General features: G+C 36.0%; 4 protein-coding genes across 21 annotated transcripts; 2 read left to right on the top strand and 2 right to left on the bottom strand.

The window, feature by feature from the left end:
• The first annotated feature begins 27275 nt into the window (after positions 1-27275).
• LOC110007944 (uncharacterized) lies at positions 27276-40906 on the top strand. Its single transcript, XM_020672370.2, has 3 exons — positions 27276-27487; positions 33703-33832; positions 40169-40906. Exons 1-3 carry the CDS (start codon positions 27355-27357, stop codon positions 40650-40652), a joined length of 747 nt encoding a protein of 248 aa, XP_020528029.1. The 5' UTR covers positions 27276-27354; the 3' UTR covers positions 40653-40906.
• Positions 40907-62658: 21752 nt separating this feature from the next.
• LOC105421289 (DNA-directed RNA polymerase III subunit 2) lies at positions 62659-96446 on the top strand. 7 transcript variants are annotated; one of them, XR_002282296.2, is made up of 10 exons: positions 62659-63977; positions 64066-64205; positions 65571-65675; positions 81063-81181; positions 81449-81584; positions 81702-81832; positions 87028-87112; positions 87226-87329; positions 95076-95183; positions 95777-96446. XR_002282296.2 is itself a non-coding variant. In XM_088855193.1 (7 exons), the coding sequence occupies exons 3-7, from the start codon at positions 65628-65630 to the stop codon at positions 86517-86519; spliced, it is 465 nt and encodes a 154-aa protein (XP_088711319.1). In that variant the 5' UTR covers positions 62659-63977; positions 64066-64205; positions 65571-65627; the 3' UTR covers positions 86520-86642. The 7 variants fall into 7 exon arrangements, 1 of the variants encoding a protein (XP_088711319.1); XR_002282297.2 differs by having other exon boundaries at positions 95045-95183; XR_002282295.2 differs by having other exon boundaries at positions 95030-95183.
• Positions 96447-108012: 11566 nt separating this feature from the next.
• Positions 108013-118042, bottom strand: LOC18442521 (putative methyltransferase At2g41040, chloroplastic). 12 transcript variants are annotated; one of them, XM_088855190.1, is made up of 9 exons: positions 117771-118042; positions 115940-116124; positions 115285-115385; positions 114991-115131; positions 109991-110072; positions 109534-109735; positions 109238-109349; positions 108828-108941; positions 108013-108295 (listed from the first exon to the last, which is right to left on the bottom strand). In XM_088855190.1, the coding sequence occupies exons 6-9, from the start codon at positions 109731-109733 to the stop codon at positions 108134-108136; spliced, it is 588 nt and encodes a 195-aa protein (XP_088711316.1). In that variant the 5' UTR covers positions 109734-109735; positions 109991-110072; positions 114991-115131; positions 115285-115385; positions 115940-116124; positions 117771-118042; the 3' UTR covers positions 108013-108133. The 12 variants fall into 12 exon arrangements, 10 of the variants coding, with proteins under 10 accessions (XP_088711316.1, XP_088711312.1, XP_088711313.1 ...); XM_088855186.1 differs by having other exon boundaries at positions 109534-109727; positions 117747-117911; XM_088855187.1 differs by having other exon boundaries at positions 109534-109727; positions 117771-117907.
• A 6609-nt stretch (positions 118043-124651) lies between these two features.
• LOC18442520 (uncharacterized) lies at positions 124652-127502 on the bottom strand. Its single transcript, XM_006852736.4, has 5 exons — positions 127083-127502; positions 126915-126964; positions 126719-126794; positions 126380-126447; positions 124652-125180 (listed from the first exon to the last, which is right to left on the bottom strand). Exons 1-5 carry the CDS (start codon positions 127138-127140, stop codon positions 124986-124988), a joined length of 447 nt encoding a protein of 148 aa, XP_006852798.1. The 5' UTR covers positions 127141-127502; the 3' UTR covers positions 124652-124985.
• Positions 127503-144179: the final 16677 nt, after the last annotated feature.

The following is a 144179-nucleotide window of genomic DNA, read 5'->3' as shown; positions in this document are numbered from 1 at the left end:
CACCCAAACAACGAAATCATGCTAGGCTGTAGTGGGACCTTGAAAGATTTGATCTCCTCCCAAGCTCGAAAAAGGGAAGCAGAGGTTGGAGAGGGAAGATCCCAACATTGAGGAGAACCACGCAAGTAATCTGAGACCTTGGGTTTGGCAAGCAGACCCAAGTCCCTATGAGTAGTACTATCATTGGACTCTCATTTGAACGTTTTAGACAACCATGGATCAGCACAAAAATCTACTGAAGAACCATCACCAATAATCCATCTGGCATTATGGTAGAGAAAATCGAGTCCCCTCTGAACACCCTTCCAAACAAAAAAGCAATCATGCTTTTTAACCTCCCAGATAGAAGAATCTTTGTAATAGCCATGTTTGAAGAAACGGGAGATTAAGGAGGAAGGGTTAGCAAGGATCCTCCATCATGCCAACTAGATTGAAGTCAGAAATGTCACGAATGCCTAGACCCCGTTCTTCCAATTTTAAGCAAACCGTCTTCCATTTGACAAGATGAAGGCCCTTTTCTTTTTTGCAAAACGTGCCTAGAGGAAATCCCATTATAGCCTCTCAATCATATAGCAAATATGGCTCGACAAGCGAAAAGAAAATACCCAAAATATTGCAGAGGAACCCATAACTGATTTAAGCAGGTGTAGACGGCTCGTAGAAGACAAACAGAGGGCCTATCTCCCAATATCCAATTTTACCTATTATCTTACCAATAAGGTTGTGACAATGATTATCTTTTAAAGATCCTTCGGACAACAGCAGGTCTAGATATCTTATTGGAAGGAATGGATGACGATAGTCTCACAATTGGACAAGCATCCGACATAAGATGTAAAAGCTACAACCTTCTGCCTCTTTTTCACGGAATTCATCCATGGAATCATAAATTGGCATTGATCCATGTTCTTTCTTGTCTTTCGGTTTGTTTTGGTGCTAGGGTTTTGGCCTTTGACTGACCAAAGTTCACTCCCATCACTAACGACAAGTAGGGAAAATATGATTCTTTCTTCACACATGCAATAAATCTAAAGCTATGCTAAGCTAAGCAGAAAGAAAACTATAACCCTTGAATTTGTCCGATGAACTCTCTTTGCTATGGTTACTGAGGAGTCTTGCCTCTACAACTCATTCGCTGGAAACCACAGTTTAAAACTGCGGACTCTACTTGGGATTTGACATGGTCCATATTCGCGTTAACTTGACATGACTCATTTGAGTCTGAAAATGAATCATCTGAGTCCATTCAAAAATAAAAGGGGAAGTGACCACCTTGGCAATCCGACACTTTTATTATAAGACTCAGTCAGGTCCTGATACAATCGTACTCTGACATATCCCTTGTTGGATCAATGAGTTTTCTGAGCTCTTATGGAATCATATTTATGTTCTCAAATCCCTAGAACAATCTCCCTATGGCTACTAAGTCAATTGCTGAGGGTAACTATAGGTTGTCCTTGTTAACTAATAGGTGGTGAAATTGATGAGGGTCTGTCAAATTGTTTATTCTCATTAATTTAATACCATTGTTGTTGTTGCAGCTGGAATTATATCAATAGCATTTTTAATAGTGCTACTCCTGAAAAATTCATCTGTTTATCATTCTTGCCATCCGATCACTAATGATTGAGAGAAGCCTGCCTTAAGTATCGCATTTGGAATGGAGGAATTCCACTGGTGGTAGCAAGCATGGATAAGATGGGTTTCATCATTCTTGAAGCTGTTGTAGCACTTGTAGCACACGTTAGAGCCTCTAGGCATGAAGATTCATTCTTTAAGAGGGTAATGGACTATGATTGGCTTGAAGCATTGACCACTCCAAAGGAACAACTTTCAAAGCATATATGTCCACCTTATATCCACTTCTGCTGCCCTGAATTTTCTTGTTGTGGTAATGTACAACGGTGGAAGATGATGATAGTTGTAGAGTGGTGATGCAAGGAACCTTGAGGTGATTTTTCATTGCTTTTTGCAGGGGTCAAAACCCTATAAAATTTACTTATTACATATGATATATCTCTGTATTCAATGTGTTCAATAAATTTTAGTTTCATCATACCCTTTCGAAGCATTTTATCCATAGCTTGAGTTCCAAGTTGAATCGAGTTACCATCACCCACTGGTTCAAAGATCTTAAGCAGATCTCGACCGTTAGACACATGAATGGTAGCACTAGTATCGACCCACCATGCATTATCTTTATCGATCATGTTTGCTTCAATGACCATTGCTACAAACTATTCATCAATGGTCATGTTCACTTGGTCTCCAAGCCGTTTGGGCCCTTTACGGTGTCGGCACTCTCGAGTAGTGACCCAATTTTCCACATACATAACAAGAGGCTTTTATTTTATTTTTGTTGGCATTAAATTTATGGTTCTTATAATTTCCATTATAGACCTTAAGAAAGAAAGACTTCTTGCTATATTGAAAACTTGATTTTTGCTCAACAAGGTTTGCCTTAGTATGAAAATTCATAATTTCATATTTCCTTTCTCGAAATCTATTTTCTTCTTCAATTCGAAGAGATCTTTGAAGTTGAATCAAATAAGATCCGCTTTCTTATGTTCCATTTTCATTTGATGTTCTTTCCAAGGGAGGGGTAGCTTGTGAATAATAGAGCCTATTAGAAAAAATTCCTCTAATGAAATTCCTCAATTTTTAAGCTCATTGACTACAAGCTGTAACTCATATACTTGAGAAATAATTGTCTTTCTTTCAATGAATTTAAAGTCTAGAAAATTAAAAATGACAAATATTTTGTTACTAGATTCTTCGGTAAGGTTATTTGGTTTCAAGAAGCTTCCACAACTCTCTCGTTGTAGCATTGGATGCATACATATCATAAATTGAATCTGCTAAAACATTGAGGATGTAACCTTTGCAAATGTAGTCATCCTCCATCCATCTTTTGTAAGCTTGAGTTTGCTCATCAATTGAATCATTAGAAGGTGGCGGTGGTGCAGGCATAGATTCAGCGACTCTGTAAGTCATCTTGAGTGCAGTAAGCAAGAAGAGGACATTTTGTTGCCATCTTTTGAAATTTAACATGTTGAAGCACTCGAGTCTTGTGAAATCATGGTTCATGACTTTCAAGGAAGTCATGGCTGTCTCCTTCTTTTCACCCATGAAATACTGTTTTGAATTATTAATAAATGTTTGGGTCAAACAGAGGCAAAATATAACATAATTTTCAAAAAATAAAGGTGTGACCCTTCTTGTTTTTCGTACATGCAGGAGCGCTATCTCATGACGATATTTGCCCCACTTCGATACTGTATTTGATGTGCATAAGAAGGGTAATTCATCCACAAGATACATGAAACCAGAGATTTCTCTTTGGATGTTCCAAAACTCTATACACCCAAGCTTGGAACCATACACTAAACATCAGAGTCTTGATGTTTTAGATAGAAAAAATAAGTAGAGAAAGACATATTAGCCCACTGTTGTGCTCCCTTGAAATGTAGAAAAAGGTACGTAGAAAAATCCTTATTTAAGTGTTAATCTCATATGGGAAGGAGGGCCCTTATTATAAAACTATAAGGAGACTGCACATTAACTGTAGTAGTGGCTACATGCACCACCAACAGTACAAGTTACATGCACCCCCTTAAGGTTGCTTTTACAAGCCTCCATTCATCAACGGCTAGATGATTGTTGGATCTACTATTACAAGCATCCATTTCTTCAACGGCTAGATGACGGTTGGATGTCCTCTACGAGCTAAGCTCACAAAAAGATATTGAGTCTTGAGCCCTTGCGTATCGCATGCTTCGCGTGCTCCACACATGCACCATCATTCTCTCACCTTTTACGAAAAGTATAGAGCATGAGAATGCCAACTCTTAAATAGTACTCAAGTAACTCTCTCCTCTTCAATGTGGGACCAACTTTCTCTCTAACCAAAATACAGTTTAGAAAAAACCATATTATTGTTTTGAAATACATATAAGTATTTTTCAAACCAAAATACCTAAAGCCATGTTTAGAGATTACCATATGCACCGAGTCTTTTAGCACTAGATTACCACTGTCTATCCTCCTTTCTGCTTCGGCCATCAAGTGACTAACTAAGTCATCCATGGTAGGCATAACGTTATTGGCCATGAATGAGGAAGAGAAACTCTCCCATGAGCCAGGGAGAGAGAAGGAACTAGCATGAAAAGAGCTTATGATCATATAGAAAGAGCATGAATGCTTGAAAGAGCTTATGATCAAATCTTTTGTCCGATCATGTAGAAGGAGCATGAATCCTTAAGCGTTATCACCTATTGAGGCCAGTAAATGTTGTAAAGTTTAAAGCTTTTTGGGAAACTCAGGATGTGCCAAAGTTTCTCTCAAGCCTTTTGGTAATCTCCTTGGCAGTCTTGTACAAGTTGGTTATGGTTGCAAAGATCAAGTGACTTGCCGAAGTAGTCTTTGTTTGCATGTGGTATAGGCCTCTCTTGTTACTTGGTTAGAGTTGTCGTAAGGTTCCAGAGGGGGGTCTTGAGTAAGTAACAGGATCTGTGCCAACATACCAATCTTCCTTCTCCATGAGGAGTAATTGTTTGCATCGAACACCTCCCCTTCGACAATTTCCGCCAAAAGCATATTGATGGCCATTATGTCAAATAAACATGAACTCGGAGAATGACTCAAAATGAATGGAAAGAGGGTCAATAAGGTTATGGCTCCAATGCCAGTATTAGGTTCACTTTTAGGCCTTGCCCATTGTGAACTTATAAAATTTTCAATTTAGCGCCCCTATAAATCTATTTACACTTCCCAATTACATACTAAACCACCAGAACATCCATCAACTGACAAACAAATTGAACTCACAACTCAAGTAAAATTCAGGTAACCGCTTTTATAGCCCCAACACTTCTTTACCATTCAATTACAAAGTAGAGATTGCAATTACAAGTGTGTACTTAATACAACCATTACATGCAACCAACTACTTAGAACATGACGATAATATCAATACATGGACACAGCCGAATCTCATAAATATAATAATAATAATAATAATAAATAAATAAACACAACTTGAGAACCATAGGAAGCCAAATAAAGTTATATGCTCAAAGATTACCTCGATGAGATACAACACACCCCGTGTCGGAACACATCAATTGATAATGCCTGGATCAAGGCCCTTGCTCAACTAAATGGGAAGTTGTAAGATAACATTTTACCTAAGCATCCATAGTGTGTAATGGACTGCAACAAATGAGTGCCAAATGGGCTGCAACTCCTTTCCTTAATTATGTCTCTAAATGGAGATATGGTGGCCAAAAAGGATTCAATCAACTATGCAAATGGAGTACATAGTGAGGCGCAGATTAACACAGTGATGAAGCTCCAAACAGAACCAAATTGTGGCTGATCTATTGGAAAAATGAGCGAAAAGATAAGTTTAAAATGGTGTCGATGCAATGAGAATTGGGCTATGTTCATCCCTAGTGAGATGGCCTCGATGAGACTAGTATGTAGACCTTCATAAGGGCTAGAATATGTGAGTAATCAAGATGCAATGTGAGATCCACCCCATGGGTTACTGAGAGCTCAAGGAGACAGTCGCATGGAACCTAGTAAGGGAGCTTTCTCATTACTCACAGGTATGGGTAGAAAGGGATGAAAAATAGGGTTCTAATGACCCCTATTTCTAGACTATCCTTCTAAATGGAAGAGCAATGTGGATCATTGATTATACTGATCCGTGAAAAGAGACTTTAAATCAAGTCATCCATTCCACTAGGTAACTATTGTGATTAAGGGTTGGATCTACACCTTAGTGCTTTTGTTTTTTTTGTTTTTGTTTGTTTTTTGGTGTGTCAGTGGGGAGAGGGTCCCTAGCTTTGGTAGGAATTGAGCTTAGGACTTACAAATTGTCAAGCGCTAACCAATTAAACCCTGAGCTCTTTTCCTACACCTTACAACTTATGTTTATCCCTAGTTCTCCTATAATTTAATTCTCATTTCGTCTGTGAAAAAGTAACTTGCAAACTCACTTAAATTCAAATTGATCCTCTACAATTGGCACCTTTTGATTCAAAATTTTTAAAATTTATTAAAATTTTCAAAACACAATATACTGAATTGTAGCTAGGAGAATTCCTATTTGCTGAAGGTTGTTTGTTTGCTTTGTGCTAAACTGCAATTATGGTTCAAATTAAACTGTCTCATGAATATCGATTTCAAATTGCAATTAGGCATATTCCGTACCAACAACACAGAAAGTGAGCAAGGAGGACAACTCACAGAGCCCTGCAGCAACAGGTACAAGGGACTTCCATCATTCCCAAACAATCTAACACATAGGATACTCTAAAAACAGCAGAAACATAACACATTCTCTCTCATCATCTCTCACCTCACTTTTTCAACCTCTCTCCTCCCAAAAATGAAAGAAGAGAATTGCCCCATATCAGAAGATACCCTCCTCTCCATTTGTGGAGGCTATAGTTGAGCTCACAAACCATTAGAGGCCTTAAGAACCATTCACTTCATCGAACTTCAATTGTAAACGGGAAAGGGGCGGGTAGAGAGGAGGTTGGATGAGGTGCCATAGCTTAGAGAGGGAGATCTGGTGAATAGAGAACTTAGTAAGGCCCAAAGAGAGAGTTTTGCAATAGTGTAACATGAGAGAGAGTGGGTTGCTGCAGTGGTAAAGGGAGAGAGGGTGGGTTGCTGCAGTGGTAAAGGAAGAGAGAGTGGATTGCTGCAGTGGTAAAGGGAGAGAGAGTTGCAGAGAGAGAGAGAGAGAAAGAGTTATAGTAAGGTTAATGCGAGTGAGAGGGAGAAAAAATGCAGCAAGGGGAAATAAAGGAATGGGAAGAGGGATAGATTTAGCAGGGGTGAGGAAAGAGGGCTGCACCTCTTTTCTCCAGATGGAGAGAGAGAGTGCGTGTTCGTATATGTGTGCATGTTTCTCTGATTTTACGTGAGTTTCGGGGATAGATGGCGAAGGTAGAGAGACCACTCCAGTAATTGCCATTGCAAAATTTTTACATAGTGAGTCAGAGTGGAATTTCTTTGGATGCGTATACAATACTTGAATTCTCGATATAGATGCTACATAATTGGTTCTCATCCTTCAGCTACTAAGAAGATAATAGGAGCATGACTGACAGAGATTCTTCGGCAACTTCACTGCTCGATGGAAAACATCACCAAACCTTAGAAATACCTTGGCGTCCCTATCTATCTTTCAGAAAACTATCTACATTTTAGGGTTATTTTAGCGATGAGAAGAGTATTATTGAAAGAGAGAGAGAGTGTGTGCCCCATAAAAACATTACCTCACCTTTTGAGAGAGACAGTGTACCCCCATGAAAGCATTATCTTACCTGCTCTCTCCTTCCAATCCCAATTGAAGAGGAAAAAGAAAATATCTTTGTTGATTCCATCTAATTAACTTACCAAGTATTGTAATGTCATGGCGACATGTGTCCCTAGTACCGAAAAGCTTAATTATATGTGCTTAAAGGATCTTATAACAAGTGTCTCTCTGTAACCAAATTACAAAAAGATTGTATACAATGAGACTATTTATTTTTATTACAAGAAGATCATAGTTATTTTAATCATTTGACGTTAAATTGGATAGCTTAGGCTAGTCATGAAGTCCAAAAAATCTTATTTTGTAATTTCAAGTATTTATAATAACACTCTTACAACCACTCAATTTGAAATCTAAAAAAACAAGAGTAATTGTGACTTCTTTGTAAAAAAAGTGAATAGTATCTTTATATACTTTTTCAATCATTAAACTACAAATATTAACTTTAGTTTAAGTCGAGCACACAGGAGGCAAGGAGGGAAGATGACATCATCATTAGGACCCACTTGTCAGTTGGGCTAGGGCCCTCATGGGTTCATGTAAAATCTTTGGCAATTGAATCTTTACATGTGCCTCTGCACCAAGTGCATATCTTTATTTGTCATTTTATAAATTATTGTTTTCTATTTTTTTTCCTTGTTAAAGTAATTTTACAAAAATTATAAAAATTCCTAAAAGTGATTTTTCAATTGGATTTATGAAAACCAAGTGTTTTCAAACTTATGGAAAAATCATTTAAGGAGAATTGGCTCATCAGGTTAGGACTTTGCATTATATTAAGGCACTACACTTGACTTACCTTGTAATCCTCGAGCTGTGTCCTTAAATCAACCATAACCTATAGCCGTACCAGTAAGTACTCATGCTTGGTCCATCAAAACTAGCCAATAGGTGGCGAAACTATAGAAATAATATGTAAATTTCAGGTGCTCCCTCAAGGATAAGTCCACAACGTTTTGGGCAAACACACCACAACTCAAAGGTGCCGGGGTGCTCTTTTCAGTAATTTCCAATAACTCCCTAAGGAGGCGGCTTCCTAAAGTGCAGCTATGATGTGCAAATGTATGTGGGTTGTATGTCAAGGATTTTGCCCTTGTTCTTATTAGCCTCCAAATTACACAGGAGTGATTCTTCATAGGCTACTACTATTATACAAATCTCCTACATGACCCAACAAAGCATCACTGGTTATTATTCATACCTAGGGCTAAATGGTTTTCTACTTTTTTCTTCCGGGGTCTAGATCACTTAACTCAGTTGTGTCACATGGGTGCAAGTAGGCACTCCATACGGGCAAGATTAATTTGCTTCACCTTGGATGGGCCTAAGGTAGACCCTGGTCCCTTTGAAGACCATGCTCTCAGTAGAGCGGTAGAGCCAAAACATCTCACTAATAATAGGTTTGAATACAATGGCATCAAGGCCTTTATTATAGAAAGTTGCCTTCAATGCACTAATGTCGCAACTATGGCGAGAGTAGGCATTTTAGTTAATATCAAAGTCCTCAAGTCTATGGGTGACGTCATGGAAGGAATTTGGGGAATCTCAGTAAATGACTTAGCCACTAGAATGGGGAAGTGTCAAGATTAAATGTGCTAAGGATAAAGAGAATAAATACGTTGCAATTATTACCAATTGGTTCTGTCAAATCAAATTTTGATTACGTCAAATTAAATTTTGATGGGAGCTCTTAAGGTACCTGATATAGAGGCTAAGTCGGCAATCGTAATGGCACATTTTTAACCAGTTCTTCATGTCCATGTTAAAAATGCACCGAGACTAAAGTGGTGCTTCCAGGGCACAAACTAATAGAGTACGGCCAGCTAGCGCGTTGCTGGAAGGGAATACTCTCGATGTGATCCGTTGTGGTGAAGATGAGCAGGGAGTTTTGGTAGTAATAATGGATGAAACTAATAATAGTATAGGAGTACATCTTGCTCACATATGAAACATTTCTCCAAGTCCATGTCAATAGGTCTCTAGATTCTATTATGAATTTTGTATACCTCTAATACATGCACATCAATTTCAAGAACCGACCGAAGTGTAGGTGGTAGTACTACCGAGCCTCATAAATGAAGTCTCGGACCCATTCTGACGAAAAGGTAAGGGCCCAAATCCCCATTGATAGACCCACATCAATTTTCACAAAAGCAAATGAATATATGTTAACATTCTTTTCTCTTTTTTTCCCTTACCCTCATTCACTTCGTGCGATGGACACTGCTCTTTTTGCATCTATAGAATGGGACGACATCTAAGACATTATATATTCAAAGATCCAATTCTTAGGGCACTTGATTACAATGTACACCCGGAAAAGAGTATTTACTCCATAAACAGGTGAAAGAGAATAGTTCAACTAGTAGTAAATTAAAGAAGGCATTTTGAACTAATGGACAACTAAACATCTTTGACATAATATTTTCCAAAAATAGTAGTGGGATTTAAAAGGAGCACATTATTGGGAAGCAGGGCCTTCCCATTTATGTGTTAATCAAAGAAAAGAAATTCAACCTTAGGAATAAAAATAAAAAAATTTAAATTTGTAGAAAATTAGAAACAAACCAAACACCAAGATTTACGTGAAAAAACTCTTCAAGGAAAAGTGAAAAACCAAAGGGTAACAAATATGAAATCCACTACACGGAAATTTAATTACAATTGTTCTTTGCAAGTTAATTAACCATCACTTGTGGATTTAGGGACAAGATCACTTTCATCTTCCTCCCTTTCTCATAAAAATAATTTATTTCCAACATTTATGGGACAACACCAGCTTCAATCATATAGGAAGCCCCAAGCTTTTATAAATTTTTGGAAGAAAGAAATTCAGTAGTACATATTTTTCTCTTTTCCAAAAATATCTTTTTAAAATTTTCTTTTCCCATAGTGGTCCTGCCGCTGGACCACCTAAAAAACATTGATGACACGCATGACCCATGGGCAGCACAAACTTGGATTTCTATTTTGTTTTGATTGGATTTCTTTACATCCAAACAGAGCACACCCATGTGAAAAATGTGGCTTGCCTCATGTAAATTGGATTTTATTGATGATCGAGCAGGAAATTATTGAATTCATACCTAATCTCTTTATTTCAAGCATTTATTTGTAAGATCACTATTGATTTGACATGTTTACCAACACAATATCATTCATTTATGGAGTGGAATTGAAGACACCATGCCTTACATTTCAAGAGTTGTTATAATTGGGAGCAATAATTCAAAGGAACCCCTTTCAGCAGGTCCCATTCACATCATTTTTTAATGGCATGGCTTTTTAAAAAGTCAGCATTCTTATTTCGTGGACCCTATTTTCCTTTTGATTTTTCATATTTTCAACGAGAGAGACGAGCAAATATCTTCCTTCTCTAATTCAGATTATAACCAGCAATGATTGTATATGTAAGACCATTGCATAGTGAAATAAAATAAAAAATTTATGTAAGACCACTTTGGGGTAAGCTCTTTGTGAATTTTGGCATGTTTTTGCGAGGGAATTGTTTGTCCATTTATATGGTGGTCCCGCAGGATGAATATGTTGATGTGATCCCTAGGGCGAAACACCAAGTTAGGTGATTACCCAGGATAATTTTGTTTTTTTTTAACACAACTTTGCTTTTCAGTCAATTCCAAAGAAACAATGACATGTTGAGGGTCCATTAAAATGAAAGTTCATGCCTCAGACATGGAATCAGTTTTGTGCATTGGAACTGATCAGTTGGGCATAGCTGTCTCAATTTGATCCAGTTGTAGGGGAATCCCCAGCATCATGTGTGGGATGGTGGGGATCTCCTTTTCCGACAATCAAACAGTAAGTTGCATGGCGTCTAGCAATTGTAGGTTTGGACATTTATCACCGCCAAAACTATGACTAATAACTCTGGTCCTTGAATTACTTATTTTTGGTGAAAAAGTTATTCCTATTAGTACTGATGGATTTAAGCAGGGATGCTGATTATGCACGGCTTAAACATTCTCTTTTATTTACATATACCTCAAGGTCCATGAATTTTAGGGTTTTTTGGTGTCGAAACTAGGAACAACCATGTCTAATGGGGTTTTGAGGTGTGATATACTTCTATAATATAAAGTTGATGCCTTTCATAAATTTGTTTTTTTAAGTGACTAAATTATGTGATTTGACATATTATGGAAGGTGAGTGCAATACGTTGGGAAACAAGACGAGCTTAACTTTCAATACAACAAATTCAATACCTCAAAACCAAATTGTTTATCACTGACAAATAGATTTCAAGAAATCCAAATACCCAAGAACCATATATGGTGAAATAAATTTAGAAAAAATAAGATCAAATCAAGAGCAGGAAAATAAAAACTCAAAAAACACAACCACACACTACAAACAATAATTCAATCACCACAAACACGCAAACATACGTTGTTCACCCTAATGGAGTTGCATCCACAGGCAATCAGTAAGAAAATGATTTTATTATTATTGAATAATTACAAGATTTGATAAATACATGAGTTACCTCATAATCAATATAAAGCACCAGTGATTTCTCTTTCACTACCACAAAAAGCCATCAATCCAGTCTCCATTTTTTACTCCTACAATAGAAAACGCCGATGAAACCACCAAACTAGGGTATAATGGTAACTAGGGTTTTGCCTGTAATCCCCAATCTGTACCCTACAAAAACTTTTCACAAGATCTACTTCATCTATCTCTACACAATAACTTATAAAGCTCCTTTTTAAAGTGATTTGCTACAACTAAAACTACTTATGAACAATGAGGAAAACCTATTGAGGTCGATTTGGATCATCTCACCAACAATCTCCACCTCGATACAAAATCAAATATTTGCCTTGCCAATCTTATTCAGTTATTATTTTATTTTTTAACCTAAATAATTTCGCCAATCTCACAAGCTCTCTAGCTACATAACATCAATGAGTATGCCTTGCTCATCGTCCTTCATGCTTGTGCTTCTTATACAAACTCTATCTTCTTCAACTTTCTCCCTTCACATGCTTTGGGTATAACCAGTGTTCGTAAAATCGAAATGGAACGGTTAACCAGACATTGGGTCGGAAGCAGTTTAATCGGCTTAACCGGTAAACCAGCCAATTTAATCATTCTAATTGGGCAAGTTCCGGGCATTCAAAAAATTGTTGAAAAAAATTAAAAGATGCAAAAAAAAAAGTCTACAAAAATATGAAATGCCTATAAAAAATTATTAAAAAAATAAACACGTTCAAATGAAGTTGAAAATTAATAATAAAAAATGGATTTTAAAGAATCGATTTATGCCTAGGGGTATTTTAAAATTTTTTTGAAAAAGATGAGAAAATATAAAAGTGAAGGGAGTATTAATAAGCAAAACAATTTCTAATCTTTACCATAATGTAAAGAATATTAAAAAATGGTTATCAACAATAGCATCCAAATTAAGAACCACCTCCAATTTCTTCACCCCATACTGTTCTTTAAAACTAAGAGCCACATCCATAATGTATGAAGAACTTAATCTTTGACCTTGTCCTTGTCGAACACTACCCCCATTAAAAATTATATTGTTTATCTCTCTCCAAAGATCCAATACAACTGCTGCCTTAAAGATTTTCCATATTACAACACATTAAGATTTAAAAAAATGGATTGGTGACCTAGATTTCCCAAAAACCGTGTCCAATCGATGGATCGGCGATCCGGATTGAAGAATCAACCAGACCGGCCATTTTCAGCCAAAACAAATTCAAAAAATCATTATAATTTCTTAAAATTATAGTTTTATAAGTTTCTAAAAATGATAGTGATGGTTACATTATGATTTTTCATTATTTTGTATAAAATATGTAAATATTGAGAACATGTCTTATGTTTGAGTGTTTGTTATCTATTAAATTCATTTTATAGTCAAAATAAAATTTGAATTGTAACTCAAGATAGTAAAATTGATCTCTAGACTTAATTTTTTTAGTAATTTTGAATTTTTTTTATTTTTGAAATAAGCTACATAGAACAAATTTAATGGAATAGGTTGTTAGTATAGAGTGAGGGGAAAGAGAGAGAGAGATTTAATATAATAGGTTGTTAGGAGAGAGACGGAGTGAGACGCCATAGGAAAGAGAGAGAGAGGGAACTTTAATAGAATTGGTTGTTAAAAGAAAAGAAAAGAGAGATGCAAAAGAAAAAAATTTGAGAGTTATAGAAAATTAGGACTTTGTCATTTATGCTCCAATGAAATTTGTTTATAGAACTTGATACAAGTCATTCTATGCTTTGCAAAAAATTTAGTCCCACATCGAAAATATGTTTTGCAAAAAATTTAGTCCCACATCGAAAAGTTAATAGCTTGCAGGGGGACAGTAGTGTACATAAAAAGGTAGGTATGAGCGTATGGGGAACTGCGTAGTTAAGCATGCGTATTGTTGTACCCAGTCATGAATGTTGGTGGGCCCATTACTAATTAAAAACTTTTCAAACAAAAATCAAAATAAAGAAGGAATTTTAAAAGCATAATAAATACATAAATTAAAGTGGGGTAGGGCCCAATGATATATAGAGGAAAAGTAACATGAATAATAAAAATAAGAAAGGTTTGAGAGAATATCCCCTCTTTAAAGGTCTGTAAGGGCATCTACCCCAAAAAGATCTTTTTACAAGATCAACTGAGAAAAAGTAACATGAATAATAAAAATAAGAAGGGTTTGAGAGAATATCGCCTCTCTAAATGTCTGTAAGGGAATCTACCCCAAAAAGATCTTTTTACAAGATCAACTTTACTCAATTTCAATCCCTGCTCTCTTTACAATGAAGGAAAATCTTCCTTTAAATAGACTTTGAAGAAAGAAAAACAAATAATAGAAAAAAAACATAAAAATATAATCTCTCTCTCTCTCTCTCTCTCTCTCTCTCTTACACACACAGGTACCACTTAGATCTCTCTCCCTATTTTTTCCTCAATCATCCCTCTCTAAATGTCACACCATAGTTTTCAATTTGTTATCATGGTTGATCTTCCCTATATCTATATCCCTTAACTTTCTCATAATTAAATACCCCTTAAATCTCTCATTAAATCTAACTAAATCTTTTAAGTCACTTTAATATAAAATAAGCTTAAATAAAACTAACTCACACCAATATTTACCTTACCTAAAAACACACACTACCCATTCCTAAAAAGATAAATTTTAAAAACAACAAAATTACAATTTTGATTTTTTCCTATTTTTAATCTGCATCACCTCGCCAACTCCTCTCACTTTAAAGAAAATTTCAATTTTTTTAACTGGTTCTCAGAGGAACCATCCAGTTCTATTAAAAACCAGTTCGTTTTGTCAAAGAACCGGTTTGAACTGCCTTGTACCAAGGGAGGACTAGCTCGGATCGATACCAATGATTTTTACCAAGATCGGCCGACTCCAATTTGGTTCACCGATTGTTAAAACACTCCAACATATTTCTTAGACAACCCTGACAATTGAAGTTGTTGCATAATGTATGTCTGACTTCTAAGTAGATTGAGCATACATTTTGAAAGCTCTGCCCCCAAATGTGATAGGTAAAAGTACATTGTAGAAATAGGTGATCACATGTTTCCTCATCTTCTTTGCACATTAGATAGATGTTCAACATAATCTTATCTTCTCTTTTCAAGTCATCAACTATGAGCACCTTACCTTATGAAACCAACCATAGAAATGCTTGAATTTTGTGTAGAATCGGTTATTTCCACATCTCCTTTAGTGTTGGTTGGCTCCATCTCATCCGATCATTAAATAACCGCTTATAAGTCGATTTAACTGAAAAGATACCATCATTTTTTTCCTCCCATATAATCTTATCAGCAGTAATCACCGAAATATATACAACTTGTAACTCCTTCTACAGTACAGCTAGTTGTGAACTAACAACATTCGAAACTCTGTTGTAAGTGCACAAGACATTCTATGTCGTACAACCCCACCCTGAGCCATATCACTTTCCTTTACCAATGGCTTAGCCACTCTCACAAACAGTTGTGGGTAAAAATCTTGTAATGGTCTATCACCCAACCACTTGTGCAACCAGAACAAAACGCAATGCCCTTACCCCACCAGCTATTGAATGTTACCCAAGACAATCGCCTTGCATCCGATCAGCTATTGGGTTTATGTGGCATTTAAAGGCCTTATAAGTGAGAGTGGATCATGGAGATATTTGATACAGTGGATCATGGATTTAGTGAGAGTGTGGTCCCTGAGAGACCATTCCATGCAAACGAGGTTCGTAGATACCGGACTGTGCTTGACTGTCTAGGCCAGTCGGTTGGGAAAAAGCCCATATTGCCTAGACAGAAAATAAACCGAGAAGGGTTCTAGTGGGTTATCCCTTGATGAGGTCGAAGTATGCCCAGATGAGAAAGCCGAGGGACTGTGTGGCCCTTGTGTGTAATGATAGCCTACGAAGACGGGGGTCAAAGCCTCATCTATATACCATCACACGGCATGCATATTGATAGACCGTTCGAAAAAGCAAGCAAGACACCTTTTAGGGTGCGGCATATGCATGTGCGAGAGATACCACTATGCACCATAGAGTTGAGGTCGCATCAGGTCTAGGTGACCTTGACTCGTCTCTAGGGGAGAACATTGTGACCCTTTGGCTCATCAACTAGAATTTGGTGACCCGTTAATAAGCCTCTGCTTGGACTGTGAGTCATAAGCAACACTGGGTCGGCATGAGTGGTCTGTAGTCCACAGTTGAAGGTGGAGTGCCCTATTATTGATTTAATTCCTTGACCATAGATATCATTTTCCCATCAAATTAATTTAATTATGTTTTTTTTATGGTAGATATTATTTTAGAATTTTTATTTGAACTTCTATAAATCCTTGGATATTTTATTTATACAATTTGGGTTTATAAAATTAAAGACATTGATTTTTAATGATTTAAATATTCAAATGATATTTTAAAATTTATTTTTATTATTTTTTAAAATATATGAATTTTTATGGGGGCCCATTGTGTACGTGGGGCCTACCATATTCTAGAAGGTGGGGCTCATAAGTCCATATCTTGGGTGGCACGCCACCTTTTGAGGGAAGGCTTATCCCATAGGTGGCACTTCCCGCTCTTTATGGGATTTGATGATATATTTTATCTCAAATTGGTTTGAGAAATTGTTTTATCCTTAAGAGATTTGAGTAAATCTTTTAGAAGAGGCTTATGAATATATATTTTGGATAGAGCATAATATTTTTTTGATTAATTTTTATTTTATGGGATAATGGTCAAAGGAAAAGGGGGATAATGGTTCAGCACATTCTGTAATGTTGATGGCCCATCTATGAAATGCATAGCTCAGATCTCTCACTCCACAAATCACCCTTGATCAACGGTTCATATTCAATCTTGTAAGGCAAACAATGTAAACCCTAACCCAATTATCTATAATCCCCCTTCATTCTAATCACGTTCCACCTCTCTCATCTCTCTCTTCATAAGGGGCACGCCCCTCTCACTTCTCCCATCCCTCTCGAGAAAATACATCTTCTCTCTCTTAGCCCAGAGATAAACCATCTCTCTCTAATTTGATTTAAGCCTAAAGATAAGCCACCTCTCTCTCTCAAATTTTATCTAAGCCTAGGGTTGGGAAAAATGGTTAAGGAGTTTTTTTTTGAAGCAGTATTTTGGGGATTGATCTTAAAGCTCTTGTGAGAGCATAAGGGTTCCATTGAAGAGCTTAGCTAAAATTAGCTTTCCCGGTTAAGATTGAATGAAGATCGTTGATCCTGCGCCATTGGATGGTGGTGACTAGGTGTGGGGTGTAATAATCCCGGTTGAGGTAGTCTTCGGAATTCTCTTTTGTTTCTTGGATATTTAATTGTATAGTCCTTATATTCTCAAGCATAAGATTTGTGGTTATTTTTTTTTATTAAAGAAAATTGGTTCAGCGGCATCAAAGTCTTTAAGATCTTGGATTTGTAAGTTTTTATTTTCTTTGAAGCAAGAGTTGTTGTAATAAGGCTACTTGTATGTTATCTTGGCCAAAGAGAAGAAAAGAAAAGGGGGGAGAGAGGAAAAAAAAATGTCCCCTTGAAGATCATATTAGCCTTTTTATCATGGTATCAGAGCAAGGTTGATATTAGATGGCATTAGATGTCTTTTTTCTCATTATTGAGTCGAGATCAAGCTTGGAAATGAGCTATGAAAAAGCTAATAATTTTCTAGCCAAGCAATATGCCTTGGTTAAGAATTATTGAAATATTCAACACCTCAAGAAAGATATTCTGCAGAATGAGTATTCTATGCTATTTTGGAACGGTTATATGAAGAAGATAATGTTGTATTTCTCTATTGTATACTTCAGTGATTTTTTGTGTCTTTGAGAATAGGATCTACCTACAAACTTTTAGTGGGAGGTCTTAAGGGAATTGAGAGGAATGGACTCAAGAATGAAGGGTGTCAGTTTTGACCTTGTAAAATCCAGGAGCTGTCTATAGAGTTTCGTGATTTTTTCTACCAATGATATGATATTAGTTCTCGTTGAAATTACTTAACAGCTCATAAAATTGAGTCTACTTTCAAACAAAAACTATTTCATCAAGAAAGTCCTTGTGGTTTGAAATATATGATCGATTTATTGAAGGGTGTGCATGTGTTGTTCCCTACAACGAAAATTATTTCTCTGACTTAGAAGGCAAGATTTTATTGCTATTCTTAACAGAATATTTTAGCGCTTACACTAAATTTTTAGACTTCCATTTTGAGTCTAGTTTTTAATGAATATATTTGAGAGAGAAATATCTACGGGAAGAGAGGAATAAAAATTTTGGATTAAAGAGAGGTCATCCTGAATATTCTACAATTATGGTGTGCTCTTCATTGAGACTTAAATAACTATAATTATCAAGCCTATTTAACAGAGTGATATGAGGCTTGTGGAAATATATGTGCTACCATTATGTGTCTATTTTTTTAAAAAAAAATTGTTTGAAATGGAAACCCCATGAGGATAGAGAGAATATATAATTTTACTAAACAGTGGTCATCCTGAAATTTTGTAGTATGATTTATTATGTATGTCACCTTATTTATTTTTTTGAAAGAAGATATTATTTGGGATTCACACCATGATGTTATGATTTGGTTTTGAGTCTAATTTTCAGCATAAGAGATTTCAAGAAGAATTTCTTTGAGGTTTGAGAGAAACAATTTTTTTATTGAGAGATGCTCAACCTGATTTTCTGCTGAAAAAAATTGCATTGTAATGTAAAAGTCACTAAAAGGTAGACTCACTAAATGGTGTAATTTAGGGATGGAACTTAGCACTATTTTATATTTTTGAGTCTATTTCAGTACTTAAAAGGATTTCAAAAGAAACTCTTTATGAGTTGAGATATATCATATTTTTATCATATTTTTAGAAGTCATTAAAAGGGATTTTATAGTTATAATAAAACTTCAAAGAGAGGTAATATAGAGTTGGTAAGGTACGATACTCTATATGAAGAATGTTCGATCTGGAAATAGCAGAAAGAATGAGAAACACAATGCCTATAAAAGCATCTTGGTTTTTTCAAAATGAATAGATGCATAGAGAGTCTTGGAGGTAGCAAAGAAAAGTTAAAGATCAGTGGGAGAATCAAATTTATGAAATTTGAAATAATGAGATGAAGAAGATGTTTTTCTTCACAATGTTATACAAAGAAGAATCTAAGTGCCGAAGAGATAGACATATTGTGACATGTGAAATCAAAGACCAATATATTCTCCATCAATTGTATGCTCTTCCAACATCGCCAAACTATTATAAAAACAATAAATCAAAAAAGCCCAGGTACCACACTATATGGTTTTGAGGCATGAAATCTATTTCATATTACATCATAAAGTCATATAGGGAAAGAGGATTTAGTAACTTCTAATATGCTTTGGTTATTTTTTGGCTAATTGTTTTATAAATATGTATAGAATATATGGACATTGAGTGATATGTGCTAACAAATTTGAAAGAACCTATTTATGAATACCATGTGTTATGATGCCTCCTTGTGCTAAGAGTACGAACTACTTAAGGTAGTAATACACATAGAGATGTGATTTGATTAAGGGCTTTGAGCCCTAAGTATGAGATACGAGATATGGATATGGCTCATTCAAATATGTAAGCATAAAGGGAGCGTTCTAATAGAACTCGATCTTAGTGGCCATCCTCCCAATAATGTCCAGTAATATGATGTGTTGCATGTACTGATGATATCTTCATATTTGCCAAAAAGAAATTTTTGTCAAGATTTTGATAACTATTATCTAGTCATGCTTTATTTTAGATAAAATAGTACTATGGACTTTATGGCGTGTTTTGTAGTTGTAAGCATGACTTGGTAGGTGAATGCGATAAAATGACTCTTGAAGACTATACATATATTTTAATATTAAATTTGGATGTTCTGAAAAAAAACCTAAGTCAATTAATGTGGCTTTTGAAAAAACCCTATAGTCATGTTAGATACACTAAGTCTTTATGAAAAATCATTTTAAACCGTCATACTATTATCTAACCATTACTTGTGATATATATATACCAAGTCAATTTTTGTAAAAGGGATAAAACCATTTTGCCTTCAAGGTATTTATAAAATTGGTAGAAATTATGTCATGCACAAGTTTCTAAAATACCCATATGCCTTGACTCATATTTGTAGTTATTTAGAATCATATATTACCTAAGACCTTAAACCATAGGGAATGTTGTAGGAATACCATCTTGCTAGGCTTCCTTGACACATGTTATGTTGATTAAATAATTTTGGTTTGTATAGATTTACTACCAAGATGACAAGAGTGGTTGAACCTTTGTGGTTTATAAAGGTTTTGCATATTGTGAAACCAATATGCATTGAATTACTTATTGCATGAGACTTGCTATCCTACCTCATGATATAGGCACAAGGATGTTGAGAATGTGTATATTGTATGTACAATAATTGAGTGGGAGCTGTTATAGGCCCACGTTTTTTCTTAGGTGCTTGGATATTCAGATATACAGATGTAAGCTATCTCAAGGATCTAGATGATATGAAATCTACATCTGGATATGTGTTTATGCTTGGAGGGAGAACAACTTATTGGAAATCAAAGAAACAGGATGTGGTGGCATTATCTATCCTGGAGGCAGAATATGTGGTGTGCTATTTGGTAGCCAAGAAGGCCGTATGGATTAAGAAATTTCTTAATCGACTTGACTTTCAACCCGTGTGTTGTGAGGCAGTGAAGATTTTTTGCGACAACACGACGGCGATATGCATGTAAAAGGGAGCCACGATTTCATAATAACTCTAAGCATATAAAACTAAATATTTCAGTGGGAGTTACTAGTGTTTGACAGGCTAGCTGGAACAACAGACTATGGTGTTGTTCACCCATAGAACCTAAATGTATGGTACTGACTGTATGGCTATAGAAAGAAGCGACTTGTTTGAAGAACTCTTTTGAGTCCATGAGGATACCACCCCATGAGGTGAGGATAAGTGATGATCTTCTGTGACAATGGGTCCATGATTCGCGATGCGATATGAAAGATTAACTATCACTACTTTCAAGATGAGATCCGATCAGCAAAAAGAAAGAGGCGTTACCTCTATGAGTTCTTTTATGAAAGGATTAATAGTGAAAGCCATGATTCACGTATTGAGAGATATTGCGATTGGGATAGACAAATGAGGATGAGAGAAAGTGAGAAAGAGAGAATGTAAGTCCATCAAATGCCAAGTAGGAGATGTTGGGTTTATGTGACCTTTAAAGGCCTTATGAGTAATTGTGAGGAGACATTTGATACAGTGGATCATGGACTTAGTGAGAGTGTGGTCTCTCATAGACCATACCATACAAACGAGGTTTGCAGATACCAGACTGTGCTTGACGTTCTAGGCCAGTTAGTTGGAAAAAACCCATATTGTCTGGGCACAGAAAATAAAATGAGAAGGGTTATAATGGATTATCCCTTGATGAGGTTGGAGTATGCCTGGATGAGAGAGCCAAGGAATTGTGTGACCCTTGTATGTGATAGTGGCCTACGGAGACGAGGGTCAAAGCTTCATCCATGTACTATCACATGGCATGCATATTGATAGACCGTTCAGAAAAAGGAGCAAGCCACCTTTTTGGGTGAAGCATATGCATGTGCGAGAGATACCCTTATGCGCCATAGAGTTGTGGTCACATCAGGTTTAGGTTATCTTGACTCGTCTCTAGGGGAGAACTGAAAATCCACATACTGATATTGCAACCCCTTGACTCATCGATCAGACTTTGGTGACCCGCTAATAAGCCCCTGCTTAGACTGTGAGTCATGGACAGTAATGGGTCGGCATGATGAAGCAAGCGTGGTCTGTAGTCCACAGTTGAAGGTGGAGTGCCCTATTATTGATTTAATTCTTTGACTATATGGATCATTTTGCCATCAAGTTAATTTAATTATGGTTTTTTTTATGGTAGATATTATTTTATAATTGTTATTTAAATTTTTATAAATCCCAAGATATTTTATTTATAAAATTTGATTTTATAAAATTAAAGATATTGATTTTTAATGATTTAAATATTCAAATAATATTCTAAAATTTATTTTTATTATTTTTTTAAATATATAAATTTTTGTGGGGGCACATTGTGCATGTGAGGCCACCATATTCTAGAAGGTGGGCCCCATAAGTCCCTATCTTAGGTGCACGCCACCTTTTGAAGGGATGCTTATCCCATAGGTGGCACCTCCCCCTCTTTATGGGATTTGTTGATATATTTTATCTCCAATTAGCTTGAGTTGATAAAATGTTTTATCCTTAAGAGATTTGAATAAATCTTTTAGAATGCCTATAAGGCTTATGATTATATATTTTGGATAGAGCACAATATTTTCTTGATTAATTTTTATTTGATGGGATTATCGTCAAAGGAAAGGGGGGATAATAGTTCAGCACATTCTGTAATATTGATGGCCCATCTATGAAATGAATGACTCAAATCTCTTACTACATAAGTTATATTTGATCGACAGTTCAGATTCAATCTTCTAAGGCAAGCAATGGAAACCCTAACCTAATTCTCTATAAAAAGGGTAATCCCCCTTCATTCTTATCACGCTCCACCTCTCTCATCTCTCTCTTCATAAGGGGCACGCCCCTCTCACTTCTCACATCCCTCTCTAACAAATACGTCTTCTCTCTGTTAGCCCAGAGATAAACCATCTCTCTCTAATTTGATCTAAGCCTAGAGATAAACCACCTCTCTCGCTCAAATTTGATCTTAGCCTAGGTTGGGGAAAATAGTGAAGGAGTTTTTTTTTGAAGCAGTAATTTTGGGATTGATCCTAAATCTCTTGTGAGAGCAAAAGGATTCCATTGAAGAGCTTAGCCAAAATTAGCTTTCCCGGTTGAGATTGAATGAAGATCGTCGATCCCACACCATCGGATGGTGGTGACTCGGTGTGGGGTGTAATAAGCCCGGTTGAAATAATTTCCGACATTCTCTTTTGTTTCTTGCATATTTAATTGTATAGTCCTCATATTATCAAGCACAAGATTTGTGGTAATTTTCTTTGATTAAAGAAAATTGGTTCAGTGACATCATAGTTTTTAAGATATTGGATTTGTAAGTTTTTATTTTCATTGAAGCAAGAGTTGTTGTAATAAGGCTACTTGTATGTGATCTTCGCCCAAAGAGAAGAAAAGAAAAGGGGTGAGAGAGAAAAACAAAAAAAAACAAAAATTGTCCCCTCCAAGATCACATTGGCCTTTCTTTCATCTATCCCATCCCACCATATGACATCTCTTTCTCTTCTTCAAAAGAGCCCCAAACATCTGTCTCTCAATTATACTAAGCACATAACTTGGCATGTTCAGTACTGACATCGAATATACAGGTAAGTTTGGCAATGAATATTTTACCAAAGTTATGTGTCCTTCGAGAGACTGATATTTGGATTTCCACATATCTAACTTAAATTGGAACCTCCAAACGATTGGATCGCATGTAGCTCGAGGCAATCTTGCATCTGAAATAGGCAAACCCAAGTATTTTAAGGAGAGCTTTAACAGAAACATAAAAAATTGTAACAAGATATGAAAGTATATATTACTCTTTCTTATCTTGTTAAAATTTTTTAATTGTGTTTCTATTATGGTATTAGAACAATATATACTTTCATATCTTGTTATATTCTCCTCTCAAAAGGAAAGAGCAATATACATTTTCCTATCTTATTACAATTTTTAATTTTGTTTCTATTAAACTTTTCCACCTTTGCGCCCAAAAAAGATGCTACAAATGTGACCCATTCTTCATTACAAGCCACAACAAATATTCTCGTTTTGATAATGAAATAATTTTCAGATAGATCTAGTGTTTACAAGATTTGAATTTTAGATTTCCTCTTGGGGACATTGGCAATCTGAATAATTTGTTCAAATTTTGCAACAAGCCCGGCTTTTCTCTCGCAAAGAAAGACTACAATCGGTATCTATGCTATTTGGTTATGGTATTTTTCTCTTCTTTAAAACTGCCTTTTATAGGAATGGGCTCAAGGCTAGATATCCATGGTAGCAAGATTCTACAACATTATCTATTGAGTTCTATTCCTATCACGGGTAGGGCAACGTTTCTCCACTGCACTACCAAAAAAAAAAACTACCTTTTATGCTATAAAGACAATAGGTATGCATTCTTTCTTCAAATTATAGGGAAAGAAAAATTTAGAATAATGAAAGACTTTATACTGCCACGTTCACTTTATAAAAGTTGTTTTCTAAAAACTCAATGGTACTTTTTTCTCTTGAGGGTAGTTAATTCCATAGTGATTTTATCTAGAGAAATTTATGCCTATATACTCCAATTTTAACATTTATTAATAATTACCCAACATTTGTCGATATTATATTCATATCCTTTTTTGTGTTTTTATTAAAATAACCAAATTATCCATATTTCGGAAATAACCAAATTACCCATATTTCGGATCTTGGTCCCAAATTCATTAAGGCGGAAGTTTGTAAAATTTTGGATCAAATATTTAGATCTTGAAAATCTAAAATTTGAAAAACCTGAAATTTCTAGAATTTAGTGTGCCTGGAATAATTTTAAAATTTTTGAAATACAAAATTCTCAAAAATACATATTTTGAAATTTGAAGCTCTAGATTTTCAAAATCTTAAATTTTCATCTTCCGATATTTTAAATTCGAATTTCTAGAATTGAAAAAAATAAAAAATTCCTTTTTCTCCCACGGCACACCAACAAGAGCTTTGTTGTGCCCTGGGATTAAGAAGTACTTTCAGGTTATTTAAAATTTAAAAATTTCCATAGGAGTTTCAGATATGAGATAGGGGCATTTTTGTCAAAAAAAAAAGATAAAATATGCTCGTAAATTTCTCTATTATCTATGAAAACCGGTCAATATTGATTTTGCATAAATCCATATCTACATGCACCTGTATTTGAATATTATATATTATGGATTCCACTCCTAGCATTATTTTTCTCATTTGCCCTCTCTAAAACATCCATGTAACCTTTCCTTAAGTGTTACTATGTTAACTTAACTTTTCTTCCGAATCCGCATGAAATTCAAACTCCTAAAGATTGAGAAGGAAAAACGTTGTCTTCTATCTTTGGGGACCCTCTGGAAATAAAAAGTAACCTTAAAAATGGACCAAATAAATACAAATATTAACAGAATGGGTGTCCTGTATTCGCTCTATTGTCTATGCAGTGCCATTGTGTGCTAGCAAAAATCTATTTAGGAGGATTTTCTTGATATGCGAGTTGTTTTTCTTTTTGTTTGGGTAATTCAATGGAGAAGATAGTGTTTTCGTAATTTGGCTCGATCCACTTAAATATGTCAAACTATCAAAATGCTTATAGTTGTTTAGGGATTCCTAGCCTTGAATAGAGACAATTTGAGAACTTTTGTATAAACCTTTTGAGGAGGTATTTTTACGAAGTAAAATTTATGAAGTAAACCATGTGTAGTGGTAAATGGGCTCCCCAGTCCTTTCCACAGATCCAACACAGGCATCACTGGCGGCATAATCTTATTTAGCCTCAGTGGATCGAGCAGTTGATTCTGTCGACTTAGTAGGTTCTCCATAACAAGAGCACAACCTATAGATTGGGCAGGGAGTAGTAGTGGTAGCTAATAGTTAGTACTCAGGGTCTGAGTATTGTATTTCATAACAATACTTACTGAATCAAAATAGTTCAGCTGAGTGGTTGGAGCAGCGGGCTGGCGGCGTACATCAAATGGTCAGGACCACTACTTGTTAGCCGGAAAGTGCAGTAGTATAGGGCCTTGATCTGTATCCAATTGGGCGTTCGCCCTATTGTTGGACAACTCCTAATAGCAAAGGCGTAGTACGACAGTAGAAACGGCTCTGCTCACGACGACTAAAACAAGGCTCCGTGCTCTGCTCTATTAGCTATCATACGGCACTATGCTACTTCAGTTGACAAATGCGAACAACAAAGCAAAGTGCTAGCGCCCGCTGATCACTTTGCTAGTGTTCGCCTTCGTCAAGATCTACCGACCTGCTGGCCGGTTACTAATATTATAATTTACTTTTATCATTTTATTGATATATTATATAAAAAAATAGGAAGATGTTACATTCTCCCTCTTTAGTCCTTACGATTAATATAAATTTCCCTATTAGGACGCGTCGACCTTTTTCAGTTTGGAAAAGCCTATCATGCATAGTCTCTTTTATGTTCCCGTACATTTTCATTATGGTACTCCATCTCTCACACACTTACGTTAGAGTAAATATTCTACAACTGACGTTAAGCAATTGACATTTAGCAGCACGATTCTTAGAACTTAACCACCAAAAATAATAAAGAGTACCTATTCTACTCTCCAGATACCTATTCTATTCTATATAGAGATGAGGATTTCTAGGGCATCAAACTCATAGTAGTCCACAGTGAGTTGCGCAAGAAAAACGAAAAGAGAACCTCCTTTTACTCTCTTGGGTAAAACCTAATCTAGGAATGATTTTAAGACCTGAAATATTGGGGATGCAACTAACCTCATTAAAAAAATGAAAACCCAAATCTCACTCTCTCTGCACTTTGAAAAAAAAATATTGGCTTCAGATTTAGCAAAGACTATTCAAAGTTTTCGATATTGAGATCTATGCATTTTGAAGCTTAAATTTTAAATTTTTTCATTTAAAAATAAGGGATTGTTTATAAAAAAGACTATTTATCTTTTGTACATAGAAGTCACAATCATTATTGTCCCTTAAACTCCAAAATGAGTGGTTTCCTATATTGTAATATGTATTTTCCTATTTTGGATTTTGTTTCTATTAATAAGAGTGTTATTGAATTAACACAAAATACTAAATAAAAAATCATCGGACTATGTGACTAACAAAAATCATCGGACTAAATAAAAAACCATCGGACTTGTCCTTTAAATTTAAAATAGGTCGTCGTGTTATTGAATAGACACAAAACTTCAAAAAAAAACAAAATCCTCATATTTGTAATTAACTGCGAGCCATCCAATTTGACATCTAATGAGTTGAGTGGGAATAATAATGTATGGAGAGATTTTTTTAGTTGGTTTACAAATTTTTGTATGGAAAATAAGTCGTCTGCCCGAGGGAGTAGATGTACAGTGTGGAATATTAAGAGAGAGATAGAAAGGATTTGAAACTTGGAAAGAGAGAGAGAGAGGGTAGCACGCAGAGTAAGAAAAGTTGGATTTGAGCACACGGGGGTCGTTTAAACCTTGCTTTCCTGCCGTACCAATGACAGGTCTACACGAGTCCATCTAATGAGAAACCCGCCAAATGAAAGCTTGGAAGTATGCTGTTTGTTCTCAGAATTAATTCCTAATCGTGTTATTCACACCTTCCGTTTGCTAAGCAACTGCTGCGTATAAAAGCCAACATGCCATTGTTGCCTCATCTACTGCTTACTCTCCTCTCCTCTTATCTCTTCTCGGTGCGCGTGTGCGTGTACGTGTGCGTATCTTTAGTACGTGAAAATGGACTGTGAGTCATGTAGCAAGAAGAAGAGGTTGAGAAAGGGGCTTTGGTCTCCTGAAGAAGACGAAAAGCTTGTGGCTTATATCACTAAGAACGGCCATAGCTGCTGGACTTCTGTTCCCAAGGGTGCTGGTAACCATTTCTCTTATTCTCTTTACATGCACATTCACTATTGGCTGTCAGAATTTATTTGTCTTTTCCAACTAGAGGCAAATGCGGTCCCAATAATGTAAACAAAATGTTCTATGAATCCCTCCTCCGGTTCCCATTACATGTATGTAGTTCATCTCCAATAGTGTGTAGAGTGTGTGTGCGTGTGTGCGCGTGTGTTTTTTGGTAGGTAAATGTTTGGTTCAACCTTGAGAAGCACAATCAAATAAACGTACAAAATAAGCATAGTGTCTTTGTCATGAAAAAAGAAAGGAGAAGAAAGACAATGACTTTGGTCCCTAAGGGAAACCATAGTATACTACCTCTTTATATTTCTCATCGAACCCTGACCACACGATGTCAATAATGAACGGCAATTGGGACGTGTCTTTTTTCCTCCATGCAGAACATAAATAGCAACTATAGTTCCTTTTTTATATAGTATCCATTAAAGTAAAGGTTCCGGATCCGAGGGCTCCAAATCAATTTTTCTTTCTTTTTGAATGGATGCATGGACTTTTGAGACCTCAAAACACCCAAAAGTTTTTGGGCCAAATACTTGGAGAACTGAGAGACCAATGTATTAATTTACCATGGGGATCATTTTACGGGTATAATTTTTTTTTTAACATTAGTTTTGCATCATTTCATCAACTATTCATGGACATTACAATCTGTAGTGACTTCTCTAACAAAGTTGCAGCCGTTTAATATTTTCTTCCTTTGAATTAGGATAAGGTTTCTACGAGTCCTCGAACTCATATGTAGAAATAAGTCCCCTCTTAAAAATCTGTTTTTGATATAGATTTGGACCTAATTATTAAAGAATATGTAATCTCTAATATGGAGATCTTGAATATGTAAAAATAAATTAATTTTAAAATTTGAAAATCATAATTGATGATTTTAATTTTTTTGGACAGACCACACATTAGCATCCATCTTTAAGATGGTTGTTTTATGCCTTGGGGACATAAATGTATGAATGCATCCCCCAATGCATAGAACTTTTTTTTTTTTTTTTTGGGTAATTCAGTAGGTAAGACAGACCCCTAGCTGTTTTTTTAAGTAGATTTGGAGTTAGATTTGTTAAGGTATTAGTGGGGGTGATGTAAGTAGTAGGAATAGAAACCAGTAGGAATAGAAACCATAATGTGGTGACTAGGTATAGGGATTCTACCACCCTGACACTTTTCCTATAAATGATGCATGTGAATACATAAGAATAGGGTCGGCAACAAGCCAGCCCTGGCCCTAGCCCACCCCTATTCTAATGAGAGTCGCCCTTGGCCCTATCAGGGTTGAGCTCCCACATAAGTAGAAATGTGGGCGTATTAATAAATATATTTTTGAGATGGATTTTGGGACTTAATTTTTAAGGACATGTAATCTCTAACATGGAGATCATGAATATGAAAAAATAAGTAAATTTTAAAAATTAAAAAATAATTCTAGTAAAAAAACATTTGGACCAGTAGTTTTCATTGTTTTTACAAGGAACAGCGACTGGGAATCAAAAGTCACATCTAAGGACCCTGTCATGCCTATATCCGCTGTCTTGCACCTCCTCTTCTTGGAGCATTCAGGTGCTGTTTACTCTACGCACACTTTTGGAATTTATATGAAGCCTGCAACCAACATTTGCATACAATTTGGGATCTCGGATGCAAAACTACCAAAAAAAAACACCTAAAGGACAGGAGGTGCGGAGTGCTGCCAATGGGCCTGCCACCGCAACACTACACCTCGCCCACAGGCCTGGCCCGGGATTGAAATCCCAGACACGTCTCCATGAGTCTTAGGATGTATTTAAAAATGAGCCCCTTCTTAAAAATCTATTTTTGTAATGGATTTTAGGCTGAATTTTCAAAGAATATATAATCTCTAACATGGAGATCATGAATATCTAAAACTAAAGAAATTTTAAAAACTAAAAATGATAATTTTATGAAGAAAATATTACATTATTAGTTTCAACATTTTTGGAAGGACTGCACATTTGCATCCATATTTAAAGTGGACGTTCTATGCCTTGGGAGATGCAAATGTAGAAATGCTTCTCTCTCACTGTAAAAAGAAAAACCACAGAGATTGTCAATGCATCGAAAGAGAAAGACCATCTGGAAAGAGAGTAAGGTTCAGAGAGAGAGAGGTAAGGAGTAACAGTTTATGTTGTGTTGAGATAGAGTACAGTTGGATTGGAGCATCGGTGTGGAGAAAGGGAGCCCTAGGGTAATGAAACAAGTTCAGGTGGTCGAGAGAGAGAGCTAGAGCGAGAGAGCAGGGTTTGTTGGTAAAAAGGAAGCAGAGACTGCTAAGATTGACTTTGTGGAGAGGGAGACAGAGAACATGGTTTCTAGGTCTGTGAGAGAAAACAAGATTTGATTTGTGAACATTTTTTTCTTGTCACAATTAATTTTGACTATTGGATGTGAAATTGAGTGGATGCATTTATTTCATTGACTAAACTCAAAGTTCAAAAAAAAAAATTTTGAACTTTATGACACATTTAAGGTATCAGATTTCATATGATGGTTTTAAGTAATTGTGACTTCTCAATACAAAAAGTAAATGGTTTTATTGTATACAATCTTTTTTTTTATTGGTTGGGGGGAAGGGAGTCTTTATTCTAGGATACACCACTGTAATTGTGAACTTGGGATTTTTTGCTTTGAAATTGGATCCAAAACGACTTGATTATATCTATTTCATGGATTTTAATAAGAGTAGTTTTTGTCATTTCAAAATCCATCCAAAAGACAATTTGAATTTTATAATTATATCTTTAATTTGAAAAGTAATTTAAAATGGAAAAGTAAATAATGAGATCATTTGAGAAGTAATTTAAAATGGAAAAGTATACAATGAGATCATTTACTTTTGGTACACGGTGGTCACAATTAATCTTAAATGTGAAATTATATGGTTGCATTTATGCCATTGACCTAGCACAAACTTCAAAATAATTTTTTCGAACTTTGTGACACACCTAAACTATTAGATTTTGAATGGATCGTTATAAAGAATTACAACCTCCTTGTATCAAAGGTAATTGGTTTCATTGTATACAATCCTATCATGGGGGCATACCTTCAACCAAATATGTTGGTAAAAAAGAACCCGGCATGAGAAATAATGAAACTTGCATGCCTATTCTTACCCATTAAGGCCCAAAACCCCAAAAATTATAGTAATTGGAGCGATATAACTAATTTGTTGGGGCCTGGGTCCTGAGCCCTATTGAGTCATATTGAGTAATGAATAGACAAGTGAGTTTCATTATTTCTCATGTAAAGTTCCTTTCTTGCCAACATTATTGAAAAAGATTTGTGTGGATCATATCAAATTATTAAGATAAGGCTCACATGATGATAATGAAAATATTCCTTATACAGATTCGTAGTTATCCAGGGTGAGCCACGGCACTGTAGCATGGCCCACGCTCGGGTCATGCCTCTAGGGTCCCAATCCTAACTCAGGCCAACCTTAGCCCAACCTATTGCCAATCTTACTAAACTATGGAATCGGATTCCATTCAGACTTCATTTGTGATCATGTCAGGCTTCCATGGAGAATGTGTTAACCCTAGGAAGTGGCCGGGTTTTAAGAACGAGATACAATCCCATCCATTTTTAAAAGAGCACGTATAGCATGCTCCCGTAGGAGCATATTCTTACGTCAACTCCCTCGATTAAAAGAGCTACTTGGAAGGATTTTTTAAATCTAAAATTGTCGGATCCGTCTAGATTATCTTTTTTAAGAATAAAATTTGGAGTTTGAATTCTTGAAGATCTCGATCTTGCCCACCAAAAATTGGACGGTTATTGATCAATCTTGGCACATTTATTTTCTTAGGCATACGGAGAGGATGATTTTTTTTTATTGAGGGTGGTTATTAGTTTCTAGAGGTTACATACCCAAAATTTTAGGTTTCAAAAAATATTCCGAGCTTGAGTTTTACATGAGGGAGCACATACGTAGCTCCCATTGGAGCAGCAATTATTTTGGCTTTTTAAAACATGGTGTCAAGCTTTTTGAATGCAAACGTAGTACGTGTGTCAGGCGACACACTTATATAATAGGGTCCCTCAATGCACTAAATATCCATCTTGAATGTAGATAGATGTTAAAAAATAATGGTCTTTCCACAAAAATTTGAATTCTGGTAGAGAATTTTATTCCCTAAATTTTTGAATGAAAAACTATTTTTAAAAGAGTGATTTACATTTAGGTAAAATACGAAATCATCCACGTATATGCATAAATTACAAAAAAGGCCGGTCAACATATTTTTTTAAATTTTTTCAAAATTATCCCTCGATTAACCCGAATTTTGATTATTATTTTTTAAAGTTTTTTTTAGTTTTTTCATTAATAGGATAGTACCTTAAAGCTTGGGGCGCTATCCTATTAATGAAAAACTAATAAAAATTTAAAAAAATTAAAATTTGTATTGACCGGTAATTTTGAAATAAAATATAATAAAGTCGGTTGACCGACTTTTTTTATAATTTCTGCATATAAGTTGAGCATTATGTATTTTATCTACAATTTTACGATCCATATATAAAACACTTTTTTAAAAATAGATTCTAAAATAGGACTCATTTAAATAGATGTGTTGGCTAACTCAAAGAAACCATGTATAGAATGCGAGCGAGACTTCAAAGCTTGAGCCGTTTTAATGATAATGAATTTGGATTCCAAGCAATATCAAAACCAGTGTAATCACCTTCAACGTAAAACTCCGGCAAGAAAAATGCCACTTTTTCAACGTTTTGGCCGATGAAGGCTTTTTTGCCCTTTAACCTTAAATAAGTGGAATATTTATAAAATACATAATCTAAAAAGGCAAAAACGTATTATAATTTAACCAAGCAGCACATTTCAAATTAAAACTACCAAAAAATTGTAATCAAGTCACAATCCATAGTCATCAAGAGCCCTAGAATCACGCATCCATTATTTGTTTTCACTATAAACTTGCAAACCCAGTTTAGACGAAACTCGGCTTTGACGTTCGAATATGAGAATTTAAAAAATTCATGAGAAAAAAGGCCTTTTCTAAACAATATAAGATTTATACAAGAAGGGCCATTTTCTTTTTCTTTTTTTTTATACAATACAATAGGAGTTAGAGAAAATTACGTACGGATGCGTTCTTGAAAATCAAAGGACACCGGCCCCTGTTTCTTTTTCTCTTTCTTTTAGTTTTGCCCCCCATCGAGCATCTCCAATATCAGATAGGTGAAAAATTCGCATATTTTTTGCTATTTTCTGTTAAGTTTGAAAAAAATATATTTTTTTGATTTTTTTATTTCTTTTTAAAATTTGTCTGTTTATTTTTTAATACTTTAAAAAATATTTGAAGTTTGAGCTTGGTTAATGGAATAAATGTAGCCACCCAATTTCACATCCAATGGTTAGAGTTAATTGTGTGTCAAAGATAAATGGTCTCATTCTATACTTTTCCATTGCGAAAGAATGTGCATTCTTGAGTATGTGAACCAATACCTTATTCCCTAATGACAAGTTTGGTGTGCCAAAGGTAAATGGTCGAACCGGAAAGGTTAACCAGACATGGGCCCGGAAGCGGTTTAACCGACCTAACCAGTAAACCGGCCAATTCAACCGCTCTAACTGAATAAGTTTTGGGCGATCAAAAAAGTGTTGAAAAAAATAAAAAAAATTGCAAAAAAATCTACTAAAATGTGAAAAGAATATAAAAAATAATTACAACAAAACACATTGAAATGAAGTTGAAGATTAATGAAAAAAATGGATTTTAACGAATCGATTTGTGCCTGAGGCATTTTTTAAATTTTCTGAAAAAGATGGGAAAATATAAAAGTGAGTATCAATTACCAAATCAATTTTTAATGTTTACTATAATGTAAAGAATATCAAAAAATGCATTACAAATCAAATTCTTTATTTTTGGGAATTTATGTACATTTTTTTGAAATTTTTTTTTTTAAATACCGGTTGATCACCAAAACTACCCAAAACTCGAACGGGCCACTGACCGATTCCGATCTAATAAAGCAGTTAGCGGTTAGATCACCCGATTTTACGAACACTAATATACACACATCAACATCTGCACCATCGCACAGTTGAGATGCATATACGCAGGTGTTAGCAACATATTTTCTTGTGAAATGCAAGCGTGCTAATGTGAAGGGGGTTGTTGGTAGGACTGGAGAGATGTGGAAAGAGTTGCAGACTGAGGTGGTTAAACTATTTGAGACCAGGACTAAAGAGAGGCCGCTTCTCCCTTGAAGAAGAAAACATTATTATGGCTGCGCAGCAGCTCTTGGGCAACAGGTACTTTCTAATTTCACAAAACCACACATTTTAGTCTAATGTTTTGGACCCCGTGGTAAGGCTTCAAGTACAACATCAGACATAGTTCATTCAAATTAGACTGATTTACGTATCGACTCAAAACAATTTATTAAAATACAAAATGCTCTGTTTATAGGTAGAAATTACAAAGAAAGTCGGTTAACCCACAATTTTATTGTTTTTGGTTTTTTCGTTAGTTTTAATTTTCATTTTAATTTTAGTTTCAATTAAAAAACTAAAAATAAAAAATTCTTCCTTAATAATTAGGGAAACAACTGGACTAAATAAGGAATGAAATGATCATGTTATGGATACTTTATCTTGCTTTTGAAATAATTTCCAAAAAACAAAACATAGCTAAGCCACTAAAATCTGGTTATTAAAGACAACAATGATTGGATTTGTGTGGTGGTCGTGGATGGCACAGGGTCGATCTGGAGAGGGACATCTCACCCTAGTTACTTCTATTCAAATCCCTCTAGCTCTCTCTCTTTCAAGAGGGGGACAACTGACTCCCCTTATTTCGATTCAAATCCTTATATCACTAAGGCTAAAGATAATAAAAAAGACTTTAATAAAGTAGAATAGAGAATCAAAATTCATGTAACCAATTTCAATTAATCGGAAAAAAAACTAAAATGATGATGATTCAACCCATGGGTTGTGGAGTAATAAACCTGTGAGCATATCGATTTTAGACTTAGTCGCATGAATACAACGTGCTTGATGTAAACTTCTCTTAATTCTTGTATTATATCCAGCTATTTAGCTGCAAGCTATATGTTGCATCAGAAAATGTGAATGAGTGGGGCTGCAAATTCCCTGGACTCAATAAAGGGAAAGGAGGTAATCAAAATCCCTAATTACATCAATGGAAAAGTTGAAAATGACACTCTTATCTATGTTTGGTGGGTATCTGTCTCTTGGATTTGGATCAGCATCATGCAAAAATATTCCATCCTATGTTCCTAAAGTTTTGGGCAAGCCCGTGAACCCATTTGGAATTGTATAACCTCAATAAATAAACATTTTAAATCATACTCCCTATTTACTTGCAAAAAAAAAAACTACTAGGGATTGTATAGAATGTGACAATGCACCATTGGTACATGGAAATGGCAGTTACTTATAACCATATGATATGAAATATGATAGCTCGAGTGTGTCATAAAGTTTAATAAAAAAAAAAATTTAAACTTTGAGTTTGGTCAATAGAATAAATGGAGCCACTCAATTTTACATTTAATAGTCAAGATTAATTGTGACCGCCTTGTGCCAAAAGTAAAAAATCTTATTATATACTTTTTTAATTGAAAGGTAGGATCTAAGTGTCACAAAACTTAAATTTCAAATATTATACGATGAAAATAATCATATATATGAGTTTGGGGTAGTTCGCAAAGATTCATATTGAAAAATCATCCTCATGTGCACGAGGGAGTAGATATACAGTATGATCCAACATGGCGTCATAGGTGGGCGTGCTCATATTTAATTGCACTGATGCCAAACAATGTCAATGCCTGACGCAAGAGAAGTCACGTCCATAAAAAAGGATGGGATGAGGTATGAGAATAGAGGGTCAGAGATGCAATGAGACGTGATACTATATAAAGCATGGTTGGTAAGGGTCTTTCACAATGTTTGACGAGATTTGTATCTTTTATGTTGCATGTGCACGTCCATAAGAATCATAGTTACGCAAGTGGGAATCACCATCAATCGATAACCGACCAAACAATATCATATAATTTCTATGATTTTTTTTAAGAGAAAGCTTTCTATATTACGCAACGACATAGAAGTTTTATGTTTTCCCTATGTTCCCCTTACCATTCGGCTGTCCATTTTTTATCAAGCGAGTTATTTATCGTTTAATCTTAGATCCAACGTCTTAAAATATTTTATTTTTAATTTTTTAAATACAATTTTTTTTAATATAAAATTTGGTACGTATCATCTTCTCATTGGGGTGCACCTATAAAAAATATTAACAATAATTTTTTGATAAAAATTAATGACCAAATACCTCTTGAAATTTTCAGGGGTATTTTGATTATTTTATTTTATTAAAATTATTTTTATATATTTTTCGTTAGTGCGAGTTTAATATAGGAATGTATGTCCAAAATTTGGTGTCAAAACAATTTATATAACAAAATTTAAAAATAAAACAGTGTAGAGAGGTTATATTGTGATTGGGGCAATCTTAGCCCTCCATTAAAAAATGGACGGTTGGATCAAGGGGAACATGGAACATAGAACTTCTATGTTGTAGAGTTAACAACCCATCAAAATACAAAGGTTAAAGTTAGAAGAGGTCGTGATTGATGTATTTATCAAAACAATCATTACTTTTTGTTTAAAAATGTATTTTAATAGATAACTTAACCATTAAATAACCACAAATTTGAAATTTTTACAAAAGTGCAATAGCATTTTGAAAGTTAGTGTCCTGAAATTTTATTTTGTAAAATGACATTGTTTTTAGCAAAAATTTTAACTTTACCTTTTATGAAGATGACAAAAGTATCCACTGTCGTGTAGTAATATTTACAAAATTACCCTTACTTAATGATGAAGATATCACAAAAAGTAATTTTTTTAAAAAAATAAATTACAAAATTAGTAAATCCACCATTCACAACTCTATATATATATATATATATATATATATATATATATATATATATATATATATATATATATATATATATGGGTTTTTCTAGAGTTAATAACCCCTCAAAATACGATGGTTCAAGTCAAAAGGAGTTGTGATGAGTGTATTTATCAAAACAATCATTGTTTTTTTATTAAAAATTATTTAAATAGGTAACTTTATCATAAAGCGAGGGTAAATTTGAAATTTTCACAAAAGTACAATGGCATTTTGGAAATTAGTATCTTTGAACTTTATTTGTAGAGTGTCATTGTCCTTTAGTTAAAAGTTCAACTTTACCTCTTATAGAGATGACAAAATTACCCATTGTCTTATAGTAATATTTATAAAATTACCCCATAAAAATAACTATATTTAAAAAATAGACTACAAATTAATAAATCTAAACTTCACGACCCTTCAAATTACGAAGGTTCAAGATAAAGAGTTGTGAAGGTGGATTTATTAATTGCGTAGTCTATTTTTTAAAAAAAGTTACTTTTGTGGGGCAATTTTGTAAATATTACTACGAGACAATCAGTGCTTTTGTCATCTCTACAAGGGCACTCTACAAATAAAATTCTAGGACACTAACTTCTAAAATGCCATTGTACTTTTGTGAAAATTTCAAATTTGCGGACGGTAAAATTACTTCTTTAAATAATTTTTTAATAAAAAAATAATGATTGTTTTGATAAATACACCCATCACAACTCCTTCTATCTTTAACCTTTGTATTTTGAGGGTTGTTAACTCTAAATAAACCCATATCTTATATTAAATTATATATATATATATATATATATATATAAAAGAAAAGATCCTTTACACCAATGGGAGTACTGCTACAATAAACGCCCACGGCCCAATTAAATATGGATCGATTTGATGATCACAAATGTCTTTGAATTTTAATTTTACTTCTACAAATCCAAATCACTTGAAATTTTAGGCATATATTCCTAAAAAATATGCGAATCTATAAAACATATCAAAACAATATTTTACATGAAATAAATTGATCAAAATACCCCCGAAAATTTTTGTAGGTAAAGTCAGTTTATTTTTATTGAATTATTTTTTTTTTATATTTTTATTAGGTGCAACATGATGAGAAAAACACACACCTAAAATTTCAAGTTATTTGGATTTATAGAAAAAAAATTAAAAATCAAACACGAAATATGGTCGCGATTGTCAGATCAGCCCAGATGGACCATTGGCATTTACTATAGCGATGAGCGAGTGGGCGTACATAATCCACGACATATATGTATATACAAAACTCTTCCCAATGCCTATAGGCAAAAATGAACAGTGATTTCTCTTACCCTCAGCACCATTCAAACTTCATCGCACGGTTACAGTTGTCTGGTGGTGTTTCATTTTTCTTTTTCCTTTTCTATAATCCAAATTACTTGAAATTTGGAGCATGTGTACATCTTAGTGAGGCATACCTAATAAAAATATGAAAAAAATAATTCATAAAATATAAATTGACCAAAATACCCCCATAAAGTTTTAGGGGTATTTTGATATATTTATATTTTTCGAATTATTGTTTCATATTTTTATTTGGTGTGCCTCACTAAGATATACACACACTCCAAATTTCAAGTAATTTGGATTTGTAAGAAAAAAATGAAAATTAAAACGCTACCAGACAATTGTGATTGTGCAATAAAGTTTGGATGGTGATGATAGTAAGCGAAATAACTGTTCATTTTCACCTACAAGGGCATATATATATATATATATAGAAAATATGTGATTAGCCCACTAGCTCATATGAACATATAAGCCCAACGGCCCAGATTGAATCTGAGCCGATCTGACGATCATGGATGTCCTGTAGTACTTGAATTTTATTTTATTTTTTTTAAAAATCCAAATCACTTGAAATTTTAGGTGTATATGTTTCTCATCAAGGCGCACCTAATAAAAATATATCAAAAAAATCATTCGTGAAAAAACAATGACCAAAATACCCCCAAAACATTTCGGGGGAATTTTGGTCAATTTATTGCTTGTAAAATATTTTTTTGATATTTTTCAAAGATTCATCTATTTTTGATAAACACACGCCTAAAATTTCAAGTGATTTGGATTTATAGAAAAAAAACTAAAATTCAAACACTACCGGACAACCGTGATTATCATATCGGCCCAGATTCCATCTGTGCCGTTGGGCTCATATGTTCATATGAGTTGATGGGCTAATCCCATCTTTTCCACACACACACACACACACACACACATACACACACACACACACACACACACACACACACACACACACACACATATATATATATATATATATATATATATATATATATATATATATATATATATATATATATATATATATATATATATATATAACTGTGACCGTGTGATGAAGTTTGGATGATGATGAGGGTAGGTGAAATCACTGTTCATTTTCACCTATAGATATTTTGTAGTATCTTCGTATATATATATATATATATATATATAGCCGAGGCTCTAAACAATCAAATGAGAGCTCGCCTAAAAAATTTCTCTAGAAGAGGTTGTTTTGATGATAAAATATCCTCAAATTGATCATCTCGAAATCAAGATGCACGGACATGAGAAATAATGGATTTCTAGTTTTAAAAATAGTGCATCTTGTAACATATTTTTGGACTGACAATTTTTAAGATTTTGAAGTTTTCATAGATCTGCTGGATCTATACTATTTTTTAATCTTTAAATTTTTATTATTAAAAATGAAAATATATTTTAAGGCTATCATAAAGATTTCAACTATTGAAAACACATTTCTCGAGACTCTTTTTGAAGGTGTGCTTTACTTTGATTGTTTAGAGCCTTGGCTCTATACAAACTACACCCATATATGTGTGTGTGTGAGGCTGATTTCAACTGTCAGATCTGAGGTTGAGATGGCTTGAATCACAATGTCACAAGCTGGCTCTTAACTGTTTGATCCGACAACTCAGGGATTTTTATTTTTTATTTTGATTATATAAATCATTTTGAAGTAAAATTTGGGGTATGCATAGATCTGACAAGAGCGCACATTATAATAATAATAATAATAAAATATTTTCAATGACGAATAAGCTCCATAATACCTCTAAAACTTTAGGGGCATTTTAGTCATTTATGTTTATGTAATATTTTTTTTTTTTTCCAGGTTCACCCTAATTTTATAATGGAACGCTCCAAATTTCATCGAACAAGGTTTTGTTGAAAAATAAAATGAAAAATAAGAAAGCGTTTGGCATGATATTGTGGCATGAAGAATCGTTGCAGTAAAGAAGTGGGATTGCTCCTCGTGAATTAGAAGACAACCAAGTGAAAGTGATGGTACACATGGTTTTAAGGCAAAAGAAATGCACCTATCGTGTTGCTTATATTTCACCATACCATTTAGGATGCTTTATTTGGTCCCCTAATTTTATCACGTTTTGCATCGTTATATCATATCAATTATGCAAGAGCTTTCAAATTATGCACTATGAACCCTAGGGAAAAAGGAAATCATTTATTACTTTTCCAAAATAACAGAGAAAAACTAAACTTTACGCCAAAGACTTCATTTCCTTTTTATGAAGTGGTTGTTTACTATTGCCTTTATCGATGCCTATTTTTATTCATCTTTTCATCAGGTGGGCCCAAATATCCAATTATCTCCCTGGACGTACAGACAATGAAATAAAGAATTATTGGAATTCTCACCTCAAGAAGAGGGCATGGAAGAAAGAACAAATTGAAAGGTCATGGACTCTCAAGGCCCAAGAGAGAACTCCATCAAACAATATCGTCCCAGAAGAGCCGAACATAATAAATGAGGTGCCTAAACTCTTTCAAGGAGAAGTTGGACCCTATTACAATTTCAACAACCTTTATTTTGGTGATTCTCAAGTAGTATTAAATGAGAATTCTAATATTTATAACCAGCCACTCGGAGGGGTGGTCCATGAGAACCATCCTATTGCAATGACACCCTGGGTTCCACCAGATGATGGCCCCCTACAAATGGAGTCCATTATTTTCCCACAACTGAATCCTTTAGATGTGTTTCACCCAGGAATGAGCATGGGTTTGCAAGGATTGGAAGCATATAACTCTCTCAACAATGGGGAATTTTAAGTTTCTACTGTTATGCATGTAGATTGCTTTGAGAAAGTTTCCTTAATAGGAGCAATGGGGAAGATGTATTCAAATTGAATACAAGAAGAAAAAATTAAGTAATAGTCTACTTATTGGATGTATGTTAGATATGCTGCTATATGACTATCTATGTAACAAATTAAGGTTGGAGTCCCTGCCCATCTATTGTCTTTATAAATTGTGATCTTATGTAGAAACAATAAGAATAATTCATAGACAACTTTTTACAGGTTGCATTGCTGGTATTCTTAGAACCTTCCAATCTATGGTGCGATGTGAAATTTACAAAAAAAAGTTGTTTTATTTATGGAATTCTACAGGAGTGTGATATTTTTTGATATTTTAGTTGGGATTTTATACTATGAGACTATTTACCATTATTACAAGGAGATCACAATAACTCCTAGCCATTGCATGTCAAATTGGATGGCTTAAAGTGTGTCATGGAAGTCCAAGAGTTTTTTTTTCTAAATTGAAAACCACCCTGCTTAAAACTTGACTAACAAGAATGATTTTGCCCCCTTGTGCTAAAAGTAAATGATCTCTTGTATGCATTTGTTTCATACTTAAGTCTTATTTTTTAAACGCAGCTATGTATTTAATTTTATCATTGTTGTATACGTTGAATTTGGCATATCCATATTTCTCACCATTACACATGTATAAAAAATATTAAAAAAATAAGTTAAAATAATTGAACCAAAATACAAATAAATATTGCAGGGGTATTTTGAATATTATTTCAACATTATCTATGGCTGTGAGATGGTAGATGTGTAGGAAAAAAATGTAAAATTAAAATACACTTTATGCTCACAATATTTGGATCTAAGCATAAAATATGAAATCTAAGGGACGATTTCTAATTTGAAAAATAAAATAGGATTTTCCTATATATTTTTCACTAAGAAATAAAGCTTGGAGTCCTCATCCATCTATTGACTTTATATCGTGTTCTTAACTTGAAACAATGAAAGGAATTCGTTGATGACATCTAAAGGTTGCACGGCTTTCTGCTCTTAAGATCTTAAAGAAATTTTAAAGAACTTTTAACACTATTCAAGTGCGAGCTATGGCTCCTACTCAACCTAAAAGTGTTATTAGAATAGGACTGACCGCCGATTGGTTTGTTGAAATTAGGATTATTCATCGACTTCCATCTGACCTTTTAAGAGCATAATGAATGCATATCATGAGAGGTGCCTTATTTAGTTGGTCATAACCAATCAATATAATTAAATATATGTCAAAACTTATATTTGCTTTGGATGAAACCAGAGCGCCAATCCAATCTGACCTTACAACATGACTTAAAGGTTAGACCTTACAATGCTACTTAAAGGTTCTCATGGTTTGTGATAGTGTTTAAAAAATCGCTGATCCAGATTGGAATTGTCTTATTCGAATTGAGAATCGTTTAGAGAGATTCGGATCTCGAAATATATCGAGATCCATAAGAACGGGGTTTTTCTACATTAATTTAATAAATTCTAGAATAGATTCTATAAGAGTGAAACAAGAACAAAAGATGTTTCAATAACAATGAGGAAAGTTTTTTACTTTTTGAATCAGATAAATCATTTGATCTATCATTCATTGGAACAAGAAAAAGGAATGGCCTGGCCAGGGTACTGGCCAGGCTGGGGAACAAAATAACTTTCGGGCGAAATAAGAAAAAGAAGAGGTATCTTTTCTTTTTCTTTTGAAAATCTCAGTTTTAAGTTTCAAATTGCTATTTTTTATATAAAAAAGATTCTTATCGGTCTTTACTTCACGTGATACATTATGAATTATCATTTTCCAATCCAATTGGAGAGATGGATGAGTGGATTAAGGCGTCGGATTGCTAATCCGTTGTACAAGCTATTTGTACCGAGGGTTCGAATCCCTCTCTCTCTCTCCGTTCCCTCTGATGATTTGAGATTTCTCTTTGAAATTTGAAACCTGATTTGAGATTTCTCTTTTAAATTTGAAACCCGATTTTTTTTTTGCTGTTCTATATCGGAATCGTCCAAATCAAATCAAGAACCGTCTAAAGAGATCCGGATCCCAAAATATATCGGGATCTACCTTTGAGGTCAACAACCAATTAACCTCCCACGAGGTCAACAACTAATTAACCATAGAGTAAAGGTCCTGGCTTTTATATAGGCATTTTACCCTCCCATTGTGAGCTATGGGACAATTCATGTATCTTTTAAAGTGTGAACACAGAGTGTACGTTTAATACATAGCTCATTTTGGTGGTCCATGACCACATAATATACTATAACATAGTTTCTTCTCTCTAGCTTGTTTTTTACTACATGGCAAGTTTTCAAATTTTTTATTTTTTTACCATAATAAACGAAGTGGGGCAACTTAGGGGAATGGACCTGCCATTTTTTTTATTTGAATTTTAATATCTTTATTTTCCATTTTTCAAAGTAAAATCTTTTTTAATTTTCTTTTAGTGTCATAATATTAAAATTTATAAAGGGTTTATTTTTTTAATCATATTATAAAAAAAAAGAATTATTGAGTGTGTCAATTAATTTAATAATATTAGTGAGCGTGTCAATTAATTTATAAATCTTAGCTTGTTATGTTTCCAAATTAGCGTGTCATTTTTAATAAGCCTCATCAACATATTTTTTAATTAAATGAAATAATTAGAGTGCCAAATTAAAGAAAATTCCATATATAAGTTTTTTCTATTTATGCCATATTAGAGTGCCGATATATTTTTATTTTTATTCTTTTATAACTATTGTGCATGTTGCCAATAGGATTTTTTTTTCTTTTAATTTTGATATCTTTAGTTTTCATTTTTTGGGATAAATTGTTTTGAAAGTTTTTAATATTATAACATTAGAATTTATTGGGGGTTTGAATTTTTATTTTTAATCATATTATATGAAAGCATTTTCTAATATTTTTTTAATCGTGTTTACTATACTATTATAATTAATAATTATATATTGATAGCCAAATTTTATATTTTATTTATTAATTTATTTATATTATAAAATATGAAATGTATTATTTTGCTTATAGTTGTAAATAATTTTTTTAAATTAGATGATATTATAAGATATTTTAGATTTGTTCTTATTTGTATAGTAACATGATTATAAAATATAAACCAACAAGTTCAATTTTATTATATAATATTATAGTTAATTAGGTTGTGATAATTTTGGATAAGTAAAGTGAATTAATAAATATTTAATACTTTGATATGACTCTAATTTCACTTTATATAAAAAAATTATTATCTTTTTATAATATTAAAATACTATATTATAATTAATACTTTTACAGACATACCTGTATTTACCTATTTTTACAAAATAACAAAAGTACATAATGCAACACTCCTAATTACGTTTAGAAACTAAAAGAATACTATTTTAAGAGATTTATAGTGATTTTTTGAAAATATTTTGAGACAAAAATTGCAGATTCCACTTACTCTTCGATCCGACACACTGATTCTCTCATCCGACACGGGTGTGGGTGTGACCGATTCGTGTCTCCCATCCAATTTTTTAATCCTTGGTTTGAGGAAGTCTTTAAATTGTTTTACAATATACTCCTCAAGGCCAGTTGAAGATTGTATATTTGCGATTCAGATTGCCAAAGAGAATTTGTACAAGACCATCTTTCTCTGGGCTTCATACCCCATGATCAAATTTGTACTAAGAGTTTTCAGTGGTCAATAACCACATGACCACCTTTCTCTTTGTCGTCCTGAACGTCCCATCCTTAAATTTCTATCGGTGTTCTTAGTGGTCGGTGAATTTGAGAACGTCTTTGTTGGGATTGCTTGAATCCCAAGAAGTACTTTTCTTTTCCTTTTTTTCTGGTTTCGTATTCTTAGGGGCTTGTTTAGGTCTTATGTATGTGTCGGGAACAGTGTAGGATTGCCCGACGGGGGCTCGGTACCCGGCCATGGGCGTGGTCCAGGTAACCCAGCCTGAGTTGGCTGCGCTTTCGTGCGCTCAAAATGGGGCAAAAAATCTCTTTTATGGCCGGGCCGTGCCATGCCGTGCCGTGCCCTTGAGAGAGAGGGGAAGAGTGAACGGTGGAGAGTCAGAGAAGAAGAGCTGGGACCCTGTTGCCCCTGCACGAACACTAGAGAGAGAGAGAGAAGAGGGAGAGAAAGCTAGAGAGAGAGAGGAGGATAACCCCCTAAGCTACCGAAAAACAGACTCGCCCAGTGGGCGAGTTCAAGTAATCGGTCTGATTTGGTACGACCCGGCCCGGTCCCTTTTTTCAACCGTCGTTACGAATTATAGGAAATACCTTTTTTGTTTTTGCGAGTACGGGAATCCTGACAATAAGAAGCATATTCTCCCATATCCGAATACGATACGTGGGTGGGTCAGTCTGTTTATCCCCGACATGGAAGATTTGGGTGTTTACTTTTTCTCTTTATCGATAGATGTTTTGTAGAGAGCGACAAGGCATAGAGAGTTCATGGATTGTGTGCAGGGTGTAGAGAGAGGCTTGGTAAGATTGTCTCTCTTAGGTAAGAATCATATTCTGTTCAGAAGTGAAAAATGATCAATCGCTTGATTTTCTTGCTTTTGTTTTGCTTGCTCGTTGCCTCCTGTTGTCATTTTCTTTCTCGCTCTTTACTGTGCCTGTTTTTCTTTTTCTTTTTTTGACAATATACTTTGCCTGGTATTAGAGCTGGTTTTGGACTGTCATGACGGCTGTGGTATTTTGAACAAACAACTTTGTTACCGAACGTAGCAATGCTGGTTAGAAGGACTTACTAGTATAACAAGGTCTACATAGAAACATTAACAGAAAAATAAAAAAAAACGAAACTGGAGTGCATGTTAAATGAGAAATTAGGGGACCTAGATCTAAAGACTATAAGCATTATTTGATCGTGTTTGTAAACAAAGTGTTGGGGAACATCATCAATGAGGCTCTAGCACCTAAAAGTTTGAGAACCTTATTATTGGAAATGTGGCCTATCAGGCCCTTTTCTTCCAAAAATTTGTTTTTTTTCAATAATGGTACAAAAGCTATATTGAAGTATACGTGATCCCAAAACTTTGTTTTTTTTCAATAATGATACAAAAGCCATATTGAAATATATGTAAAATACCATGCGGTTAACATGAAGAAATGCCTTATACTTGGATCCACTTTTTAGCTTTAATAGGATGTAGCACTGGAGGAAAAACCTAGTGTCACTGGAGGGAAAACCCAAGGGTGTGTTTGGAATCGGATTCGTTATAATAATTTGTTTTTATATTATAAATATACAAAGTTTACTTAATTTATAAATATCTTTTATCAAATTGTGGGAATGCTTGGATGACATCTTATTATGTGAGTCAATGGACTAATGATAACATTAGCTCATTACATAGGATTAAGAGTTTGGTGACAATTTGTTAATCTTAATTAACTGCACTTAAGGGAATTAAGGCTGGAGTTATATGTGGATCTCAACTCCTATAGACCATGAATATGAGAATTACAAAATAAATGTGTTCTCTATAAAAGAAGGTTAATCCCTCTATAAAAGATAGAAAAAAAGTATAGAAAAATAGTGATGGAATGTGAATGAGATTCACCAAAGATGTTCTGCATGGCTTGGTCTATAGGAACATCAAGCCTTTCGTGTGATTTAAGGATATATCCAAGTAAGTTGTTTATTGATTTTATTTATTAATTTTCATTATTGAAAATAACAATAGTATCATAGCGAGGTTAGAGAAGTTGCTGAAAGAAAGAGAAATAGAGGCAACTGAGTTTGGTTCTTCAAAAAAATTTTCCCCACCGAGATGTGCATGGTAATATTAACACAACAGCCACAACTTGCTATTTTGTGAAACATTCAATATATATTTTTTGCCAACTAGAAGCCATTTGACGTTTGAAGGCCAAGGGACAATCTCAGTATGCTGTAAGTGTGTCTCAGAGGGGCCATCCTGACTAGACCGTTGCTGCTATTGTACCAAAGATGTTGGAGATCGCTCCTTCTCCTGACACCACCTGCACTGCCCTTGTCTTCACCATTGATTAGATGCAGCGTCTCCTATAGGCCATGGCTACTGGCTCATCGCAATACCTCTCGGCCATGCTGCTTCGTTCTCAGGTACATCTTCTTTCCCTTGGATCTTTGATTCAGGGGCTTTCTATCATATGACCTCAGATGACTCTCTTTTGTTACATTGTTCCACACCCTCATCACCCGTACATACTGTCGATGGATCCCCTTTGGCCATTGCATATGTTGGGTCTGTTGATTCTCGCTCCTATTCTTATAGTTGACTTACTATTTCGAATGTCTTACACGTCCCTAGTCGTCATGTTGATCTTCTCTTTATCAGTTAGCTTGCTAACCTTGGTTATAATAGCATTTCTTTTCATCCAAGCTGTGTCGTGCAGGATCAACACTCAGGGCAAATAAATGGGGTGGGCCGTAGGATTGGTCACCTCTATTATCTTGAGCACTTTACGTTCCCAACCATGGTATCGTGATTTCGCCGAGTAGCTCCAAGTTTTATATACAACTTGGGGCAGATAAATTTTTTAAAAAATTTTTAAAAAAATGTAAAAAATACGTAAATGGTGTATAGTTTTTTTTTACATGATTTGGCTGTTTGTGGATGTTTTTAACCATAATCCCTATTTTTATATTTTCTTTCTTTTGAATTTTTGTAAAATCTCCCTTCTATAAAATCAGCTTTTTTTAGACCCATTTTTGTATACTTTTTAAAGCTTTTTTGGACTTTTTAAGGATGCTTTTAGTTTTATTTTACTTTTACACCGTAGTGAATCTTATGCTAGGTGATCATGCACATATATTGGGATTGAGGTAAATTGAAGAATCAAGGCTAGGGTATATGTAGGTTTTAAGACCCAACTATTTACGAACTTGTGATATGGACCTCTCTACCCCACTATATTGGAGAGGCATGGACCTCTCTACCCCACTATGTTGGTGAGGCTTTTAAATACGGTTATGACTAACATGCTTCAATCTAGAAGCTGTAATGGGTGTCTCTATTTGATAAATTTTAGGTCCATGAGCGAACTAGGCTAACTCATTATCCTTGGTTTCTTGTGGGAGGTTTGAAGTTGTCTTTTCACGGACAACTCAATGTTAGCCACGTACTAAGATCACATGTATGCTTTCCTCGTCACACAAGTAATTAAGATATTTTTATGACCTCGTACAACTCCCTTTGCATGGGAGAACGCTCCCATAGGGGCATTAGGTGCATAGTACTTCCTCAATATATGAAGGCTTTAATTTATGATGCTATATTGAGGCCAATAGGTTTTACATGTTCATAACGTAGAAAAGAGACAAAATAATTGAATAACCATCCAAATAGGCCAAATTTGATTGGATTTGGCTTTTTGTACAAAAACGTGACCCCAAAACCTTAGATAGGTTCCCTAATCAAAGTTTTTTTTCAACTAATTGGTGTCGGCTACACGAATGCTAATCCGTCATTCTGTTCTATTAAGGGCCATACCTTTAGTGAGGCCATCGGTTTCTATGTCTTTTCTCACTACTTCCAACCATGTCCTTTTGGGCGTACCCCTTCCCTTTTTCAGCCTTCTACTTGAACTAACTCGGACCTCTTAAAAGGTGTTGTATTACGTCTGCGCCACACATGACCAATCCACCTAAGCCTACTCTCTCTCATCTTGTCGCCTATTAGTGCCACACCTAAATTTTCTTGAATGTATTCGTTTTGAATTCGATCCCTTCTTGTCTTGCCACTCATCAATCTCAATATCCTCATCTACGATACACTCATTAAATGGGTATATTGTTTTTTGATTACCCAACATTCTGCCCTATAGAGGAAAGCTGGTCATAAAAATGCCCCGTAAATCCCTTCACTTAAAAATAATAATTTAATGACACTTTTACCCCTAGTAAAATAACTAATTCTGTAAGTATTCTAACCATTTTTCTAAACATCTCATATAATCCTAAAAAAATATAAAAAATCCTAGAATACCTAAAAAACTTAAAAACCCTAAGAAAATAACCCTAAAAAATTCAAAAAATACATCCTCAATATTGAATACGCAAAATTTAAAAATAAGAGACATCTTGTCTTGCATGATTCTCCTTGGGTTTGGAAACAACTCGTCCTTGAATTTTGAAATAAGCTAACATGAATTTTGCATTATGCAACCTTCTTCAACCCAAATACTGAAAACACGATCCTTAGGCTTATGAGTGATTGGACTAATCAAAACTCAATAGTTGTGTACTAAAATTGAGTCTTTGCAATCAGTTGATATATCCATACACACTTTTTCATAATCATTTCAGAATCCCCCAAAGAAATGGTCATTATATGTTGATAGAATAATCGTGATATGTACACCCGATTCAATCATATTAACTAGCTGAAATTGCATCATTGCATCCGTTAAACCTTGTATAAATTGCATTCATTTAACCTCTGAAGAGACCAAGGGTGCATCCATCTCCAACCTCCTAGTTCTCTAATAAAATCAGCAACTTCCCTTCCAAAACTTCTTCATCTTCATCTTGATCATTGTCACCCTCCTTGTTTTCACCTTGTTCTTCGTCAAAAATTGGATCACTACCTTCTTTATTTGAACACTATTCAAAGACCAGTGCAGAGTCCTAATCACTGAATTGCTGATTTTGGAAGCGAATTGATGAGAAATTCTTCGAGTTTAACCAATCTGCCTCATATAATACTCGGAGTGTAATCATGCTACGGCGGAACACCAATAGCTCCCCATGATCACTATAGCCGCATCTGAGTCCTTTTCGTCAATCGGCTCATTTTAGATGGGATCACCTTCAAAAGAATGCTTGCTGTCCTCATCATAAAAATCCTCAAAAAGGTTAATGAGCTTGTCGATTTGGACACTGTGATGAGACATGCCCGGTCCCCAAACATTTGTAGCATTTGATGTTGCAACCAGCACCCCTTTCCAGTCGCCCAACTCTCAAAACAACCCCTTTTTGGTCCAGGGCACCTTGCTAGTTGGTCGTTTCAGCAATGCGAGATGTCGAACTAGCATTTGTTATGCTGCCTTTTCTTCCAAAATCACCATTACAGACTATTGCCCTATTTCCCCATCACTTGCACCCGCACCCTGCTTGTTCGAGGGCCATTTCTGCTGAATTTCAACCCTCTTTGCAACTATAGACCTCATAAAGGGTCCAACATTGCTGCAAAATTATCGCATCTTGAATTGATTGGCATTGTCCATTCACATTCTTGGCTTCCGCTCGATCACATCACTACGGGCACTCAAAAGGTGAAACTCATCTGCATTTTCATCCATCGTACTATATCCTTGGTGCAACACATGCATCTTTTGATATGCAACTGTAAATGATTTCAGGTAGAGATCTTTCCTATATCTCTTCTCACAACATGGTTTTAGGCTTTCCCATCCTTTCTGGCCTTGCTCTCAGGTGTTCCCATACCAAAGCACTTTTCTTCAATTTAATCGCAACAATTTTAACCTTTCTATTCTCTGACACATCCTTGTACTCAAAGACCATCTCTACTGTGTTTAACCAATCCATAAAGTCATTGGGTTGCGACTTTCTTTCAAAATCAAGAATATCTACTTTTAGATATGTGGATTTTGAGTGCCAGCTATACCTTCGTGTATATTCTTCTTCACTTGACTCATCCTGCGGAGCACGATAGTGAAAAGGTTTGGACTCAACATGATCTTGGACTGATAAAACTTCATCTTGCCCACAGTGAATGCCTACAAGATGCTGTATAAGTTGTTGAATTTGTTGACTTAGATCCTCTACCTCATGATTCCTCTCATCACGCGGTGGATCCATATGAAAACCCCTGTCTCGGCCTCTCCTTCCTGCCATAATTTCATTAGAATAATAAACCCTATGCAGAGAACCAACAAAACCTAACTGAAACCAGCAAGTTGTAGCCTGATTTGGCAAAACTTAGCCTAAAATCAGCGAGCCCTAGACTTGGCTATAGATTCCCATCTTTGTTGTTAAAGAAAACCTAGGTTCTGATACCAATTTGATGCAAGAAAATAGAGAGAAGAGACAAAACAATTCAATAACTATCAAAACAAGCCGGATTTGAGTGGATTTGGCTGCCCTTGCACAACAAAATGACCCTAAAGTCCTAGATAGGACTCGTTGTTACTATTTATAGCTTGTTTTTACTGTTCACACCCAAAAAGTGTTAGAAACCCAAACACCTCAAGTCCTTTTATTACATTATAATAAATAAAAAAATCCAAAACTCCCCACACTTTAAGTTAAAAAATTATATAAATACCCCATAAGTCCCTTCACTGAAAATTTGCAAAGACACTTTTACCCCTATTAAAACATCTAATTATGTTAGTATTCTAATCACTTTTCTAATCGTCTCTTAAAATCCTAAAAGAATATAAAAAATCCTAGAATCCCCAAAAAACTTAAAAACACTAAGAAAATAAGCCTAGAAAATTTCAAAAATACATCCTTAAAATTTAATAAGAAAAATTAAAAAATATGAAGCATCTTGTTTTGCATCAACATTTTTTAGTCAAAACCAGAGTTTGACTACGTTTGGCAAGTAGGACTAGCCAATTTTATTCAGTTCCTGCTAAACAAAGTAAGGCTAATGATTACGATATTTCTTATTTTTTTTAACTATTATTGCTATTAAATTTTATTTTTGTTAATTCTAGTCTAATCAGTTCTGCCAATGGTTGCACCTGCATTCATTGTACCTGACTCCTTATCGATTCAATGGCCGGTCCCACAAGGGTACACCTGTAATCCATTGAGAGCCGAATGATTGGAAGTTCTGGCTCAACGGCTTTGATATGGCCAATTATGTATCCTTGCTTTAGACTATGGAACATAGGTCTATTGGGTCGATCTGAAACTCGGCGGAACATTATTCGGGACTAGCCAATTGAAGTACTCCGATACCTATGGTTATTAGCCTGAGATTTCACTATGCCTTTTGTCTGATTTTATAATGATGAGAAAACCCTAATAATTGCTCAAAAATAATTTAAATATTTATTGTGAATTTTAAAGAATTTTTCGGAATTTTATTTGCTAAAAAATGAGGTTTTCCAAATTGTTTGACTCAAATTCTATTTTACTCCTGATCTGATAGTGCCATGTGGCGTTCGAGTGGCCATAGAGCTGTCACATGGCACCCCACGCCTCACTCTAGAATCACCGCCCAGCTGGGCGTTGATCCCTAGGCAAGGGACCAAATTGGCAATTGGTTGCTTGTTTTATAAGGGGTTGTGTTATGATGTCTTGTTAGATATTGTTATATTTTGTTATATAATGTTATAATTTAAGGCCTCATTTTTATCACATGTCTTAATTAACTCACATATGGGTCATGCATGGCATGTGTGAAGTTTAATTAATTTATTTTTTTGATATTAAAGAGAAAATACATTTTCAAATTTGAGTTGAAAAATATCTTCACACACATGTGTGAAGGGAACATTATCTTTAAATTGATTAGATTGAAATTTTAGATCTACAAAGTGATTGGCTTTGATAAAGTAGAATATCTCCACATGTGTGAGCTTTGCCAATTACTTCTTTGCCCTTTAGCCTTTGTGGTTATCTACTCTAATGCATTATTAAAAAAACTAAGGGTATTTTTGTAAGGCCATATTGGATACAATTGGAACAAAAACATGAGCCAACGACAAAATAGTAATGTAACAATCCTAAACTTTCAATATATATATATATATATATATATATATATATATATATATATTAATGGTGTTGATAGAAATAAATAAAAAAAAATAAAAATAAATAAATAAAATAATATGTATATATTAGTAATGATAATAATAATAATAATACTAATATACCGTTAAGATATTGTTGCTTTTATATTAACAATAAATAAAAGATATTATTGTTAATATATTTGAAGGTTCAATTTTACTTGGGTGGACCTTAGGTCCACCACCTTAAAGTTTTACAATAACACTCCTTTAATCGACACCTTGCATTGAGGTGTTTCTTTTTTATACGCCTTTTTCTCTCTCACTCTCTGGAAACACTAAACTCTCGCTTGCATGACATATCCTGTTTTCTCATTTCATATTTGTCAACCTTCTTTTCACATTGATCCCGTCCAAGTTTCTCTTCCGAATTTGTATCTCTGTCCTACACAGCAAAGCTTGCATGATGTGTAGCAAAAATCCTCTTCGCAAGTTTTTCCTCCAAATTTGCACAAATCATTACCCATCTCATTGATTCTAGCACAACAAAATTTACATCTCGTCCAAATTTCTCTTCCAAATTTCGTCCCTTTGCGAATTTTGTTTTGCATCCCTTAAAATCTACCTTTTGCTTTTGAGCCTATAAGGCTGTTGGGCCACAAGAACCTATTACAAATAGACGATTTGTATAAGGTTACAATCCTGGTTAAGTTGATTTTATATGCTTTCTTTCCCTGGAAAAGATTGTTCATTCACATCGAATCTCTGAAGCAAGTACCATTGTTTTTGTGTGAGATGGAACTGATGCTCCCCCAAGTTAATGTAAGTGACATCATCTTCCTAAAAAATAGTCTGTTTTTAATAAATAGTGATATTTCCATCCAGGATATCTATTTTATAAGTTTTGCGTATAAGTGACTTAATTTTCTTGAAAAATAATCCGTTATTTTTAAAAATAAAATGAAAGAATTACTTCTGCTCATTATCATGAATTTTAGGCACGATAAATTTTATGCATAAGGGACCTTTTTATTTTGAAAAATAATCTTTTTAATAAAATTGTGATATTGTATCTATGTTATAAATTTTAAATGCTGTAAATTCTTAAAAATAAATTTATTTATTTTTCTTGTCGATTGTTAGAAAATTTTAGATACTGCAAAATTATTATAAATAAATGTGATGATTCTGCTTTTACTAAAATTGTGAGATTTCTTTCTGCTGCTTTTTTTATATTTAGACATTGTAAAATTCCTGTGCAAATGACTGCCTTATTATTTAAAAATTGATATTTTTGCAATTGATTATAGCATTGTTGTGAAATGTTTATTTGTGAATTGATATCCCATAAATTGTGATAAATCTGTATTCTTGAATTTCTATAAGAGTTTTTCTATACATATTAAATTGGCAATTATGCTAGAATGTCTTTACAAACTGCTGCCATTCTAAATTTGAGCCCAAAATATTTGATTGGTTATTTTTGAAATGTTATTGAAAGTAACTGTTAGTAATGGTTTCAGTGAAATTCATATTAATGATTTCAGTGATATGTTGAGTACATGATATTTGCTGCTTTTGAATGTTTAAAGAGATTTAGAAATAATTTAAGTATGCAAGTGGACTCATCCGGTTCGCCCGTGAGGTATAAGTGGACCTATCCGAGACGCATGTAGGGATTAAGTGGACTCATCCGGTACGCCGGTGAGGTATAAGTGGACCTGCAGGGATTAAGTGGACCTATCTGGGATATCGATAGGGATTAAGTGGGCCCATCAGGACATTGATGGGGTATATAGGTGACCTACTTGGGATGCCAGTAGGGTATTTTGTGAAATCCTTTGAATTATGCACTGTCGTTAAGTGTTATATGTATTTCAATTATTCGGATTATACTTAATTATGCATTTATTGAAAGTGAAACTGTTGATGCATTTCTATTAATAGATCTCCTTTTTGAAAATATTGATACCTTTCAACGATGATTATTTTTAGGATTATGATGATCACTTACTGAGTAGCCAAACTCATCAAACTATGGTAAACATTTTTCAGGATAACTGCGGTTTCATTTTGAGTACTCGTCGGGAACAACTCTAGAAGATATTGTTGTTATGCTAGCTTAACTTTCTTTTGTTACCTTGTAATAATTTGCCACTGTAAATTTGTCCTATCAATAGATGTATATATGTTTTGTCTGTCACATCTCAGGAATAACAGTATTGTAAATTCTTGGGGTGTGACAGGTAAAGTGGCATAATTTAAGGTTAAGGTGAGTGATAATAATATGAAATTTTATCCCTTCATCCTAGTGGTTGGATGGGTATGGGTGGCTAGGTACATTAGCCTCTCATGTGCCTTTAGATTAGCGCATCAAGGGTGTTGATTGAGTCCAAGGTTACACCCATGTTATAAAAGCACATAATGAGCTCTCAAACCCTAACTATCTCAACTCTTGAACTATTTTGGAAAATTGTTGCCCCCTCTTTACTTCTGAGGTTTTGTAAGAAAAAATTGAAGAGAGAGGTTTTAGAGTTCCATTAATGGTGATCTTGATGGTGGTCCTCCTTTCTTATGCTTAAGTCCATAGTGTGCATTTATTAAGGTAAACTTCATTGAATTTTCTTTTATCATAAGATCATATTTTTGGCATCTATAGTTGCTGGAGTCTTGAATTTACAAAAGTTTCATTGATCCTAAAATCCCCATTTGATCGCCTTTTTCATCATGTTTATTCATAGTGTGGTCCTTCATGAGTTATAGCCTATATGCATGATAATCCATGATCATGCATAATATCCATATATTGATGTGCTTCAAATCCATCAAATAATAGTCTCAGAGTGTCACTCAATTTTCAAAACTTTTTCATCACGTTTTTACTTATGGGGGTTCATAATCTTTCCATACAAATTGTTTTGGTGGTCTGAGGGACCACTGTGTGTAGTTTGGCCATAACTATCTTGTTCTTTATCCAATTCGATTCAAACCTTTTGATTCTTTTTTGGATGATAATGCCAGTGTGTTGAGATCTTTAAAAGTGATTTTAGGGTGTATAATTTCTTCTCATTTGGATGAAACACTCTTGTGAGATTGAACCGCTTTTGTACAATCCAAAGGGACAAAATTAAGTCCTTATAGGGCCCGATTGCGTGGCCCCGGCATAAGGGGTTCCAAACATGACTTCCCTATTTTACTTTGGTATTCTAATTCCCTGTTTAGTTGATTTTATTCCTTAAAATTTTGTTTAGATTAGTTGCATGTTGTATTTAAGTTTTAAGACATAGTTTATGTAATTTGTGCTACGAAAGTGTAATTCATAAGCTAATCTTGCTTTATATGTAATTGCCCCATAAGGGGTTGGTATTTGAGTTTATTTACAGTGGTTTTATAAGGCTAGAAATAGTTGTAATTGTTATTTAAATGATTGTAACTTATTCACTTAGCTTGGTTTTTAGTAAGTGGCTTGTTGAAGGTGTCCATTTTGCCTTATTTTTCGGCTTGAAAAGTTGCTCTAGTCTTTGTATCCACTATTAGTTCATACATGCATGGAGAATATATACCTTAAGGTAATGTAGAGATGGATACGTAAAAAGTTAGAAGAATACCCCTGGTAAATGTACATTTATCAAAACAATGATTCGTACAATTGGCATCTCTATTTTATTTTACAGTTTGGTTTTGTTTCCTCATTTCACTTATAAGCCTTCATTTATATGTTTTTTTAAGGTGTTCGTGGGGTGGTGTTAGTGGGAATGGAAGCCACAATGTTTTGACTAGGGTGTGGGGGTGCTACCACGACAACCCCAGCCCCTTTCCTGGTCTTCATTTATATGTTGATGAATTTTATGATGAATAGTTGACATTTGGTGTTTGACTTTTTGAGCTTTACACTTTATGGATACTGTGAACAGTGTCATGAATAGTGCCATAAACAATACGATGAACAGAAAAAAGTGTCAAAATTAGAGAGAAAGGGAAAAGAAGAGGAAAATATGAAAGAGAAGAGAGAAAAGATGAAAGAGAAGAGAGGAGTGAGTGACATGAGATTTAGTCGTCCCATGCCCCAGTAATATCTTTATTTATAATGTTTGTTTAGGGTTTACAAGAACAAGAAATACGTTCAATGAAAATAAGTATCCAAAAGTATATAAAAATGACAGAAATACCCCAATACATGTAACAAGTTATTCTTTAATACTCCCCCTCAAGCTAGAGCATAGATGTCACCCATGCCTAGCTTGGAACGAATCTAGTGAGTCTGGTTACAACTAAGTGCTTTGGTGAGTATATCAGCCAATTGATATGATGACTTCACATATGAGGTTGTTATTTTCTTGTTGGTCACTTTCTTACAAATGAAATGACAATCCACTTCAATATGTTTTATTCTTTTATGAAAAACAAAATTGCTCGCAATATGAATGGCTGCCTAATGGTCACAAAACATCTTCATTGGTTTAGTAATTGAAAAACCCACTTTCTGCATCAAGGCTTTCAGCCATGTTAACTCATGTGTAGTATGAGCCTTAGCTCTATACTTAGCTTCTGCATTAGATTTGGCCACTACATTATGTTTCTTGCTTTTCCAAGTCACCAAGTTTCCTTTAACAAAGGTGCAGTAGCCCGTAGTAAATTTGTCTAAAGGTGATCCTGCCCAATTGGAATCAGAATAACTCTCAATGTCAAAGTGGCCATTCTTCTTGTAGATGAGTCCTCGACCTAGGGCTTCCTTCAAGCATCTCAAAATTCTTCTTATTGCTTCCAATGTGGTGTTTTGGGAGAATGCGTAAATTGGCTTATTACACTCACAACAAAGGCTAGATCTGGTCTAGTGATTGTCAGGGAGATAAGCCTACCTACAAGTCTTCTCTATCTACCAGGATCTTCTAGTAAGTCTTTTTGATCCGCTGAAATTTGGAACTTGGATCTATGGGTGTATCAACCGGTTTAGCCCCTAACATCCCTGTTTCTGTTAGTAAATCAGTTAAATGTTTCCTTTGGGATAGACTAATACCATATTGTGATTGAGCTACTTTAATCCCAAGAAAATACCTCGGTTGCCCCAAGTCTTTTGTATGAACATATTGTTGCAGATAACTCTTCAACTTTTAAATTCCTTCTTGATCACTGCATATATTGATAATATCATCAACATAAACAACCAAAATAATAGTTCCAGGGGTTTGTTTTCGAATAAATACTGAATGATCCACACGGCTCCCCCTGAAACCCATATGCCGTAACAAGTTAGTTGAATTTCTCAAACCATGGACGAGGTAACTTCTTTAGGCCATAAATTGCTTTCTTTAACCTGAATACCTTGCCTGACTCCCCCGAGCAACAAACCCCAGTTGCTGCTCTATATAAACTTCTTTTAAATTCCAATGGAGAAATGCATTCTTAACATCAAGTTGCTCTAATAACCAACCCTTATTTGCTGCCACATATATAAGTACCCCAACTGAATTAAGTTTGACCACAGGAGAAAATGTCTTAGAATAATCAAATAGCAAATGTCTATGTGTATCCCATTTCCACCAGTTTAGCCTTCTATTGATCTACAGATCCATCTGGCTGGTATTTAATGGGTATATACCCAATGATATCCAACCAATCTCTTTCCTGCTGGCGAATCAGTGAGCTCTCATGTACCATTGACTCAAGCACAACAATTCCCTCATCCATGGCTTTCTTCCATCCATCATGCAAAAGAGCTTCTTGATAGGATTTAGGTATCGAAATGAAAAAAAGTGCTAAAGCAAAATTCTTATAACAGGGAGACAATTTTCAAATATAACAAATGGGCAATAGGATGCTTTGTACATGATCGCTGACCTTTACGAAGTGCTATTGGAAGATCAATACTTTGAACTTCAAGAGTGGGTTCAGGAATAGAATGAGGATCTGCATACAAAGATGAAGATTGGTTGGCTGCTTAAGTTGGTGGTGATGGCCCTTCATTTAATTTCCTTCTCCTATACACTTTAAGAGGTTGCTAATGTGGAACATTAGTAATTGGAGGAGAGATAGGCTCTACAAAAGGAGACACTTGAGATAATGAATTATCGATAGAGAAAGGAATAAGAATGAAAATAGGAGTAGAAAAAGTAATGAGTTGTGAATTCATCCCTTGTGTGGATTGCCTAGAGTTTATTTCTAGCATTTTACTATCATTAGAAAAGTATGGAGCAGTGGTTTAAAAAACAGATCGATGACCCGGATTGGGCACCTCAAAAACCCACCTTGATCGGTGAATCGGCAATCCAGATCAAGAATCGGCCGAATCGGTCGGATTAAGCCCTAAAAAAAATCCGAAAAAATTTATTAAAATTCATTGTAAATGCTGTTTTTTAGGAATCCAATAAGAACTACATTATCATTTCATTATTTTCATCAATTTGCGAATATTGAGATCTTCTTTCCCTGTTTGAACTAGTGGTTTAAAAATTGACGAGTCGCAACGGACTCGCCCAAGTCGGCATGGGAATCGGTGATCCCATGCCAATTTTTGTGTAAAACCGAGAATCGCCCGGTTCTAGAGTAGAATCGCCGGTCCTGAGCAGTGAACTGCTCTCATGACTTGTTGTAACTGACGTCACCATGCTCCGTGCGTGTGAATTCATCTTGTGTGCGTCGCGCATGTGCAAAAATCTTATGTGCACCGCACGTGGTTCCCACCCTAGCATATAGTTTAGAAGAGGTGATGGTTCAATGGTTTATATACCCAAAGTTTGTCCCACCTCTCTTTGATGCGGAACAATTCTCAATGCCCAACGTTGAGATGTTAGATCAATATATTGATTTATTATAGCATAATATTTTAAACGTGGTGCAGCGGCGAGGTGGTTATCACGTTGGATTTCTATACGGGAGGTCTCTCAGGTTTGAACCTCCATGATGTTAACTTTTTTCCTTTTGTCAATTGTCACAAAAAAATAGTTTTTCTTTTGTCAAATAATGTCACAAAAAGATGTGTTTTACTTTTGTGTTTTATTTTAATCTTAAATAATATCATAAAAAATAATATCAAGGAAGAAAATAATGTCATAGAAAAAAAAATAAAGTGGAAGAAAATAATGTTTTAAAAAAAAGGAAAAAAACGTTCTATTTATATCTTCTCAAAAAAATTAAGGAAAAAAAATAATATAATAAATAATAATAATAATAATAATATAAATGAAGAAAATAATGTCAAGAAAAAAATAAAGAGGAAAAAAATAATGTCATAAAAAAAAAAAGCATTTTATTTTTATCTTTAAAAAAAAATAAAAGGAAAATAATAATATCATCAAAAAAATAAAAGGAAAAAAATTGAAATAAAAGATACTACAACAAGCATTTCTTATCAAAAAATAATTTATCTTCTAAAAAAATGAAATGAAGAAAATAAAGTCATCAAAAAAATAAAAGGCAAAAATAAAATAAAAGAAAATACAATAATTCGAGATTTTAGTAGCCATTTTTTCATCAATTTAATCTATTCTTTATTGTAGTCCATGTATGATTATATATTTTATCAATGATGATTCTATGATTTTTCTTTTATGTAATGCAAATTTCATGGTTAACATAAGTTCAAACAGGGAAAGAACATCTCAATATTCGCAAATTGCTAAAAAAAATGAAATGATAATGTAACACCCCTATTTCTTATTAGATTATTAAAAAACAACATTTATAATGAATTTTAATAATTTTTTTGGATTTTGTTTAAGGCTTAAATCAACCGATTCGGCCGATTCCCGATCCAGATCGGCGATTCACCGATCCGGGTGGGTTTTTGAGGTACCTGATCCGGGTCACCGATCCTTTTTTTAAACCACTAGTTTGAACTTATGTTAACCATTAAATTTGTATTACATAAAAGAAAAATCATAAAATCATCATTGATAAAATATATAATCATATATGGGCTACAATAAATAATGGATTAAACCGATGAAAAAATGGCCACTAAAATCTCGAATTATTGTATTATCTTTTATTTTATTTTTTCGTTTTATTTTTTTGATGATATTATTTTCTTCCTTTTATTTTTTTTAGAAGATAAATTGTTTTTTGACAAGAAATGCTTGTTGTATTATCTTTTATTTCAATTTTTTCCTTTTATTTTTTTGATGATATTATTATTTTCCTTTTATTTTTTTGCGAAGATAAAAATAAAAAGTTTTTTTTATTTTTTTTTGTGACATTATTTTCTTCCTCTTTATTTTTTTTCATGACATTATTTTCTTCATTTATATTTTTTTTTTTTCCTTTTATTTTTTTGATGCTATTATTTTTTGCCTTTTATTTTTTTGAGAAGATAAAAATAGAACGCTTTTTTTTCTTTTTTTTATGATATTAATTTCTTTCACTTTATTTTTTTTTATGACATTAGTTTCTTCCTTGATATTATTTTTTATGATATTATTTAAGACAAAAATAAAACATAAAAGTAAGACATATTTTTTTTGTGACATTATTTGACAAAAGAAAAATTATTTTTTATGACATTTGACAAACGGAAAAAAGTTAACCCCATGGAGGTTCAATCCTGAGACCTCCCGTATAGAAATCCAACATGATAACCAACTCCCTGCTGTACCACATTTAAAATATTGTGCTATAATAAATCAATATATTGATTTAACATCTCAACGTTGGGCATTGAGAATTGTCCTACATCGAAGAGAAGTGGGACAAACCTTGGGTATATAAACAATTGAACCATGTGTTCTTCTAAACGATATGCTGGGATGGGAACCGCGTGCAGTGCACATAAGATTTTTGCACACGTGCGACGCACGCGAGCTGTATTCACACGTGCGACACACGCAAGATGTATTTACACTCGCGGAGCATGGTGAGGTCAGCCACAACAGATCTTGTGATGTCATACTGGCGAGAACCGCCTACTGCGATGCAAGGAATGCAGAAGTACTTGTATAGCCGAACTAGCAGTCGTAGAGGAGGGATGAGTAGATGGCTATTGGCTGTTCTTGATTAACTTATTGCAATATTCTCATGAGAGCAGCATTGAGTCACTAGTGGAATGTAGAGTAGCTGTATTCACACGTGCGACACACGCAAGATGTATTTATACTCGCGGAGCATGGTGAGGTCAGCCACAACAGATCTTGTGATGTCATACTGGCGAGAACCACCTACTGCGATGCAAGGAATGCAGAAGTACTTGTATAGCCGAACTAGCAGTGGTAGAGGAGGGATGAGTAGATGGCTATTGGCTGTTCTTGATTAACTTATTGCAATATTCTCATGAGAGCAGCATTGAGTCACTAGTGGAATGTAGAGTATGGTCTTGATTGTTGGAGCCAACAGGGTGCACACTATCACCTTCAGAAACATAAGACACCTGGTTAGCCCAAACAGGCTTAACAAACTTATCCGAACACTTTTTAGTAGTGTGCTTTGGTTGCCCACAATGGTTGCACTTCCTGCTGCCTCGACCTATACCACGACCTCCCCGTGAATCCCGACCACACCTTTCATTTTCACGACCACACCCTTTATTTTCACGACCACGGCCTCAACATCACCTTACCCATGGAGGAGGTTAAAGTAGACCCATCACCAAGCTAGTAGCCGATGAAGAAGAAGATGTAGTTACCCATTGAAGGCGAGAGTATGCATTATTGAGAGAGGGAAGTTCACTACTAGCCAAGATCTGCCCCGAACAGCATGATATTCAGAATTAATGTCAGATAGGAGCTTTGCAACTCTTAACTTCCTCTCCTTGCTTTTTTAAGAAGTTCCATATCATTAGTTAGAAGTTGATAAATATTGAACTCTTCTCACATGCATCGAAGAGAATTATAATAACAATTAAAGCTTTTATCTCCTTGCTGTACAAGACATATACTCTCATAAAGTTGATAAATCTGAGAAATAGTTTTATCAAAGGAATACATTTCCTTTACAGCTTCCCACACTTCCTTAGCAGTATCATGAACATAACATCAACTCTCACACGGCGTTCCATACTATTTCATAACCATATCATAATGTGATAGTTCTCCTTAAGCCACTCATCATACCCATTTTCCGATTCTTTTGGGTCATCCTTAGTTAAAAATTTCACTTTACCTCTTGCGCTTAGAAAAACCTTTATGGATTGGACCCATTTAATCGTTCAAAGATTGCTGGAATTCCTATTATATCACTGAGTAGGAATTCCAGGTGTAGTTTCCTCGGCCATAAGAGCAAAACAATCTCAAATAAGCAATGTATGAAAGTATATGTCAATCACCTATAGGGAGAACAAAAAAACAGTTAGCATATACAATAAATTCTCAATCAACTATAGGGAGAACACGTATATGTTTAAAAGCTGATGCACAAAGCTCTTTCCACTATTACTCACTATGAAACCCCAAAAACTAGTCACTCACAACTTCTGCAACACACTTTGCAGCATTTCACATCTTGTTTCTCTCGGCTTTTCACATCCAAGAGAGGAACCTTTCGGTGGCACGAATATGCACAGCACACAGAGGCCACCATATTGGCCTCACAAACACAGAAATGAGTATTTCTTGACTAAATCGACACTAACAGAATTAGGATTTTCCTCTCTTTTTTTATTATAAAAAAGTAGCTATTCTTAAAGAAGAACGAAAAAGACCATAAGCAGATCGGCTCTCTGATACCATGTGAACAATACTGTGAATAGTGTCATGAGCCGTATCATCAAACACTCTCATGAACAGTACCATGAATAGTAAAAAGTGCCAAAACTAGAGAGAGGAAAAAGAAGAGGAAAAGAAGGCAAGAAGAAAAGATGAAACAGAAGAGAGGAGTGAGTGATACGAGATTCAGTCGCCCATGCCCCGCTAATATCTTTATTTATAATGTTTATTTAGGATTTATAAAGGATAAAAATACCCTCAATGAAAATAAATATCCTAAAATATTTAAAAATGACAGAAATACACCAATTCACAAACAACGCTATCTTTTAATAGATACCTCTGTGTTTCTAACCTGTCCATTGCATATGCCTGTTTTCCTTTTTTCTTATGCAGGTTTTGGTGATTAATTATGCTTGAGTGTCAGATATTTATTGTTTATACTCTTTTCTACAAGAAAATTTCAGTATTGTGTTGTAGCTAGACACATGGATCAGTCGTTTTTGTAATGTAGGTACTAGCTGTGCCAGCCATTTACTTCCTGCTCTATATATTTGTTGATTAAAGGGATGAAAGGGGTGGTCATAAACCAATTCCCTATTGTTAACTGGTTTGGCAGTTCGATACTATTGCTTAATTTGTTGTTCAGATACTCTTCTCTTGGAAGGTGAAAAGAAATATGTCAGTTCTTGTTCATGTTTAAGCATTCCATAATATAGGACCAGCTTATTTCCTCTGGTTGTTGGTCTTCATTTTACTTGAGTTCATGTTATAGTGTTTGTGGGTATTAAATGCGACAACATTATGGCATTAACTGTGGTCAGTGAATTGTGTTTTATTCTTCTGCATCTAGGAAATTTCTTTCATGTACAATTTGTTGCAGCTATGTCGGATCGACACCTTACTGTACCTCTTGGTCTATCCTCAGCGACCACTTCTGTCAACAAAAACAATTGAGCTGGTGATGAAGCTAGGAATTCATGCTTATGTAATGGTTTTTGTCATCATTATATAGTTGCTAAGACTCTTCAGTCACATTTGTTTTTCAGATCCACTATGACAAGCTTGGGGCAGGGCAAAATGCAACGGTTGCTGTGATGAGCTACAGTGGCTATGAAATTGAAGATGCAATTGTCATGAATAAGGCTTCACTAGATCGTGGTTTTGGTTGTTGTATTGTGATGAAAAAGTATGCACTTACCAATTTAAGAATTATTGCATATATCAATATTTGAAGGTTCATCAATATCACCAATTGATTTTCAGAGGACGGAGTTAGCTCTTATTGATATTTACTATAGATACGAGCACTAGACCTGTGTCAAAATGTTTAATTTTTGAAATAGCTTATCATGAATATGTCATGCTTTCCAGTTTTATCTGTTGGTTCTGTAATCTGTATCATAACCATGGTATATGTAGCAAACGAGAAAGTTATTGTTCCCTCGGACAATGTTTCCATCGTATTAAGAAAGCTACTTATTTAGAAATGCTTCTGTGCATTCTTTGCAGATCCGTGGTTTTTAAATGTTTGGAAAAAAATGCTTGAGAGCACCCGACCTGTGACTTCTTGTTCTTGTATTTCTTCACCTAAAATATAAATGACTGTGATTCCCCGGAAACTGCTACTAATGTCATTTGTAGGCTGTGATCATGTTCTTGTGACCATGATCGTCCATACCTGCCGCTGCAAATTTGACATGTATTGGGATTTTCATTTCTCTGTGAAATCCAGCTTTACAATAATGCCAAGTCAGGAACGCAGATTGGAAATCGGAAGTGAAAATAGAAAGACATTATAAATTTTTTCATTGATGGTAGGTGAACAACCTGGCAAGCATGCACAGAAAAATGATTATGGTAATGCGTATGGTAGATGATGTCTATCTCATGGAAAACTATGGATCCCTGAAGGCTTGCACATGCCAAAGCTGGGAAAGTGCAGATTAATGCTGTCTTTTGCTATGGTTAGGACGAAGTTTAGAATGGTCTGTTTGACCTGTAGAACTAATTAAAATTACCTTTCTGATGTCTGTGTCAAAATTTGTCATTAGTGGCATAAGTAATTAAGTGCAGTATGTGATGTAGGATAGAATGTTAGAGTCTTAAGTATATGTTCAATGATCGTTTCATTGAACAGCTTATCTAGGTGTTTTTTATTTTCTTAACTTCTTTGTAGATTATCTTTTATAGGCTCCGATTTCCCCATCTTCAAATCCTCATGCTATCATGATACAAGATAATATTATCCCATTCATTATACTCGGTGACATATTTACCCTTGCCCTCAATGAAATCCCCCTGTTTCTTTGTTACTGAATTTCTATTGGCCAGTATTTCTACTTTTATGTTATGTGTACATTATTGTTGAAAGATAACTACAAATATGAGCTTCTCGTACAAAGAAAAGAAATACTTCCAAGCACAAAAACATTCATTTTGAGTAAGTGAAGTTACTGTGGTGTATTTCTTTTACAGAGAGAGATTATGGTGTATTGACTGTTTGTTGCAACTCTATAATTGTAACGGCTAATGCAACAATTTTGTGAAACAGAACTACTGTTCTTAGTCAAAAGTACAGCAATAAAACCTCTGACAGATCAGGCCTAGGATGCTACCAACAGGGAATGCTGATTTTGTTCCCGATCCTCGTTTTCAGGTATGTAATAGGCCTCTTCATGCTCACATATCAGTGCTTGATTAGGTTTGTGAGAATATGCTCTTGTATCCTTTTCATGATGATATTTGTGTTGATGTTTTCTCGGGGAAGCATTAGCGTGCATCAACATATTTTATTGAGAATATACATATGAGTAACATAGTTACAATATTGTGGCCGTGCTGGCTGGCTCTTCTTGAGAAGCACGGGCAAATGCTTGTTTGAAATATCATCTCAATCAAATTGCTTGAATTAGTTTACGTGGTCTATGCAATGCAGATATAGCAAAGAAAGTCCATGAAATGCAGCAAATCCATTTATTCATTTTATGGAATAGCATATTAACTTAGTTTGTAAAGTTATGACAGCTCAGAAAAAATTTAGAAATGCTGTCTAAGCTATGCTAGGAGATATTATTTGATTTTGTAGTATTATCAGAACAAGGTCTCTTTGATTGTCATGAGAACAAGTTCTCTTCAATGTACATAGTTCAGCAAAATATTACCCTACGAAGTACTTTAAGTTTGATCATATACGAAATGTATCTCTAATTTGATGAACCTGATCAATGTAGCTGGCCGAAACAATATGTTACGACAGACTTTTTAGGAGATTTAACATACTCATTGTTGTCCTAAATGGACTTGACATAATTTGTGTTTAGAATCTTTGCTTCAGGAACTTCCAAAACCATCAATGATGCATCCTCTTTTTCCTTTTCTTTCTTACCTTATTTTAAACTTTTTGGTCGGTTCACAAGTTATATTAAATCAAAACTATCCTGAAATTCTTGCAATGATTGGGGCATCCCCTTAACAGATTGGCTGATAAAGCTAGAACAAGTTATTGCAGAAGCTAAAGCATTCAATTTGTAACCATAAATGCTTATGCATAATAGTCTAACTTGCTAGATGGCGCTAAGCAGTTTGGCATCCATGGGTCCTGAAGATGCCAAATGGCACTGAGTTTAAAATATGAGTTTGGAACCTCTTATTTCACGTTGTTTGCTATATGTGTTAAAACATTTCTTTTTGTCATATGCTGCATCTTATAGTACGATTCAAGCTTATGATAAATATGACCTTTAACAGTTGACTATGCTTTTTTATTGCCTGAAACATGATTTGGGAGCTGTCTAAGCAAGAGCAATTAAATGTACTGCCTGCTTCAGGAATTCACTTTGCTGTGCAAAAGTCATTTATTGGCAACTTTTGTTGGATTTCTAATAAGTCTTTATATCATTATATACGATGGATGAATCTTATATTTTGATATGTATGTGATCTATTCTTCTCTCCAGATTTGATCTTTATGGAGCAGAATTGCCTAGATTGACCTAGGCGCCTAGTGCTTGCTTAGGTATTATATCTAATGCTTCACAGTGATGTAGGACCACAAGTGACACCACACAAGTAGGCTTCAGGTTTCAGTGACTAGAGTTTATGAAATCAAGGTTACGGTTCAAAGGTTACACATATGTTTCATTTAAATGTTTAATATGGGCTGATGGATTTATGTCGATAGGGTCTTCATCAAAACTGATAGAGGACTGTTTGGATAGCTCCACATGAGTGAGTTGTAGTTTCAGTGATGAGGGCTTGGGAAAAACGAGGGTTAGAGTTGGGGTTATGCATGGGTTTGATGGAACTCTTGTTTAAGATGGGATGGATTTGATGTGGATAAGGTTTAGGGAAAACTAAGGTTGTAGGAGGGGATGGGTGTGGTTTGGTTACAGCTTATTGCGTATAGGGCTGTGGTTTGGGAGAAGATGGAAGAAGGGTGGCATGCATGAATTGCTAGGGCTTTGATTTGTGATGGCATGGGTAGATAGAGAGATGGATGAATGGTGTGGAGTATATTGTTGTTATTGAAAATTTCTAGGCCATAGTATGAATTGGCACCATACATTATGTGGTTGAGGAATCAGTATCACAATGGAAGATGGAATAGAAACCATCTCCAAGTGATTAAAACAAACTTTATTAAAATAATATTATAGCCATAGTTGTTGGGGATGGACAGGATCGGGAGTAGTTTCATGATTAGGGGCGGGATCGATAGATCAAGGCTACTCGAAAGATCCCTATTTTGGGAATCGATTTCCGTACAACCTCAAATTTAAGGAACACGATCCATGTGTATTAGGGATCGAGTTCCTCAATTAGATGAGACCTAGTTTTATAATATTGGGGAGCAAGATCCTCTGATTATGATCTAAAGTTTGTGTTGGGTTTTTGTGGCCATTTAAAGGCCTTATGAGAGCATGTACTGAAAATATATAGTGAATTATTGACTCCAGTGGGAGTGTGGTCCAGCTTGGACTGTAGGGCATTGATAATGCCTTAGACTCACATGAGTTTTGACTGGCTATGACTCAATGAAATAGCCAAGACCTCTCACTTGTATGCCATTAAAAGAAAATTACATTCATCATGTAGAACTGAAAATGACATAAGAAAGCAATAGAAGCAACATGAGCACGGAATATGAAACAACGTGTACCTTGTCTCTGTTGGTGGTATAAGACCAATGGACTAGTAATACAATCTTTTAAAAAAAATTCATTGTATTAAAACTCAGTTTAAAAGCATGAATATCTCAATACAAAATCATAATACATGTATTTCAACTTACAAACATGGTTTATACACATTTGAATAATAAAAATTCAACCCTAATAGGTCCTTTACAAATCCCTTAATAAAAAATACAACTAAACTCAATACAATATCCAAATACTTGCAATGTACATCTCTACAACATATTACATGACTTGTACTCGCGATTCCTCATTATATCAAAATTATATGATAATTCCATTTTCATCCTTCATCCTCATCGTATATCACAATGTCTTATATATATCATATACTTGATCATAATAATCCAATGAGATTTTAATTTACATAAGTAATAAATTAAAGCTTATACCACAAGATTAAAGAACAATCTGACTCAATTTAACCAATTATGGATCACTTAATAATTGTAAATGCATTAAATTAACATGCAAACATACATGAGGGAAGCCATGGTTCGAAACCCTTGTGCCCGAGCTATGAAATGACCTTTTGAGGACTTAATTTTATCCCATTGCCTAAGGCACGAGTGATAATAATAACTCAATGAGATTAATCCAATGGGAAGCAAATTATCACTTTTATTTCACTTAATAGGGATCAAATCATGATAGAGACATGTATCAAAACAGCCCTTCAAAGTTTGAGAGAGATACTACACAAAATAAGGAAGTTATGGTGAAATTACACCATGTGGTCCATAAGGGACTACACGAACTTTTCAACATTCAAAAAAGAACTCAAGGGATTATTTCATATTTTCAAATATGATGAAATAAACATCTCATCAGTTGTATATTCTCAGTAAAATTTCAAAAAAATAAGATCGAGAAAATCAAGTGAAACTACTCAAGATCATGGAGTAAGCAAGCTAGTCTACACATACCATGTGTATGGACTACACTATTGCTTTGGGACTCTTCAAATATCAAGTTTTCATGACCAAAAATGAAGAAAGTTACTGTAAATTAAGAATTACATCAAGCTTTGATAATGAAAATAAGATAGGAATTAAAATATAAAAAGAAAAATCAATACCTTAGTGAAGCAATACTATGGGTTTGATCACACAAATGAGGGACTACTCCATGGAAGGGTTTCAAATGAAAGCTCAAGGAAGAAGATAGCCTCATGGGTGACCACTTTTTTATCAAGGGGGCTGGGGCTCTCTCTCTCTCTTTGAAGTGAATACACAAGTTAGGGTTATAATTGATCCCATAAGTTACTTTTATACTTAGATCATAAAAGTGGATTTGATCTTGATCCTTGATGCCATAGATCAATGGCACATGAGAGGTTTTTATCCAAGCCACTCATCCATATCTTATCATAGAGATCAATGGATGAGCTTTTGACACCCTTCACTCCTTAAAACCTAAGTTTATAGTCATTTTACTTTAAAGCCTTTAACTCCATGTATTGTTTCCCATTAAGTCCAAATTCATGTTTACACTTATGCTCATGGTTTTTGAATAATTTGTGAGAGTCAATAAAAGACAAGGACATGGACATAAAGGTGATATGGGACATCCACACATGTGGATAAAGTATTTTATGGTACCACCAATAGGATTTCAACAACACTAAAGTTTCACATGGGTCAAGCTTCTAAGGTGGTGCCATATAAGATATACCCACATGCCACAAAATCATATGTGGATAATAATATTAAATTAAATTAATTATCAAAATCTCATAACTTCGCAGATGTCAAATAAACCACATGTGTGAACAAAACACCGTGTGACAAAATAACTCACTTAAGTCACAACATTATAAAACATAATGTTTTAAATAAACATAATATAACTAAATAACAAAAGACATCAATGGCCCCCACGCATGGACATCACGTCATCATGATGTTAGCACCCAAGGGGGTGTGGGGGTGCCACGTGGCATCCTTATGGCCACTTGGGACCCACGTGGCATCCCCATGGTTCTTCCTCGATTGTCATTTTGGCCAAACAATTGTAGGTGTTTTTAAATTTTTGAAAAATTCTCAAAAAACTCAAAAATTCTCCAAATGATTTTTCAATATTATTACATATTTTCTCATCAATATAGAATCTTTTCTTATCAATTTTAGATTAATTTGGACCTAAGGTAAATGAGATTTCTGGACTTATAACATTAGTCGGAGTCTTCCATTAGGTAACCCTAATGACGTTCCATTGGTGTCTCAAGTCGACCCAACGGACTTATGCTCCACAGTCTGTGGTAGAGACACATAATTGGTCACATCAAAGTCGCTGAGCCAGAGCTTCCCGTCACCGGGGGTTCAGTGGTTTACTGGTACATCCCGGTGGGACATATTCCTACTCAAATACAGTGATCCTATCAAAGCACATGTGCACTAGCTCTTCTAAGTCGGATAATACTACAGAAGAGTGGCTTCCCCATACGACTATAGGTGCACATGCCATGGAACGGTCTCGTGTCAGGATACGGGCTCACGTCTCATGAGCCGACTACTCCATACAGGGCGAATACTCTTTTAAATACTCGATTCTATTAACTCGATTGGATTCTCCAAGGCTTGGCTTATCACATCAATTATAGGGCATTCTAATCAATATAGTCCTGATTAGGAGGTGACCTTCACACCTCCCCGAGAATCCACACTTTCAAAACGCATGCTCTCAATGTCTCAAATACTCGGGGTATATGAATTTGGGCCCCAGTGCGTCAAGCATCCAGATTCAGTCTCTCTCTAACTCCCACTTAATGAAAGACTCTTGGCTTTAAGGCCTTGAAAGGCCGCATAGACAATAGTCTCAGGTTACTCCCAATGACTTCATACACCCTAAACTGGGTCTCCTCTACCTATGGCGCACGGGATCTCGATTCAAGAACACACCTCACAATTAGGGAAGCCTAGGCAAAACACCCTTAGAGAGCATCACATGGGATTTCCTTGACCAAGGCTCAACACATGAGCATGAGGCAAGGACCTAGGCTAGGGCTTGTGTGGCTTAGTAGTGCCACCCCTTAGGGTTAACTTTTTTCCTAAACCCTAATTTTGGATGAGAGAAAGAAGAGAGAGAAGGCTAGAGTGGGGCGTGCCTCCTTTGGTTGCTTTGAGAGAGAGAGGTAGAGAGTTGAGAAATAGAACCCCCATAGCTAGTATATATAGACAAGAGGCTAGGGTTTCTAGGGTTAGGGTTTTGCCATCATTATGAGGTTTAATCTTGACCTTTGTTCTTGGAGACCTATGGGGTGAAGAGATATCAACCATTCATTCCTAAGATCAGCCATCATGATTAAAGGAATGATGTGGAACCTTATCCCTCAATTTTTAAAACTCCATTCCCATCAAATATTTTGTAGAGAAAGTATTTAATTTATACTTATTTGATATCGTACACTTTCCTATTTAGTTTTAATTCAAATCTCTACATCTTAAGTTTCCAAAACTTCAAATCATCGCATGTCTTAGAAGACACATGAAACAATAAGGAAAGTTTGCATGGGGTGCGGCGCACCACCCATGTGGTGTCCATGTGGGCCCCATGCCCCACACATTGGTGAGCCCATTGAACCCCATTGGGCCCCCAATATATTAATATTAATTTTTAGATATTAATTTTTTTTTACAAAACATCCAAATGTTTTATTTTTCTCTCTGATTAAAATAAATCCAGAAAATTGATTTTTTCTTTTTATAAAAATCATTTTTTAATGAAATAAAATACCCAAAGAGGTTTAAACATTCATTTCAATTATCTATAAAATAATTAAAACTTATTTAAACATATCAAAGGAGATTTGATGGGAATAGATCCATAGAGTTAGGATTACGACAAATATATTGAGGACTCCTTCCTCTCTAGAGATCGCATCTCACTGCACCTTCTCAAATTGACCCAACCGATCCCATGACCCACAGCCCATCATAGGGGTTCATGAATCAAAATTAGTCAATAAGTAGAGAAGATACGATCCTAGATCATGGATTATAGGTCCCTCTTTGAGGACAAGTCCAGGGCCTATTTTAGCAGTATGCTCCATGGGTCCTTCCAACACAGTCCAGTGTTGCAAGGAGTCATCTCTTTCGCATATGTACACATCAACATACCCTTATCCAATAAGTCGCTTCCTGGACGGCTATCTAGTGTACATGTCATGTGATGATAATAGTGAGGATTTAGGCCCTTGTCCTCTCAAGCAATTCATCACACACAGGGATCAAATCCATATCCCTTGGCTAACTATTCTGGGAACATCTCCGACCTCATCTAGGGATAGCCCCACATCGAAGCCCTTATCGGTTGTGCTTACACGATGCCCAGAACTACAAGTTTTGGATATCAACTTGAGTCATAGCCAGTCAAAACTCATGTGAGTCTTAGGCATTATCAATGCCCTACATTCCAAGCTGGACCACACTCCCAATGGAGTTAATAATTCATTATATATTTTCAATACATGCTCTCATAAGGCCTTTAAATGGGCACAAAAACCCAACATCTTCCACTTGGCCTTTGAAGGCCAACAATATCTCTTCCTCACTTTCTCTCAGCTCCATCCCATGTACATGTTTGGCGAACCCGCCACTAACGCCTTAGTTAAAGGGTCTGGCAATCATTGCCTCTGTGGGGAGATGTGCAATCTCTATCTCTCCAAGTTGGACCTTGTTTCGAGCATAATAATATGCCGGCTTGATGTGCTTGGACTTCTTGTGGAAGCGTGGCTTTTTAGATACACATATTGCTGATTGGTTGTGATAGAAGATTCTCACACACGGGCATCTTACAGGCTCAAACATAAGCTGATTGAGAAACTTCTTTATCCATGTAACATCCTTGGCTGCTTGACAACACGCTGCGTACTCAGATTCCATAGTGGATAGTGCCACCACATCTTGTTTCTTGGACATCCGAGAAACCGCCCCGCCAGCTAGCATGAAGACATACGCAGATGTCGACTTGACATCATCAGGGTCTTCTTGATAGTCTGCATCTGAGTACCCCCTGTATGACTATGTCCATTCCCCCACCATATGTGAGTGCATAATCCGTAGTCCCTCTCAAATATCTGAGTTCTCTCTTAACTGCCTTCCAATGTTCCAATCCAGGATTGCATTGGAAGCGACTAATCACTCTCGTGGGAAATGACAAGTTGGGTCTCGTACCTGACACTGCATACATGAGTGACCCTACTGTGCTGCATTAGGGCATTCTTTCCATGGCTTTCTTCTCATACTCTTTAGTCGGGCACATTTGCAGGCATAATTTGGTCTTCTTATTTATAAGGGTAGATATGGGCATACATTTGTCCATCTCAAACTTTTCCATCACCCTTTTGCAATAGGTGGCTTGGGAAAGTTGAATGGTCCAATTTTGTTTATTTCTTGTTATCTTTATGCCCAATACATATGATGCTTCCCCTAAGTCCATATCGAACTGTTGCGAAAGGAAATCCTGAGTCTCCCTAATTAGAGCCATCGAGCTGCTGACAATCAACTTATCGTCCACATATTGAGATAAAAGTCACATCACTCCTACTTGCCTTGACATAAATGCAGTAATCCTCTTGGCTTGAGACAAATCCTCCTCTAGACAAGGTCTCTTGGAATTTTATGTACCATTATTGCGAAGCCTGCTTAAGGCCATAAAAGGATTTTCTAAGTCTGCATACCAAGTCCTCTTTCTTTTTTCTATGAAGGCCTCAGGTTGTTGCTTGTAAATTTCCTTCTCAAGCTCCCCATTCAAAGTTTTGACAACCATTTGGTGGAGCTCTAAGTCAAAATGGACAGCTATGACATACAAGATTCTAATGGAACGAAATTTAACAATTGCAGAAAAAGTTTCATTGTAGTCTATACCTTCCTTTTGGGTGAACCCTTTGACTATAAGTCTGGCTTTGTATTTCTCCAGTTTTCTTGTAGAATTCAATTTTTTTCTGAACACCCACTTGCATCCTATAGACTTTCGGTCATAAGATAGAGGCACTAATTCCCAAACCTCGTTTTGGATAATGAAGAGGTATTCTTCATTCATGGCCTTTTCTCATGAGGTTCTTTCAGGACTGGATAAGGCTTCTTTATAGGTTGAAGGCTCATCGTCAGGTTCTTCCCCAACTCTTTCATCATGTTCCCCTAGATAGGTGAAGAACTCAGGTGGTCTTCTAATTCAGTTGCTTCTCCTAAGGGTTTGTGGTTCTGGTTCTCGAGTTTCGGAAACTTAAGGTATAGAGATTTGAATTGAAACTAGATAGGAAACTGTAAGATATCAAATAAGTATAAATTAAATACTTTCTCTACACAAAATGGATTTATGAAAACTAAGGGATAAGGTTCCACATCATTCCTCTAATCATGATGGTTGATCTAAAGATTGAATGGTTGAGATCTCTTCACCCCATAGGTCTCCAAGATCAAAGGTCAAGATTAAATCTTATAATGATAGCAAAACCCTAACCCTAGAAACCCTAGCCTCTTGGCTATATAGACTAGCTATGGGGGTTCTATTTCTCATCTCTCTACCTCTCTCTCTCTCAAAGCAACCAAAGGGGGCACGTCCCACTCTAACCTTCTCTCTCTTCTTTCTCTCATCCAAAATTAGGGTTTAGGAAAAGTTAACCTAAGGGATGGCACGCCCAAGCCAAGCAAGCCCTAGCCCTAGGTCCTTGCCTCATGCTCATGTCTTGAGCCTTGGTCAGGGAAATCCCATGTGATGCTGTCTAAGGGTTTTTTACCTAGGCTTCCCTAATTGTGAGGTATGTTCTTGAATCAAGATCTTGTGCGCCATCAGTGGAGGAGACTCGGTTTTGGGTGTACGAAGTCCTTGGGGGTAACCTGAGGCAAGATACGCGTTGTTTCATATTCCGTGCTTCTATTTTTTTCTTATGTAATTTTCAGTTTTTCATCATGAATATAATTTTCTTTTAATGGCATGCAAGTGAGAGGTCTTGGCTATTTCATTGAGTCAAAATTATATTTTGGACACTTGTATGTGATCCGGGAGGCAATGCGTATAAGAGAGTAAAAAAAATTTAATTGGTATTGACTTGCCCGGTCACATAGTCCACCTCTCAGTTCGTGAGCATTGTTTAGGAGTTCCTTGACCGGGGAGCACAATACGAAAAATGATCAAACATATTATGGAGTGCGTGCTAAATTTTATAGGAGCGCGCTCCAATTAATTGAAAAACAAGGCCTTCATCGCAATTGCCAAGGTTCTTGAATTAATAATATATAATCTTGAACTTTTTTTTTAATAAAGTAAATTAATCAAAATATTCATGAGATACAAACTATTTAAAATTTTTACCCATATTGTTTAATTTTATTTCAAAATACCCATAAAAATACACATGATGATGGGTTGGAATAGTTGCAATTGTGTAAATACCAAACAATCCATCTCATATGCGTATTTTAATAAGAAAATTTCCCTTAAATGAATAAGAAAATTTAAATCCATAATTAATTGTTTAATATTAAATTAATCGATTCATTTAGTAAATTATGGCTTCTATTGTTTGTTTAGTTTGATTCTTGTAAAGTACCAAAACTTGTGTTGCAATCTTTTAGCTGAAAGCTATATATACATGAAATAATTTGCTTTTATGCATTGCATATTAAATAATGGATTTTGGCCATCAGAAAGGGACGACGAAGCATTCGTTATGGAGGATTGTGGGGGATTATTTATGTAGTGTGTAAAACTCTAAATTATCATAAAATATTTACTTCTTAAGAAGAAGCATTAATGCATAAAAGTTATTGTAATGTTTAAGTAGGCAAGCTAAGAACTTAGGATACTCAATATTTATGCTTTTTGACATGTAATGGAATCCGGATTCCACGACTCTTGGGACCGAGAACCATATCATTTAGGAACTAGATCCCATAGATGTTGGGAATTCAAACACATTCTTAAAGGAACTCGTTTCCTTGGAAAAGGAATTGAGAAACTAAATTCCAAAAAATGTGATCCTTGAAAGGTCCATTCTTGGGGCCTTACAATCGAGATCCTAGAAGGGATTGCGTACCAAAGTTGGTGATTCCGATAACTATGATTATAGCTTGCAGACACTGCCCTTAAAATTTTGGCCAAGGGAATTCCCAAAAACCTGTAACCCTTAACTATAGAACCATACTAGTGCATTAAACATCAGGACACCCTAAACTGTTCATGAAAGGAGTGGCAATGTGGAATTCTAGGCTGTAAATTGAAAAATGTATTTCTTTCTTTTATCAATTGCTGGAAATTCTATTTATAGGTGCTACAAATACAATAAATTCAGCCTAATACAATAAATTCAGCCTACTACAATATAGGATTTTTTATAAACGTACCGTCCAAATAAACTTTATTCAACTGAATACAATATTGAGCCTTCAGGATGTAAAAAATAAGACAAAAACAACAACAAATAAAACTAAATAAATAAGGGAAGACTTAATGACTTTTGCCTAGGGTTAACCCTCTAGGGGCTTAGCACACCCTACACCCGATCGCCTGACCAATGGTGCACTCAAAATTTCAGATCGTATTGAACTCTCACATCCTACACCCAATTGCCTAGGCTGGCCGTGACCCTCTTTTACTTTCTCCTAGATTTGGTCTTGTCACCTTAGACACTTATGTGGGGAGGCATGCCTCCTAAGAAGAGAGAAAGAGAGAGAAACCCAGATAGAGTGATGAGAGGGAAATTTAGAGAGGGGTGTGGAGGAGAGAGAAAGGGTAGAGAGATCAAATGTATAAAATGAGGGGGAGACGAACCCTATTTATAAACCTCTAGGGCCTAGGGTGTCCCAGCCAAATTAGGAGTTCAACTTGATCTAGAATTATTTAGGAGATTTGTGAGGTGAGAGAAATTTAATCTGAGCTATTCATATCCAATTAGCCATCATGATCTAGAATGAATTTTTAGGAACCTTATCCCTTGAGATTTGACTCATATCTACTTCTAATCCATCTAGAACTTTGACCAGTCAAAACTTATCGTCTAGAATTATCTAGGACAATTTAGATTAAACCAGAAATCCTATTTTCTCACAAAGAGATATTTAGGAATTCAAATTAATTCAAAGTTGGTCTAAGATTTCTAGATAACAAGAAAAATCACTAAGGTAATCTTGGAAGAATATTTTTAACCAAAATAATTTTATTAAGAAAATATTCCAAAAGAATATTTTAATAAAGAAAGGACATGTGCCACATAAAAGTGGGCTTCCCAATTTATGGGACGTGTTGCCCCTAGTGGGCCCCATATGATGCCCTCTAGTGGGGCCTCCATGTGTGAGGCTGGCCCTTAGCTCCTCCACATGGGTCCCACAAAATTTTATAAATTTTTCAAAATGCCCATGTAATTTTAAAAATTCCAAAAATACCTTTTAGGGCTTTTGCACATTTTAAAATCGTTTTTAAAATTTTGAAAAATTATCAAAATTCACAGTAACACATTTTAAGTTGAAAACAATATTTTTGGAGTTCCACAAAAATCCAAGACACAAAAATACAGTTTAGAAGTGGATAGGTACCAAATGGATAAAAAAAAACCAATATCAGGACACTCCACCCATGTCAGGATCCATGATCCACTACTCTCTTCTCAAATTAACCCAACGAAACCCATGAGCCACAGTCAAGTGTAGGGGCTCATTATTGGCCCATCAAAGTTAACTAATAAACCGTGCAAGTATATGGATTATACGTTCCTCCCTTAAGAGCAAGTTAGATGCACACATAATGCAAGGCGACGCTATATAGGGTTGCTTCCTAAAATGCACATGTACATGTGTTCCTCTATATAGGGTTGCTTCCTAAAATGCGGCTATCAAATATACATGTCATGCAGAAGTTTTATTGAAGATTTAGCCATCGTTCTCACAGACCCTTCCACACAACTTTTTGGGCCTACAAACAACATCCTTGGGCATCTTTTTGACCTCAACAAGGAATGACCCACAGTAAACCCTCAACGATAGTGCCACATGCCTAAGGGTAGGGGTTTTGGACATGATTCGGGCCATAAACCACACAAACCTAGGTCAGTCAGCTACAATACACTCCTACTGAAGTGCACAAATTACTATAAATGATTTTATTTACAAGCTTTTTAGGCCTTTAAAGGCCACAAAATCCCAACATCTCCCATTTGGCCTTTGAAGGCCATATAATCTCTCTCTCTCTCTCAAGCCCATCCCATGTACATGCTTGGTAAGCACAGTTTCCACCATTCCTTTGTCAAAGGATTCATAACATAGCCTTAGTTAGGAGATAAATGACCTCGTTTTCTCCTGCTTGGATCTTATTGCTAATGTGGTAGTAGTCTGCCTTTATATATCGTGATTTCCTATGAAACTGTGGCTCTTTAGCCACACAAATTGTTGTCTAGTTATCGCAGAAGATCCTCACACAGAGCCCCTTTACTGCATCGAATATGAGTTGATTCAGGAACTTATTCAACCAGACAGCTTCCTTTGCTGCAAGACAACAAGCCATGTATTGACTCCATAGTTGAAAGTGCAACGTCCTGTTTCCTTGAGCACCAGGAAACAACTCCAATGGCAAGTGAGTAGATATACTCGGATGTGGACTCCATCTCATCTAGATCACCCTGACAGTCCGCATCTGAATATCCCTATATTTGAATATCTGAGCCTCCTCCATAGGTGAGAGCAAGACCAATAGTTCCCATCAAATATCGAAGAACCCTCTTTATTGCATTCCAGTCCTGTTGATCACGCTCATAACGAATGAAGATTTCGATCTCATCCCACCATAGCATACATCAGTGACCCTGCACTTCTGTTTGGAATTCTCTGCATGCCCTCTTTATCTTATGTTCTTGTGAGACACATGGCTAGTCTTAACTTGGTTTTCTTATCAATGGGGATAGTATGGGCTTACAATTCTCCATTTCAAATCTTTCCCATATTTTCTTGTAGTATGTCTCTTCCGATAACTGAATGGTTGTCTTTCATATCAAAGTGTTGTGAGAGGAAATCTTTAGTGTCTAGAACAAGAGTCATCGAACTACGGGAAATTAGCAGTCATTGACATATACAGGGAGATGAACACAACTTCGCTCCCACAGACCTTGGCATATATGCAATAATCTTCCTGATTAGGCATGAAGCCAGCTTTTGACAAGGTCTCTTGAAACTTCATATACCACTGCCTAGAAGCTTTATTTAGGCCTAGGTTTGTCTTTCCCTTATCTGTGAAAACCCTGTTTTATGTAAATTTCTTCTTCTAGCTCCCCTTTTAGAAATGTTGTCTTTACATCTATCTAGTGGAGTTTGAAGTCGAAATGGGCTGTTATGGCTATCAAGGTCCTAATAGAACACCTCTTGAGCTCAATGTCAAGGTTCATTCTGCTACAGCTGAGCCTCTTTCTAACCCCTCTATATCGTGAACTTATTGGCAGTCTTAGTATCTGATGATCACTCACCTGGACATTTCATATGCAGTGCAAGTTGTGTCAGTTGCCTCCCCTGGTCAATTTACTAGGCCACTCTCTTCTGTATTATTTGGTATATTTGTGATACTTTATCACATTCGTTGGTCCTCACATCTTCCTCTGTGCTTCAGCTATGCCTTACACTGAGGCTGACTGGGCCAGTGATGTGAATGATGGCTATTCTGCTTCTAGCTTCTGAATATTTTTGGGTGACTTTATCATATCTTGGAGATGCAAGAAGTAGGACACCCCTGCACACTCTAGTGCCAAGGCTGAGTACCATGCCATGCTGACAGTAATGCAAATGTCATTTGGCTCTTTTGCTCCTTGCCGATTTGGGTGTCCATCTCATTACTCCTGCCTCATTATACTGCAATGAAGGTGCCATTCAGATCGACACAAATCCTGTCTATCATGATCGAGCCGAGCATTTTTAGCTCGGATGCTGCTTTATTCGGTATAACTTTGACTCTTGCACTCTCATGTTGCCTCATATTTCATCACACTCCAACTTGCAGACTTATTCACTAAGTCACACCATCCCTTGGTTCTGAATTCAAACTCTCAATGGTCTCACATCACCCCACATGATATACTTGATCCAAGATTTTGGAGACTCTATAAAGAGGTACTGTAAGAACCAAAAAATTAAAAGAAAAATGCTTCAATTTACTTGAAACCCTTTTTAATCATACCTGAACCTCTTCAATATGGATATCAGAGTTTCTGGCTCAACAAGCCAAGTAAAAGCCCTCGAGAACTTTGAGGATCTGAGGCATCCATGCAAATGATGTCACCACAGTATGTAAAACGTGCAGAGAAAAGTAAAGATATTATAGAAAATTAAAGTGAATCAAGTCACAGTCCTACATGGGTTTCTTTAGAATATCAATGGGATATGATTACATGTTTGCTCTCTGTTCATTTATAGTAGTTACATGTATGTCATTTACAACAATGACACTCTCATTGCTGCAAATCATAGTATACTCGATAGACTATATACAACACTTACCATTTACAATCACTGAGAAGTGTTTTTCATCCTCTTTGAGAAACCCTAGTTGATGGTATTGATAAAAGAAACAAGGTCAATCCTTTTTTTCTGCAGTGAAAGTGACACATAACAAACCAACCTTCTTTAATGTTTAACATCAGAAATTCTTGATGTATTACACTATTATCTTCATGTATTTCTTGATCCTAGAGAAAAATTGTATACAATGTAGGCCAGTGAAAATTGATTATGCGTTTAATGGGTGCTCTATGTATCATTTTCTTTACTGAACACTTTGTTATCTATTGATGCTTAAAATGGTTCTCAAATTCTCAAATTTTCTGATTTCATTCTTTGTTATGAAGTACTCACGCAAGACTGTCCATGATGCAGATACTAGATAATGATGGACTTGCTTGTCCTGGTGAAATAATTGGACCTAATGATATTTATGTAAACAAGCAAAGTCCGGTAAATACAACTCCCACTCCCAATAGGGAATTATCTGACAGGTGAGTTTACTTAACCAAGTTAAATTAATCAACCCTCTGTTTCCAGATGGAGAGTGGGGATAGACTCTAGTATGGATGTGAAAAACATTCTGGAGGAACTGCCGTTCATTTCCGCTGGTTGTCTTTTAGATGTACAGTGGATGTCCTGTCTGTGTATAAATACCATATATATGATGTTTTGCTTCGGTTTCCATTTTAACTTATGATGGAATCTCTTTATTACGTATGTTTCCATGTGAACTAAATCATGTGGCTTCTGAATCCCAGTCAATATAAGACCACACATGTAACCTACAAAGGTCCCAAAGGGGAAACAGCTGTTGTTGATAAGGTGCTACTAATGTCAGATACCAATGAAAACTTATGCATCAAATTTCTCTTTCGTCATACCCGTAGGCCTGAGGTAAGCGCCAAATACAGTACCTTAGCTAAATTTAGTTTCTGCTTTGATTATAAGGAAACCAGTTAAATGTTTCCAAATTTTACAAAACTAATACGCATTCTCATTATTGGCTATTAGGTGGGTGATAAATTCAGTAGCAGGCATGAGCAGAAAGATGTTTGTGGTACCATCGTACAGCAGGAAGACTTTCCGTTTTCTGAACATGGGATTTGCCCTGTCTTGATTATGAATCCTCATGGTTATCCTAGGTACTCTTTACTTAATGAGGACGTGATAGTTTCCATTAGTTTTGTAAATGAGTGTTTTTCTGAAAAATCTTGCATAATCATTCGATAGTTATATTATGTAGTGCTTTGCAGTTTGCAGTCCACATTTTTATTGCATCTCTTTGAAACATATCATTGTGGTTAGGTAAACATGGTGCATTTAATGTGAAGCCTTTCGGCTGTATTCCATGTTTATGTGATTTTTCACTTGCTTTGTAGCTGCAAATCTCAATTGTTTGTTCTCTGAAACATTTGCTATAATTGCTGGTGTTTTACTACTTGTCAAACTGAATTACCCAAGCCATATAAAGATTGTATGTTTGCAAGAAATTTAATGTTTTTCTCATACTCATGTTTCACCATCATCATCTGAGCCTTTCCCAATTATTTAGGGTCGGCTATACTCGTCTGCCATTCTACTCTATCAAAGACCATACTTTCATTGAGGCCATAAATCCCCATATCTTCTCTCACTACTTCCAACCATGTCCTTTTGGCCTACCCCTTGTCGTTTTTTAGCCTTCCACTTGAACCAACTCGCACCTCCTAACAAACGTTGTACTAGGTCTGTGTTGCACATGGCCAGCCACCGAAGTCTATTTACTCTCATCTTATTGCCTATTAGAGCCACACCTAGGTTCTTCCTAATGTATTCATTTCGAATTCTATCCCTTGTTGTCTTGTCACTCAGCAATCTCAACATCCTCGTCTCAGCTACACTCATTATATAAATATGTTGTTTCTTGACCGCCCAATATTTTGCCCCATAGAGCAAAGTTGGTCTCACAGTTGTCCTATAGAACTTCCCCTTCAGCTTCATTGGTATACGATGTTCACATAAAACTCCGATTTCATATCTTCGCTTCGCCCACTCAGTTCTAATTCTATATACGACATCTTACTCAATCTCTCTATTCTTGGATTATCGACCCAAGATGTCAAAATTGCTCTCTTTTTTGGTATTTCTTTGCTGTCAAACTAAACTTCTTTCTCGTCTATGCTCTTATTATTACTAAACTTACATTCTATATGCTCTATCTTAACTCTGTGTCGACGCCCCTTCGGGTCTCGATCAAAACTATGTTGTCTGCAGAGAACATACACCACGTACCTCATCTTATAGGTGTCTAGTTAAGTCGTCCATAACTCAGACAAAGAGGTATGGGCTCAACATATATCTATTGTCACTGAAAACTCACTCATCACTCCCTAGTTATCTGCACACTAGTTAGCGCTCCTTCGTATATATCTCTCACTAAGTCGATATAATATCTTGAGACTCCTTTCTTTTCTAACATCAACCAAATTAAACCTCAAGGTACTCTATCATAAGATTTTTCTAGATCAATGAAGACCTTTTAGAGGTCTTTTCCCTTTGCTCTAAATTTCTCAATAAGTTGTCTAAGTAGGAAAATAGCCTCAATTGTTGACCTTCCTAGGTTAAAATCGAATTGGTTTTCTTATACATCTGTTTCATGCCTTAATTTTTGCTCGATCACTCTCTCCCACAGCTTTCTAGTGTGGCTCATAAGTTTGATCCCTCGATAGATTGCACAACTCTGTATGTCTCCTTTGTTCTTAGGAATAAGTACCACATTGCTTTTCCTCTATTTGTCTAGCATTTTCGTTTGTTCTCAACACTTTGTTGAACAACATGGTGAGCCAGTCGATGTCAATGTCCCCTATGCATTTCTAAACGTCTATCGGATACCATCTGGTCCTAAAGCCTTTCTTATCTTCATCTACTTCTTTCACCTTTGATATCCTAATCTTACGAATGTATATATGACCTCCACCCTCAATTGTGCCAACAGTTCCTTCTACCGTTGTGTTTCCACTGTGTTCGTCGTTTAATAATTTTTGAAAATGAACTCTTCGCCTTTCGTTGCCTTCTTCATCCTTCACCAAAACACTTTGATCATCACTCGTAATGCATTTAATATGGTCTAAATCCCTGCACTTTTTCTCTCTCATTTTTGCTAGTTTGAAGACATCTTTTTTATCTTTTCTTGTTTCCAGTTTACTTTAGATTATCATATGCCTTAAGTTTAGCCTTACTTACTATTTGTTTAGCATTTGTCTGAGCATTTTTATATTTTTTTAAGTTTTGATCATATCTATTACATTGTCAAGTTTTATAACATGATCGTTTTTTACTCCATAATCACAAGCCTATTCTGTGTAGTTTAACTCTTTCTTGGAATAACCTTACAATCTTTACATGATGGCCGATCTACTTTCTTAACTAGGAAGAAGCCTATCCGGCTTTTATGCGATCCACTTTAATAAATTATTAAATGTTTATCTCACTTTTTAAAATAAGTGTTTATTATTATTAGGTCGTAGGCCATAGCAAAAAGTAGAATAGCCTCACCCATCTCATTTCTTTCCCTATATCCCCATGTACCCCTTCATATCCTCTACTATCCTTCCTTACATGACTATTTAATTTTTTTATTTTGGGTGAGTCAGTGGGGGAGAAGGCCCTCTACCCGTTTTTTCATTGATAAATGAGTAGAGAAAAACAATTAACGTACAACCCTATAGTAGGGCAGTTGCGCCAAATCATGTAATAAAATAGAGGAAAGAAAATCTGGTGGTCTATGGCGTCACACAGTAGCACCAGGGCCAGCAAATGCCCTCTTAGCGAGGGCATCAACAACCATGCTTGCCTTTCGCAAAACATGTGCAATGGACCATCGATGAGAAGAAAGTCTGGCATGGCAATTATCTGCAATCGTCTTTATCCACCATGGTGCACGGCATTGATTATGAATGCCATCCACAAGCAGGGCTAAATCACTATCTATTTGTATTGAAAAGCAATTCCTTTAATGAACCAACTGAACTCCTTCTTCAAGTGCCAAGAATTCTGCATGGTTATTAGAAGCAAAACCAAAATATTTTGCACAAGCAGCAATGAAACCACCCTCTCTTTCCTGATGACTCCACCACCACCAGCTAAAAAAGTCCTCTCTTCATTTGGTATGTCTTGGACTAGTCCATCCATGTCCTCCCAAAATTATCTCTTAATTCTATACTCAGTCCTATTTATGGTGCATAAGCACTAATTACATTTAATACAAGTTCAATTAATAAGAGCCTACCATCTACTCTCTTGACATGACATTAACTATTTTATCTTTTAAATCTTTGTCTACTATTATACCTATGCCATTTTTATTATTATTCTTTTCTATATACCAAAGTTTATACCCATCTATTTCCTTAGCTTTTTCCTCTTTCCACTTAGTTTTCTGTAGACAAGCTATGTTTACTCTCCTTCGTCCCATTGTACCCACTAACTTCATACTCTTACTTGTAATCATTCCTACATTCCATGTGGCTAAACGAATCCTATTATCTTAGACCAGCTTCTTTACCTATGCTCATCCAGCATGTCACAAGAACCCTCGCCTATTTTTCACCACAACGGGCAGCATTATGGCGCATCGTTTCTGGGGAACGCCCTAGCTAACTCTTGCTCATTTCTTACTGTACTTGGGTTCCCGTACATCGGCTTATGGGTAACACCCTAGTATAAGCAGATAGCGTAGATTCAGGATTCATGAAAAAAAATTGCAAAGTTGCCAATGAGAGTAATATATATTTTACTAAATATGTTGGGCCTTAGGATTATAATTCAAAAAATATTCATTTTGATTCTTCTCTTCCTCATGGCTTATTCTACTCATGCAAAGCTGGCATACTTCTAATGGGGGACTTATAACATGGATTTTTGGGGTAATTTCCTCATGAGAAGTCATTATATCTACACTCCCCCTAGAATATTTATGGCATACTTTCTCTCTCCCCCTCTCCCACCCACCCACCCACCCAACCCCCCCCGCCCCCGACGAGAACTCCCACCCTCTTCCCTCCCTCAAGAATAGGAACATACAGTTTGCTGCCTGGAGCATGTTCCTTCCATGATTACATCTTTGGCATGAGCCATAGTCATGCAACTACATATTGGCATAGCATTGTCATTCTTGGAATTGGTATTCCCTTGCAATTCCTAGATATCCTACTGTGGATTCTTCTCGGCCTTGATCTGTCTTGGCATTTATTCTAATGAAGGTTTGACCTTTAGTGGGATCAGATCTAACCTATGTATTGAGATTTGATTTCAGTATTGGTTTGTTCTCCTTTTAGTCATTCGACATTTTGGTTTTCTTTATTTGGGGTACTTTATGAGGTCCATTTTCCTTTGAGGCATCTTGTTTCTTATCAGAGATTTTGCAGAAGTTGCAAACATATGGACTGCTGGCATTTGTTTTGATAAACAGACCCTAAATGGACTCCTTGGTTGTATATCTTCCTAATCTGATCAAGGATTTCACTTTTTGAAATGGTGGAGAGAGGTTTAATGTTCTGTTGTTGTCATGTTTTGCTGAATGCTCAATTTCCCTTAATAGTGCCTCAGTCATAACATGTTGCACCATCAGTTTGATGAATCCTGTTGATATACTTTTCGTTAATATGCTTACTTCCTGTGTTTGAAGTATAGTGGCAATCTTTTTCTGTAACAAGTGCACAGTTGGTTTATGGATCTTGTACTAGTACTTGACCCTTACAGAATTGTTTTGTGTAGCCACTCATTTTAACAAATACTAACTACTTGATTGTTTTCCACAGTGGTTTCAATTTAGTGAGGCTTGGTGATTAATTTACATGCCGACCCCAAATAATTGGGTTAAGGCTTGGATGATGATCATGATGATGACGATGGTGCTTAATTTACATGATTTCATTGATGGTATCAGGCAAATAAAAGATTCATAAACTTTCCTTTGGAGAAGATTTCAGACAATACAATTCATGATCAATTTATTGATGAGATAAAAAACGTTCTGGCTCAACATTAGAGAAATATTTGTTCTTCCACATTCTTAAGTCGCTATTCTCTTGTAATGTGGCTGAGATAGCAGTTTTTCGGACAAAAATCCACTTACAAGAGGCTCAGTAGAAATGCAAAATTGTCCAATTGTGCAACAAATATGAGACTGCCATCTCTTTATTAAATGAAACCTCCTTATTGTTTTAATTGTTACCTTGATTAGACTTTCTCTTTGTTCTCTTTAGTTATTCATAAAGCTTACTAGCATACGACTTATGATTGGCATTACACTGATCAGATTCTTTTCAATTTGGAATGTTCCCCTGTGCTTACATAGGTCCTAGATAAGATGCATGCTCGGCCTAGCGGGCCTAAGGTGTTGCTCACTAGACAACCAACCGAAGGACGGGCTTGGGATGGAGGTCATTAGAATTATTGCATCCTTGCATCTTCTTTATGTGAAAACACACACACAAGATATCTCTCCAGTGATCAGTTCTTAGCAATTGAGTTATTTGATTCTTTATTTTTCCAGGACTAAGGTTATGGGAAATGGAGCGCGACTGTTTGATAGCTTACGGTGCAAGTAATATGATCCTAGAACGCTTGATGATCTCCAGTGATAAGTTTCAGGTTCAGGTATGACTGGTTGGTGATTATCCTGTAATGGTATGAACACTTAGACAATACCATACCCGTTTTCTGCAGCCTAGAGACCATATATTACCTTCTCTCTTCAGCTATAATTTTCTGTTGTACAGGAATTGGGTTTGGACTTGATTGGTTAGTTGTTGACAACTACAACACTATGTCCCAAGTTCAGTTCCTACTACTGAACTACCCGAAAACAGAATATCCTCTTGTACATTGGATAGAAACTGTTTTTGTTTAGGTGTTTCTATGTCAAAGTTGAAATGCCTGTTGATCTAGAATAATTGAATTTTTGAATTGGTTCTCTTTTCTGCTAGATATTGAGGCAATTTGAATTGCTGCATGCGCTGCAAAATTCCATCTGCATTATTTCAACTTGCCTACTCAAAAAGGCTTTTCTCCAGTTTTTTTTTTTTTTGTGGTTTCCCCCCCTTCTTGGGGTTGCACATGTCCCAACGTTTAAACGAAGAATCAAAGAGCAGTTTGTTGTTCCCAAGGTTTGAAACCTTGCCAAGGGCTTAAGAATGCCCAAATCTGGGTGGATCAGCCTCTTTGCTAGTAAAACTATGTAAAGAAAAAAAAAACATCGAGGTTCGTCGATGTCATGAGTCACCTTGCCACAGAGATCCACTAATTCCCAAGACAAGTATGAGCTTTGGAAAAGTCTGAGCCTTTGAACTATGTTATAATGTCTGATGTGAAATCAAAACATATTCTTATTTCTGAGTATGCTACTTTTGAAATGTTTTTTTGCAAAAGGATGAAAATGTGTTATTTCTTGGAAACCCCAGTATTGGTTCTAAATTAGTTGCTTGTCCATAGAATGTATTTTATAAAATATATGCCAACACTAATCGGTGGTGCATGAGATCACTATGGTTTCTGCTTCCTTTTCTCGCCCTCCCTGCTTTGGCTTGATTGCCTCCTCTTCTCGTCCTTCCCACTCTGGCTCGTCCACCCCTCCTTCTCGTCTTCCTCGTTCTCACCCGACAACCTCTTCGGCCTGTGGAGTAACCCTGGCTCCTTCACGTGATAAAGGGAAGTTTCCAGCTTTCTCCTCGAACCCTCCTCCCATTGGCCCCCCACCTTTCTATTGCAACTATGCTCACCTCTTGAACCCTCAGCTACCTCCCAAGGCCCCCACTCCTGCCTGTCCCCCCCCCCCTTAGCCCTGCCAGACCCCGTTTGGCCTCGATCAGAGCTGCTTCCTCCTCTGAGCCCCATCCCAGCTTCAGACTTGCCCATTTGCCCTAAGCATGCTCTGGTTGGTGCCTTCCACCCCTGTCGTGATGACATCTAGGGCATTGAGAAATGGGCACAAGCCTGCTGGAAAGATCCTGACCTTCATTGCAGGCGGTTCTCCAATGGGAGAATCCTTCTCCTCTTTTCCTCCCTACCTGGAGCTGTTGGAGCACTAAAGGCTCCACTTCAAGAATCCTTCTCCTCTTTTCCTTCAAAGGGGCCTCTCTCGCCTTGAAGTAGTGGTCGTCCCAAGTCAATGCTTCCATCTCCTTCAAGTATTGGCTCCGGGTTGATAACATTCCATTTCATGCTTGGCATCCCACAACCTTGTCCTCCATAGGAGCTAAAGGTGGGAAATTGGTAGCTGTTAACTAGAAAGCATGGGAATATCTCCTCGTGAGATCTGTTCTTCTCCTGGTTGAGGTCTTTGACTTGTCCAATTTCCCTAAGCTTTTGTGATGTTGCTTAGCTAAAGTTTTCTATCGCCTCTTGACCTGGAATCCGGCCTCCCCAAATACCTTGGCCTCTGCCTCTCTTCCACTCTTGTCTCTGGAGAAGTGGACTATTGTTAAGCGGAAGTTCAAGTGGCCCCCCCAACCATTCCCTTCTCACAACCGTCCTCACCAACCTAAGCGTTCTCCTCCTCCTCTCGCACCCCCTAATGGTTGCCAATCTGCAGGACAAGCTCCCCTTCCGGTGCCAGATTCTTGCCCTCTGGCACTCAAAGCGACCGCTCACGCTCCCCCTACAACGCCGTCCGGTCGCTTCCCGACTGCAGCTTACGATCCTAGTCTCTTGCCGGCATGTGGCAGGACGCTTGTCTGTACCCCGAGAGTGCCATCCCCTTTGGTACACGTGCCACGGGATGACGTCAACGACCTTTTTGCCTCGGTTCCTTGCCCCTCTTCTCTGTCGTTGATCACTCCTTCCCCTGGCATCTTATCCAACTCTCTCCTTGAGAGTGGCCTTTCCCTAGATCTCCCCCTGTTGTAGCCATCTACTACAGTGCCATCCTCATCGAGCCCGATGGAGCCCACCGCCATCTCCTCTCTTTCCGAGGCTGCCCCCATTTCGCCCTTACTCATTACCTTTTCACCTACCCCTACTCTCCTTCTGCTCTCTACCTTGGCATGCGCCCCTTCTTCCTTAGTTGCCCCCTCACCTGTCCTCTCTCCCCTGCTAGCTTTTATTGAACCCCCTCCGCCGACGGGGCAATTGAAACCTTCTTCAAGCCCTCTACCCTGGTAATCGAGTCTCCCTGTGGAGGTTGACAGTGAACCTGAGCCGGACCCGGCTTCTCCTTTGCCCCCTTCTTCTCTCCCCCTTCCCTTGGATGTATTGTCTCCTTCCCCTCTCGCTCCTTCCCCATCCTGTCTTGTCTTTGCTACTCCTTCTGCCGTCGTTCTCTCCTGTCACGTTCCCATCCCCCATTCACCTCATCATGACTCCCTCTCCCCTCTCTGCCCGACCTTCTCTCCTGCCTGACCAGGAGCTGTCCCCTATCCTGTGTCAGCTCTCCCCTATGGTGGATGTTCTCCCCTCCCTCCCTTTTGTTACCTCTGAGAGTCTATCTCCCTCTTCCCCTTCAACGACTCTCCTTCTCCCCCTCCCTCTCTGAGAACCCCCTCCCTCTCTGAGAACCCCTACGGGCCCTTTGCCTGAGCCACCCTTCCTCTGGCACCCTCCTCTGGTGCTACTTTTCTCTTGCACCCCTCACCCCCTGACCTTCTCGGCCCATGCTATGGTCGTAGTGCACTCTTTCTCATGCTCCCTTACGCCGCTTCATTCGAACCCTCTTGCTTGGTTTCCCCCCACTCTCTCCTTCCGGGGCTGCAGCTTGTTGAGACTTACCTTGCTCTGCCTGATTTTTTCGACTCACCTCTTCTCACGTCCATTCCTTCCCCCTCTAACCTTCCTTGTTCATCCGCTCCCCTCTGCTTTCCTCCCTAGATCTCTCGCTTCCTCCACTCCTCTTCTAGCCTGTTTGGTTGCTCCCTTGGCTTCTCTTCCTCCCCTCGCTGCTCCACCTCCGATTTCGGAGTCTTCTCCGGCTCATCCACCCTCTTTTGCCCCCGACCCCTCCTCGCCACCTCTCTTCCCCTTGGGGAATTCCAACATCTGGGCCCTTTCTCCTTCGAACTTCAGCAGCTCCCTTTGTCGTCCCTCTCCACCTCTTTCGGTGGGGTCTTCTGCTCTAGGATGGATAAGGCCCAAGGTCGCGTTGACAAGGTGATGGGAGTGATTGGATTCAAGTTCAATGGTTCTAAGGAGGACATCGAGGCTTTCTTCAAATTAGATGCTCATTCCAGATTCAAAGTAAGTAACATAAGCTCTAAGGAACTAGCTAAACTTGCTTGTAGCATAAATTACGACCGGCCTAGTTCTTCCCGGCCTTGCTCGCTGGCGGCAAACCCTGATGCTCCCACCACCTCCAGACTCTGGTCCAAGAGATCTTTCTCTTTACCAAGATTATGAAATCCCGGTGTGGAACATTAGGGTCTCGGATCCCCTCGCAAGATTTGGGCGGTTCATGACTTCTGCCTACAGCATTCCCCAGAGCTATTGGCCCTTATTGAAATCAAATCTTCCTCCCCAACCCTGAGACAGGCTTACCAGGTATGGGGTCGCAAACCCTGCCAATGGGTAGCCCTAGACGTAGTGGGTGCATCCAGTGGCGTCTGGGTGTTTTGGGACCCATCCACCTTTTGGGCTTGAGGATTCCTGGATTGCAACGGGGCTGGTGACGGTGTCTCTCTGCTGCATCTCGGACGGTCTCTGCCGGAAGTTCTCACCAGTCTATGGTCTGAACTCCAGCTCCAACTAATTGATCATGTGTCAAGAATTAGACCTCGTTCTACATGCTGGGGGATCGGGGGAGACTTTAATGTCACAAGGTGGTCCCACGAACGCAATTCCTCTACGGTCATTACTCCGGCGATGCTAGCCTTTGCTGACTTCATTGTCAAACATGAGCTGGTGGGTATCCCGTTGTTAGGATCCCAATTCACATGGTCCAACTTTGTTTCTCGATCCAAAAATAGATCGGTTCCTCTGGTCCAAATCAAGGAACTCGACCAAGATAGAGCTCCAGACCGTGATGGATTCCCAGTGGCCTTCTTTGCCCGCCACTGGAACATCGTATGCCTCGATGTTCTTGTTTTCTTTGCTGAATTTTTTGAGTGGGCGCCATCCATAGGGGCATGAATGCCACATTCATCGCCCTTATCCCTAAAGTGAAGGGGGCAGTGGAGCTGAAAGATTTTAGGCCTATCAGCCTCATTAATAGCTTCCATAAGATCTTGGCAAAGGTCTTGGCTTCCCGACTGAAATCGGTGCTCAGTTCGGTGATTTCTCCTAACCAAAGCGCCTTCATTAAAGATAGGCAGATCCTCGATGGAGCACTGGTGGCCCATGAATGCATACACATGAGGACGTCTTTCAAAACCCTCAGTCTGATTGTCAAATTAGACTGAGAAAAGGCCTATGACCACGACGACTGAGACGTCCTGCAAGAAACCAAAAGAAGGATGGGCTTTGGGAGAAGATGGAAGAAATGGATCAGGGGGTGTATTCGTGGCCCTTTCTTCTCAATTCTCATCAATGGTTCCCCCAAAGGATTCTTTCAATCTGAAAGAGGTCTATGTCAAGGAGACCCCGTCTCCCCCTTTCTTTTTGCCATAGCAGTAGAGGTTTTTAGTAGGACAATGGCCAAACTCTATTAGGTGGGATTGGCTAAAAGCTTTCAGATAGGAAGGGAGGGCCCTTGGGTGTCACACTTACAATATGCTGACAACACCCTTCTATCCTATGAAGTTGAACCCCACTAGGTTCACAACCTTCTTACCTTTAATGCTTTCACTTTGCAACAAGTTTTAAGTTCAACCTTCAAAAGACCAAGATGATAGGTACCCTGACCAACCCCACCCCCTTTGCCTCTATTTTGGGTTGTGGAGTCAATTCCCTATCGGCCACCTACCTGGGTCTACCGCGATGGTACGAGAAACCCAAGAAGGTTCGCTGGAGCCATATCATCGATAGGGTGGTAAGGAAGCTAGCCTTTTGGGAAGGGCGTTTTCTTTCACTGGCGGGTAGACTCATATTCATCAAAGCAGTGCTCTCTGGAGTACCCATCTTTCAGATGCCCCTTTTCTATATTCCTGCGGCTGTGCGTAACCGATTGGAGCAACTCATGCGAAACTTTTTGTGGTCAGGAGACGGCTCCACTAAGAAATTCCACCTTATTGCTTGGAATGTAACCTGCCTTTAGAGATCCAAAGTATTCTCTTGTGCAAATGGTGGTGGTGGCTCGCCACTCAGCCCAATAACCTCTTCCACGTCATCCTCTGAGCCAAGTATTCTCTTGCAGCCTCACCCTGGTCTGTTCCCCACGCCCAACCCAGTCTTGCCCCGGGATTCTGGAGGTCTATTTCACACTCTATCGAGCTCTCTTGCCCACATCAGGTTCTTTCCCAGAGGAGGGACCAATGTTCGCTTTTGGCTCGAGACTTGGATAGGAGAATCCCCTCTAGCTACCCAATTCCCATCCCTTTTCGGCTGGTCCATGACCCTCGGGCCTCGATCGCCGACCTCTTTCCAGCCTCGGGCTCTTCCAGATCTTGGAGCCCTGACCTTCGCAGACCCCTTAGAGATGGGGAGCTTGCAGAGTTCTTATTACTTTCCTCACTTTTCTCCTCTGCCCATCTACCTCTCTCGGGGGCTGACAAACTCAGCTGGTCACCCTTCTGGCTCCTTCTCTGTCTCTTCTCTGTTTCGTTTTCTTAACCTAGCCCAACCCGACCCCTCGGTCACCTCCTTAGCAACCCTCTTGTTTCTAGGGCCTGGAACCCCTTCATCCCTCCTAGAATCCAGTTCTTTAACTGGCTGTGTAGATCAGTTACAAAGACGTGGCCTCCAAACCCCCAATAGATGTGTAATGTGCTGGTCTGCTGATGAAACTATCAATCAAGTCATGATCCACTGCCCCATCACTTCTAAACTCTCGAAAGACTCTCCTTCTCTTCGGTTTGGAATGGGTCTCCCCCCAATCTGTCCCCAACCTCTTCAAACTCTCCTCCTTCCTCCCATGGGCCAAAGCCAGCACCCTGCTTTGGAAGGCAACGGTTGTCGTGACACTTTGGACAATATGGAAGGAACGTAACAACAAGATCTTCCAAGGCCTAGTAGCACCACTACATAAACTATTCGACACTATTTCGGGAATGGTAATTTTCTGGGCTACCAATCATAAGCTCTTTAAGGCTTGCCCGCTCGCGACTTTCACCTCAATTGGAGCCATGTCCTCTCCTTTAAACAAAAAAGAATCCCGAGGTCCGCCTCTTGGATGCCTCCTGAAAGGGCAACTATCAACCTAAACTTAGATGTGTCCTCTTTTGAGAACCCAGGCCCGGCCGGCATAGGAGCTTTATTCCACAACCATGAACGAATAACACTTCTTTCCTACTCCTCCATAGGAAAAGCTGACTCCACAGAGGCCGAAGCCCGAGCTCTACTACAAGGCTTGTGACTTTTTGACCCAGAATGAGGAGCTTCCTTAGTGGCCAAAGGGGACTCCAAAAACGTCATTCAATGGGAGTCTTGCATACCTCAGTATTGCATAACTCAACCCCCTTGGAGACTGGCATATTTTTTATGAAATCCATGATCTACGCGGGCATATACGGGTGTCCTGGACACATATTTGGCAGGAGGGAAACCAGATAGCTGACGAGCTAGCCAGACAGGTAGCTGCGCAGTCTTGAAGATTCACATTGGGATCCTCTTTTGCTCTTGTTCGGGTCACTTCGCTTATGTTATATCTCTTCTAAGTGGGCCTTATTTATATTTTTTAGGGCATGGGGTGTTTCTGTTTTGTCTTAGTCACCTCTCTCGGTGACATACCCTACGGGCAACCTTTGTATTTTCTCATCCTTCAATACGTTAACATTCTCAAAAAATATATGCCAACACTTTGACAAACTTATTTTGTTTATTATTTAAAAGATTACTGCTGTGAAGTTCAATATATTCTGTTAGATCTCTTGAAGTCATTTTTAAAGACTAGGGGAACTTCTAAGATTTTCACAATAATGGCTTCAAAATTCAACATTGAGAGTTTGGGAGCTTCCTACCCATGGAGGTAGTCTTTCCTGTATATCGTCTGTATTGTTTCATAGGGCCTGGTGGCTCTGTAACTGGAGGCGGCCTTGGTAGGGAAACTCCGTTAAAGTCTGTAGTCTTTTATGAAGGGCTTAGAGTAGATTTTGTAGTACAGTGTAAAATATATAATTAAAGCAAACATTCACCTGCATCTTTTTGTTTTGAAGTAATCTTCATTATGTTACTAGTACTGAATGTTTTCTGCTTTTGCATTCACCATTTCTGATTTTAAAACTATGCAAAGGCTTCCCTTGTAACCATGCGAAGATGTAAATTGTGTCTGTTTATAGCTAAGGTGAATGCAGGTCCATCGTCTCCAGCTTTATTTTTTCACAGGTCTGCACAAAATGTGGTTTGTTGGGATATTACCATCATACATTGAAAATGGCCTGGTGTAATGTCTCTACTTTGACACTACCTTAGGCATGCAAGCTTCTAATCCAGGTTCATCCCACCCCTTTCAATATAGGAATAGTACACCATTATCTTAAATAGCTTATAATCCAATTGGACTACATAATTCCAACCACTTCCTGCAACACATTTCATTGGATGATGATGACCTAAAGGCCAAATGTTTTTTCCATAGTCCCTTGTATTGTAATATACTCTCCCTTCATGTTGATGTATTCTATTATGTTGAATAGGCAGAAATAATTTCTTAATTTTAATTAAATCATGCTTAGTTATAGACAACATTTCCAGTGGCATTCCTTGGAAATACCGAGTAACATAATTGGGAAATTGGTACTAAGTCAAGTCCTTTTTCTAATGTTTGTGTTTCCCTTTTTGGTTCTTCTGGGCAGTTTAATCTGTAGTAGGAATTCTACCCATATATTAATGTGTGTGTGTGTGTGTGTGTGTGTTTGTGTGTGCCTGTGGGTGGGTGGGTGTGTTGGTCTAGACTTATATTCTTCACAAGCTGTTCTTTGGCTCCTATCTTCTGAAGTATTTGTGCCAAAATTAGGTTAACATTATCAAAAAAAAATATTTATGCCAAAATTCAATTCCTGAAGTTTCTTTGTTTGAACTTTCAGGAATTGCAAGCAATGAATATCGTCCCTCGTCTCCAACTTTCAGAGGCATGACAAGCTTAATTGTGCAGTTAAGACTTATCCAAATTCTGTGACATGCTAATTGCATATAACTAATATGTGAAATCCACACAACTGCTTGGAAAATGTCCACGATTCTGAAAAGTTAAATAAATCGTCTTCGTGATGCATTATGGGGTGTTAACCAAGCGATGGAAGGAACGTTGAAAAGTAGATTTGTGGAGGCTGCATCCATCAAAAGTCTCTGAAGATTTGAAGTCTCGGTGCTACCTCTCCTACAATAGTAGGTTCTGTGTTTTGTGAATTGAAATCGAACCCCAAATGCAAGAAGTTTCGGGTTGCCAGTTTTGATTAAAACAAATTTGGATTGTCAGCTTAGTCAGGAAAATCAGCTTCTTATGGATGACCTACTATATAGCATATTTATTGGAATTATACATAGGAGACTATGACATTGTGTTTCTACCTGTTATGAATACGAAAGATAAGGTGGTTAGGCTAAATTTTGTGAGTCAAAATAGCTGCTTAAGCTGAGGTTCTAAAACTTGATCATGGGCTTCGGCTTATTGTCTTCTGAGTTGACTCAGGGAGTACATCCCAATTCTTGAGTTAGAATTCAATGGCCGGTAATTTATCAAGTAATTTTTGAAGATTTCCTCTCTCTCTCTCAATATATATATATGCAATTGTCTTATAGTAATTTGATGATATAATAATGTAATGAAACACACCTTCAAATAACCATGTCAAGAGTACTTGTTTGAACATAATTCTTTAACATACATTCAATTTACTATGATGAACATTCTCAAAAATAAACATTGGACATGGACCATAAGAGCTACTTTTTTTAACCCAATTCAGTCGTCATGTTTGGTGGTTGTGATTTATTATTAGCAAATGTGATGCTGCCTATGACTATAAACAGGAACGTGTGCCGCGAAAGCAAGTTTGTATTGTATATTTCAGAAATGTGCATTTGAATCGTTCATTTGTGATCTAGGCTAAAGATTTTTTTTTTTTTTTTTTTTCTTAATCCCAGTTTTTGTATGCTTTATATATAAAAAAAAGTTTATATGGGGATGCTACCTTATAATGTAGAACTACGGATGCCCCTCAAAAATCCATCAAAAAATTTAGCTTTAATGTTGAAAAAACTTTTGATTGATCATCTCGATGTCAAGATATATGACTATGAAAAATAAAAAAATTAAGTCTCAGAAGTAGTGCATTTTACAACATATTATCTAAACCGTCCATTTTTAAGATTTTCATATGTTCATAGATCTATTTGATTTTAACCATTTTTGGAATTTAAAATTTTATAATTAGATATAAAAATAGATTTTGAGATAATCCTAAAAACATTTTACATCAAAATTATATACCATGATAAAATTTGAAGGTGCACCTTACCTCTACACTTAAGGATGCATCTGTATGCCAACTGCATCCTTATATATATATTGGGACAATTCTAAATAATAATAAAAAATGGTTGTTTTGGAGTTCTTAACATTCTAGATCTCAATGCCCACCAATTGAATAGTTCGGATTTATTTTTTGACAGTAACCCATTTTCACCTAGGGTATAAGTTTTTTTTTTTTTTTCTCAGATTGGTTTTTGGGACTAAGAGGATGAATGTGCACACTTACTCCCATGGTCAAAAGATGTACTTGGGAAGACAATTCAGTTGGAAAATTTGAAAACTACCCAAGAATTACTAGATTTGTTTTTTTGAGAAATCAAGAATTACTAGATGGTTATTTTCAAAAGAAAGAAATTTTAAATTTTGAGTTTTTGTAACGTTTAGATTTCACCATGAAAGAAGGTCTTAGTTCTATCTTGAAACAATATTTCTATCAAGTGTATAGAGAGTGCAATTTCAAATTTTTATTTATTGATGTTAGTCCATGGGTTGAAGAGTTACATCCTCAAATTTTAGATTGAGTCTTCCCAATGGAGTAAACGGATGGTATACTCTTACAGGAGCATGAAATATTTTGGCTATATTTATTTGTAAAGTTATTTATTTATGGACTCGAGTTTTATGAGTCCCCAACTCATACTATTCTCATGGGGTCCCTCTAACACCTCTTTTTTATATAGATCTTGAATCCAAATTTATAGAGATCCATGATCTACACTATGATCATCATGAATATTAAAAGTAAAATAAGATCAAATAAAATTTGGAAACAATTTTTCTAATTTTTTTTCTATCCATTGGATAGGAATCCAATGGGGTTCGTAAAGATGAACGTTTGTAAGTTAGTGGGGTAGTGAGTCTACTCGCAAAACACTTTTCCTTATTTATTGATATAATTGTTGCACAAAACCATACCCTTATATTATATATGGGAAATGATGGCCGACTAGCTTATAACTACATGTGAACCCAACGGCTTATATTCAATCTAGGTCGATTCAATGATCACGATTGTATTTTGTATTTTAATTTTAATTTTTTCTATAAATCCAAATCATTTGAAATTTTGGGTATGCGTTCTTTGAAAATAGAAGAATCTAATAAAAATATCAAAAAAATATTTCATGCAAAATAAATTGATCAAAATACCCTTGAAACTTTTCTGGGGTATTTTAATTAATTTATATTTTACAAATTATTTTTTTAATGTTTTATTAGGTATGTCTTGATGAGAAGAATAGACGCCTAAAATTTCACGTGATTTGGATTTGTAAAAAAAAAAAAATTTAAAATACGAAATGAGGTTGTGACCGTCAGATTGACCTAGATTGAATATCTGAGCCGTTGGACTCATATGTAGGCTAGTGACCCTACACCATCATTTCCCATTATATGTTGTGTATGGAGTATATAACCGATGCACCTGCAAAGTACAATCTCAAATTTTCATAATCTAAAATCAAAAAGTTTATATAAGCATCAACCTTACACTATTGAAGTAACATGCACCTTAAGTTTAGAAAAGAGTGTTTTGACCAATGTTCAAAAATCGAACCGGAACGGTTAACCGGACATGGGGCCGGAAGTTGTTTAACCGGCCTAACCAGTAAACTAGCCGATTCAACTGTTCTAACTGGACAAGTCGCAGCTGACAAACAATTGTTGTAAAAATAAAATAGATAAAAAAAAAATCTACTAAAATATGAAAAGCATATAAAGAATGATTAAAACAAAACACATTCAAATGAAGTTGAAAATTAGTAAAAAAAAATGAACTTTAAAGGTACTTAAGGGTATTTTTTAAAATTTTCAAAAAAATATGAAAGTGAGTATTAATGACCAAACCAATTTCTAATCTTTACCATAACATAAAGAATATTAAAAATTGTATTACTAATCAAATTCCTTATTTTTGAGATTTTATATACATTTTTTTGAATTATTTTTTTAAAAATACCGGTCGATCAAAACACCGCCCTTAATCGGAATCAATAGTAGCCAGTTCCAATCTAATTAGGCGGTTACCGATTAGATCGCCTAGTTTTTCCAACATGGGTTTTTGACATTAAAAAACCTTCCAATTGATTATCTCAATCATGAGATATATAGAGATCAAGAAAGCAAAAACAAAATTAAGTCTTAAAACTAGCGCATCGTATGACAAGTTATATGGATCGTCTATTTTTAAGATTTTCAAGTGTTTATAGCGTTGTTCGATCTACACTATTTTTTAAAGTTTAAATTACACAATTTGGGATGAAAATAGATTTTTAACATAACATAAGGTTTCCAATAGTTTAGTAATAATATGAGTAGTTATGAGGAAGTAGTTAAGATTGACGACCAAGAAATACTAAAAAGAGCGCACTTTTGATACCTTGTGTTGATAATCCATGAAATTGGAGAGATTGAGGAAAATGTTACACATAGAATTAAAGTTGGGTGGGTGAAGTGGAGATGAGCAACCCTAGTTTTATGTGATGGTCATTACTAATAAAACTGAAGAAGAAGTTCTATAGGACAACTGTGAGACTAGCTTTACATTATGGGGCAGAATGTGGATGAGTCAAGAAACAACATATCTATAAAATGAGGATATTGAGATAAATGAGTTGCAAGACACGAAAAGATAGAATTCGAGATGAATATATTTAAGAAAACTTAGGTATGACTGCAATAGGCGACAGATGAGATAAGGTAGACTTAGGTAGGTTGGTCGTGTGTAGCGCAAACCCTGTACAGCACATGTTAAGAGGTGCGAGTTGGTTCAAGTGAAAGGCTCAGAAAAGACTAAAGGTAGGCCCAAAAGCGCATGATTAGAAGTAACAAGAAAAGATATAGGGATTTATAGCCTCGCTAAGGGTATGACCCTTGATAGACCAGAATGACAGATCAGGATTCGTATAGTCAACCCCAAATAGTTAGAAAAATGCTCTGATGATGATAATAATGATAAGGTTTCCAATATCGAAACTACGTCTCCAAGCAAAATCTAAAGGATGAGGTTTCTATAAGGCCGAGGTTTTACGAAAACGAAACAAACCTCAACTCAAATCCTCATCCATAAAGTACTTTTAGTGACAAAAATCTCTATGATGGCTCTAAAATCAATATCCAACACCGACAATAAAATTTGAAACTCAGTAAATCATACAGATCTTGTGGATCTGTGAATACTTATTTTAAAAGTAAAATGGACAGTATAGATATTTTGTTACAATATACACTATTTTTAGGTTTGAAATCATAATTTTTTCCACGGCCATAGTGTTCAAGTCGAGATGATCACTGTAAAGGTTTTCCAATGCTTGACTTGCAATTTTGGATGAGTTATAAAGTGAGGATTTACTTATTTTGATCCCTATCGAACCATTTTCCAAATATAACGGTGTGCCCTGTTAACATATAGATATGGATATGTATCATACTGATACATATTGGATTTTCTTATGTATGGATAGATATCTCTTGATAAGATTAGGTGGTGGAACATATGGATATGGATATGTATCATACTAATATATATCAGCATGGATATGTATTTGTATGGATACATATCTCTTTACAAGATTGGGTGGTGTCTATACTTATCCGTTGGGATTTATCTTTTAACTGTTACTGGCCATATATTTATATTGGGTCGTGTATATTCTTAATTAATCAATTTAATAGAGTTCTCTGTAGTATTCTGAAAATTCTAACATGCTATCAGAGAAATAGGCTCATCAACCTCATATCTGAGGTGTGAGCTCAGATCTGAGATTGTCGTGAGGTGCGAGCTCAGATCATAGTTTTGTTACAATCTTTCAACAAAATCTTTACTGCATAGTCCTTCACCCGTCAATTTGCTTCACTTGCCCATACTCCTTTGCTTCCCTTTTGCTTCACAATTTGCATCAAGAAATCATCCCCTAAAGAGAGAGTGCGATTTCTTCTCAATTTGCTGAGACCTACTGCGTTGAACACATCAACTCCTAGTGGCACAAAAGTTTTTTTGTCGGTGGAAAATCTTTTGGCGGAGCAGCTGAAGTAGTGTTGCGTCGAGGAGTTCAAGCTTGGGTCACTTGTGCTCGAGCAATTCTTTGTCGTCGACAAGATCTGCGACCTCATCTCACGGGTACGGCTAAGGGATTGTATTGAGTAGAAACCTTACTCTCTCTAAATTTAAGTCTGGTGGGGTTGGGGCTTTCGTTTTTATCATTATTTTTGGGCTATTGAATTCTTTCCTTAAGGGGAAGCTAGTGGCCACATTGCCCTTTTGACCTTTTGGTTTTGTGTTAAAGATGATGCCTTATTTGCAATACGTTCAAGCCACAACCGACGAATTAGACGCTCCAAGGCACGAGCGGAGGCGGGAATGGATGGTGATCGGTGCCCTTTAAGCACCCTGCAAAATTTGAAACCCTCTTTATTATGTTTGGCCATCCTCTCTCTCCCTACTTCGTACTCTGTTGGGCACTTTTGTTGAGCAAAAAGTGCACCTCTAAGTTTCTTATTATTTCAAAAAGCGCATTTAATAGATGGAAGCCTCTTTCTTTGGGTAAATTCCTTCTTTTGATGGGCATCCTCTCTTTCATTCTACACGTGCAAAAAGTGCACCTTGAGCAAGTGCACCACTAGGTTCTTTATCATTTTATAAAAGGTAAACCATTGTTGTTGTGCTCCCTCTAATCTGTCTCTCTACCGAGTCGTGTTTCAAATCTTTGATTTATTTTGGATATTATTGTTCTTGACTCTTAATCTAAAGTCCAACTGTTTTTATTGATTCGCTGCTGACTTTTGTTGGCTCTTCCAAGTGCATCATGTTTGATGATCGAATTTCTCGATCCTGGTTGATGATCAAGTTTATGTTATTTGATCATATTCAATTATTGAGTTTTTCGTTACTGAATCCTATTGGATGATTGAGTTTTTCGTTACTGCAGCCTGTGTGATGATCGAGTTTTTATTCGTGCCTATTGATTTGTTGTTATGCGAGACTACTGTATTTGAGACGTTTGTTTCTGAGGATCTCTAATTTGCAAAATTCACCTCTGAAAATAGCCTATGAAAAAGGCCGATCTGCTCTATCTGGAATATCGCCCCTCTCTTTGTTTTGCCTTTGGATCTTGATCTCAAGGTGATATGTCTGAACTCTCATCAGCTACTATGATCTTTCCTGATGATCGAGTTTTTTGTTACTCGATCATGTTTAATGATCATGTTTTCCATTACTCGATCATGTTTGATGATCGTGCTTTCCATTATTCGATCCTGTATGTTGATCGATCGAGTTTTTTGTTACTCGATCCTAGACATTCTGAATGCCTATTTGTCTATTGTTGATCGAGTTTTTCATTACTCAATCACGGATGTTCCTGAGGCCATTTAATCGTGAGGTTTGCTGCTTTTTTGTACATGTTGTTCAAGCAATATGTGCTTGTTATTCAAGCAATCTGAGCATGGAGACCACTGCTTCTATCGGTCACATCATGAACCTGAAGACCTAAAGATCCAACTCGTTCGTTTATGCAACTTATTATTCAAACTACAGATGCTTTGTATCAAAGCATCTTGAGTTTGAGGGTGGGTGTTAACGTATGGATATGGATATGTATCATACTGAAACACATCAGTATGGATATGCATCTGTATGGATACATATCTATTGATAAGATTAGGTGGTGTCTATCCATAACTGTTGGTATTTATCTTTAACTATTACTGGAACGTATGGATATGGATATATATGGATATACATCTATATGAATACATATCTCTTGATAAGATTAGGTGGTGTCCATCCATAACTGTTGGTATTTATCCTTAACTGTTAGTGGAATGTATGGATATGGATATGTATCATACTGATACATATTAATATGGATATCATCTGTATGGATACATAGCTCTTGATAAGATTAGGTAGTGTCTATCCATAACCGTTGATATTTCTCTTTAACGGTTACTGGTCGTATATTTATACGGAATATTGTATATTTTTTATTAATCAATTTAATAGAGTTCTCTGCAGTATTCTGAATATTCTAACATGCCTTACGTCTACTTCTACTATACAAGGAAAGCGCTTATATAAACCTCACCCAATTTTTTTTTACCACCAGTATCATGATACTAAGAAAAAGCCAAATTCTAAAGTTTTCTTATGGACCTTTCGCTTATATAAACCTCACCCAATTTTTTTTGACCACCAGTATCATGATCCTAAGAAAAAGCCAGATTCTAAAGTTTGCTTATGGACCTTTCTTGAACGGTTCACTTTAACTCTTAAGACAATTTGTACTACTTTTAAGGCTTAAAAATAGAAGTTTTTCAGATTCGTGGTCATGGTGGTCGATATTATTGACTTGTTGAGATTTAGATTCAAAAAATCCATATCTTGGATGGAAGGGGCCCAAATTTAACCTCTCCTAATTAACAGCCTCAATTTAATTGTAATCACTACATTCTGCTCCCTAGCTAGTTTTCAATAACAAGAATAAATAGTCATTCAGGAAAGGAGTTGGATCGCGATGGTAACACCCCCATACCTAGTTACCACGTTGTGGTTTTAGCAAGCTAACTCCCTAATCTAATTTCCAATCCTGCTGACACCACCTGCTGACACCTTCAGAAAAGCTAACCCCCTAATCTAGTTTCCAATCTTGTTGATACCACCCACTGACACTTTCAGAAAAGCTAACTCCCTAATTTATATAAAAAAATGGGTAGGGGATTGTCCTTTCCCCTTAATTACCCAAAAAAAAAAAAAAAATTCATTTTGCCTCAAAATACATTCATAGGAGTGCATCGTGCTCCCATATTTCAATAATTTATTGGGAGGATTGAGGAGCCTACCTATAGGTGAAAATTCGAGGAGTAACTGCAGTTCAAAAAACTCATAAAAAGAAATGGCATCTGATCAGTAATAGTTGTTGCATCTCTCTTTCTCCCCCTCTCTCTCTCTTTCTGGGCGGAGTTATTTGGCCTCCCCTTATGGACAAGGCAAGTTTAGATGGCAGTGTGGTTAGCATGCGTCCCATCACATTAGGGATTTGATTCCCCCCAACACACACCCTCATTTTTTAAACCCAAGACCTCAGGACGTACCATCCCAATGTAGTGCTGCCTAACATGTATTATATGTATTATATAGTTTGTTTTTAATTTTTTTTTATTTTTTAACTAGGGTTGAACTTGAATGAGTTACTTGGAACTTGCCTGAGCAACTCACCTAGGCCAAGGCTAAAGTACTTTGGCCGAGTCAACTTTCTTTACACTGCATGTATAGAATGTGACTTACATGCAATAGGATATCTAAACTTGAAACTTTTGGGTATATTATAAGAAGGTATGAGACTGTTTACTTTTTATTCGAGAGGTTATAATCAACCCCTACCGGTCTGATGTAAAATTGGGTGGCTGGGAATCTTCTATTGACATGCTCAAAATTCAAAAATTTGTTCTCAGACTTTGTGACGAATTTTTATCTGTTGAATTTCATATGTGATAACTTCTAATTCATTGTGAGAAATAGGTTAGAAATAGTAAGACATGATCTTGAAGGCCTATGGAAGGAAGGTCTTAAATAAAGAAGCATGGTGTCAATTGTATGAAATGGGTTGGATGGGCAGTAATAGAGGATTAGTTGTATGGAAAGGCTATTAAATTAAGGTGAAAAGGGAGTTGTACTATTTTGTAATATAGTATCCAAAGTGGGGGATGGCACTTGCATCAGGTTCTCTTCTGTAACTGGTATTGTGCAAGTACCTTGGGTTTTACCATCCCACCTCTTCTTATTAGAATGGCCCTGCGACTTGGTAGTACACTGCATTAGCAAAATGATGTGCTTACCCTTAGTTGTTCAGAATGTGGAACATATTTTTCATACTAAAATTTCTTAAGCTTAGAATTAGAAAAAAACACGTGCACATACACACACGATTTTAGGTGAGAGGGGGGTGGGGTGGTGTTGGTGCCGACGTACACCTCAATGGGCCACGTTCTCCATTGTTATTTCGCATAGGAGGTCTGAACCACTGCGCTTCAGTCCTTCAGCTTTTTGGACTAAGCGTGGGTGACCCTTTGCCTAAATAGCTACTTTGTTCAACCCTATGCCAGAGCTACATGGACACCGACACAAGTGTATGCAGCAAACATGTACTAAAGGTGTCAAGTTTGTGAGCCAGAAACTGTATATAGCTCAACACATCCATATGATTACATTATTAAAATAAAATTTTATACTCTATGACAGAAAAAAACATATTTTTACCACATCTAATTAATATGGTCATATTCATTGCTGTTTATAAACATCTTGGTTTAGCAGCAGATCCATTTTAACTTCTTCAAAAGCAACCAAGTTCGAATCTCCCCATCACCGTGTGCTTATTGTGGGAATAGATGCATTACTGCTCACGCATGTAGTATTTTGACGGAATGAAACAATCTTTAGAGCAGCCAGAGTAGAGAAGTGGACTCCTAAGGGTAGGAGACCTGGTCCTGATATAGGCACTTTCGAGAAATTGGAAGGAATGAATGATGGTTGTTCAAAAGGTAACTAAACCACCCCAAGGGGGTGGGGGCTTGTTTTAAGGGATTTTGCAGGGCACATTTTATTTTCTTGGGCCCTTCAGAGTTCTGTGATTCATCTTTCAGTGAGGCTTAACCCTTGCTTGAGGGGCGACGACTCTGTCGCCTAGGGGACCCCTAGATCAGTAGCCTCAGTGTTAGATGGTGACAGAAAGAAAGTGCTCCATCTTTGCTCTCTTTTTCTCCAACATGTATGGGAGAAGAAATTTGTTAGAATACACTCATCAATTATTTAATATTTTTTCCATTTTCAACTATTAAAGCTCTTTGATGGTGTTTTTGAAATAAAATAAAAATTGGTAATATATTAAATAGTTCATCTATTAGTGCATTTTGATAAAAATTTCCCTTAACAGAGGTTGCTTATATAGTAGCCAATGAAGGGGTATGTTACTTTATGGAATGTCCATTCAGATATCTACTTGAGACTGCACTGTTTTGCAATTCCTTATAAATTTGGGAAATTTATCAAGATACTCATGAAGTATTAACTATTTAATATTTTACCCATGTAGTATACTTCAATACCCATCAAGAGACATGATCATGAGTTGGAATAGTTGCAAGAGTGTAAAAGGCTAAATAGTCCCATCTCTCATGGGTATTTTGATAAATTTTCTTATAAATTATAGCATTTTTTTTGTTCAACGATCAAAAGAACAAAGAAATCTTTTGGATTTGAGATATGTTTTTTCATGTATAAAGCATGAGTTGGAGACGTTTTATATACTGTTATGGAATAGACTGTGGAGACAGCCTTCTTAGGAAGGACGTTTTATATACTGTTTATGGATAGACCGCAGAGACAGCCTTCTTAGGAAGAACAGGCCCACCCTGTAGCTCTTTATCTATGATTTTAAACACGTAGACCTCAGTGACAAGTATTGCTAACATTTTGAATTTCTCTTGATTTTTTCATGAGAAAATCAGGAGCCGATAAAATCCCCAATATTATCGCAACGGTAACATGGCATCCCCAATATTACCATGATAATAATCTTAAGGGAAAGTATATAATGAAACCATTTACCTTTGATACAAAATGGTCACATTAATCTTGACCATTGGATGTGAAATTGGGTGACTACAATTATTCCATTGACCAAACTCAAACTTCAAAAAAAAAAATTTCTAACTTTGTAACACATCCATGCTATCAAATTTCACATCAAATGATTGTGAAGAAGTGCAACCACCTTGTATCAAAGATAAATGATCTCATTGTATACAATCCCTAATCTTAAATGACATAATAAATAGCATTGTGAAGGCCAAATTTACCAAAATAGTAACAAAATCCTATCATTTTAAAATTTTGAAATTTAAATTTTTAAAACCTTAATTATGTCTAGGATTTAAAATCTAAAAAGTAACTGTTGTTAACTAAGAAATAGCCTTGTAAATTGCCATCTAAATTTAAGTTTTGAAAGTGATTAAACTTACTTAAATTTTCATTAAAATATCTAACCAAGGTCAAATTTTAAACACGACTAAATGAAAGGTTATGGAGGGGAATTTATATGTATTCCATACCAAAGAATATAAATGTTTTCATGCATTAAATTTCCAATAAAGTACCGATAAATACCAACAAGAAAGGCCCACCAATAATATCCCAATAAAATTTATCGACAATAATATCACGATGGCAATGATTGTCACAAAAACGTAAACTAGGGGTGGGAACAGGCCGGACCAGCCCTGGATCCAGCCCCAGCCTTCGTATCTACAGGGCGGTCAGAGCTCAGCCCTACCCTGAAAGGGCCGAAGAGGCCCTGGCCCCTGCCAGCCCTGTTGGGGACCTAAGGCCAGCTCAGCCCGGCCATGTTGCGGACTTGGCCCACTCTCGGCCCCGCCTGGTTCCAAACCTGTGGTGGCCCAACCTTCGGCACACATTTTGGCTAGGGCTCTAGTTTTTTAGGCCCAAGCTACCCGACCCATTGCGAGCCTTAATGTGGAAATTGCTTTTTCATCCTTCTGTCGACATACATGGTTCAGTATTTTCCAATTTAGGAGGCTTCCTTTGTAAAGTCTCAAATACCATTCCTTACTTTACTGGAGATTTACAAAATGCCCATCATAGCATACAGTACACAAAAACAACATGAAAATAAAAATGCCACAAGTTTTATGCGAAGTTTCTCTGTCTCTCTGTCTCTCTCTCTCTCTCTCTCTCTCTCCATTGTGTTATATTTCTCAACTTTATTTTCATGCTTTTGCACCATTTTAAACATCTTTAATATACACTTTATCGTAGTTGTAATAAACAATTTCCATCTTGTGTTTCAATTAATACAACAATAAATCACACAAATACAGACGGCATGAGGGGGACTCAACTTCCATTGAGATCATTACCTCCAGGTTTTTGTGCAGAAAACATGATAAATGATTGTTGTATTTTGCTTGTATAATTCATAAAACCGCACGATTTACATAGATCCTCAATTTCCTTCTCTGTGAGATAGCTGTATGTGTTTGCGAGTGGTTGAACAGCCTGTTTGTAATCACAAAAACCAGTAGCCATGCACGTAACCAATCTAAAATGCATAAAAGCTAAACCAATAGTACATACCACCACCACTCAATGGATATAGAGAGCTATCCATTGGAATAATGACTCAAGGGCATCTAATGAGATGAAGGCTGGAGAGGGAAAAGCACCCACCAGAACAAGATGCAACTCAGATGCTCTCTCTCTCTCCATATTATAATTACCATGCAAATGAGGGTTCTCCACGGTCCATTGGACAATAATAAATTTTTGGAAAATTTATCAAAATACACCCCACTTTTCAACTATCTAACATTTCTACTACTATTTCAAGTCAATCATGTGTATTTTGATGAACATTCTGAAATTAAATCAGAACACATGGGTAAAATGTTAAATAGTTAATATCTTAGATGTATCTTGACAAATTACCCCAAATTTTATCATGACAAATTCTTTTGCTTTATCCGAAGCCAAAATTCTCTCGCTTTATCTGAAGAAAACAAATGAACGAGCATAAATAACAACTGAATACCTGTCGTAAAGGCCGCAATACATCAGAAGGTAAATAGTCACTGAAGACCGATGACAAAAAGGTGGTTGCAACAAAGACACCACCAGGACGCAAGATACGACAGATTTCAGCTACCTATAACACACATCACCATTAGTAAAATGAGAACCAGAAAAAGAAACTATATCACTGTTATTGCATGACCGTACTGCACTAGCTATGTAAAAACAGTAATGAAGTCACAGGTGATTGTTAGTGTCAATCACGCAAAATACATTATAAATGCAAGAGATCACAACCACCATTTAAAAGATGGAACAAACAGGTCCTAAGATTATAGCCTGCTAATATTTATTAACATGCTACATTACATTTTTAGGATTTGCAAGTTCATGGAATATAAAGGAGTCCAAAAAGAAAGGAAAACTTACTGCATTTGAAGGTGATGGCCAACAGTGCAGGGCAGCACCAGCATGAACTGCATCAACAGAACACGATGGAAAGGGAAGTCTTGAAACGTCTGCTCTCACAAGAGCCAGGTTCCTATACTTTTCATTGCCATGCTTTAGTGCCTACTCTGACACATGCGCTCAACCGCACGCACACACATATACACACACACACAGATGTTCTTCATCTGATGTTGAACTATTTGAACTTTTCAAGAGAAGTAGCCTGATAATGTTAAAAAGTTTTAATATCAAATTCAAGACGCCTGGAAACTTACGCATTTAGAAGTGTGTCATCATTTTTTATAAAATCATAGCACTGCCGTAGCATATTCTCTGAGAAATCCAATGCAATAACTCCAGAGTAGGATCCGGAATCAGCAAATTTTCTTGAAAATAACCCACTTCCACAGCTGACATCTACAAGAAGCCCACCTGCTGCAGGTTCAAAGAATTCTTGTGCCATCTTGAACTGCATGGCTTTGAGAAAATATCATAAGATATATAACAAAAACGAAGTCACTCTAAACCGCAAACAATTAGGAGATATTTTGGAATTCAAGAATATGTTTTCTTGAACTTTGTTATCTTGAAACATGATATCTCCATATTTAAACAAGGCTTTTCCTCATAGATCAAATAAGGCATAAAAGTGATAATTGAAATAATATATGACCAGCTATGAATATACTATGAATCAATTCTAATATAGCTGACCACAGAATGGAAAATTACCTCTTCATCAGGACCAGGAAACCCACTTCCACTGAAAGTCTGGCGCCACCCTCTCTCATACAAGAAAGACACAAGAGGGCTCCTGTAATGTGGAAGGATAGAACAAAGAACTAAAAATAAAATGCATTTCACAGCACTCTCATTCCAAAATAACAGTGTTTTAATGGATTTGCACAGAGAATATGAAGGCTGCATCCAAGAGAAATTACTTTACATAAATGCTCTAACAAATTTCTTTTTTCCTGTTTTTTTTTTTTTTTACAAGTATGCTCCATGGTAGTTGTTAAGGAGGTAACGTTCTGTTAAAGGCAATAAGCAAGAAGAAATAGCAACTCGCAAAAGAGAAACCACAATGATTGAAACAGAAAAGTGAGACTCAAAAGAGAATTTACAAGCTACTGGATAGGAATGTCCTCAAAACTCAGAGGATTTCCAATTATTTACACATCCAAGTTGTCTATGTATGAGAGATGAACTTTGAAAAGGACCATATTATTGAACAAGCATATCTGATTTATACATTGTTCCCAAATTTGCCAATATCAGTAAAATAGCATGGAAGAGTAATGATCTCTGTCATTAAAAATAAGTGAAGTAAGAATTTAGGCGATGTGAGCAGTTAGCACCTTCCATACACAATTACTAGAAGACAACACAGAGGACCTCTCGCCTAAAAAACATCAGCAAGAGAAAAAAGACATTCATCTCAACAAAAATACAATAGCTCAAGGGTTTTCTTAGAAGACATGGTTCAACGAGGATCAAAACCATTTACGAAGTTAATCTTCTATTTACCCAGAAGTATTTCAACTTTAAGAGAACTGTGATTTGGTGTTTGGCATTGAACTATTTCTTCCTGCTGACATTATTGGAGCATTGATCAGATTTTTGAAGACTACAGTAACTGTGCGAAAGACAGATTTGCAAGGATGTGAGCCTATTTAATACTCAAAGATTATATATTCCATGAGGTTCGGATGAGGAATGGTTGGTTAAGGAGTTGAGTTGAATAAGAAACCGTGATTGGACATGAAGACAACTGTGTTATAGTTGCTTGTAACAAACTGGTTCCTCTACTACTAAACAGCCTACTGAGGAAGGAGAGCGAATGGCTAAAGGATCCCTTATGTACTTACAAGATCTAGGGTAATTGGCTAAAGTACCACTTATGTATATTTTACATGAATAAAGAATACAAGACAAAAAATAAACCTTGCACATATCATCTCTAACAATCCCCTCAAGATGAGATCCAAGTTCTATGCATTGAATACTTGGTAAATAGCTTATCTCCTTATTTAACACAAATTACCCAAATAACGTGATAATCAACTGCAATGTGGCTGGTAAGAGCTGGATTTGTCACCATAGATCACAGTATAGTTTCAAGCTAAAGCATAAATGGTACAGTTGACTTAGAGGAAACCACACTAGTAAGCCATCCATAATTGGTCAATCTTCCATTAAACTTACTAGGCAGCCTTCAACTGGAAGGGTTGTTTATGAAATTTTTAGTCTCTTAGCCAAGCCAACAGACACCCTACCTACGCATCTAATCTGCAGTGGGCCACTCAGTGTCAACTCCTAAAGTAGCTATTGGCTTTCCAATAGCCAAAAAATGGCAGCTCCATTGTTGAACTAATAATCCCCAATGAATACAATCCTTAGAGTTTATTTTTAACATATAAATATGCTCAGCTACAGTCATAACATGCAGCAAGCAAACCAGCTCCAGATAGCAGATTAAATACCAACAAAAAAATTTTGGGTTATGTAAACCCAACATCAGCATAATGTAATCATCAAACCAATACACACCAAAATTCCGGAGTATATAATCTTTCATGGACAAATCATGTTCAACTCACTAATAGAGAATTAAGAAACACATGAAATCAGTGTTTTAAAAACCGGTTATTTGGCACAAGAAAGGGCAACCCAGATCGGGAAGCAGTGGGGACTAGGGCTGAGAATTTACTAGGTTTGCGTACAAAACACGAAATTTCAGACCCTATCCAGATCCAAATATGGATCCAAGATTTGGATCAAATGCGTCAGATCCAAATCCAAATAATAATTCGCATCGAATCCGGGTATAGGTAGATCCCATCCGGATCCAACCCAATTATTAAAATATTATATATTATTTTATGCTATATATATAGCCGACCCCAATTAATTGGGAAAAGGCTTCGATGATGATGATTTTATGCTATACATATATGTTATAAACTATTTTTTTGTTATATATTATTTTATATATAAAATTAATATATAAAATAATTTTTTTAGATCCGATCAGGTCTGGAACCCATGTATACTCTTTGGATCTAGATCCGGATCTGAATATTTTGGATCTGATCAAATCCAGATCCCCTGCATACTTTTCAGATCCAAATCCGAATCCCGGTGGATCCGGACCCGATCCAACCAATTCTCAACCGTAGTGGGGATTGACCCACTTCCTAGCCAAAACATGAATTTGGTTAGTGTTAGAAAAGTCGGTCGGCTAGAACCGGTACCGACCGATTAGATTGGAATCGGTAGGATTTCGACTCCGATTAAGGCCGGTTTTGAGATTCTGATAGGTGTACTTAACACCCCAACAAAATTCTGGACCAAACCGGCTGAAATATACACGCACTGGCCGGATTTATAACTAACGACCAGGTTTTTTATCCAACTGGACCGGTTTTCTTAAAAATCGCTTAAATAACAAAATAACGGTGAAATAACACCCATTATTTGTAGCAGTGGGCATTATATAATGCAGAACTAGAGTGTTTTTGTTTGATTCCTTTTTTATTGGAGTTTTCCTACTTTTTCAGGCTTTTTCAGATAATAATTGACTGAAATTATTGATCGTCTTCTATAAACAACCAATTTGATAACAAAAACAAATCGAAAATCATACTTTCTTGGCCATTTTTTTGTGTTCATAGTTTCGAAAAAAATCTGCCAAACTACATATTGTGGCGTCATTTTTTATTTTTTCTCAATCAAAATGGGGGGATTTTGTAGATGACAAAGATATTCAGACGATTGAACTCCTAATTTCATCAAAATCAGAGATTTGGGGCTCAATTTTTATACATTAGGGCCTCATCTGAGTTGGAAAAAAACAGCGTAAGCTCCAACCCAAATTAATAGTTATTTTTTTGAATTTTTGAAGCATTGGGTTTTTGATATTTCAGACTGAAATTTTCAGTCTTATGAAACAATGTTTTTTTTTTTTTTTTCTTATTTTTTTAATTGCTATTCTAACTCATTTTTATCATTTTAGGGTTTAATTGGTAGTTGCAGTGAGAATAGTGGATTTAACTGGGCATTTTTTTTTGGTCATTTTTGGTTGGTTTTAGGGGTTATATTTAGAGACGGATCTAGTAGTTTGAAATCAGGGTGTGAGCTTCTTTACTTCCGGGCTTTGTGGATTTGGAATTCACAATTGTTGGGATTAGGGTTTAGGTTTGTTATGTTTTCTGGTTTTGAGCTCTTCCATGTATTTGTTTTATTACAGCTTTTTTCATATGAATTGAATTTCTTTTTATTTTTATTGCTTTGATTACTATGAAATTGGATATCTGATGTTTCTTTCTTTGTCTTGGCTGGCTCAGTGAAATTGGATTTATGATTTAGTTGATGCATGTTAATGAAATTTTATTTATGGTTCTTTTCATGTGGGTTCGAACATAAGTTCCAAAATTTAATCCATTTCTTTTGCTGCTTTCTTAGGAAGATATTTTGGTTTTTAATTTATCAGGACAAGGTAACCATACAGTCTTTCTATATGAACTTGGGCTTGCTTTTTCAATTCATTCTCATCACTCTCTCTATATACTTATCTTCCTCTCTCTCTTCTTTCTTTTTATGGTTTTTGTTTTTGTTTATTGGATTCACTTTTGATATAAGTTCTTTATAAATTCTTAAAACCTATTGAACTCTTTAAAACGATATGTTTTAATTAGGATTCTTTACTCTTTTGTATCGATGAGTCTCTGAAAACTGTGTTCAAGAACGATGCCTATCTAAAAAGAATGGAAATGCTGTCCATATTTTGATTGTGGGTTTGAATGAGTTTTTATGACAGATTGGAAATGCTGTCCATATCTTCTTTAAGGTAGAGAAAATACTGAACATGAAAGTTGTTTAAGAAAGAGAAAATACTAATTTATATAAAAAGTTGTTTCAAACTTTTTTTGTAAGATAAATATATGTAATAAGATAGTATACACTTAAATCTTTTTTCTTTTCTTTTTTTTTTTTTTTTTTTTTTTTTGTTGGGGAGAGGGGGGGGGGGTTTGGCTCATTTAAAAAAAAATCTATCGGACGAAACCGGTCCCGCTAACCGCTCGGTTAGCGCGGTTCTGATTCCAACCACTCCCAGCCCCATGTCCAGTTTACCATTCCGGTTCGATTTTGTGAACACTGCTCGCATGTGGTTCTGTCATAGAACTGGGTGAGTCTATCAAGGAACTGGACATTCCGGATCATCCAAAATCGCATGGTTCTCACATCTTTTATTATTTTTTAACTTTTCAATTTTGAATTTAAATTTATTATTTAAATTATTTTGAGACCAATTCCCATTCCGGAGAAACAATCTTATCCGGCCTAGATAGGTGATCTGATCTGACCGATCCGGGTTTTTAAACACGAAGTGAAACTGATTATGACAAGCACCGATATTAAGGATAAAACTTCCAGTAAGAATCCAATCAATTCCTACTCCTAAAAAATTGAATGAGAACTTCTTTACAAGCCAAATATGGAAATACTGCTTACATATACTACAACACGAAATTGAAAACAAAAGTCGGTAGCAAATATGAATTTCATTTTTATTTTATTTTTTTGCTTAGTGAATTTCATATAGTTACCTCAAGCAAAGAGCCATAACAAAGGTTGAAATAAACATACTGTAGCTTTGGATCAAGAAAAGCAGTAAGAGATAAGATATATGTAACCATTTGTTAGATGCAGAAACAAGAGGGTTGTCAAACCTAAACAATTCTGTCCGTGGAGGCTTGAACTCGTTGTAGTCTTTAGTGCCAGAAGTTACAGTAAGATCCAGAAACACATCCTTGCTTGAGTAAGATTTTCTACATGTTTGACACTTAAAACCAGACCTATAAACTGCCGGCCTGTGGAAGAAATATTCCAAGCCACAAGTTTAATCCTGATGGTCCTTTCCTAAATAAATGCAAAGACTAGTAGCAAAGAGAGAAACAGAATTTCATAAATAAATAATTCAAGTTGTGCATAGAATAAGAAAATGATGTGATTGCAAAACTCACAAGGTTAATCCTGATGGTCCCTTCCTAATTAAAGGTTCGTAACAGATTGGGCATGCAAATAAATTGTACTGCAAGCCATCAGTTTGTTTTATGCCTGATTCCTGGAAAAGGGAACTTCTATTTATTATCAGAACAAATAAATCTGAAAAAGGAATCAAGATCAAGAGAGAGAGAGAGAGAGAGAGAGAGAGAGAGAGAGAGAGAGAGAGACAGAGATTCCCAGGTTAAATTAAAATTTTGATTTCTAAAAGAGAGAATATGAATGTTAGGAAAGCTCTGAATGGGAGAAGACTTAAAAATGGATTTTTTAGCTTCTTAGATTTTTCTTTGATCCTTACATATTTGTTTGGATAGTTAGGCGTGTTATTTTCTTTTAGAATTTTAATTCCTTCACATTCTGAGAAGATTGCTTGAATGACCTAAATGAGCCATACTTCATCAAATGGCCAGATAATATTTATTTTTCCAATTATGAACTAGTACAGTAAGCATTAATCACATGTAATTTGTGTGGTTCATCTCCCTCCATTTCAAGCCATTGTTCTCCTCCTCCTTTCTATCCTTTGTTGCCAATATTTATTAAGGTTTTTAATATTGAAAATATAATCTTGAAATTGTGTAAAATATATTAGTAGCTTGTGTTGGTGTGTTTTACCTTCAATGTCTCACAGTGAATATGTTTGTGCAGTGCATATACATGGGCGCATTGTATGGTTGAATCATACTGCTTTTATTATAACAAGATATGTGTCTTCATTTCTGTCACTTGCTAGTTCAGAGTTACAAAGCAAGTTTGTAACAAAAGTCCCCTCTCAAGAATCCATAACTAAAGTTTGTCAGCTGCAAATCATATGGCATCAAGTAAGCACCATAGGCATGGTTTGAAAAGTTCAGTCAAGCTATCAAGAAATCAGGAAAACAAGGAATGATAATTGCCTATTCATTAGACAATCAAGTTCAAGAACTATGTTGATGCCAACCGCAACTACAGAGTTTTTTTTTTTTTTGGTAGATCAGTGGGGATTACAGGCCCCTGGCCGTTTTGGAAAGAGTCAATTTTTTTAAAGTGTTAGTGAGAATGGAGGCTGTGACCTTTAACTGGGGCTTAGGCAGTATTACCACCACGACTCCAGCCTCATTCTCAAGGCTACTATAGAGTACAAACTTCTTATTTATCTTATTATTGCCTACAAATGTAACAAGTAGCGAACTACTTCCACCTCCAGTTACAGAGCCATTGGATAATAGCCACAACTACAGTTTAAATCATATGGATAAGGGGTAACTGAGATGAGTAATAATGCGCCTCAGAGGGAGCCTACACTATATTGTGACAATTAGAGTGCTCTTCACATTGAGACCAATCCTATGTTTCATGGGTGCACAAAGCATGTTCACATTGATCTCACTATTATATGCGAGCAGGTAGCTTAAGGAATTAACAGATACTGCAGAAGGCTCATATCACTATTATGAACCACACTGCAAATATAATGACCATAGAACTTGGAATTTACAGGCATAATAATGTGCAGGTATCGATGTATTGATTTGGACCAAGGCACCCAATTCATCTATATTCACGGGATCTGTATCCATATATTTCCTTTTCAACTCAAAAAATTGTATCAGACAATATTAATTACCCACTTCGATATGGAAAGAAATATTACGTACTCTCCTGAGGAGACAAACCAACATGGAGAATTCATGGAAAATCATTACTCCGTGACAATCATTCTCCTCATTATATATCCATCAATGCCTTAAAGGTATGAGTTCCCCTGTTATCAATTGGAATGTGATGATTACCCCCAATCTGCATTTTTTGTGAGACTAGTTTTCCTTTATTTTAAAAAAAATGGTCCATATAAATTATGAATATTCTTGTTGTGTATCAAGAATATGTAGCCATGGATTTCTTCATTTCAGTGTACTATCATGGTCATGAGCAAACACAGTAACTATATGGAACTGAATTATCAAGCTTGCTTACCATTAAAATCATGAAAGCACAACCCTCACAACCCACAACCACTAAGAAGTGAAAAACCCATAAATCTACCCATGAACTTCTTATCTATTCTGTAATTTTCTACCACCAAGAAGCAATCATCCAATGAATAGAAGCAGCCAATTCATCCAATCCAAACCTTCCTCAATTTAGTAATGAAGCATGAAATTAAGATGGTTAGCGTAAATTTACTGGTAGATTGATGTGATTCTCTCTCAATAAATTGCTCTATTTGATCACAAAGAAGCTCAATCAAACTAACAAAATTGAGTAAATTGACTTATCCATTAACTCATAATCAATTAAACCCACAACCAGGAAACTCAACAGACCAAATCAAACCAAAAATTCAGCCATGGACATGTCAAGGACATTAAGAGAACCCTGAAGTCTGCAAACCACATAAGCCAAATGCGGTAAAGATGATGAAGAGAGAGAGAGAGAGTACCGAAGGAGCCACTGCTAAACTGACCCGTAATTTGCAGGGAAACCTGGGTTTTGCAGGTGGCTTAGAGACTATATTGATAGTATTCCTCTGAAATGGGCGGAGCGTTGTGAAGGTGGCCATTGCGAGTGCACGATCCCACTCAAACTTTTAGAGAGAGAAACAATAACTTTTAGAGAGAGAATATACTCTGAGAGAAAGCTTTCTATGTCCGGATTCTATCCTCTTACTACCATCCAGCCGTTCATTTTTCATTTTTTTTTTATCAAGAGAGCCGCTGATCGTTTGATTTTTTCTAAAAGTATTTTATTTGTAGTTTATTTAATATACTTTTTTAATACTTATTTTTAATATGAAGGTGGGTAGGTTCCATCTTTTCAGTGCGGCGCATTCATAAAAAAAAAATATTAACAATAATTTTTCGGTAAAAAGTAATAATTAAAATACTTCTTAAAAAGAATAAACGGTTAAATTTTGACGTCAAAATAGTTTATAGAAAATAAAAATAAAAATAAAACAAACGGGACATTGTGATTGGAGCAGTCTTAGCCTTCCATTCAAACATAGACTGTTGGATAAGGGGAGGATAGAACTTCTCGAGAATCATACCGTATATTGGTGGCATCCTTACGTTTCATGATACACTACAGTGGAATCGACAGTTTGTTTCTGGTTACCAACGATGGGATTTAGTATTAGTTGGGGACCATAAGATTCACCATGTGGCCAATCTGCATCGTTTGTCATAAGAAGTGAACGGTGGATGCCCCCATGATGTATTTGTATAAGTGCATGGTATGCGTATGACATGGAGGAGAGAGAAAACAAAAAGAAAATGGCGATTTGATTTGATTGTGTAGATCCTACGTGGGTTAGAGAGATGGAAAGAGGTGGGGGATTTTGTGGCCCAATTCGAAGGCATGGTGCGTGGCCAATAACAACCACCTTCCATATTAACCGTATTTCCCCTGGCCGTAGCATAACTTTTGTTTCGGTATCGCCCGCCCAGATCCGGTCGACTCAAAATAAATAAATAAATAAATAAAATAGGGTTAGCTCAGGTCAAAGGGAGTATCCCAGTTTGTGACCCTTACCCCTTTTTTTTGGGGCCGGGTGACCCGGTCCATTGCCAACCATAGAGAGAGAAGAGAGAGATATCCATGATTAATGGTTTGGAATTTGGAGTGGAGCTTAGGACTTCCATATTAACCGTATTTCCCCTGGCCCTAGCATAACTTTTGTTTCGGTATCGCCCGCCCAGATCCGGTCGACTCAAAATAAATAAAATGGGGCTAGCCCAGGTCAAAGGGAGTATCCCAATTTGTGACCCCTACCCCTTTTTTTTAGGGCCGGGTGACCCGGTCCATTGCCAACCATAGAGAGAGAAGAGAGAGATATCCATGGTTAATGGTTTGGAATTTGGAGTGGAGGGACTTTAGAGTGGGGCTACTGAGTTTGATTAAATAAAATAAAAATAAGTCATGAGATTTCACACTCTTACATTTACTCGTTACTAGTATAGGTGTCTTTTGAGATCTCGAATTTTGGAGAGGAGTTCTCTTCAATTTTGTGTGATCAATTTCATAAAATGGTAAGAATTTTAAAGGAAAATGTTTATATAAGGTTGCAACCTTAAAATATAGAATTACACATGTCTTTCAAAAATCCATCGAAAAAGGTTGTTTTAATGTTGAAAAACCTTCTAAATAATTATCTCGATATCAAGATGTATGAATATGAAAAAAAAAGAAAAAAGATTTTTCGTCTCATAAATAATGCATCTTGCAACATATTATATAGACCTCGATATCAAGATGTACGAATATGAAAAAAAAGAAAAAAAGATTTTAGTCCCATAAATAGTGCATCTTGCAACATATTATCTAGACTGTTCATTTTCAAGATTTTCATACGCTTATAGATTTACTTTATTTTAACTATTTTTGGAGTTTCAAATTTTATAATTAGAGATAAAAATATATTTTAAAATAATTCTAAGATTTTTTTCTCCAAAATTACATGTTATGATCAAATTTGGAGGTGTGCTTTAATTGGATTGTTTAAAGTTGCAACCTTATAAAAGCCACACCCAATTTTAAATGCACTCTTTAAAAGCTTGAAAACACAAAGTTCTAAAATTTAATATAGATAGTTAAAAAACCCTAGTTTGTGGTTTTGAAAATAATTGTGATTCTGAAGATTAAGGGCGGCAATGGGTCGGCTATAGATCAGGTCTGCTGGACCCGGACCCGGGGCCAAGCCCAAATGTATTCGGGTCCAGGTTTTGGACTTGGACCCGACCCATCAAGTCTAAAAGTTGGACCCATACTTGTACCCATCGGGTCCCGGGTCTATCCCATCGGGTCCCGGGTTTGGTCGGGTCCATTGCCACCCTCACTATGAACTTCATTTTTGTGTAGCCTACAATGGTGAACAACATAGAATTAATTTTTGAGGGGTGGGCGATTAGAGAGAGAGAGATTCAAGATCTGGAGCGAGAGCTATGTCTCCAAAAAACTGAGAGAGGGAGAATTGCAAAGAGGGAGGATGGCGATGGGGTTTGGTCGTTTGGGAATTACGGAAAGACAAAAAGTATTAAAATGATTTTAGAGTTGGGGCTTTAGCCTTTGGTAAACTAAAAAATTGGGTCCAGATACTCGTCGGGTTGGGTATAGCAGGACCCATACCCGAACCCAAGACTATCTGGGTATCCTTTATTGGACCTAGACCCTACCCGCGGGTCCAAAACTTGGACCCATTCCCGGACCCACGTCGGTATACCCGGCAGGTATGGGTCAGGTCCTGGTCCATTACCACCCCTACTTAAGTTGACTCATAATTCCATATTCAAAAAAGGAAAATGTTTTAATAGGGTTGCAACCCTATCAAAATAAGTAAAGCCTCACAGCAAAACTCACCAAAAATTACAGTTTTGGCGTTAGAAAACCTTCAAATCAATGATCTCGCCCTTGACCATTATGATTGTAAGAAAAAATTAGGATTTCAAGTACTAAGATAGTATATATTGTGACACATGATCTAGATTGTTTATTTTGCCCTAAAAATAAATGTCACATATCCAAAAGATCTTTACCATTTTATAGCTTCAAATTTCACAGTTGGTGTTAAAATTTGATTTTAAAGCCATCATGGAAGTTTTTGATGCCCAAAGTGTGTTTTTTGGATGATGATTTGGGACGAGGCTTTATTGTTTCATAAATCCTAGGTATTATAGATACTGTGTCCTTCAAAAAATCTTCCTAATTAGCTTTTTCACTTGAGTAGGTAGGCAATTCAATAAGGGTGCAGTTTGCATATGGATGCATCATTAGGTGTAGAGATAAGATGCACCTTCAAATTTTATCATGGTATATAATTTTGATGTAAACTATTTTTTGGATTATCTCAAAATCTATTTTTATATCTGATTATAATAATTTTAAATGTCAAAAATAGTTAAAATCACGTAGATCTATAAATATAATAAATCATGAAAATTGACAGTCTAGATAATATGTTGTAAAATGCATTATTTATGAGACTTCAAATCTTTTTGTGTTTCATAGTCATACATCTCGATATCGAGATGATCAATCGAGGGTTTTTCAACATTAAAACTACCTTTCTCGATAGATTTTTAAGGGGCATCCGTAATTGTAGCTTCCTTATATAAACTTTTTCCATTCAATAAAAAAGAAAAGAAAGTAGACAATATAACGTAATATACATGCTCAAAGGAATAAATGGTGCATTTAGTATAGGGTGGACTTTTAATGCGTCCCAATGAGGGTACAAGGAACTTTGAACCGTTCCAAGAGTATGAGTTGTACTGGGCTTCTCTAGGAGAGGACTCTTTTGTATAGGTCCTTACCAAATTTGTACCAAAACTTTTTATTATATTGAAAGGTATTTTATGAGAGGTCATTTATTTTTGGGAAAAGTTTATATAGAGACGAGGCTCTAAACGATCAAATTAGAGCCTACCTCAAAAATTTCACTAGAAGATGTTTTGATGCCCAAATATCCTCAAATTGATCATCTTGACATCAAGATGCATGGACATAAGAAAAAAATAGATTTCAAGTTTTGGAAATAGAGTATTTTGTAACAAATTTTTGGATCGTCAATTTTCAAGTTTTCACAGATCTATTGATGTACACTATATTTGAAGCTTTAAACTTTATAAATAAAGATGAAAATATATTTTAACGCTATCACAAAGATTTTCCATATTGAAACAATATTTTTGGACACTATTTGAAGGTAGGCTCTAATTTGATTGTTTAATGCCTAGGCTCTGTACAAAGTACACACTTTATTTTTATTACAAAGAGGTCACATGGCTAGTAGTAGCCATTGGATGTCAAATTGGACACCTTTGGTTGTCTTAAACTTCCAAAATTTTCTTTTCGATACTTCAAGTCAAATTAATAACATACTCACAAGCACCCGATTTGAAATCTAACATACAAAATTGATGATGACTTCCTTGTATTCCAAATATAAAATGATATCTTCATGTACATTTCTATAATGAAAAAAAGAAAATTGTTTCTTGCGGGCTGGACCGCATGACTACATATGCGGTCCAAAAAGTATAAAGCATCCATCTTAAAGATGGATGCAAGTAGGTGTTCCATCTAAAAACAATGGAAACTAACAATCCAAATATTTTCTTACTAGAATTATTATTTCTAGTTTTTAAAATTTACTTATTTTTTCATATTCACAATCTCCATGTTAGATATTATATATCCTTCAAAATTAGATTTATTAATAGGCCTGTATTTCTACCTATGCAGGCTTGGCTGCATAGAAACCAGATCCATAAAAAAAATCACCAATTTAAAAATTCAAAGAGAGAATAAAAATTGAATAATGCTTATTTATTTTCTGTATGGTAAGCACTAATCTATACGCAAATATAATGAACTTTAAACAATTAGAAGCAACATATACACAAACACAAGGGAGACAAATAAAAGGAACATGTGCGTGCCCAAACACCAAAAAGGAAATCGTATGTCATCGCTCATGTCTCATCTTTAGAAGAGAGTCTCGTGATAAAAGGATTGTGTGCTCCGGTTTTGCCAGTCATAAGGGCTGGCAATAGGCCACGCAGCTAGACTTGTCGGCCCAGCTCTGAGAAACTAGGTGTGGGCCATAAAATTTGGCCTGAAGATGGGCTTAGGGCCTAGACGAGACTGGTTTAAGGGGGCCCTATATTTTATTTTCTAAACTTTTTCACTATTTATTAGGCCTAATCTAAGAGCCCAACTAGGGGTGGCAATGGACCTGGACAAGACCTAGGACCTGAGGGGTAGACCTAATCAGGGTTTGGGTATGGGTCCAAAAATTGGACCCGACAGGTCGGATCTGGGTCAAGACCTTGGACCCAAACGCTATCCGGGTCTAGGTCTAGGTCCGGGTCTTGGTCTGTTGGGTCCAGGTTTAGGTTTTCAAGCCTCAATATATGAAATATATTTAAATATAGTTAAATATATAGATATTTTAATTTTTAGGTTGGGTCGGATTGGGTCCCAGTCTTGATCCGACATTATATTTTCGAGTCTGGATCTAGGTCCTACATTATATTTTTGGGTCTGGATCCAGGTCCAAGTCTAGGTCCCATATCATTTTTTCGGGTCACCTGGACATGACCCAACCCCGTTGCCACCCCTAGGCCCAACGAGGGCCTCTTTGGCCAAGCTTGAATCTTGTTTGGGCAAGCCTGGCCTGTTGCCTGCCCAACCAACCCTCTCATTTTTAAACTCGAACCACAAAAGGCACCATAGTCAATCATGGAAAGAGATAGACACTGAAAGAGCGAGAGAGATACTAGAGAGAGTGAGAGAGGTACTCTCATCTATGGGTGTTGCTACCAACACTCGTAGTGGCGGGTGTTACCACCAAAACTCATAGTGAGGTTACTTGGATACCACCACCAGTGAATTCCCTCAAACTTAATTTTGAAGGAAGTTCACTTGGCAATCCAGGACCAGCTGGCTATGGTGGTCTGATAATAACTAATTTGGGGCACATTATATTTTCTTGTTTTGGTCTTTGTGGTATAACAACAGTAAATAAGGCAGAAGCACGAGGTTTACTAGAAAGTTTGAAATTATCATGCACTTTGGAAGGGGCATGATTATTTAAGGAAGCTCGGCAAATGTCATTGCCTGGAGTAAGAGAAAGGTCCATATTCTTTAGACATTAAGGACTATTTTTTATCAAATTTAAGATATTTTGTCAATTTTTATGACAGCGGTCCAACATTGTTATAGAGAGGCAAATGACCATATCGATGTTTTCGCCAAAAGATGAGTCTATTAGTTATTTCATTTGAGTAATCTTGCATCTTGTATTTTACATTTGAATATGATAAATCGTACTAACCGTTGAAAAAAAAAAGAGGTGCTCATCTAGCAAACGTGTTCACTTGAGGAATGCAAAACACGACCCGAGATGTGCACAAGCCTAATCCTGGAAAGTCGAGAGGGCAAGCGTGTGCCCCACAAGCCCACAACCCTAAAGAAAAGTATATAGAGAGAGAGAGAGAGGAAGTTGGAAATTGCATGGTAGTGTAATAAAAGTGGAGTAAATAGAAAACATGTGAGAGCCCACCTTGGATTTAATGCCACCCCCCCAACATGACATACCCCACATCCTAACTCCAAGTGGCTTCACTCCTCTCACATCTCATCCCATGCACAATCCCTTTCTCTCACCTCTGTTTTAGTGAAACCCCTTCTCTCTTATTCATATATCTCCTTTGAAACGGCGGAACATGACTCATATAACCGACATTATTCAGATTGACGGAACATTGACTCGTGTAGCAGATCTCAAATAATTAGAATAAAATTTTGAAAATGATGATGATGATTTCTCTTACTAAAAGTTTAAAATGATGTTTGAAACTCCTATCTATCATTGCCAACTTGAAAAAGGGGCTCTCAAGTAACGTTACATTCAATCAAAATCAAACTTATTAAATACAATATGATTCTATTAAATACAAAGAGTATTATGATAACAATAACAAGAAATAAGTATGTTACACCAGCGTATCCAACCCTCAAAAACTGCAGCATTGATGCCTCCCTCTTTCCTTATTTTTGTTCACATAATGCCCTCCAGCCTTGTTTTCCTCTCTTTCTCTATCTAGTTTTCTCCCACTTTCTCTCTCTAGTTTTCCTTCTTTTGTTGTGTTTATTGTGTGGTGTCTTAGGATAGGAGAGATCAATTGTGAATGGGAGTTTTTCTCCTTGCAGGGGAGTAATCCATTCCTGCAATATCGACAAGGTCATCTGGAAGAGGGTCATTTGATGAGAACTTTTGGTATTCCTCCCCAACTCCTCCTTTCTTCTTCATTGAAGAGAGAGAACGTCTCTCCATTCCCCCATTTCCCAATTCCTTTCTCTTTGAATCATCACTCTGTAAATTATCACAATTATCATTGCAACTTAGAGAGAGAGATAATTGCACATTTAGTGCTTAACTCTTTAGAGAGAGAGATAAATAATAGGACTTGTAGTGCTTAACTCTTTAGAGAGAGATATGAAAATGGAGCAATGGTCGAGAGAGAGAGATAATTGGACTTGCAGTGCTTTAAATCTTTAGGGAGAGAGATAATTGGACTTGTAGGGCTTAACTCTTTAGAGAGAGAGAGAGAGGTAATTGGACTTGTAGGGCTTAACTCTTTAGAAAGAGAGAGAAGTGATAATGGAGCAAAGGTAGAGAGAGAGAGAGATAATTGGACTTGTAGTGCTTAATGCTTTAGGGAGAGAGAGATAATTGGACATGTAGTGCTTAACTCTAGAGAGAGAAAGAGAGAGAGAGAGAGAGAGAGAGAGAGCTGGTTGGGGAGGCGAGGGGCTTGGTCATGTTCAGTTGAGAAGGTAAGTCATGTTCAGTACGTCAAATCACAAAGATAGAAGATTGGTCACCTCAGTTTTTGCAATCACATTGTGAAAAGGTCGTATACAGTCCTTTGATATACAAATAATTGAAGTTCTAATGTTAACTCTTTAGGGTGGGGTGGGGTGTAGAGAGAGAAATGGATAGAGAGAGAGAAGGGTGGGAATCTTCAGCATGTCAAAATCACATAGCAAAAGAATGGTCATTTCAGTATGTGAAATCAGAGACAAAAGGATTGGTCATCTTCAGTTTGATCAATAATTTAGAGAGAGAGAGAGGGTTGGCCAGCTTCAGTATACATAGAGAGAGAAAGAGGTTTCTGCAGTCCACAGAGAAGCAAGAAAGAAAAGCATGGCTCTCTTTCGCTGAGAGAAAGAAAAGATAAAATGTGTTGGAGAGAGAATAGAAGGAGAAAGGAATTGTCCTCTGCCCATCACATCTCTCGAGTACAAACCTTCCATTTGCCTTAATGGGACACAGAATGATAGCACAGAGGAGAGAGAAGATTCAAAATACCAGCTTTTTATGCATAAACTCACCCAATTCTAGAGAGATTCTTAAATGGTTACCACTTAACTTAAGATCAAAATCCAATTTAATGGCGCTTAGAGGAGAGAGAGAAAATTGAAAATATCAGCTTTTTATGCACAAAATCCCACTCATAGAGAGAGAGAAAAAGAGCTAGAGAGAGACAGAGATTAATCTTCAACGCTTACCACTTTACTCGTTAGATCAAAATCCAATTGAATGGAGCTTATCTTGTTCAGGAGTTTTCTACTGTTTCCTGCACCAGGAACATAAACAAAAAACAAAGGAACAATCCTTTCAACATCTTCCTTTGTGCAACTAACTGACTGTTACAAATGTTTTCTAGAGAGAGAGAGCTTAAAAAACTTTTCAATGGTGTCTAGGATTATGAATTTTTGGTCTAGAATAATCGGCATGAAAGCCTGGTTGCATGTGCTCCACCCCTCTAACTGGCCTAAATAAACTAACCCTTCTACCCTTTAAGCTCTTCCACTCGCTCTCTTTGATTCTAGGGTTTGAATCTGCACCTGTAACTGGCTTTCGAACATCAATCTCTTCTTCTGCAACTCTTCTTCTCTCTTTAAAACCCACCCATTTCTTCACCTGCACCAATTCATCACATCAGTTTACACATCTCTCTCTCTCTCTCTCTCTCTCTCTCTCTCTAAAATTGAATATCCAATGATTCACACACTGACTCAACATAAATAACCCAGTACTCACAGCGATTCCCCTAGAGAGAGAACGCTTCAACTCCATATTCAAACTCAAACCTGAAAAAAAAACACCAATCCAAAAAGCATTCAACAATCACAACTACAAATGTCACAGGATAATTGCAATAAAAGCTTCTAACAAAAATAAATGGAGTATTCATGTTGTTTTCAGTACCTTGGGCTGTGGCCATGGAGCACAAGAAAAGGAGAGAGAGTATCTCAGCACGCCTCATTCTGTCAGTTCTAGAGAGAGAAAGACAAGTTCTAGAGAGAGAAAGAGAGAGAGATTATTAAAAGGCTTCAGAGAAGGTGCCAATGGGAAGGTAGAGTTGATATTGTTGCAGGTAGAGGGAGAAAATAATAAGAAGGTTCTTGTGGAAGTAGAGATTTATAGAGAGAGAAAGAATGGTGCAGGGAAGTGCGGGAATATCTGCTCCTTGGCCCATTAAATATGTCTTCGCGCCCTCCCTTAGACGCCTCATTTAATTTTGGGTGTCAATACCATTTATCATGTAGACATAGAAAGAGAAAGTTACGCTCTGGGGTTCCCAATTTGCCCATCCTTTCGGCATCTATTTTCATTGGAGATCCTCACATTTTTTTTCATGCGGGATTTCTACTGGAGGTGACAAAACCCCGTGGTCTACAGTTTTGGATTCGGACCCGACGTTTCAATCCAAAAATTGGACTTATACCTGACCCGTGGGCTGTGGGCTGTGGGCTGTGGGCTTCTTTTTTTTCTTTTTCTTTTTTTTTCTCTTTTTTTTACCATCATCTACTCATATTATGGCATAACATTTATGAATACCCACATTGCATAATAATTGAAAATTTCTAAGAAACATACATATTGACAACACTAATACCCATATAATATATACCCATATTATTCGGGTATGGTACGGGTCAGGTTTGGTTGGACTCGATCCCTATCCCGACCTTTTGGGTCCAAAATTTGGACCCATACCCGAACCCAAGGTCGGGTCTGCCGGTAGGGTCCCAAGTCTAGCTGGGTTCATTGCCATCCCTAGATAAAACTACCAAAAATGACCTTATCAAGAGATAATTTGCAGTTAGGCTATAAATACTTGTAAATCTTGGAAATAGATTGTCTAGATAATAGTTTCAAACTGTTTGAAAATACATCTCAATGTTTGGAATTAAAATTCATTTTTTCTATATCTATACTGGTTGAGATGATCAATTGGAAGGTTTTTTATCATCATTAAGAGAAAAAAAAGAAGTTGATAAATTAGCAATACTTGATCTTTGCAAAATGACCATATTCCTTACTTATTGCACATCATACAGACAACATATTTGTTAGTTAGAGTTCGCAATGGGTTAGGTGGCCAGGATCGACCCAGTCAGTTTGCCCCTAAAAAACTAAGGCCTAGGCTGTAAAATGTGGCTCGATGTTAGGGTCAGGCCGCGCTTGGGCCATGGTCAGCCCGGATCAGCTGAGCCCTGCCCAGTCTGGGCTTTCTTTGATTTTCTTTTATTTTTATTTTATTTGGCCCAGCCTTAGGGCCTAAGCCTCTTTGGATTAGTCAGTGCCTAGCCAGCCTGGGCCGGTCCTATGGGGATTGGTGCCATGCTGTCCCAGCCCATTGCAGGTCATGTGCCCCGCATTTGTTGTGAGCCAATTTTAGGAGCTCCAGTTACTCTCTCAGGGTGGGGTGGTATTAGTAATTACACATATTGCTGAGGAATAATTATGTAAATATTTATGGGAGTAGGACCGCAATGCTTGGCTCGCTTTTTCTTTTCCAGGGGCTTCCTCCGCACGTACGAAAATCATAAAAGACATGTTGCTATTCTGACCTTGTCTTTTCACTTTTTCCAATATTACTCCTCCCTCGCTTTCAGTATTTTAGATGCCAAAAGAGTTTATACTCCCAGTGGAGTATACTGTCCACTTAATCCCTTGAATAAAACCAAATATAGGAATAGTTATAGGTCTCTAAATTTTGGGGATAAAACCTCATAAAGAAAAAAAAAAAAATCTTAATAGAAATCTCTATGTACTAGAAAGGGAAAATTTTTGAAAGGGAAAATTTAAGTGTCAAAAAAACTCAAATTTAAAAAAAGAGAAATTCTGAAATAATTGTCTAGTGATTCCCAATTTTTCATACTGAAAGAATCTCAGAGTAGGCCTTTAAGTGAGAGAGTAGATACACATTATCCTCCCATAGGACCATAGTATACTTCTAGAATTTCACACGTCTTCCCCTTACCGTAACTTTCTTTGCACTACACGAGCGAGCATACTGTATATGTACTTGGACGTATTTATTATTCTTTGGAACTTAAATTTTGGTATCTACTTTATCATCACATGACCATTCTATAAAGGAAAATTTGAGATTTGATCTTTAAAAATTTGGATGGTCTCTGCTCAACCTAGGAATGTTATTTTTTAAGGCAAATGTTATAGGACTTCTTCCTTTTGTTTTTTAAGGGTGGTGGTAAATGACTAGGTTACATCCTCAAATTTGAAGTTTTAGAACTTAAGTTTGGTATCCACTTTATCATTATATGAGTATCCTAAAAGAGAAAATTGTGAAGGATATAGTGACTACATAAAACTCCGGTTGCACATCTCCACTTTGTCCATCCAGCTTTAATTTTATGTGCAACATCTTCCCCGATCTCTTTATTTTTCTGGATTATCGACCCAATATATCGAAAAAAAAAAAATTTAAATATTTTTAGCCCTCAATCTTAACAATTTCCTCGTCTCTACTCCTATTATTACTAAACTTACATTTTTATTTGCTCCATTATAGTCCAGTAAATTTTAAAACATTTATATTTTAGAGCATCCAAGTTTTAACTTTATATTAATGTCATTTTGGGTCTCATCGATCAAAACTATGTCATCTAAGAACAACATACTCATAGTACCTCATCTTATAGGTGTCTAGTTAAATTGTCCATAACTAAGACAAATAAGTATAGGATCAATGTTGACTATTGATTTAAACCTATTGTTACTGAAAACTCACTCGTCTCTCCACTAGTTGTTCGTATCCTAGTTAGCGCCCCCTCATACATATATCTTACCAAGTCGATGAAGTGTCTGGAGACTGCTTTCTTTTCTAATACCCACCAAATCAAGGTACTCTCTCATAAGCTTTCTCTAAATTAATAAATACTATGTGGAGGTCATTTCCATTCACCCTAAACTTCTCATTCAGTTGTCTAATACGAAAATAGCCTTAGTAGTTGACCTCCCTAGTATAAAATTGAATTGGTTTTCTTTTATACTTGTTTTATACTATATTTATTACTCAATCACTCACACCACAACTTTATAGTATGGCTCATAAGTTTGATCCCTCGATAATTCGTATAATTCTATATGTCTCATTTGTTCTTGTAAATAGGTATTACAGAAGTTTTCCTCTATTCGTCTGGTATTTTTTTTGTTCTCAATACATTGTTGAACAACTTGGCCAACCAATCAATACCAATCTCCCCATGTACTTCGAAATCTCTATGGGAATACCATCTGATTCTTAAATGTTTCCCTATCTTCGTTCTCTTCAAAGCTTGTTTTATTTCTAATATCCTAATCCTACAAAATGTATCTACGACCTCCACTTTCATTTGTGCCAACAGTTCTTTCTACCACTATGTTCCCATTTTATTCATTATTTAATCATTTATGAAAATAAACTCTCCACTTTTCATTGATATCTTCATCCTTCACCAATATCTTTAATCCTACACTTTTCGTCTATCAGTTTTGCCAATTTGAAGGCACCATTTTCATCTTTTTCAACTTCTGTTGTTAGATATATGCCAAAATATATGTTCCTCTTCTTTCCAATAATCTAACCTCATTATTTTAAGAGTGCGGTTTGTATAGAGCCTAGGCTCTAAATAATCAAATTAAAACCTACCTTCAAATAGTGTCGAGAAATGTGGTTTCAATATTGGAAATCTTTATGATAGCTTTAAAATATATTTTCATCTTTATTTATAAAGTTTAAAGCTTCATAAATAGTATAGAGCGTCATATCTATAAAAACTTGAAAATCTTGAAAATTGACGGTCCAAAAATGTATTACAAAATATACTATTTCCAAAACTTGAAATCCATTTTTTTTCCATGTCCATTCATCTTGATGTCTAGATGATCAATTTGAGGATATTTGGGCATCAAGACAATCGCTTCTAGTGAAATTTTTGAGGTAGGTTCTAATTTGATTGTTTGGAGCTTTGGCTCTATATAAAATTTTCCCTTATTTGAAAGGAAAAAATTTATATAGAGCCGAGGCTTTAAATAATCAAATTAGAGCCCACCTCAAAAATTTTACAAGAATAGGTTGTTTTGATTCCCTAATATCTTCAAATTGATCATCTCGACATCACGATGCATGGACATGGGAAAAAATAGATTCCAATTTTTTGGAAATAGTGCATCTTGTAATGCATTTTTGGACCGTTAATTTTCAAGATTTTCAAGTTTTCATAGATCTATTGGATCTATGCTACTTTTGAAGCTTTAATTTTTTTAATTAAAGATAAAAATACATTTTAAGGTATCACAAAATTTCTAATATTAAAAGCATATTTCTCGACGCCATTTGAATGTGCTCTTTTCTTTGATTGTTTAGAGCGTCGGCTCTATAGAAACCGCACCCTATTTTAAATATACTTTTTCCCCCTCCATTGGAAAATAAAATACGGGACTCATTTGGAAATAAGAGAGAAAGTAGGGGCAAGAATACAAAATGGAGGACGGTCGCTGAGACATTTAATACAAGGATCATGAATATGCCACGTCATCACATTCTAAGCCCCTCCAATCTCTCTCTCTCTCTCTCAAGAGACAGAAGCCAACGTGACGGGAGCAGCGTTACCCCAAAACCAGGGGACAGCGGACTTAAATTTGACGGTGACATCTTAGTCGCCGTTTGCTGACATCACTGTACCTAGTGGGGTGCACTCCACGTGGACGTCCCTCTCTCTTGCAGACGTGGACAATCCCTCCACGTGTCTATCGCCGGTTCACGCGCTCTGCTCCTCCTTTCTCAGACCACAAAACACCCTCGGGCCCACTTGTCCGGGCCTGCAAGAGCTATTTTTCTAAGGGCAATATATTCTTTTTTTTTTAAATAATAATAATAATTGAGACTTCTTGTTTTTATATTCGGAAAAACAATAGTAATTGGGAGTTGGGTTTTTGTTTGGAGTTTTTAGGGTTTCATTTTTTTTATTCTCTAACAAACCTAACCCTCGGATCCATTGCTGCAAGTTCCTAAGTTCAAGTCCCTATGTTTCAACCCTTGAAGGCCATAAAGCTCCCAAGTTTTAGGGTTTTGTGTATAACTTAGAGTAGAATATCGAGATCTAGGGTTTCATGCTCTTTATTCTTTTTATCATTACTAGAAAGATTGGGGCATTAATTTATTTGATAAATAACTGGTGTTTGGTGTAAAGTTTGTGTATTACTCTTTCTATATTTAGTAATTAAGATATTATTTCAAAAAGAAAAAAGTTTATATAAGGTTGTAACCTTAAAATATAGAATTACAGATGCACTTCAAAAATCTATCGGAAAGTTGTTTTAATGTTGAAAGACCCTCTAATTGATCATCTTGATGTCAAGATGTATGAATATGAAAAAAAAAAAAATTTGAGTCCCATAAATAGTGCATCTTACAACACATTATCTAGACCGTCTATTTTCAAGATTTTCATATGTCTATAGATCTATTTTAACTATTTTGGAATTTAAAATATATGAAAATAGATTTTAAGATAATTTTAAGAAATTTTTACAACAAAATTACATATTATGATAAAATTTGGATGTGTGCCTTAATTGGATTGTTTAAAGTTGCAACCTTATAGAAACTGCATCCTTTCAAAAAAAAATATACTACTAATTAAGATAAGATGCAGTGTTTACAATCCCTAGGCTCTCTGAAAAACAAAGTAAAGCCTCACTTAAATCTTCACCCGGAAAGCACTTTGGGCATCGAAAATCTCCATGATGCTCAAAAATAACTTCCAATGAAGACTATGAAATTTGAAGCTAAAAAATGGTGCAAATATTACGGATCCGTGACCAATTATTTTTATGGGAAAATAGACGATCCAGATAATGTGTATAATATATACTTATTTTAAAGCTTGAAATCCTTAATTTTTTTCACAACCATAATGATGAACGCGAAGATGATCGATTTTAAAGCTGTAATTTTGATAAATTTTAAAATGAGGCTTTACTTAGTTTGTAGGATTGCAGCTCTACAAAACATTTTCCATTAAGATATTAGGGTTTCCATGCTTGGGTTGAAACATCAAATTTATTGGCATTTTTATCTATTTATAGTAAAAAGGCTTAGCATAGTTGAGCTCATATCGACTTTTGAGGATTCTTGTCTAATATTAGTTAAAATATTTAGGGCAGGTTTACTATAGTAGTAGTAAAATATTCAAAGATTGTATGCTAGTGGTTTTGCAAACCTTTTGGAGTCTTTTGAATAGTAATAAAAAATTGGTGTGAGTTTGTTTATTTTAAAACAGTACTAAATTTAGGGGTATGTTGTTAGTGCGAGTAGCAAAAAGATGTTGGCGAGCCACTAAGAGATGTTTGTGCTACACGTGTGAGAAACAGAAAGACAATAACTAATGGAATAAATAGAGATTTGGCGGCATTTTCAACAAATTTGAAAGAGGTTTTAGATTGAGGGACTATTTTATTTTATTTTAACATAAGGAATAATTCGCAAGCATCTACGTTATGGGAATCAGAATGATTATTGGACTATTGAGGGGTTTGTTCTAGTTAAAATCAGTCTGACTGTTAATCAAACCATTCGAGTAAATTTTTAAGAAAATAAAATTAACAAATATTAAGTCTTAAATATAAAATATATGACAAAAATAAGTTGCTCAACATTATTTAATTGATCGAATCGGTCAAGACTGGCTACTCCAATAGGTTTAGCTGTGATTGTATATAATTTTCAATTAAAATAATTTTTACTTTGAATCAGACCAGCCAAACCACCGAACAAACGAGCTGATCTGATTTGGTATTGATAACCATGGGAAGGATATTTCATTTGATTGGAAAGTGTGATGCTACTCCTTTCGAAACGTTTTCTTGTATTAACAAGTTATAGGGGTCTTTTTGTTTCCTTTCAAGGATTTTTTTTATTTTTGTCTTTGAGATCCTAGCATGTAACAAAGCAAACCTTATAGATGTTGCCACCCCAAATTAAACATTAACCACATTAGGACCATAGGCAACCACCTTTTTACAAGACAAAAGCTTATTCCAAATCCAAATATTCTAATTTCCCAATCTTTACATCGCATGTTGGTCAAGTCCAAGACCATCGCATTTCTTACGGTAAGTTTGTCTCATGCATGTCTCAAAACTCGTATCGATAGGGTCGATCTTTCACCTATAGATCTGTGTCGGATTGATCGGCGATTCAGATCGAATTTGGATTGGTCCGAATCAATGATCCAAAAAATATTAAAAAATAAATGAAGTAAAATAAAAAATTAAAATATGGATTTGTGGGGTGAGAATTTAGATGGATCCTAAGAAAACATTGTATAAGTTTTAAAAATAAAAAAAATATATATTTAACAGGTGTTTTAGGAGGAATTTGGTGAGGATCCACATCATCTAATAATTGATTCAGTCCTGATTGATTTCCATCTGAATTAGTGATTAGGATTGCAAATCGCCAGGTTTTAAACTCTGAATAAATGAAATAAAATAAAAAAATTAACATATGGATTTGTGGGGTAGGGATTTAGATGGGTCTTAAGAAAACATTGTATAAGTTTTAAAAAGAAAATTAAAAATATATAACAAGTGTTTTAAGAGGAACTTGGTGGGAATCCATACCCGATTGATTCCCATCTGAATCTGCAATTAGGATCGCAAATCGCCAGGTTTTAAATGTTGATCTCATGTGAAAGCACTTTTCAGGGCCTTGAAAAAAATTGTTCATTATAAGGGCTATCTCATCAGTGTAAGAAAGCATATTCACACATACAATCGAAGAATTGCTCTTTCACAAAAATACAAAACGTAATGGGAAGGTTGGGAAAATGCTCTTTCATGTGCTAGTATAACTGCCACTTTCCTGGAAAACAAATATGGGAAAGATGTACCCCAAGGTGAAGGAAGTCATTCTCTACCCTTTCATGATCTTCTATGTTCATCATAAATTTAAGAGAAAATTATTGGCTTCCTCCAATATACAAAACACCCTACAAATAGTTTTGATACGATATTATTAATCCCATTATTCTTTATTTTGTACCTAACACGTAAGTAAAAAGGGGTTTTTTTTTTTTTTTATCAAAATGTCTCTCCATTTTAACCAACGTTTCCAAAATATGACGCCCCAACATTTGCCAATTCGACACAAAAATATACCGGACCGCCTTCTGACAAAAAGTGCTGATCCGACACAAACTATGCCAAACCAGTTTTTTATATTCAAATTTTGTTGGTCTAACAAAAAATGAGTCAGACTGGCTTATTTTGAAATTGTGCTGGTCTAGAACATTTTGCGTCAGGCGTCAGATCAACTTCTATATTCAAGTTATGCCAAAGTGTCGGACTAACCAAGATAGACAAAGTAGGAAACATGAGTTAACATGAGGGTAGTTAGTCTGAAAAATGAAGAGTTTTAAGGTTAATAGTGTGGTATGAAAAAAAAAAATGGGAGATAAAGAGGAGGTGGATACAAAAAATAGTCAGTATTGAAATTAATAGTGGGATTAAAAGTGCAAAACTCAAGTTTAAACCTCATGTATCCCAATGCTCTCATGTGCAGTGGCCTGACAACCCAATTCAATTTGCATGAATGAGATCCAAAGGGTTTGAAAAGCTTGTTTCTTTCACAGAAGAAGCCAAGCCCTTCAATAAGAGAGAATTCAAGATCATCTACAAATCAATGGTCACGATTTAATCCATAGAAAACGTGATTGGAAATGTATATAACGGCCTTAAGGTGGTCCACAACCCATTTGGGTCACACGTGGAACATGAGTAGTTGCAAATTGTGAATGGTAAGAAACAGAGGGCAGTTAAAATGTTGACTTTGGGCCATGTCTGTTTGCTAAGAAAACATGGGATGGCCACCTTTTAGGGCTTAGGGGTTGGCACCCCACTCTTTTGTGTCAAGACCATACACATGGCTTTCATATAACTTTCACATGCTTTCTTCAATTTTGCCTTCTTTCTTTTGAATTTGTTGCAGACATCCCTCTTGGAAGGGTGTGGGCCTACGTGCTCTCTCTCTCTCTCTCTCTCTCTCTCTCTCTCTCTCTCTCTAGACATCCCTCTTTGGAGGTGTGGGGCTATGTGTGCTCTCTCTAGGGTGTGGGGCTATGTGCTCTCTCTCTTTGGAGGGTGTGGAGCTAAGTGCTCTCTCTCTCTAGAGGGTGTGGAGCTATGCTTTCTCTCTCCCTTGTGTGGTTTGGAGGGTGTGGGGCTACGTGCTCTCTCTCTCTCTCTCTCTAAGTCTTGGAGTTTGGAGAAGTAAGAAAGAGCCCTTTATGAGGGGGAAAGGTGGCCATTTGTTTGTTCATCAAGCCATGTTACCCTAATTAGACAACAAAGATTGCTTGGGTCATGACAATGTGGAGACCCTTGTCGATCCTCAACAAATCCAAGTTATGGGGGTGTTGGTGCCGGTGATCCTCTGGGGGAGCATTGCTTTTAAGAGATGCCAAACTCTCTCTCTCACACACACAAGAATTCTCTCAACAGAGATCCTAGATCTCTCGAGAAAGCTCGGTCTCTCTCTCTCACACAGACAAGAATTCTCTCTCAAGAAAGCTCTCTCTCTCTCACACACACGCACACAAGAATTCCCTCATGAAATCTCTCTCTCTCTCTATCTCTCTCATACACACAAAAGAATTAACTCATTAAATCTCTCTCTCTCATACACACAAAAGAATTAACTCAATAAATCTCTCTCTCTCTCTCACACAAAAGAATTAACTCAATAAATCTCTCTCTCTCTCTCACAAAATAATTAACTCAAGAAAGCTTTCTCTCTCTCTCTCATACACACACAAAAAAATTAACTCAATAAATCTCTCTCTCTCTCACACAAAATAATTAACTCAAGAAAGCTCTCTCTCTCTCTCACACAAAATAATTAACTCAAGAAAGCTCTCTCTCTCACACACACATACACACACAAAAGAATTAACTCAATAAATCTCTCTCTCTCTCTCACACAAACTAATTAATTCAAGAAAGCTCTCTCTCTCTCTCTCTCTCACGCATACACACACAAAAGAATTAACTCAAGAAAGCTCTCTCTCTCTCTCTCTCTCTCTCTCTCATGCACATAAAAGAATTTATCTCTCTCTCTCTCACACACACACACAAAAGAATTAACTCAAGAAAACTCTCTCTCTCACACACACACAAAGAATTAACTCAAGAAAGCTCTCTCTCTCTCTCATACGCACAAAAGAATTAACTCAATAAATCTCTCTTCTCTCTCACACACACAAAAGAATTAACTCAAGAAAACTCTCTCACACACAAACACACAAAAAGAACTAACTCAAGAAAGATCTCTTTCTAATTTGACGATTGATGAGAGCTGAGATGATGGGGATTGCAAGTCGCAATTCGACCATTTCAATGCTGCATGTTTTCTTTGGTCTCATTCCTTGAAATTCCCAAATTATTTAGCCTCATAATTCCAAATATGTGCTCTAAAGTTTTGTTGTCTTTAAGTGAAATTAGAATCCAAAAAACAAAGAGAAGAGTTACGATCATTTTCGACAAAATTTTTCCATATTAATACTGTTGTCTTGGTCAAATTTGACCGTTCTATCTCAACATAAAGAGATACTTTGAATTGATCCATAGATTTCGTCCATGCAATCATACTCCTACAAATGAAACAAAAGGGTATGGAAACAAAAACCAAAAAATGGGCCCAATGTGTTAAAAAAAAATAGATTCAAAGAATGGCTAATCTTATCCTTGATATCTTAGATAGTATTTTTAGTTATTCTTTATAATTAAAATAAATTTAATCTACTCAACGGTTTTTACTTATTTAGAGAAGCAAAAGTATTCTATATGCCACTAGGTATAGAAAATTTATATATGCCACCGCTCTCCGAGCAGTCTGTTCTGTATGGATGGCTGAGATGATCTCAATCATAATCTCATGCCTAAATACTATTTTATTTTTAACTTTGTCATATAAATCATACGGATACCAAATTTGGGGCATCCAATCCCTCTCATTGGCTTGCACCTACAAAAAATATCAGAAAAATATTCTTTAATAAATAAAATGATCAACATAGTCCTAAAAGTTTTAAGGCCAGTTGGTATTTTATTTTTTTAAAAAAAAAATTAAATTTTTTTTTTAGGTGCACCCAATTGAGCTGATCACATGCATGAAATTTTATATTCAAATGATTTGTAGAAAAAATTAAAAATAAAGTCCTTTAAGCCTTGAAATGGTCAAGGCTCCCTCGTGATAGTATGGCTGAAGGTATCTCAAACGTTCATTCAGATCCAGTAGCCAAGACATATATAAATTATTTAAGCCTAGTGGTATATAGAAACCTCACTTTAGAACAATTTATTATACGAGCAAATTAGCAAAATCGTATCTTCTACTCTTGGACCAAATTTTAGGAGCATCTGAATTTCCAAATTGTATTACATCTGGGGCATTGATTTATGCAGGCATTAGTTATTTCTGCTGAAAAATCTTAAGGAAAATTGTTTCATGTGGGCCGGACCGCATTTCTACATATGCGGTCCAGAAAGTGTAAAGGATCCATCTCAAAAATGGATGCAAGTAGGTGTTCCATCTAAACACAATAAAAATTAACAGTCCAAATGTTTTCTTACTAAAATTATTATTTTTATTTTTAAAATTTATTTATTTATTCATATTCATGATCTTCATATTAGAGATTACATATCTTTAAAAATTATGTCTTAAAATCCATCTCAAAACTAGAATTATTAAGAAGTCCGCATCTCTACATATGCGGACCTGGCCGCATAGAAACCGTGTCCAAATCTTAAATAGGTTGCAAAAAAATTTCTCTCAAAAGTAACTGAAATTACAAAGATCCATCCTTTGCTCTATTTAGTCGGTGGTTGGCCATTGCAACACTACATCTCAAGTTTGAATCCTACTACTCACCTATCCTAAAAACTTAAGAGTGAGGTTTATATAAGGTGCCTTTTAAATTTTTTTCTTGAGATGTAGTTTTGGTATCAGAAACCTTACAATAAGTTGAAAATCTATCTGTATCCCTAGTTACTTAATTTAAAATTTTAAAATAGTACAAAAGATTGGATCTATAAATAATTAAAAATCTTGAAAATAGATGGTCATGATAGTTTATTACAAAATGCATCATTTTTAGGACTTGATATCCTTTTTTTTCTTTTTTTCTTTCATTTCTATACATCTCGAGGTTGACATGATTAGCTGGAGGGTTTTCCAACATTAAAACACTCTTTTCTAGATGATTTTTTATATGCACCTTATTTCAATAGTATAAAGCTGACACCTAAGTTCAATAGTAAACCTGCCTCGACTCAATATTTTTAAAAGCATTAGTTTCTAAGCTTCCTGGGTCATACTCTTTGGCAGGAAAAGTTACCTGGAGTCTAAGGCTTCTTATGGTTTGTCTGGCTGAGTGATTTCTAAGCTATAGAGATAGAAAAGTATTGTCAAATCCCAAATCTACCAAAAAAAAACCTTTAGACAGTTGGCTTAATCAAATTAACTTAAGAAAGAATTAGCACCTTGTTGTCTTTTCTTTTTGGAGGGGGTAATTAAGTGGGGAAGGCAACCTCTATTGTTTTTTTTCTTGTCTTTTTTAAATACATTAGGAGTTAGCGTTTTGAAGGTGCTAATGGGTGGTGTCAATGGAAATAGAAATAGTATGATGACTTAGGTATGGAGGCGCTACCATCACGACCCAACCTCTTTCCAGAACCTTGGTATGTAAGAATAATAAAGAGAGAAAGAGAGAGAGAGGGGTGGGGGGGGGGGGGGGAAGAAGCAAAAAGTCAAATAAGGCCTCCAAAGTTCTTGATGCTTGGCTCTATAAGAAAGTTCATTGTAGAAGTTGTCTAGAACCTTGGTTTTCAGAACAAGCTAAGGCGGATCCAATAAGTTCCAAGAAACTTTATTCAGTTTTTTCTAGTAGAAAAAAAAAAACCCTTAACATTTTGAAAACTAAAAAAAGCTTGGTGCCTAGATTGTGGTCGCAAAGATGATGAGGAACTAAATTCAAGATTTTTCTCATGGGGTCAATTTTAAAAGGAAAGATTTCTATATAAGGTTGCAACTTTAAATTATAGAAGTACAAAACCGTTGTGGCTCTAGAGCCTCTATTGCCGGAGTGCCTTTATAAACTACCAGAGTGCCTTTATAGACTGCCGGAGCGAAATGTCTCCAGAAGGTGTATCGCCGGAGCACGTTCATGTACTGTCGGAGCGCTGAGCACACTGTCGAAGTGGCCTATTACACTGCCAGAGCACTGTGGCTTCAGAGTATATATTGTCGGAGCGTTCTTTGGGACTGCCGGAGCGCGTCATCTCCAGAAGCTGTACTGCTGGAGTGCGTCTTTGTACTGTCGGAGCACATTGGGTAAATTAAAAAATGGGAAGAGAGAAGGGCGTGTGAAAAAAAGGGTAGTTTAGTCTTTTTTTCTTATTCTTTTTGGGTTGGGGGTTTTTTTGAGAAAAAGGGTTGTTGTCGAGAAAAAAGTTGGATGGGGGTAAGTTGCATAGGTAGTGTACATTGGGGAGTTTTTTATAATTTTTCCTTATTTTTAATACTTGAAATTTATTTTTATTTTATATTCATACATATCAAGATCGAGATGATCAATTTGACATTTTCTAGTGACGAAACAACCTATTTCCTATGGGTTTCTAAGGTGCACCTTACTTCTACATCATAACGTTGATACCTTATATAAACTTTTTTTATTTATTATAATAAGGAAAAAGTCTATATAAGGTTGCAACCTTAAAATGTAGGACTATGGATGCACTTCAAAAATCTATTGGAAAATGTTGTTTTAAAGTTGAACAACCCTCTAATTGATTATCTTGACATCGAGATCTATGACTATTAAGAAAAAAAAGGATTTTGAGTCTCGTGCATCCTATAACACATTATCTAGACCGTCTATTTTCAAGATTTTCATATGTTTATAAATCTATTTGATTTTAATTGTTTTTCGAGTTTAAAATGTTATAATTAGATATGAAAATAGATTTTGAGATAATTATAAGAATATTTTACATCAAAATTATATGCTATGATAAAATTTGAAGGTGAGTCTTGATTGGATTGTTTAAGATTGCAACTTTATGGAAACCACACCCTTATAATAATGGCTTTTTGAAAACTCATGATCACGTAACACGAGAAAGAAATCTCAGGCTTATGTAACTGAGACGTGCCCACAGTGTTTCGCATGTGTAGACACAATCAAGGTACGCATGTTTGATACTTTGAAGTTGTAATACTTGAGACAATTCTTTTTTTCTTTTTTTCTCGCTTTTGGAACTTCACCGCAATTGCTTTGGTGTGTATATTTGAAGGGTGAGGTTTGTGTAAGGCGCCTCCTTATAATTTAGTAGTAGGGCGTACCTCTAAAATTTTCTTAGGGGTGTAGTTGGGATGTCAAAAAAACTTACGATGGCTTGAAAATCTATTTTATCTTGAGTTACGAAATTTAAAATTTTAAAAATGGTATAGATCTAACATATCTATAAATATTTGGAAATTTAAAAAATAAATGGTCTAAATAACTTTTTATAGGGTGCATTGTTTTTAGGATTTGAAATTCCATTTTTTCTTCATATCTACACATCTCAAAGTCGAAACGATCAATTGGCCAGTTCTCCAACATTGAAACACTCTCTTTTAGAAATTCTTCATATTCACACATCTCGAAGTCGAAATGATTAATTGACAGTTTCTCCAACATTAAAACACTCTCTTCTAGGAAAGAAACACTCACTTCTAAAAAAGAGGAGGGGCTTAATAGGTTATCATTTGACGAATTGCAAGGCTACATCCTAAGCTCAATTCCCAACAAGGGTACCGACCTCTCCCTACGGATACACCTAAAAAAAAAAAACTCTTTTATGGGATTTTTGAGGTACAATTTGTCAAGGCTACATCTTAGGCTCAATTTCTACCACAGGTAGGGCCTCTCCCCACAGAGACACCCCAAAATTTTGAGGTGCACCTTACTTATATGTATTTACAATAAATGCATAATATTTACAATTAGAAATACATAAATATAAAGTTATATACAATTGATTCAAAGATTAATCATAAGTGCATGACTACATAATAAATATAGCAAAAGCCCTCACAAAATATTACATAATATTTAGAAAAGGGTGTGGTTTATATGAGGTCGCAACCTAAAACAATCCACTTAAGGTGCACCTCCAAATTTTATCATAAATGTAATTTTGCTGTAAAAAATTTGTAAGATGCTCTAATTATAAAATTTTGAACCTTAAAAAATAGTTTAAATCAAATAGATCTATAAACAGATGAAAACATGAAAATATATGATCCATATAATATATTACAAGATACACTATTTTTTATACAAGAAATATTTCTTTCTTTTCATATTCATATATCTCAATGTCAAGATGATCAATTAGAGGGTTTTCAACATCAAAACAACCTTTTACGATAGATTTTTGAGATGTACGTATAAACTTCTTCATTTAGACAAAACTTATTTTTGGAAATCAAGGGCTTTTTACAACAATAAAATATCAAGAAAAATATCAAAATCATTAGAAATCAAAGAGAAAATGAACTTAATACATTTATCCAAATCCATCCTAACACTAAGAATTCTAAAACGAAATCCCTAACAAAATATGACATAATATTCAAAAAATTATGAATTTCAAAAATTAGATATTTTTCTTAAAATAGAAGATAGAGAGAAAAAATCATATCAAAGAGCAAAACGACAAATAAATGGTCTAAATTTCTTGTAACGAAGACTAAAAAAAACCCTAACATAATATAGCACAATATTCACAAAACCTCGAGGTTCTCGTAAAAAAAATCAAGCAAAAAATCCAAATCCGAATGAAATCATAAAAAAACTTAACAAACAAATACTCTAAATTGTGTTCTTAACACTCCAAAACAAAAATCCTGACAAAATTTCACATGATACCAACAAAAAAATGATTTTTTTTGAAAATATTTTTCAAAAAAAATTAAAAATCAAAACAAAAACTACATCTAAAAACAATACACAAATACAACATTTACTTTTAATACAAGGAGACCAATCATTCTTGTCCGTCGGATTTCAAATAAAGTAATTATGAGTGTCATTGACTAGACTCAAATTTCAAAAACAAATTCTTGAACTTCCTGACACCCTAATCCATAAAATTTGACATCGGATAGCAAGGAATAATTGTGATCCCCTTACAACAAAGATAAAATAATTATGCCCCTTTATAACAAAGATAAATGGTCTCGTAACATACAATCCCTATAAAAATACTCCTAAATCAAATCAAACTCCTTCAACAAATAAATCCAAACCAAATTGCTGATACAAACTTAGAAACATAATTTTTTATTACCCATATCTAAAAAAAGGCTACCCGAACAGCTGATTTGATCCAAAAATTACAATATGCCTTATATAAGGATCCAAAACAATCATTTTGATATAAACTTCCAACTAATATGGTTGCGAACTTAAAGCGAAATCAAAGGTTCAAAAGGATGAGATTTTCATCGAAAATTTTGCCCAAACAAAGTTTTGATGTTAAGGGAACTAAAATGGATCGATTGGTGAAAAACATAACCAAATTGCCTCAGATTGATGCTTTTTGCACGAAGCCTAAAAAAGTTGGAAGAGCCTTTTTTTTGCTAAAGGTCATGCCAAGAGATTCGTCTGATTTTGTACAAGAACCCTGCAGGTACTTTACAGGGTGCTGAGCACCTGATCCGACTAGGACAGTTCCAATTCAAACAAGCAATTTTCTGAACCTTACTTGATACAATGACCAAAATTGTAACACCCAACCTGAAAAGACCCATATTCACCATTCCAACGTTTGTCATTCCTTCAGCAAAAATTTTCTCAAAACACCATTTATCCTTAAGCTTGAGAAAATAAAAAATACTCTTAACCCTTAAATATGAAAAGAACATAAAAAAAATAAAAAAATATACAATGAGACCAT

Source organism: Amborella trichopoda, chromosome 13, assembly GCF_054954075.1.
Source record: "Amborella trichopoda isolate Santa Cruz 75 chromosome 13, AtrichopodaSantaCruz75HAP2 v2.0, whole genome shotgun sequence".
NCBI classification, from domain to species: Eukaryota; Viridiplantae; Streptophyta; class Magnoliopsida; order Amborellales; family Amborellaceae; genus Amborella; species Amborella trichopoda.
This window is presented reverse-complemented; position numbering and strand designations above follow the sequence as displayed.

Bases quoted from the DNA above. Each gene is read 5' to 3' on its own strand.
- LOC110007944 (XM_020672370.2), top strand. From the start codon at position 27,355: ATGGACTGTGAGTCATGTAGCAAGAAGAAGAGGTTGAGAAAGGGGCTT. The intron at 27,488-33,702 runs GTAACCATTTCT...GGTTGTTGGTAG, and splicing joins TTCTGTTCCCAAGGGTGCTG to GACTGGAGAGATGTGGAAAG. The intron at 33,833-40,168 runs GTACTTTCTAAT...TCTTTTCATCAG, and splicing joins CAGCAGCTCTTGGGCAACAG to GTGGGCCCAAATATCCAATT.
- LOC18442520 (XM_006852736.4), bottom strand. From the start codon at position 127,140: ATGAGGCGTGCTGAGATACTCTCTCTCCTTTTCTTGTGCTCCATGGCC. The intron at 126,965-127,082 runs GTACTGAAAACA...TTTTTTTTTCAG, and splicing joins CTCCATGGCCACAGCCCAAG to GTTTGAGTTTGAATATGGAG. The intron at 126,795-126,914 runs GTGAGTACTGGG...GAATTGGTGCAG, and splicing joins CTCTCTCTAGGGGAATCGCT to GTGAAGAAATGGGTGGGTTT.
- LOC18442521 (XM_011628082.3), bottom strand. From the start codon at position 117,866: ATGGCCACCTTCACAACGCTCCGCCCATTTCAGAGGAATACTATCAAT. The intron at 115,132-115,284 runs GTGAGTTTTGCA...TTTCTTCCACAG, and splicing joins GGACCATCAGGATTAACCTT to GCCGGCAGTTTATAGGTCTG. The intron at 109,350-109,533 runs GTAAGTTTCCAG...TGAAAAGTATAG, and splicing joins GATGACACACTTCTAAATGC to GAACCTGGCTCTTGTGAGAG.
- LOC105421289 (XM_088855193.1), top strand. From the start codon at position 65,628: ATGCTACCAACAGGGAATGCTGATTTTGTTCCCGATCCTCGTTTTCAG. The intron at 65,676-81,062 runs GTATGTAATAGG...TCCATGATGCAG, and splicing joins TTCCCGATCCTCGTTTTCAG to ATACTAGATAATGATGGACT. The intron at 81,833-86,488 runs GTACTCTTTACT...TGTTTTCCACAG, and splicing joins AATCCTCATGGTTATCCTAG to TGGTTTCAATTTAGTGAGGC.